We start from the raw sequence: 144,179 nt of genomic DNA, 5'->3' as shown, positions 1-144,179 counted from the left end.
TGTTTGAACTTACAGTAACTTCTTGCAGTGTGAAAAAAATATAATACAATCACATAATCTTTATATGCATATTGAACAACTTAGGATTTTTTTTTTAAACTCACAACATTATTGCACCTATTTTTTTATTTGACTTATTAACAGTAATAGATGTTTACACAATGTGCTGCCCTGACAAAGCATGGGGTGTTGCTCCAGAATTTTTTTTTTATTTTCTTCATCCTTTGTAGTTAAATGAAATACTTCAGTGGAGCTCAGTCTATAATCATAAGGTAAGTTTAACCTAAGGGTTACTCATACTTGAGGCTCAGCAAACTGAGAAATCACAGGATTACACACAGGGTATAGTGAAAACCAGTTCAGGTAAAGAAGACAAAAATGTTATCTTCATAAAACTATAACAAGGTTCTTTGAGTCTTTTTAGTCCCTAGGATTTAACAAGGTCCATGGACAGCTCAGTTGTTGAAGCCCTTGTTGGTGCACCCCACAACTGAACAGTCACCCTGAGAATATGTCTGTTTCTGCCACTTCATAAATGCAAATTTACTTTAGACAGGGCACAAATAACCCACTCATTCATCCTTGGCTGCAGTCAGAGGAAAATTGATGTGCTGAGCAACCAGCCATGCATTACCTTTTGTTACAGGTCTGCTCTACCTACAGCTATTTCTCTCCCTGTCCAGAAGAGGGACAAGACAAGATGATGAAATTGTTAATATAAAGCTCAGGATTACAGTCAGGAAACATATCTTTATTTTAAAATTGCTCTAGAAAACCCTGTGAACTGTTATCATGCCATGGTCTCTAAAACACATTATTATCCACTTCTCAAAACTGCCACCTGAAAATCTCGGTTACCTTGCAATTTCTGGCCGATCTCCTGCCTTTCTCAAACCAACAGAAGTAACTGAGTGTGTGACCTAGAACAGAAAGGAATTCTTGCATCTCCAGCCCCCAGGCTAGGAGAGATTATGCTTCTCTTAACATGAGCATTCACCTTTCTTGGAAAAGTTTCTGTAATTTGCTTATCTAGATAAAGCAGTAGCAAAATAATATGGACGGATAGTTCTACAATAAATATATAATAAAGTAATAAAAATAAGTAAGATGCTCTTTCACGTGCATCTAAAGACAAAGACAAAAATTTTGACTGTTCAAAACCAGCTTCAGGAAAGACAGATCAGCATTGGCTTATCCACATCAAAAAGGACAATGTCCTAGACCTAACAGCACCCTGTTTTTAGAATTCACACACTGTTTTCTATCTTCTTGTATCGTGCCTTAACTTTTATTGACAAAGTGTTCATCCCCTAGAATTATATAATCGTTTATTACCTAGCAATGATTTCTTTGAAAAACAACAAGTGATCCTGCCAGATGTAGAAGAAATCTATTCTGCCCCCTGAATAAAAAGCCCAGCATTATGTACAAGTTTGAGAAAGGAAAATATACAGGGTCCTTGAAAAAAAGAAAAAAAAGCAGAAAATTAGCTGCATTAATCAGCAATCTATACTGTATTTTGATAAATATGAGAAATGAACATTGCTGATTGGTCTCAAAAAATTATATGATTCCCAAATTATGTCTGTACAGGATGAAGCTCTCCTAAATGCATGCAAAACTTCTAATCTAATGAGCAAAAAGTTTTAAATAATAAAATCAATAAGACATCTTATGTCTTCTCTTGAATGAATTTTATTCATTAAAAAGAAAACCTCATGAATATCATCACTCTAAAATCCTCCTTTGTACTTGTTATAATCTTAGAAAATAAGAGGTTTTTCTCTGGGAAATCAGAGTCTTTCTGCATGGCCTGTTTGTGTTTCAATACCTCTTACCACCACTGTGTAACTGGCACCTTTAATCTCCTGTAGAAGCAACCTTATCATCCCACTGGCATTCCTAGCAATAAAAGGAACATCACAGTATGAGTTTGTTAATCACTTTCAAGGCAAACAAAAGCCCATTTTGCTGTCTTTGTATTCTGTTGAAGTTTGTCAATGTCAAGTCAAGCCTCTAAGGCAACACATCTTCAATTAGAGATGTAAAATCCAGTTTTGAATGCAATTTAAATCCTGCAAACTGGCAATCCTCTCACGGAAATCACAATTATTTCTATTCTTATGCATCAGTATTTCTGATCTACCATAATTTTTCTCTTACATGAAGTGATACTTAATTTCCAAGACTGAGCATTTTTGACAGGGGTTTCTGATTTGCCATTTAGTTACCACATTACAGTCAGGCTTACACTGATAGATCTTTAAGCTAGAGAAACAAATTATGTTCTTCTCTGCCACACTCTTTACATACCTCAGAGATTCCCACTCCACCCTCACCAAGAAAAGTTAGCCTTTTCCCATCCTCTCCACTAAAATAATATAGAACAGGTTTATGACCAATTTAAGTTTGAATAATTTCTTATGCTGAACACCAAGACAAATGTGTGGCCATGTAACCATGGCCAGAGACATATCTCTAAAACCATCAGAATTCCACAAGAGAAACTGAATTTTGATTTAAATGGGTATGGTTTTGTGCATGTGAGGCCAGATCTTCGGTTGGTTAAATCAATATATTCCCTTTGCTTTCTGGGAAATTGTGATTTAGATCCCAAACCACCACAGCACTGCAATGCCACTGAAGTCAGTGGGTCTGTAAGTGAAGTTCAACAGCATCATTATATCGCTAATATAGTGCTAATAACAATGGATTCCTAAATCACACATTTGCTGTGATCTAGAATATTAAATTTTTCTTTCAGTTTTCTGAAACAGAGCTCAGACACACACCCAGCTTTAAATGAATGAGGAAATGGCACAATTCAGAAAAACCTGACACCTGTTCATTTTCTTTAAATCAGAAATGTTCTGTTCACAGAAATGCTAGAATTCTCTTGTGTTCTGATGAGTACCCATTCAAAATTAAAGTTCTCTTGGCTTCATTAAAGCTTCTCTTGGCTTTTTCCCCCCTTTTTTGGTGGCAGAAAATCAGGACTTCTTTTCCATTTTGAAAAATATATCCAAAATAGTCCAAAAAGGTAGAATTTTGAAATTTAGTGTATCTTTGTTTTGAATTATTAGAATGTTTAATTTCCCTTTCTCACTGTTTACCCTATTGAATTTATTTGAATTTGATTTATTTTATTCACCCACTTTTTAAAGGCCTCTTTTTATTAAAAATCCTTTTCACTTCTCTCTCTTCTTTTCCTGCAGAATTCTGTCATTCTAGAGTCTCCAGAAGATGTAGAAGAGTGTCAAATTTGCTAGAAGACATTGAGGGTGCTCTGTGATTTACTTCAGAAAAAGCAGACCACTTCTTGGGAGATAATTCTGAAAGGAAAATTTTCAGAACCTGATTTATCTCCTTGTGCAGGGGGTACAAAAATAAAGAAGCAAAGATGAGCTTGGGAGATATGGTAGGACAGGTATTTTAGTAATATTTGTCCTTTTTTTCTAATGACTATATAAATTGGCAATAAAATAGAAATTTTAGTAATGCATCTGTTAAGGCCTCTTCTCCTTGCAATACTAACTTCTAAGTGGTCTCTCTGTCTTCAGCTTGGCCCATCAGCTTTTCCATCCTATTTTTTTTTTTCTTCCTGCCCTGCTGAGGAAGTGAAGTGAGAGAGAGGCTGGGTGGGTGTTTGCCCTTCACCAAGGTAACCTCACCCCACTGCATTGCACTAGGTCACACTTAAAGGATGAGCAACTCACAAGTGCATTGAAAATTTTCAAAAATCCTGACAAATGGCTCTGAGTCTGCAGTTCTTTGTGTCCAGGAAAAGACATGGGGCTGTGCCCCACTGATTTCAATGTACCTGCCTGCAAGGAGGGATATTTGAATGAAAAAGTACACGCTGCTATACACAAAAAGCCTAGCTGGAGCCAGGAGACTCCACCTGCCTCAAAACTCCTGGGATCAGGGATGAAAAAACAATGGGATCAGGACCATAGAATCTGCAAAATAACTTGAAGCAAAGAGATCTGTCAAAGGCATAGGAACCAAAACAAAATTTAAAAAACCCTCTTCACAATTAGCCCAGAACCACTTAGCTCTGTGGTCATCAAAACACTTGAGAGGAAACTTGTTGCCAATATAGTCAAGGGCTCTCTTAATTTCATGCACTGTGACTTCAACAATTTATTCATGTCTCATTTTATTTCTCTAAAATAGGCCTCATTTAAAAGAAGGGAAACCACATTTCATGCTCTTCAGTTTCATTAAAGAGATACAAATCCCTTACCAAAAGAAGACTCCTCTAAATTAAACCATTGTAGCAGAAGAAAATATTGAAATTTTGAATCTGAAAGGACTCTGACGCAATCTATAATCTCTTGCATATCATTCTTTATGGCATTTTTAAAAAGGAAGAAAAAAGATCCTCCCTTTAAAAAATTGTTTTCAAACGTGTGATGGACAATGTAACATTCAACTGAGAGTAACAAAAATTAACTATCTCACAGATTTTCTAAAGTTTGTCAGGAAAGAAGGCCACTGATCTCTTCCTCAACAGTGTGGGAATACAATATTTCACCCTCTGAAACTAACTTGTATTTGCTTGACAAGGAAGGTATGGTTAACTCCCTTGCTTGATACTCATTGCATAAGAAATATGATATAAACCCTATTTCATAAGATAAATCCAGCATCATTCAATATCTGGCTCAAAGTGAACTCAATTTTATGAGTAATTAATGAACTGCTCCAAATTCCAGTAGTATTTTATGTTCTCTTGGCTACAGGACACATAGATACATCAAGTGGTTTTCCACCTGGGTTAAAAACCATTTATTGGGCTTAACTTGAATGAAAGATGAAGCTCATTGTTTTATTCAAATCTTACTTCCTAGCAGATAAGGGTCTTCAGTTCCCCTTTACATTCACCTTCATTACAGAAAAGAACAGTCTGCTGGTGATTGCATCATGTGAGAATGGCAAAATACTTCCATGAAATTCCCCAGTGAAATTTCTTCCCTTCTCTTTTTCAAGTTTGTCTGCAAAACAACAACAACAACGGGGGTGGGGGGGGGGAAAGAAATTTCTCATTTCTGTCTTTTAGATGTGTCCAAGGAAAAGAAGCTTTTCCAAACTTACCAAAAGCCTTTTCCATAAACACGCTTTCCATAAACACCTTCAGTCCTTGATGTTCTCCACCTTCATCCTCAAAGAAGACTGCTTCAGTCTCCTGTAGGTACAGCTTCCTGAAGAACCACCCTTCAGGGTCCTTCTACATGGCAAAAAAAAAAAAAAAAGCATGTAAGTTCTGTGTGCTTTCTTGATACCCATTGACCTTACCACAGTAGCCCAATATCCACCAAAACACACAGACAATAATTTCCAATAAACCATTGGTATCCTTTTTGAATAATCCTGTTTATAAAAGGCAAGACACACCAGGGAGCATATTTCAAGGAGCAAAAATGTTGTTTCTTTCATGGCCTGAATAAAAATGGAAGAAATATTTTCCAACTGGAAGAGCAAATTAATTAGTGAGCCTTGTCAAGCTCAAAAAATCCCCTCTATCAAATTAAGGGAAATAAAATATTAATTTTGTTATTTTAAACTCATTTTCCTTACAGTCCACTGTAAATACTGAAATATAAGAAATATCCCATGAACACACATTCATAGCTCAGGTCTATTTCCCTGTTTCCAGGGTTCAAGGAGACAAGGAGTGCAAATCCATTACTTACTGACTTTTTGCAGACTTCTTTTTATTTTTAAATCATAAATCACTTTTCTACATCTACATGACTGTTTGGATTCCAGAATAAAATGCACATTTTCAGAAAGATTCTGATCTGAGTGGGTCACTGTGAAGAGTTGTAAATGACCATGGCCATAAACCATCCTGGGTTTTATGCATCTGTTAAAGTAGATTGCCTGAAGTCAATCATGCATCATCTCATAAGGAAAGATTTCATGTTTTAATCCTTGCTATACATCAATACCAATAATTTAAAAGCTTGTAGTTTATCTATTTCTCTATGTAAAACAGCGGATTTCCCACTCTATATGCTGGGTGGGAGAGTGAGTTCCCTAAACCATTACACTCTGGGAAACTAACATACCTTGCCAATTTTGCCTGAAGCTGTTTCTGTCAACAATAGAGAAAAGGAGCTATCATTTATTTCAATGGATGCTGGCTCAGATGGAAAGACATTATACACAAAGCTTTAGGGTCTGGCTTTGATCACCCAGGGTTTGGGGCTTTTTTGTTTTTATTGTTGCTCATTTCTGCATTTCCTGATTTTGCTGAAGTAAAGAGCAGCTGTTCTCACAAGCTTACCAATTCAAAGCTGCAAATACAAAAGTTGCATCCAAATTGCCTTTTCTTTAAGAGTGCTGGATAGATGCTGTCTCGTTCAATGGAGAACAGAACAAAGTTCATAAAAGGAAGGGGAGGAAGGGGGGACAGTCTTACAATTCTACTAAATGTGGGAAAGAGTGTCTCCCTGAATTCTCTGGAATTTCTTGCTCCCCAGTAGAACAGATATTGCAGTAACATGGTTCACACATGGAAGGCTGCTCCCCAAAATTGCTCTAGGATCATGACAATGACAACCCTGAGGCCACCTCAGCAAAGCTGGTGTTTTTCCAGGACAATAAGACAAATGTGATTTCTTCACAATGTGTGTCCCTTGCACTGTGTTCTGTTGCATTTGCAGATCAGTTGTAGACGCAGTACAACTGACCTGAATCTGCTCAGTGAACCTGCCCTGGTTTCCTGGGTGCTCAGCTATCCAAAAATACCATGTTGTCTGCCCCAAATAAACCTTTTGCAAGATAAGTAGATATGACAAGAGAAACATGAAATCAGAGAAAGAGGTACCACAGAAGCATTTAGATTACATGTACTGTGAAACTTGCCCAGAAATTTGGTCACATGTTTACCATGTGCAGACACATTGCCAAAATAGCCCTGCAGTTCCACAGATGCAGCTCCTACCTGCCAACTTTCCAACAGCAGCTCTGTCCAGGGAAAACACTGCACCCAGGCAGCAGGATGCATGTTTGCCAGGAAACTGTCTCTCTTTGAACAGGACTGTGCAAGGCAAACCAACGTGCACAACTCTGTGCTCTCTAGCTAGCTCAGGCATCAACAAAGCAGCAGCCACTGCCATGACAAAGCTTTCCACGTGTCCTTCAAGTGGGATAGAGTTTGTAGCTGTAGGAAGAAGAGAGATCTCCATTTGATCCTCCCTTGGTAAACTCAAGGAAGCGAATTTGGCACTGTGCCTGTGGCTGGAGAGCAACAAAAGGATCCAGCTTGGTGGCTGCAGGTGGGGAGGGCAGGCAGTGCACTACACACAACTCTCACTGCTGGGGAGAGCTTCGCCTCTCTGACACTCCAGAAAACAAGGGAGCAGTGACTTCTAGGTGCAGCACTTTTTATTACTTCTCCTGCTGTCTCAGACACTGAAATGAGGACTGCTGACAGCTGGCAGGTAAGTCACTACCTGCATGCAAGTCAAGTGTAACACACAGTGTATTTTCCCACACAAGTTAAAGGGCCATTCAGAATCCCAAATAATAATTTACCTCAAAAGAATCTGCTCATTATGTGCTTTGCCTGGCCCTCATGGCCTTGCAAAGCCCTCTGAATAGTCAGGCCTGAAATAATCTCCTGCTGCCTGTAACACTGGCCTTTCTTTCTTTTCATGTAACTGCAAACAGAAACTCCTTATTCACAAAGGAAGAGGTTATTAAACTCAGCAGAGTTATTCTAAAAAAGATAGAAATGAACTTTGACTGCAATCTTAAGTGTGAGTCTTGCCTGGAAAGCTGTTTGACACACAAAAGGCAAGCAGGGAGCACAGATTCAAGGCTGACCATTGTCATGGGTAGTCACCATTAAGCTGACAAGAGAGTAATCTGCTACCTCACTTTGTTATGAACGGTCCTTTAAATTTGTTACTTTTATGGAGGGATCCTTTAAACTGCATGTTCTCTTGACACGAACCTCTCTGTTTTAAAACAAGGCATACCTCTCAAAATGATTTAGATGTTTGTGGTTGACACTACTCAGTTGCATCACTTATGCCAGAGTGACTCGGATGAGCAACATGAAGAGAGATAAATCTAAGCAGCTGGAGTCCTGTCTGATTAAATCTTTAAATCCATAGCGGTTCACCTGTAAAACAGCATCACAATCATGACATGAAAACTAAGCTGGTGGTTAGCCAATGAAAGTGCACCACAGACCTCCAAAGGCCAAGTTTTAACTCACCTGCTTGTTTTAAACAGGATGATGAATGACAGTGAAAAAGGCACTCAGTCTCCCTTCCTTTAATGCCCTTCTTTGTTTAATAGCTGGACTGCCCAGCTATAATATTTCTTTTACACACAAAGCTTACTAACTCCACTCCAAACCCGAAGTATTAAAGCTCTCTGCTAACCTTTGCCTGGTGCACAAATTGCCACAACAACCTCGCAGCTACTGTGATGGAGGTACGATGCCTTGGAAAAAACACGGTCTGGAGCTGGTCAGAATGATTGTTAGCACCAGCCACACTTGATAATAATAAAAGAGATAATCTGTATTTAACTATCTTGTTGGTAACCATCAAGAAATCAAATGAGCTAATTACTATTTCCTTTCTTTCCCCACTGATCTGCAATCCCTGGATGAATGCTGTATAAACCAGAAAAATTTTTGTGACCATCCTTTAGTAATTGACCTTTAGCTCTCCCCATTTCATTTGCCCTAAGTGTTAATTGACTTTGAAAAAGCAGTATATTATCCTTTTAGAAAAGAAAGTCTGATTTGTGCCCGCCAACATCTCACAGCATCAAAGCCCTGTTAAATCATAGAGCAATACAGCTGAAAATGAGTCTCCAGAAGAAATGGAAAGAGGGTGGGGGAAGGAAGGAGAATGGTTATTGACAGAGCTCCACTGCCATCTAGAGAGAATCTGCACCAGCCAATTTTCTGAAAGAGAGGCTGTTAGTCAAAATAATTCCATTCTGATGTTGGGGGAGGTAGGAACTCCACTCAGGTTCACTTCTATTAATTTTTTAACCAATTTTTAGTAATCTGCACAAAAAGCATATCATATCCTGGAGTATAACCTACCATGAATTGTGTAGAAATCATGGGAGCAAGCTTTAAAGGCTCACTTATAAGCTCCCCTGAAATGATGTATGGTATCTGCACAGTTTTGTTTCAAAGAAGCTTCTTTGAAGAGGTAAGTGTCTTTGTAGAAAGGTGCTTCATTCCTAAACAATCTACATTTTAAAGGACATGTTATGTCCTTGGCAGCTGCCTTTATGATATTGCCTGTCAGTAAGAGAGAAAAAAAGATTGTGCTATGCAGGGTAAGATTTTTTTTACTCCTTCAAGTATATAAAATTTTATTTTCTTCACGTTTTATATGAGATCAGGAGGCACCCACGGAGCACGTTACTAGTAAGAGTCTACTTTAATCTGACTGATTTAATTTACTGTGTCTCTGACCAAAAAGCCACAGAACTCCATTCAGTGTATGAGAAAGGTCAGCTGCTATAAAAGCTGGAGAAGTGTCCCTCACTGGGAGCAGCTAAGCTAATTACAGCCTCAAAGCAGCTGACACAACCTGGCTAAGTGCATCTGGAACAAAAGGAATTATTTTAAGGTACAGCCAGCAACTAATTCAACTGTGTCATTAATGAACCTCAAAATGGAGGGTTCATTGCTGCTGTGTCACAAAAACACTCACACAAGTGACTTGTGGTGCTCTTGGTCTCCATCGCTTATGGATTTACCTTCTGATTAAAGAGCAGTGTGGGGCTTTTAACTGCCATCATCTGTCGACTGACTCTGAAAATTTCAAAATCAAGACCTATTTGAAGACTGCTACTCTGCCACTGTTAAAAAGGCAGCCAGGATATATCTCATAGTACAGAGTGGTTTGTGTTTGCTTCCTTTGTGAAATTATATTGGACTGAAATATCTTAAGATAAAAAAGTAGTAAATTAGTTTGTGGTTACTTCCTTTAGCTAGCTAGTTAGGTGACCTGTGGTTGCCTACTTTGGCAGCAGTAGTGACTTAATAATGCACATAAAATTATAATGGTAGCTAAACTTTGGTTAAATATATGTTAAACCTGATACATTATGCAATTATGAGAGTATCTGAATTATTTTTCATCTTATTTCTTGACTAAATACAGCACCTCAAAACAGGTTTATCAGGGAAATTATATTCCTTTTCACTGAAACACACTGAGTACAGTTAGGTTTGCTAAGCCAAGAAGTGCTTTCAGTGAGGTGACTGTCAGTCTTCTTGCTCCTATCAATGCTGACACTGATGATTCCTGGATGGAAGAACACAGTAGTTGTGAATGATGGGTTTATGAAGAGTGGGAATCCAACATTTCAATCAAATATTGGGAAACAGAGCACAGAATACTGAATCAGATGTCTGAGTGGATGGATCTCCCAGTCCAAATGTGATGCAAAATGCAGGAGGCATTTCTGCCAGTGAGCACAGCCAAGAGGCTTGTCCTGAGGAAAAACCCAAATGCACCTTTAAAAAACAATTTTTCTTTTTTACTGACAAATACAATTAAGCTGTGCAGTTCAGGGGGAGAAAGATAGCTGTAAGAAGAGTAACTGTGAAAGTTACATACTTACAACAAGGCTAGACTGGGCTTTTTGCTGTTACTCTGTTTCTTATCTTGTCCAGAGACCTTGAAGACAGTCCTGAAATAATGACAAAGAATAACAGCTCACCCTATAGTAATAGTGCATTAAAACTGAACCAGATAAATGTCAAAAACAAGAGCATTTTAGACAGAGAACTGCTTCTGGTGAAGCACAAGTACAGGGTTTCTTTGCTTTCTTCTTTTATTAGAGGCAAATCAATTCAGCCCATAATGCTTGCAACATGAAAACCAGCACCTCATCTGGTATATTTTACACTAGAAGTTCTTTTTGGTATTATTTCCAGTAGACAGTCTTGTTGCTATCAGACAAAAAGTACATCAGCTTGTTATAGATGGAAGAGAACATCCATATTGTGAAAATTAAAAGATAGCATCTCTTCTGTGTCTAGAATTTATTGTGGAGTTCAAAGGGCATTGTTGAAATTCTGTTTGATTTGTACTTGCAACTGGATATAATAGGATAGGCTTCATGAAGATATGCATCTCTCAGCCTTTTCTGAAGGCTGTCTTAAAATATTATATTTCAAGGGACATAAATAAAACTCCTTTACCGTGTGACTGTAATCAGCTTATGTCACATCTTGATGCTGCCTTCCCCTGGCTTCCAGACTTTCTCTTCTTTTTTGCTGAAACTCTTTATTTCTAAGGGTAGACTCTGTCCCTTTTTTTTTTTTTTTTTTTTTTTTGCAAAATGACTGGTACAATAAGACCAAGCACTCTTCTTAAAGGTAACTGTCATGTCAGCATCCAGTCCTTTCTCAAAATGAAATTCCTAGAACATCATCATTCATGCTAGGTATTTTCATTCATTTTAGCAAAAAGGAAGGCATACATAAATCTTTCTCCTTCTTTCACAACCTCTTTTCTCATAGATTCATTGGCTGAGAATTCTTATTTGAGCTGGAGCCTGAATTAAGTAGGCTTCATATTAAATGCCAGGTAAAACATGGTTACATTGCTGCAACGTAAAATTTTATGATTTGTAAGACATTTATTTTTATACTGATTTTAAATATTTTGAAGAATAGGCTGTGTCTGCTCTGTAGAAAGCAAAAGCAGAAGTTTGATGTTCTTTGCCTGGCTTTTTCAGTGATCAATGCAAGGACTAACCACAAGTCTATCAGTTACTTGAAGTTACAAGTTGCCATTCTCACTCAAATGTCAGGAACCTGCCTTGTTGGTATAGAGTATCTTGAGCTGGATCTTGACAGAATATCATCATGGAGGCATGTAACCATGACAATTGATATGAAAATCAAACCATCTTTCTCAGGAATAGCCAATATCATTATGCCCTATCACATATATATATATATATATATATATATATATATATACACACACGCACGCACATATATGTAGTATACAGAAGAGCCTTGTAATAAGGAGACAGGAATAAATAAACAGGGAGTAGGTATGCTCTTCCGTTCTTCACAAGTAAACTCTAGGGAAAACCCCTCTAAATTTCTCTGCTTTTTAAAGGGCTGCCACAACCTTTTGTTCAGCCTTTTGGAGACCTGACTCTAAGCAGCATCCAGCTTCTCATGATTGCTGCAAATTATTGCCTGTATTCACTTTAATATGTGAGACATAAGAGGTGAGGTGCTTGGGAGCATAAAAACCAGCAAGCACACAAGAGCCAGAATGTACTTATTGACTAGAGGCAGACCCAAGTGGAAGAAGCTGACTTGTGGAGTACTTCAATATTAGTATTGATTTTGTTTACTTTATCAACATGAGAAGGGGGAAAATGCAGCAAAGCAATGAAATGTGCCGATGGTACGGAACGGATGAGTCAACAAATGCACAATAGGGAAGCAATCAAATTCTCATGGATTTGGCTAAGCTAAAATCACGGGCAGATAAGTGGCTTACAAAATTCAATTTGAAAAAAAGGTGAGATACTGAATCTGTGGATAAAATAACAGGAAAAGGGAACTCTGTTTTCAATGGACAGGGAAGTGACTGCTGAAAAGCTGTGCATTTTAGCATTTCAATTGAGAGACCTGCGTGCAGTAAACTCAGGTTTCTCTAAAAAAAGCTGCCTTCCTGCCAGCACTTCTTTTTCAGCAGTTGCTGCTGTGTGGTAAAACAGTAGCCAGAAGAGAGAAATAAAATCTTCAACTTTTGTCCAACTGGGTCTTTTTCATATTAAAAAAGAGGGAAGAAAAAAATATTTAAGAACACAAAAATTAAAGGAGATTATGCTAATACCACATTAGATTAGGTACTATAAAAGTGGCATTCATAGTACATGCATCACTGTGATTACAAAAATGAAAGTTGGGAAAGTAGGATGCAAAGAAGACAACAAGGAGATGTATATTGGTTAATACTAAATACTTACTTAGGCAGTCTGTGGAACATTTGGAACACAGTGAAGAAGATTAACCACATCACTCTTACTGGCTTTACAAGAAGAACAAATCCCGAGATATTGTTGTGAATCCTGAAAACATACTGTTAAGAGGGAAAGGGAAAAATAAAATCCAAACCCTGACATCTGAGACAGGATTTACTAAGGAATGCAAAATCCCAGAGCTGTCAGGATTATATCAGCAACTTTTGCACTACTGAGAGCTTCCAAGCACTGGTAACAGCACTTTGACCCCAAATTTTCTGTGCCATGCCAGTAATAGTGAGAATCTGTTATTTCTGAATATTTTCCTCATCAGTAGTACAGTTAGAACTGTCACGAGATTGATTTCTGATTAACTTTCCATTGTAGCCTGTCTGTCTCCCCAGTTTTCCACTCCTTCATCTAATTCAGAGAGGTTAAAAAGGAAAAATACCTTCCAGAATTCACTAAGAAAAAGAGAACTAACATTTCCCTGGCTGTCAAACATAGCAGCAGTCAGAGTACCCACAGAACACATCACACAGACAAGATCACATCCTGGAATCTCAACAGTTCAACTAAACTGACTTATAACAGAAATCAAAAAAATTATTAACAAATAAAAGACCCCAGTAAAGTACCAAACATGGAAATATTTGGGGAAGAAAGAGCTAATGAAGGCTTTGCTCTGCCCTTCAATTATTTTGAGGAAAAGCAGAGCATGTTTTTCTCCAAAGATTTCTAGGTCACATGCACACACTTTTCATGCAAAGGCAGGTTCTGTTTTTATTTCAAACAGTGTAAAGCTTGTTTGGACCAAAAATACTCTGTGAGAACTTTCCATTTAATGGCTAAATATTACTAGTAATGGTTTGTTATGGTTTTTCGTTTGTTTTTTGTTGTTTTTTGTTGTTTTTTTTTCACAAGCCATTACAGTCAAACTGATCCCAAAGTCTACAATGCCTTTGTAATGTCTTCAGCACCACCTGACAGAAAGAGCCAGTGAAACTTGGCCAAAAAGGCTGCTCATTTCTTTCACACAGCCAGAAGATCCTGGCAGTACACAGACATGGAGTAGTGAAAATTTCTTTAAAATTTTGTGGATAATAAGACTACTGCTAGAGGCTGAATACTAATTGCCTGAAATCAAAGTAAAATAAAAGGTAACACTTGCTGCTGTTGATTTGACAGCTGGTCATTTCCTCAAACCTGAGAGAGAATCCTTGGGCTGAGACAGCTTTTAGAAACACAAAAATGCACATTCCTGTAGGAGGCAACACAGAAGCAGGGCCTTGAGGATGGAACCTGGTCTTTATTTAATAGACTGGCAGCTTTAGGAAAGAAATCCAGCCCATGTGCAAATGTGCCTGCAGCTAATGAGTGCATGTGCAGCTCAGAAGGATTACAGACCTCCACAGAAAACTCTAAAGATGGAAGTTTTTGATTAGATTTAGAATCTAATGGGGGGAACAAGTAATAATTTGTAAATAATTCATAAGAACCTTATGTGAATTTCTTATGTGAATACATATATTTCTTTAGTGTGGCAAGAGCCCATTAGCATTATGGGTGGTCACCTGGTTTTTAATCACAAAAATGGTGATTATAGTCGTGCATGATATCAGCTGCCCAGGTCTGACATGCTACAACAATCCAGTGACTGATTCTGCAACAGCACTTGCAGCCAAACAAATAGTACAAATATTTCCTCCAGTTGCACCAGTAAAGGCATCTTACCTTACCCAGTGAGGATATGTTGCACAATACCTGAATTCTGAGATTAAATGTGCCCATATTTTTTGCAATCTGAAGACCATTTGGTTTCCAAACCACTTTTCACAGGGTAAGATATGATATAATTATATATATCATATAATATGATATAATATGATATAATTCAGTTGATCTTACTGCTTTTTCAGATTAAGATGCTTTTACAGCAACAGTGAAGGAATGGTATGGCAGAGTACATCTATGCATGTTCTCATCTACCCCAACATTAAATAGAGAATTTACTGGTGTTATGAAGCCTACTCTCTAAGCACCATTCTGTGGGTATACTGTAACCTATCAGTGTCTGGTTTAAGCCCATATTTAACTTTTTATTAACCTTTCAGAAAACACAGAAGTGGTAGTTTAATGCTAACTGAAGTGACAATGTTAAAGCAGCTTGGGGAGAGGTAAAGACAAAAAAGCAGGCAAACCTGGACCTTGATTGGGTGAGTTTATTCATTGCTCTCTGGTCTTGACCCTCTGGTTTCAGAAGCAGCACTACTGTGTAAATAAAATTTCACTCAGAGTGTATAATACACATCACCATCTTTGCCTCCATTCTAAAGTCACATCTAGACAGAATGGGAAGAGGCATTAGAAAAATATTTCAGATATCAATATATTCTTGTCCCAAATGCAGTCATTTGTGTTAATACAGTTAATACTGTGTATCCACAGTGACTGAAGTATGCCGAAGGGTGTGGCATTCACATTCTCTGAAAAAATCCCTTCCCTCAGGGTTTTCTCCTGGGAAGCTGAAAGGCAGGGAGAGAGGCCTCAGAGAAAAGGAAAACAATCCTTATTTCATTTGCTTCTCCTGTGTTTTGCTGCTTTGGAATGTGTTTGGGGATTGTTTACCCACAGGTGATTGTTTCATTGGACTCTGGTGTGAGTTGTTTTGACTCATTGGCCAATTGGGGCCAAGCTGTGTCGGGACTCTGGAAAGTTTTCATTATTATCTTTTTAGCATTCAGTAAGTATCTTTTCTGTATTCTTTAGTATAGTTTTGTATAATATTCTTTAATATAATATAGTATAATAAAGTAATAAATTAGCCTTCTGATAAGATGGAGTCAGATGCATCATTCCTGCCTTCATCAGGGCACCTTGTTTACAATAGAAGAGTCCTACAGACCAATTTACAAACAATGCCCCAACCCTGCTCAAAGACCCTGCAAATCTACAGAAAACTAAATCCATGAGCATCTCCAACTCACTTGCCTGAAGTTGTGTGTGTGCCTAACAGCTTGTAAGAGCTGGGCCTGAACAACAAATTACATTCCTTATGCTTCTGTGGTTGACCATGGAACTGTTTCATCCCCAGCCATCAACACAACACAGCCACTCAGGCGGGAGAGTGCCTGACCTCGTGGTGCTGCAGGGAGAATTGCAGGTAGGGTGATTAAAATTACTCAGATGGAATGAGTTTTAAAACATGAAGCATATAAATTATCTAGTCTTGCCAGTGCCATGGGGACAAGCTACACAGCAACTTTCATACACCTGCTCTCAGTTCCACACAGGTGTGGCTGGAAGGCGAAAGTTGGAATCTTGGCATCAGGGAGAGCAGAAAGCAGAGAGGTGGACTTCCTGCCAGCACCTTGATAATGAGGGCACAGAAGGAAGCAAAACCATGGGAATTATCAAGCTAAAAAGCATTTCTTTTAGCTACAGTATTCATTGCACCCAAATGAAAAGGATCATTTCATCAGCTGACTGCTGGTAGAAGCAAAGTGCCGGACTGCCATCTACTGGCACCAGCCGTATCTCAGCGGTGAGGAAACAAATTAAATAAATGGATTTTTGGTGGTTCCTGCAGAACTTGGCTCTTGGTGGTACCATGCCAAAAAGCCACACTGGGCTGCACCACCAAGTTTTGCCTACAGCAACGATATTAAAATACATCCAGAAGTACAAACACTCTGATCCTTCCTGACATGCGCTGCAAACATAGCAGGGACAAGCTTAAGTTCTGACAGAAAAAAAACAAAAGCAGCAGAAAACTGCAGACCAAATGTCTGCAAAACTTGAGGCAGGTTCTACCCAGCTAGCACACAAATCCAGCAGAACAAAAATGTATTAATCAGCCTGAAGAGTATTTTTCTCTCAGGAAAACCAGCCCCTTTTAATATACACTCATGCTGTGCATTCTTATGACATGCATCTCCACATAAGCTGGTGAAGCCTTCAATTCACTGTTTTCTTCTGAAATTATGAATAAATTCTAAGGCATGTTAGCTTAATAAATACTATAAATTAACTGGCTATTTAGGCCCAAAAAAATGCATGCCAAGAAAATCAAGTGCATACATTTTCTTCTGTTATTATTCTTCTGGTATTCCATAGATCTTCCTTAACTATAAAATCATTTATGTTTAAAATTGGGCTGTCCAACTGTTCTATTAATTCCTCACCCTCATTGCATACTAAAACATCCATTCAGCATTTTTTTCCTCTACTAATGTAACAAAGCCATCCGCTCAATGAAATTTACTGCTTGCCTTTTTTTTTTCCCCGTGTATACAAGAAATTGTTGTGCATTTTGTATTAGGTCTTTATTATCTAGTAATGATGGCTTGCTAATTAAATTGGGGTTTAATAGCATAGTTAAATTCTAATTTATGTTTTTGGAGCTTTGTTTAATTCCTTTAGTTAAAATGTAATCACTTTCTCACTATTATCTGATATTACATAGGAATAAAAAAAGAATATCAACTCCTCATATTCAGCTGATTTTCTTCTATTAAATCTTATTACTTTTTTAACTGAGAAACTTTTTTAACCACTCTAAACTGATTTGAGGGCAGGAGGCAGCTGTGTAATTTCTGTGGATTCAGCTCCTTGCAGGAAAAAACTCTCTGCAGCTCCCTGGGATCCCACTACACACATTGCTTGTACACACAGCATCCTTGGGGGTGAATCACAGCTGACTGACAGATTTGAGTTGTTTTTTTTTTTGGTTTTTTTTTTTTTGCAACAGTTATGCATGAAAACAGACAAGTAAAGAAAACAGAACAGCTCTTTACCCTTCCCTTCTCAGGCAGTGAAAAACTGCCCCTAAGCAAATCTGTTTCTAGCAACTTTCCTAGGAGCCACTTTGGGGACTGAAATGAGACTTTAGGAGTGATTGCAGCCCCAGCTGTGCCTCAGAGTGATGCTCCTCCCTGTACTCTCACCAGAGCACGTTCTGCTCTTAAATCATTGCTTTTGAGAACAGCTTTTTTACAGCCAGTCCAGCAGGAGGTGAAAAGGAAAGTATTTATTCCATGCATTGCGTAAGACAGAGTTCAACTATAAGGAGAGAACTGAGTTCTACAGAAGATTTCATCCAGTAATTCATACAGCATATCTTGACAAAAACAATTAATTCCGTTAGTAAGAACAACACTGGGGCAAAAAAAAAAAAAAAAAAAAAAACAAAAAAACCAAAAAAAAAAAAACACCCTTTTGAAAGCTAGACATGAAATATCTGGCCAAAAAGTAGATGCTACATTTCCGATATTTGAATTTTGAGTCAGTAAGGTTGTCTGTAGCCTGGTCACACCAACTTTTACTTTTCAGTCTATTCAGACAGATGGCTCATTTTTTTGCAAACCAATCATTAAATACATGTAAGGTAAACAAAAAGGCATAGCTATTTAAACTACCACTACCACAAAATGAGAACTATTGCATATAAATAATCCTGCTCCACTACAAAAAGAGTCAAAACTTTTTTGATTTACAAATTTTGACATTGTTTCATTTCAGCTTCAATATCTTCATTTTTAGAAGCAGCCCTGGAGAGTCCCTTAAACTGGATTAACCCTTTGCAATTTGCTGTTCCTCAGAAGTCAATAAAAGCTCTTTCTTATATGTGATATAAGAAAAGGCCCTGAAATTAATTACAGGCCTATATCCAGTCTGAGGACAGCTGCAACATGTGCACTGTTTTCTGATGTTACAAGGACAGCTTCTGTGGTTTTGGACTCATAAGTGTAAATTTAGTTTTGTACGACAAAAAAAAAAAAAAAGCCAAATTATAATTTTGTTACAGACATGCAGTACAGAAGACTGAAGGCTTTTATCCTACTCTTATTATTAAAGCTGTTAACATGGGAAGAAATTGCAATTTTAGAACTGCATGTCATTCATCTCTAAAATTATCCAAATCCCTATCTCAGTGACTGCCTTTAACAATACTATCAGTAGATGAAAGTTTATCAATGATCCTTTGGTAGCATTATTTTAAAAGTTAATATTCTCCCAGAAGCAAGAAAACAGGATGTAATTCCATTAATATATTTTCAATATAAGAGTAAAATGACTTTTCCTGATATATTTTTATATATTTTTTAATTTTAAGACTAATTCAATTATACGTTTTTAGTTTTATATGTTTAATATATAGCAAATCCACTTTTAAAATGTAAGAGAAAACATTAATTTGTTTAGTTTTGACATTTTTAACTTACCTTTAATAAGCACTGTCATTTTCCAGTTGCACACTATGCAGAGAACATGCTACAATACAAACTCTTCATTTACCTTTGCAACAAATGCCAAAATGACTTAGGATTAAATAACCCCAAATTTCTTCTAGTGCATGGAGGAAAGCTAAGTCCAGAACCACAACTGAAGTCCATAAATGAACGTTTTAGAGAAGAAAAGGGTAAAATACTTTCAGTATTTTAAACACATGGATTTATCTTAGATTTTCTAACAAAAATTTCTTCCCACCAAAATTCTCATGGTCCAGTTATGTTACTGGAAGCAGCACAGTGTTAAGGTCTTGTGCTGCTCCATCCAAACAGAAATGCTATTATTTTAATCTTAGTCACATCTACTCTGCAGCTGAAGTGGTCTTCATATTCTGCACTTTAACCTATACCTTTTAAATATTAATAGTTTGCTCAAAAAAATCTAAAAATGTGGATTTTCTAAATAATACCTCCCAGACTACTGCAGTGATGTAGGCTGAAATTATCATACCATCAATATGTGAATACCTTAATTTTCTCAGCTCTTCTTGTAAATCATTTCTTTTGAGAGAAGAGATTTATTGTCATGTAATAAATGTGCACTACACACAATAAAAGTGCACTACACACAATAAATGTGCACTACTTTTGCACTACAAAGACTGGATTTATGGAGAAAGCTTTATAAAAAGGAACAGATAACTTTTGTAAACTTCAGAAAAGCATGTCTTAATGTCAGATATTATGGCTGGTATCCTGGATTCTATACTTTTGTACTTCAGAACTGAAGTTTACAGGGAGATTTCTCCATTGAGCACTGTAGAAACTCAGCCATTACACATTCCCTAACCTAATGTAGGTATTCAGTGACTGCAGCACAGACTCCTCCAGCCATGGACTATGTCTGGCAAAATAAGAAGCTCTCTGTCAGGGCTGAAGTGGAGCTCCACATGGAGAAAACGAGGACCATAAAAGAGAGTTTCTTTTGAGCTCTTTTTTTTTTTTTTTTTTTAATGGCAGTTATTCACAATACTTCATGAAACTGAAAAGCCACTGTAAATGCTGGAGAGAGAGATATAAAAGGCAAGTGAAGCAGTCAGGGGCACAAGATAAAGATTCCAAATCCATTTCAGCTCCACATGCATGGAATGGAAACAGATATAGGCTTACATGGCATCTATGTTTACACGACAGCACTGAAAATGTAGGGGTTTGTAAACTACCTGTGACTTGAAACCAGAAGAATCAGACACACCAACACAATAAAATCCATTCAGCTGAACCCAAATAAGCACATAAAAATGCTTAAAATATAATAAAAGTAGTAAGACCAGGTAAAGAAGAATTAAACAGAAAAGTAACCCTTAAATGTAATTCAGAGCTGTTACAAGTTTGTTTCTACAGTCACCTGTTCTTTCGAGGGAAAGCAAAATGCTGCATTTTCCAAATGTCTAATTACAACTGTTCACAAAGGTGATTACAAATTAATAGCAGAAGCTCCAGTTTCCTGAAAAATAGAAAATTCATGGACAAGAATGTGGCATTCACATTTTCTGAAAAATCCCTTTGCCCAGGATTTCTCTCCTGGGAAGCTGAGAAGCCTCAAAGAAAAAGGAAAACAATATTATCTCTTTTGCTTCTCCTGTGTTTTGCTGCTTTGGAATGTGGTTGGAGATTGTTTCATTGATTTCATGTGAATTGTTTTGACTCATTGGCAATCAGGGTCAAGCTGTGTCAGGGCTCTGGAGAGAGTCACGAGTTTTCATTATTAGCTTTTTAGCCTTCTGTAAGTATCCTTTCTGTATTGTTTAGTATAGTATAGTTTAGTATTCTTTAATATAATACAGTATCATAAAATAATAAATTAGCCTTCTGAGAACATGGAATCAGATGCATCATTCCTTCCTTTGTTGGGGCACCCCACAAATACAGTACAAGAATGTGATTATTACAACATACAGTGCTCATGTGTTATTGGCTGCACTACCAACATATCACATCTTGCAGAAATCCTACAGAAAATCAAACCTAGAACCAAGCACCTATAGGAAGGGACATCATTTCCACTACAAGCTGAGCCTACAAGGGACAAAAAAATACATGCTAGAAGAAACACAGTATGTGAACATACAATCAGAAGCAGTAAAAGTAATAATTTATACTGAAATCAGTCCCAGGCTCTACTCGCAATTTTTTTTTCAACTAAACAAGGGCACATACCTTGGCTTCTGTCAATGAGTTGTAAATAGCATGTGGGTTATCTCCAGCAAAAAATCACACAAACATGCCAACAGCAAATGGCACCTTAAAATTCAATGCAAAGTTGGTCACCTCATCATTTTCAGGTTGGCCTAGAGGAGAATCAGAATTGTAAGACCCAAATCTTACTGAAGTCTCTCTTTCTCCATTTTTGTCTGCCAACAAAACCCAGAGGAAATCTGCTCCTGTACTAAGTTCTTTGATAGCATCAAACATTACAATGACACTATTATAAAGTTTTAAAAAAATGTTGAGGATAGTTTCTAAGCCTCTGCAAATAATATAATATAATATAATATAATATAATATAATATAATATAATATAATATAATATAATATAATATAGTCACTGCCTTTTTTATTCATTCCATGCTCTGCTGTAGAAACTAAAACTTTTTCCACATGCAAAAGGAGCTCAAAACATATGCAATCAGGCACTCAATGATTTTTTTCAAAAACTGAATTACCATAGTAAAAAATAAAAAAAATAAGGAATTATTTTGAAAATGGATGGTACTACTCTTCTAAATCACATTAACAACTAATAAGTGTCAAAAGGCCTGCTATAACTTGGTACCAAAAGAGCGTTAGATACAATTTCCTTGCATTAATGGATATTTTATGCTAAAGTATAACTTCTAATTCTGCTGCAAGAAGCACATACTTGCCATTCACTGCAGACATTAGGAGTGTTGGTTAAGATGTATGAATGGAAACCATCCAGGGGAAAAAAGTAATATAAACTTAAGTGAATCCACACTGGACATTGGAAGTAAAACTGTGAAGTTTCAGGAATAACCAGTGGAACTCAGAGCTAAAGGAAAATAAATTTTGAGTATGACCAGCTTTTTTTGTGTCTCAGTTAGAGACAGTATTTATAGGGATGTGTCAATTCAATCTATCACTACGTAAAACAAATCCTAGGAGGGAGTCAGGAAGAATTTTCTCAAAATAGCATCCTAGTTTGTTAAACACAGTATGGCATGACCCGATTCTCATGTAGCCCAGTAAAAAACAGATTCTAGTAGCAGTGGGAGGTATATGGAGTATGAGATTTCCATTTTTTCTGTGAGACTCAATATAAAAAAATGGCATTGGATACACTTTGAAAGTGCAAAGCCCATCTTCTTTATTTCCATGCTTCCCTAGCCTCTTCAGTTTTTCAAGTCTTACAAGCAACATCTAAAAAGACAGTGAAATTTCCCTTGTGAAATATGAAAAACACAGAAGCTTTTTATTCACCCCAAGCATGGTCAATGTGATTCAACAGGACAAGTCCTGAAAACATGGCTTTGAATAAAACATCACAAGTAAATAAGGGTGCAGTCAGAGGCTGTGTCTATTAAAAGTATATACTTAATCTCCACCCCAGGATAAAACATTTCTCTGCACCATCCCTTTTGCATTCCCTATTCCTTACATTTCCATTCCCTATTCCTCCTTAGGAATTCCCTGCCTTGTTGTTTGGAATTTAAACATTATTTCTTAGCATGCCTGCTGTTACCTGCTGCTGGTTGTGGCACTGTCTTTGCAGGGCTCCAATTTCTGCAGAAGGGAATATTGAGGAATTGAGGACTGTGCCATGGAAAGGAGGCAGCAGGAAGCCCTGCACAGTGGCAAGAGGCAGATGTGGTCAGGGTCAGGGAGCTGGGGCAAGTGTGGGTTACTCTTCCTGAGAATAGAAGTGCCAGGAGCTCTGAAAAAGGAGCACAGATTTTACTAAAAAAAAAAAAAATACACAAGGCTTTCAAAATGGCAGAAGGCTACCCCTGTATTAGGATGGACATACACAGGGTGGGCTGGCAAATCCTTTCCCATTCTTAGCTCTGCCCTCAGCCCCATGGTCAGGCCAAAAAAAGCAAGAAATCTCTGGATGACTCTGATTCCAGTCATCCCTCTGAGCCCTTAGGGAAAACATCTTTCTTTCCATCTCTTCATCCCAGGCTGCCCACTGGCCTCTGCTCATAAATCCTCAACGTTTTAGCCTCCTTCAGTAACTTGTATTCTGCTTCATATTTATCAATAATCAAACCCTCAAGGAAAGAATATTACCATTTTTCCTCCTTTGTCGATAAGGGACAATACAATTCCTGCTGTTACAAAAACAACAGTAATGTCCTGACTGCATTATTTTGTCACTATTTGCCTAGAATAGAATCAGCCCCTTGAAAAAATGTTATCTTTTGAGGATGGAAGGAACAGAGTGAGTTTTAAGCATATTTGATATTGGCCTGCATTGCACATAATATCATTTCAGAAAGCTCTGGATTCAATCAGGGCTAAGGCAATGCTCCCACAGTTGAAGTTTCTCTTGCATAATTCAGAATTTCCTGGGTATAAGATTTAAAGATAAATAGTTTCTTCCCTGCATAAATACTACAGCAATCACTGCTCCCTCAACATCTATTTTTCCAATTTGCTTTTTTTCCCCTCACTCAGGCCATATCTTGCCTGGATAGGTGAAAGAAAGAGAGATTATTGTCATCCCTATCAAAGATGCAATAACATGCTACAGAGCTAAAATACCTCACCTCTCCTGTCTGCTGAGTTTCCCATTTGCTAATGACTGATACAGAAGCAGGTGCTGTTCCAAAGCCACAGGAAAGCACTGAGTGTGCCATATGACAGTAATGCAAAGGCCATAATGCAAAGCTGTTCATAAGAGGGGAAGATGGGAAATTAAACACCTGTAATTAATTTCCTTCACAGAACATCCTCTGGCGACACCTGCACAAACCTCCCTGAGTCAGAAACCCATTTGTGATGTTTTGCAATTGGTTCAAAAGCCAGTTTTGCTCTGCAGAATGACACTGGCAACAGCAATTAAATGAAGATGGAATGCAAGGTCTTGCTGAGCATCCTCTGCTGGGGGGCAGCCCAGCCAGTGTATTTGGGAACTTCATGGAGCTTTTGTATTGTTTTTTTTTTTCTTGTTTTCCTTGCCAATTTGTAAATCGTTCTGTTTGACTTGCTTCCCCTTTCTTTAGGACTGACACTATCAGCATCAAAATAATGATAATACTATATTCATTTATTCATTTCTGAATGCTTCTAGAGCCATATCCCAGAATTTCAAATAATGTTGTAATAGAGACAAGGACAAAACAGAGGTGCTTGACATCTAATATAGTAAGAGCTACCAGCCTGAAAGAAGTGAAGAAATGTACCATGCATGTATTTTTCAAATATCTAATGTAACTGCATAAGAGAGAATTAGAATTAGGTGTTTTTCTGTGTCTCTTATCTACTACACATTTATAGAGGAGGAATGCAGTTTGGAACATTTATCTCCTCTGCAGCTATTATCCTGCAGAGATTTTCCAGAAGGGAAACTAAACACAAGTGACCAGGTAGGACAAATTAATCAGACCCATTCATGATAAAACACTGAAATTACACTTTCAGGGTACACCTAATTTGGCATCCAGATTAAAATGCAGAATAATTTAATAATGAAAAATAAAAATCAACAACATCATTGAAATCCTTATTCATACAGCTATGGGTGGAAAAAAGCAACAAGCCTAAGGTACTTTCCTGCAGCACAAATCACTGGAAGCACAAATCCCCAGCTTGGATGAGAAAACAAATTAAACTGACAGACTAACCAAAGGAGATTTCAACAACCTGCTCGGCCACTTCTTGAATATATTTCACTGTCACAAGGAAGTTTTATTATAAAAGTGTGCAGCAAGATTGGTAGCTTATATTAAGAGGTCACAGCAACCTTCCTTGATCTTCTGCCTTCTCATTTTTCTAATACAACCTAATATACAATTTGCCTGTTTTAGTGAAGCTGAGTTCAATAAGATCATGTTTTCAACTTTTTTTTCCAGAATAATCCCTAAGCCTTTTTCTTGATCAGTGTACTGGATGATTGTTTCACTTAGCAGGTATTCCCCAGATTATTTAGTTTCTTCTCCTTTTAATAAGCTTACATTTCTGTGCATTGAACCCTATCTGTCTGCTGTTGGTCTAGTCTCAAGAGAAACAGTTCTTTCTAATATTGATTGCACTATGCATTATTTGTTTTGCCTTTAATCCTGGCACATGGAATCCTGGAGGTTTTGTTTTCGGTATTCTATTTCAAGTCAACTTGAGTGATGTCAAGAGAACTGGCTCATCCAGTTCAGAAAAGAAATAAATGCTTTTGGAAAAAAAATCCTTTGCTTCTATATGAATTTAAGTGTTCCTCAGTAACTAAAAAAAAATAAATTCACATTTCATATAACATAAGAACTATAATTTACATATTGCTATAAATAATCTGCATAATTATAACATCAACAGACAGAAAAACATTACCTTGAATCCAGCTCTCACTTAGGAAGGGAGGAACATGCTTGAGACAGATCTGCTTTGAGGTCCTTTCCAATCCCTTCTGAGGTGCTAAAGCCTTGGAAACATATGCACTTACACTATGCCAGTAGCCCTCCTAAAGAAAAATGCAAAAAAATCCTGGAGGTGACTGCCACATGAGATATTTTTATGCCTGAAATCTAAAAGATTTATTTTCCATTAACATAATTTCACAAACACACTTAAAGCACTTTAAAACACTATGCATTCCAAAGCTTTGTAAGACATATCTATTTTTAAATATATTGTTTTATATATGTCTATTATTGTGGTGGTGCATCCCAGGTACCTTGCAGTGACTCTTTGTGTGCACACACGTGTGCATTTGCTGTGGCAAACAAGGGAGAAATGCTGCTCCCTCAAATGTTTAAGTTTAATTTAAGTCATAAACTGAGTTAAGTGCTGTTAAGTGTTGTTCCTTTATTAAATTGTTAAGTTACAACTGAAGATCTGTTGAGTGCTGTTAAGCCTGCTGTCAGGCCATATTCCTTTTTATCCTTGCCTTTCTCTCCCTTTGTCACATGCACCTAAACACACACACACAGGTAGTGTTCTGTTTGTTCTGCTTGGATTGACTGACTGGACTTTATTTCTTGCTTTTTCCCCTCTGTGTGCCTTAACCCTCTAGTAAGTAGCAGAGAGAACATTTCCAACGAGCCTTTTTGTGCTGTCGCTTAATATTAAATCCCTTCTTTTGCTGAGACCCTTGCCAGTCATTCTTTAAGCAATCTCAAGCACTCCTTGTCAACAATTATATTTAAGGAAAGATTGTTAATTTAAACAGAGCAGGCTTGCTTTCAAAATCAAGGTTTTTAACACAGTCACAATTGTGAGTGACACAGCTAAATTCGGATGGTTCAGTTTCAAATGCATCTACAAACGTGGCCTAATAGAACATTCTCTTTCAAATCACAGCCTCCTTTGCCACTCATATTTCAGCCATATTTCCTGATATGATGAAGCAGTTGCTTATCTAATTTCTAAAGGGCTTTGTTTAGCTCAGTGACAGCACTGATTATGTACAAAATTATCAGTTATCTGGTATTATTATCAGGCGGCACCATCTTCATACATATTTACAGAAAACTCTCACTCCCTGGCTGTTCTCCTTGTTTCCAGGGAATGAGTATGTTTACTTGAACACTGCCTTTTGAAAAACATCAGAGAAATCAGTTCTATGCAAAATCACTGTGACTAGGCTCTGTGAAAGCTACAGAGGGGTTTATGCTCCAGCAGCCACCTTAGCAGGGCTTGAATTATGAACAGCAACTCTGCCCTAGTGGCACAAAGGAGTTGGCACAGAAGCATATCACTCTCCCACTGCTCTCCCTCACCCCTCAGCCCCTACTGGCATGGTTTTCCAGGAAAGGAGGGCAAGTGAGGGCAGTCAGTGTTCTTCCAAAAGCAGCTTTAGTTCTCCATTAGCTTCCTGCCAAGAAATCTGCAGGGTCAACAGGGAATGTTGTTAGGAAGGCACAAGGCTTGGTGCTTGGTGTTTAAGCTTTATTGCAGTGTGAACTTTGTTAAACATTTAGAATACCTTAAGAAATACCCTGTAAGCACAGAAAAGGGATATCTGCACTGAATATTCCTCTCACTCCTTTAATAATGGACCAAATCTGTGTCTGTGTAACTTGACTTTCCTCGTTGAGAAATTCCCTATCTTTCTATTTCCACATTATCATCTGCTTCAATTGTGAAATTTGATTTCTTCATTGCTCTCATTCTGGTACCAGGTCTCCACAAGCTGAGTCCTGCTAGAGAAATTAGAGATTCTTTCCTTTTCAATGACCTGTACAGCAGTTTACATTCATAAATGTCTAAATAAAAGAAGCAATGCCTCTATTACATTCTGACTGAAGGAAGAAGCCAATTCCTTCAACAGCATCTTCAAGGAATGTAACTGTCTCAACTGCAAGATCCATAATGGCTTCCTGGAAATGCTTCAGGGTACAGAGTCTTTACTAGATTAACTGCAAAATTAAGTCTCAAATTTAAGCTACCTTGCAAATTCTGCTAGCATCTTCATCAAGCTCTGGGAAATACTATGCATTTCCAGGGATTCTCATGTTACATTTAGGGAGAAGACTATCATTCTGTGCAAATCCTACAATGTTGAGGTTGAGATTGATCACACTCAACCAAGGTAGCAAAGGCAGTTGTGCAGTAACCATAAGCTCCCTCCCTAATCCTTAGAGATCACTGCCAGAAGGCAATTCAGGCTTTCAAAGGAAGGAATTAATTTGGACTGTGCTCACCTCCTATGAGTGACTACAGAGAGATGCTGACAAAACAACCTTCTCCTGTTGGGCATATCAGCATAGCGCTGAAACTTCAGTAGCAGGAAGGTCCAAGCTCTTCCTAACTACCAAATACTGCTCCACTAGATAAAAACAACATTCCTCTCTCAGCATCAAACATATCAGGGGATCAAATATAAGAACCTTACCCAGCTAATTGACACCATTTGCATGTAAAAGAGCTATGACCTGTACAACAGCCAACAACTGTTTATCCTAACCTCATTTTGAGCTCCCATTCCCTTTGCACACCTGATCATAACAGTTATAAAATTGTTATATTATGCAATTGTTCCTAACTTCATTTAAATACCTGCATCTGGATATAAAGGCCCAGCAGTTAAAAGGCCCTCTAGGTTTCCCTTAAAACCTTTGCCCATGGCACTTGCATGTAAAAGGAGGAATGACTTTGCCCAGGTGTTTATTCATGAACATGCTGAAAAAGATGAAATGCAGTTAATTGTAATTAAACCATTACAATCATTAATGCCACTTGATGTTCATAGTGAAGTGGACTCATCAAGAAGAAAAAGTAGTGGTGTGTCCACACCCTTGTAAGGAAACAGAGTGATTATTGTAAATCCATCTAGCTTCGTTAGCAAAACAGCAGCATTAGTGGCTCAGAGCAGCACACTAGCTTATTTGATCCTGTTTTAAATTCCCTTTCTTTAAAACTTCAACTACTATTTCCAACTATTTAAACTGCTTACTGTAACACAAAATCACCTTCCTCAATGTATAATTGAAGCATTCAATAAATGAGGCACATAATGGAAAACCGGGCACTATATACAACAGTAAATATTTGACTGGTTCTTCAAAAGCAAATTGCAGCATTTCAATATTTACTTGCACTCAGAACTGCTGATGGTTTCCCTGCTGTGCAGTAAAAGAGAAAAATTATAAGTGCATTCATAATCACTTGACCTTCCTTCTAAAACATTATATTTGCCAAAATATTCTCTGTATTCCAATTGTTTGGGAAATAGAAAATGTAAATTGCAAACACATTTGGAAGAGCTACTGGTTTGAAACAGCGTCTCAAACTTTGATTTTCCTATCTGCCTTCTGCCCTAGAGCCAACAGCAATTTCTCACTGTGACAAGACAGATCTGGAGTACTCAAACTGTAGCAGCATGAACTATCATCAGCACTTGCTGAGCATCCATCTCATGTTAGACACAGTTCCTAGCACGTTTATGCTGCAGTGGAATCGTAAGAGTAACAGGGGCTGCCTGCAGATGGCTCTTGGATTTGTAACAAAAATGAGTCCTCTTGTTTCTTACTTTTACTGGGGTAAAATCCATGGAAGACAGATAATAGGTATCTTACCTCTTTTACTATGTGGTCTCTTTGGTGCCTTGTGAAGGCTGACCTAGAACAGAGACTAGACAGAGTTAAAGAATAAAGTATTTATTAGAAATAAAGAATAAAGTAGGTATTTATTAGAAGGCCTCAATGGATCCACCTTGGGCAGCACAAGAGCCCAGCCAGGGCCACACCCAAGATGAACCAAAATGAACACAAAATGGACAAGTGGTCACGGGATCTCACACTTTTATAAGTTCTGGTCCATTTGCATATTGGACCAGAATGAATTGTCCAATTGCAGCTTTAGTCCATGAAGTCCCATCCTTCTTGTTTTCTCTCGAGTCCATGTTGTTTATGCTCTTGGGCCTGAGATTTGGATCAGTTGTCCTTGGTCCCCAGCTAGAGAAGGAATTGTTTTGTCTCCCTACTCTGTGAAGAGAGCTCACTATCCGTTCATATGAAGCTCAGAGCTACACACTAAAGCAGCACAGAATCTGAAAAATATAAAAGCTAAAACCTGAGGCATCATCTTGATAGCAACCCATCACCATACACAGTGATAACGATACTGTAAAATATCACTCCATTTTTATAATTCAAAATATTTGGAAGACATCTCATCTAAAATAGTAATGATAGCCTGCCTGCACAAACCTTTCTTCAGAATTAAATATCTATTTAGTTCAACCAGGTGACACAAAAATTCACCTCATTTCCTGCCCCCCACCTGTCAGGCATGCAACTGGGACCAAATCATGAATCTCATCTTCATCTCAACCAGGAAAATAACTTAACTAGGCAATACACATTGGTAGTATGTTACAGTTCATTTTCTTGTAAAGGTTCAATCTGACTCTTATTTTGAAATACTTACTCTATAAACGAGGGGACAAATCCTTGGTATTGCCTGAAAGGATCTCCTCTGCATTATCTGCATTTTCCCAGATCAAACCTTGAGTTTTTCATGGTGAAAAGTGAGGGCTGATTTTTTTCTCACTTTGAGCGCCAGAAGTCAGACCAAGTGGCTAAACAAGACTTCTAGGCTGTCCTTGGAGCCAGTACTGAGAAAAACATCCATCTCCAGAGAGCACTCTGTCCCACAACAAATGTCATGATACAGAATTGCAGTCACCTGTCGGCGCACCACTGAATAAATGAAACAGATGCTTTTTGTTAGGTAACTAAAGATGAGGAAATCATCTCAGAGAGTGCCTCTGACCAAAGCAAACCATGCAATACATCAATAAAAGCAAACCTCAACCTGCATTTGTGGAATCGTGGCTACAGCAAAACAGTAATTCCAGGCCTAATTGTATATCAACAGTTAGAGTGCTTTAGAGAAAAATAAAGAATATATTATGATTAAGCATAAGTATGCTAGAGATATTTACCTCCTGCTAAAGATAAAATCCTATACAAATGTAACAGTATTTTTTTCTCTATGATCAGAATACTCTTTCAAAAGCTTTATGAAGTAAAATGTGTTCTTTTTCAAAAGCTTGGCTGAAACCCTTGGCTGAAAAGCATTAGCCCATCATTTACCTGAGAGACTGGGTTTTATGGATGACTATAAAGGAAAAAAATTTTGTCAAGATTAATTTTATATTTTCTACCTTTGTCAGCTTGTGTGAGTAACTTCCATCCCCTTTTGCACAGCTTTCAATATATTAAAAATAATGAATAAAGGAGGCTCTAATGGGAGAAGTCAAATATGACAAAATAACTAAATTACTAAACATCCAGAAATCTCTTGCTTTCCAGATCTATGAGTTAAATATATGGCAATTCCATTTCCTTAAACACTTGACAGGACCTATTTTGTAAGAGATTTATTTGCTAACAGGCTTTCAGTCACATTAAGTGCTCACCAAGTGCACAGAAGCTGTATTTTACTGCACAGCCCTAATTGAGCTGTCTGGGCTAAAGTAGCTGAATGTTACAGAAATGTTTATTATACAAATCCATTTACTCTCAAACTAGAAAAGGACATTCCTGTATATTTGAGTGCAATTTATCCTAGTAAAAAGAAAGCAGAAGATCTTTTATCACTCTCTCAGATCAGTGAATTATGCTTATGGACTTCTTTTACAACTCAAAACCTGATTTCACTTCAAACTGCAAAAGAGCAAAGTCTCAAATGCCTCTCAGTTATTTTTCAATTATATTTAATATCTCTTTCTCAACAAGAAGTATAACTTAGTGAATTGCAGCAGTCCACAGCTACCTCAGCAGCACTCCCTGAATGGGGAAATAATATATTTTTGCTTGTTGTCCATTTTTGCTGCTTTCCTATAATTTCATTTAGTATTTGTTTTTCCAAATCAGTTGAGCATCTAAGCATCCCATTTAAGTTAAATGTTTAGACACCCAAAAGTTACACAGAAAACAAAAATCCTAAAAAATCCTGCATGTGAAACACAACTGTGGCTGAAATGCCACACATCCCCAGAATCCATATCTATGTATTCCCATAGGTTTTCCTCAAGGCAGCAAAGGAGGTAGATGATGGAAATCAACTTCTCTCAAGCAGGAGATTAAAATCCAACTCTGTTACAGAGTAGGGATGTCTTGCAGGACCCAATTGAAGGGGTAAAAGCTGTAGCAAAGGTATTTTTAGATGTAAGAAACTTAAATAAAAACTCGACCTGTTGACCTCATTTCCAAATACTTCTGTAATTTTTTATTAAATAAATAAAGGGGCTGAAAAAGAAAAGCAACACAAAGCAAAACAAAACTGCAACACAAAAAAATATATATTTCGGTTGAAACCCAGCTTTTGCCTCAATGTGGTCCTACTTAGGCAACCCAAGGTACTTCAACCTGAAAAGACAAGAGGGCAAAGAACACCAATGAAAAGCAGAGTCTGAGAACTGTGTTCATTTGTAACCATAAGGATCCCAAAAAAAGTAACCTAAAATACTTTTTTTTAGTAGGCCTCCTTCCTGACACACCAACACTGTAATTACAGGCATGGATATTAGACCAGAAGGTGGAAAGGAGCTTGCTTGCACACAGGACCATAAAGTAGTCTCTGCTCTCCTCTCAAATCCTCTTTCCCACCTCTGCTTTTCTAACTAAATGATTTTATTTTATTTCACTTACTTTTCTCAAATGTCCTTTGATTACAGTTCAGTGTCTACACCAGAACTAGACTGATTTTTCCCCCTCTGTCCACACTTAGTAAGCACTTAACAGTAATTAAAAATTCCTCTATTCAGATATTCCTCTAAACAGATAATCAAGAGGCAATGACTTTGATTGATAGTCACTGTCATGGAAACTGGAGGATGAAATTTTCTGAGTTTCCTTGAAGGAAAGCTGGGTAGATAATATGTTCCAAACTATCACTGAGACATATCTTTGCCACATGCCACGTTGCTTAGAAAGATGGTACAAACACCAGTGATTGGCACAATGAAAGATGTTTGCTGCAGCCATCTGAATTCCTTATGCATCTCATTTACTCTGGAACATATAATCGCCTCAATATACCTTGACCCTCGTTGGTGGCATGACATATCAACAGAATGAGCAATAAAACTACAGTGAAGCAACTTGCATTGCTGAGAAATTAAGAGAGGAACTGAATCTGATGGAATTCAAGATAATGATGAAATGTGTCTGCAAGGAACAGTGTCACAGGATCTTCACAGGATGCAGATGTATGTAAAACAGAAAAAAATCATGGACTGCTTCTCAAATCCCAGCATGGAAATTGTTAAGATAATTCTGACACAACTGATGCCAGCAAAAGTTTCAAAAGGGAGAAAACATGAAAGCTGTCTTCCTCAAATATTAAGAGGTGGGAGTTAACTCAGTGGATTTGAAAGCATTTGAAGTTTAAATCTACCGTTGAGTCCACCTTTTTCAACAAATGGGAAAAAAAAAAAAAAAACTGAATACAAGATTAGTCTCTAGTAAAAAGGAGAAGTCCTGCACAAAAAATGTCTGCTTTGTTGAACACATTTCTCAGATCTGCTTATTAATAATGTTAAACAGCATGACTTTCCATCTGAGAAAAATTTGGTAATTTTGTCCTTCCCTCTTTTCAAGGCTGGACAGGAAATACCTCTTCATCTTCAGTAAAATATTGCTTGGCATTAATTTAAATCTTACTTCCAAGTGGGTTTAGCAAAAGCGATGTGAACCACTTAATATAAAAGCTCTAGGTGACCTTAAACATCACATAAGCTAAACTAAATGGTAATTATAAATAACATTTTTAAGGACTTCAGGACAGATCTCCCTGAGATCAACAATTTAGTTGAAGTCCGTATTTCAGGGAAAACTGTAGTGTTGGTTTGGTTTTTTTAAACACAGATTAACAGTTTATTATGAAGAAAATAGCATAATCAAGATGTATTCCATGAAAGAGAGTGTGGTGAGATACATCAAAACCTCTACTCAGTGTTTCTTTTGCTAACTTTAATATATCCTTGCTTTAAGGTTATTGCTTTAATAAAGTGCCCTCTGCCATTTTATGTTATAGTGGCTTTAGCTTTTATGCTGTGCAGTAAGTCTGATTAAGATCTTCTGTCTGCTCACTTATCATGAGGAGTAATTCATCTTTTATAAATACATCTGACTTGCCACCACTAAAACTTGAGGGATAAAGCTGAAAACTTAAACCTTAGGCAACCTTAAACCCCTTAAGCAAGGGGGACTTCTCAGCACCTCATGACTCAGCAGCAGGAAGGCTTCTTTAATAAATCTTGTCTGAACCTACCACTCCACCCATGGCATCACCTAAACAATAAAAATTAAAATCTTCAAAGGAGTTTAGAATACTTTTCTAATGGCTTTCCTTTGTTATTTTAAAATGCAGGGATTTCTTTCTGCTCATGCACACTAGCTACAATGTTTTTACATGTTACATTATGGTAGTTATTCTATTATTATTATTATTATTATTCCATTCTATGTAAAAACAGTATTAATAACGTTTGTGATTCCTCTATTTCACAAAAAGCCTTTTTTTACATGAAACAGTGGGTGGATAAAATAGGAAATAGTGCAAGAAGCTGTTTATGGGGAAAGAGTAGCAGAGAGATGCCACTCCAGTCACACCTGCCACAAAAGGGACAGTTTAGAATCCCACTGTCACTGCAGCTGCCACACACGCTGGGCAAGAAGACAGAGTAGAGATAAAATTCAACTGTGCTGCACTTTCTTTGACTCAGCAGGAAAGAAACACTGCCTGGCAAAAACCTCCAGAACTGCTCAGCTTTTCCATTACACATTCCTACTAACAAAAAAAAAAAAAAAAAAAAAAAAAAAAAAAAAAAAAAAAAAAAAAAAAAAAGCTGCCAGGCTTCCTGCTTCCTTACTCTTCAAACAAGTGTCAGGAATACCTTTGAATACCCAGGAATATCTAAAGGTATTCCTTTAGGACATTTTCCAATGTCTTAAAATGGAGATTGGGAAAGGCCACCGAACCCCTACATTGCAGGGAATAGACTCTGCTTACTGATTTTCATGGAAGCTCCAGCACAGAGGTGACAGTAGGGCACACTCCCTTTCCATGCCACACACACCTGTGCTGGCTCTGCTCCCGTGAAGCTGTTATTCCAGCATTCCCATCACTGAAATGAAAGGAGGGAAGCAAGACCTCAAAGCCTTTTTTTTTTCTTGTTAGGCAGATCCCTCTTTCCCTCTCCCAGTAAGCACTTAATATGAAATTTTAGTGTGCTTACTGTTTCACAGAGATGAAACATCAAATTTCTCCTGAACGTGAAAACATGACATCTTCTGATTCCGTGAAGCCTTTCACACAAGCTGGAATTTAGACACACAGGCCAAGTGGGAACTGAGATATTGCTCCACCTCTGCCTATATTGTGTCTATGAATAAAATTAATAAATGGCTCCATACTGCCAGACCTTTTCTTAAACGCCCCCCCCCCCAAAAAAAAAAAAAAAAAAATAGCCAGCTGTGCATTTGCAAAAAGTTACACTATTTTCTTTCATTAAAAAAACCCTAAACATTTAGACAGATCTAAAATGAACTTTCCTGCTTTGGGCTGCTACCCTGTAGAACATTCTGTCCACGGCTTTTATCAATTCTACAAACCAGTATTTTGATAAACAAGCTGGACATTGAAACCAACAGCTGCAATTTTGCAGCCACGGGTTTTCTGCCTTTCATTTTAATAATGTTTCTGCCCAGCACTCCCAGCTCTTGTTATTCCAGCTGCAGCAGCCATAACTCATGTCTCTGGGGCGTTTTTGTGTGTATGCTTCGGAGTAAAGAGGCCTCTCAGGACGTCTAATATGATGTCCTTTGCAATCCATTATTAGAGTATGAATCACCTTGCCAGTTAATCACACCTTTATGAATGCTGAAGGCATAAAAAAAACAAGAGGGATTGAAACACCTATATTTCCAGATTAAGGAAAGCTCTTTAAAAAAATATGCAGGCAGACTAGTGAATATAGGTTTTTGAACGGTGCCAGATTGGCACACAAAAGTGAAAAATTTTAATCAAAAGGGCTTTTTGTCTTAGTCGCTTGAAATTATACTGGAAAAGAAAGGGGGAAAATATGCAAACTTCCATCTTCTGCTAAAAATGGATGTGCTGAAGTGGGAATTCAGTGCACTTGGAGTAAACCCAAGATAATTTCAGACAATAATAGATAAATACATCAACCCCCTATTTACCTGCACTGTCATTGGAGCTAGCAGAGGCTGCTGCAGTTAGTCAAAGGCATCAGCAGCACTGCAGAGCAGCATTAATCTCGCACTTGTTTCTGCATTAGTGGCCTCCTTCCTTCCCTTGCGTGTACTTTGCTGCCACCTCCAGGATACACCGGATTTTAGCCTCGAAGTTTAAAAAACCTTCTCACCAACCAAAAGTTATTTTGCTCTGAGGTGCAGTATTTCAAATTGTAAGCATGGTTTTGGTTTCATTTAAAATGGAAACCCCCAAAACTCTGTTTGCAGACACCATTCACAAGCACGGGTGTTCAGGAGAGCTTACAGATGCTTCTTCCTTAGAAAATTAAGATGGGGCTTTAAAATAATAGCCTGTTGAGCATCATGCTAAATTACAGAGCAAACCCTATAAGAAAGAAATTTATGGCATACACTCATTGCAGAGTCTTTTGTCATTATTATTGCCCCCAATTCCAGGAGAAGAAAAAGTAAACAGACAGTTCTTAGCTGGAAGTATTTTATAAAGTTAGGATTTTTTTTTCTTTTTTGAAGCTGTGTTAGTTCATTCAAGACACATTCCTACACCCTCAGAAGTAGGCAATAATTGCAATTTTTAAAAGTTCCAAATTCTCTGCAATGAGAATGAAGTAGCTATATCTTTCTCCTCCTTTATTAATGAGAGGATCAGGTTCAAGTGGGTGGAGTATCAGGCATCATTATGAAATTCATTCTTCCAAAAGCCATAATGAAGTGTCACAGAGCAGGGCTGTACAATATGGACTATGGAAAATATTCGTCCTAAAATTAAGACTAATGTTAGACTAGAGGAAATCCTTGTAAGATGCTATACAATTAGAAATATCTGCTTAATATAAACAATAAAAAAGTATTCAGAAGTTGCTAAGGCCAATGGTATGGACTGGTTCCAGAAATAGTATCTTTATTATTTTATCACTTTATCTTTTGGTCTCTTCAAAAACATAATATTTTGAAGTAATCATTTACAATCCTGAAGAAAAGCTCACCAAAGTGATTAATTAATTTCTATATAAAAATAAGATTCAGTGAAAGCTAGGTCATACCCTACTAGGGCTTTCATTATTATTAAGACCTTTTCTATCTCAAAACTACAGGATGAATTCCACTGTCTAACACTTACATTCCAGGTTTTTTGTGCCTGATTAAAGATACAAGGGGGAAATGAACATATCACACACCTTGGCAGAAAAGAGCTGTGCCACTCACTGGATTCTTTCTCTGCAGAGATCAGCACAGGTACTGCACATCATAGAAGTTATTAAACAAATTTAGTGACATTTAAGCAGGGTCTGTAATTCATTAGACTTCTGCAGAATTTTCCTTTCCAGCACAAACCACGTTTTGCCTGGCTTTTGCCAAAACCTGTGGAGATGGAAGCTGCAAAACAAACACAAACATCTTTCCATGGGGTAGCTCTAGCACTTCGCCAAGCATCATTAAAAATTATGTATTTAGGGTAAGCTGTCTCCATTTTTACTTTATTCTTACACTTATTAAATAAAGATTTCTGTTGCTTAAAATGAGGGAGTGTGTTCACTGGGTTCTTCTAAAATTGCATTGCAATAATCCTACCAGAAAAAAAGTATTTAATATGATTTCCATCGATTTCCTGTACCAATCATTACAAATTTATCAGAGCCATAAAAATGCATAGAATAGGCTCTCACTGACTTTACAGCAATGCTGAACTACACTTACCTTTTGGAAATCAAAAGGCTCAATTACTTTTCCTCTATTTTAGATAGAATTCACTTGCTTTCCAATGTGACCAGAATTTGAAGTAGCTATTAATTTGTACACAGTAAATGTAATATTCCTTTATAGCTGAGGAGAGCAGCATGAGAGGAAAAAAAAAGATAAAAAATTCAGTGGAATATATGTATATAACCTGATGAAATTTGACCTCCAATCCAGAAAACTGTCCATTATATGTCAGTATTTCAGAATATTTCAGAACTACTACAGAAATTATAACAAAATAAAAGAACTGCACTCAGAATAAGGACTGCAAAATCAATCCATATGGAAATACTGCTCTGGGAGCTTGGACTAACATGACCATTTCCTGAAAATCCCTTTAAAAATACTTAACACTTTGAAGACACTAAAATTTATTTATTTTACTCAAAAGAAAAACCTGTGCTAATTCACAGCATATCAGCACCTCATCAACATGGCACATTGGGAAAAGGGTGTGTCTGTTAAAAGAAATTCAAACCATGAAGTAACAAGGATTTTTGGGATCATTTTCCTTTTGGTTGGCTTTTTTTTTTTTTTTTGTTTGCCCTTTACATGCTCTGTAAATATTAGAATTTACTCCCCAAAAAACCCTGTAAATCGAGAAAAGGTAGCAATTAAAATGAAAATAGTAAATAAACTGAGACTTCCCAAGAAAGGACAATTTTTTGTTATTGACATCAGCTTCTTTTTCCTGTATAGAACAGACAAGAATATCAAGATGTTTTTGCCAACCTGATTAAAGGCTAAAGGCTTTCTGGAACACATAGCCCTAACAGAATTTATACACTCCATTACCACGTAGTATCATCAATTTAATCTTTTTCAGGTAAGCTTTGTCTCATTTGTCAAAATACAAAAATTTTGTTGTTTTTTTTTTATTTTATGGTTTACACTGCTGTTGTGACAGGACTGCTAATTACACTGCTAATGTAGATAAGAGTTCCAGTCTCCTGTGTGGAGAAATAATCCCAGTTTCTGACACATTTAAACTTTGTCCTCATCACATGAAGTTGAGTGGAAGCAGTATTGCTTGGTGCTAAAAGGAGAAGTTAATCCTTCCTTTGCTTTGCTTTATAAATAATATTCATAAGAGTACAGCAACTCCAAAAAACCCAAGGAGGTAGAATTTATAATTTCACACCACTGCAGCAAATGGTGGTCAGAGTCTCTAAATTCTCTGAACACAGGCATAAAATTCATGATGTCAAAGAACATGGGAAAAAAATCCTCATCAAGATAAGCCACAAAGGAAAAAATTAAATTAGTGACCACTGTGGGCATAGTGCAACTCCTATTTCAGGCTAAATCTCATTGAGATGAGAGTCCCAAGACAGTCCTATTTAAACTAATTTAGCATAAAACACCACTCAATACAATGGTGGCAATGTCTAGTCTCAACTGTCTCCTGCAATTTACTTTTAATCTGTAATGTTCCCCACCTTCTGTGCAATTTCATGGCACAAAAAATAATAGTTATAAAGGCTACTTTAAAATAGCATTTCCAGTTACAGACAATTAGTTGTGAAGACATTGAGGTACCCTAGTGCTTCTATTGAAATGTAAATATTTGTGAATTTAACAGCTTACTATTCAAAGCAAGACAAGCTACTCATTTACCACACTTCCTTTATTCAGAACACTTTGAATAATATTTGCAGTAGAACTCTTCGAATAATATTTACAGTCAACATTTTATTTTTTTCAAGGAAAGTAATTTTTTTCCCATTAGTTCCAAATTCATTGTCTTTCAAATGTTCTTATCATTATTGCTACTAAATACTATGGCATCTTTTTCAGAAATTATAACAACTGCAGGAAAAGGGAAAATATTTCAACCTCAAAAGCACATTGCAAACAACAAATTGTCCAATTTGGAGCTGCTGTGCCTGAAACAACTGGAAGAATTTCCTTGCTATATTTTTGCCTCAAGACCTTTATCAGTGACATGTTCTTCCTATTTGCCACCCCTTACTGATGCCCACCCTACCAAGTATGAGTTAGAAAGGCCAGTACAACAAAAGATAAATTTTAAGTGTTATTTCCGATTTCTCCCAACTCACCTCACCCAGCAAAAGCAACAGACACAAGAGACAGTAGGAACAGGCGGCTGAAGAAAAAGAATCACACAGGAGAATGCCCTGAAGATCCCTTACTCCCTGGAATTCTGGCCCTCAGCACCCATGGAAGTTAATGCTGACTATTCCAAGAAGATCACGCTGTTTGAGAAAGCAGTTTTTGTGGAACCTGTGCTACAGCTGAGAGAAAATGATGCAGTATTCTGTTATTTACAATGGCAAATGATTTACTGGCATGCTTTTTATTCCCCAGAACTTGTTTGGGTGTTACACTTCTCCACAACTGTACTGAGTTTCTAATTCTGTGCAATTCTATGTTTGAACAGTAGTGCTAGATATCCTTTTTTGTTAGTGTTATATTAGAACAGTTCATTTCCTCCCCAATATGTGCTTCCTTAGGGATATTTTTTACAGCTGCTCTCCAAGTCTTGAATTTCATTTTTCATAGCGGATGTTCTACTTGTGTCTTGTTCCCCCTTCAAGATGACACACAATCAAATGAGACTGGAATACTTCTCTATCAATATTTTGCAGATTAGCATATAAAACAGGCCAAACCATTTGAGATGGCCTCTAGGACACTATCTAGCTGAATATAAGTAAACAAGTTTAGAGATTTAAGATTACTCCAACATATTTCCCAGTCATTTTTGAAGCTATCAACATTTTTTTCAAAACTTCTTAGCAATTATCATCCCATGGTAGTCCAGAAATTCTTATGATTTGCACAGAAATAATTGATAATGTGGCAAATGTTTTACATCCAAATATTGTTAATGCACTAGGCAAGTTGCACTGACTGGAATAGCTCTGTTCTCACAGATACTGGAAAGGCATTTTTACTGCCTTAACCACAATTAAATAATAATCTGATGTGTAATTAAAAAAAAAAAAAACCTCTAAATTAATTACAAAACAGAATGCAAGAACTGAACTGCTTTAATGGGAAGGGAGAGGAAGGAAAAGTAAAAATGTTCCCCAAAAGTCCCAGGTTGCATAGTTGCTCCTTATGTCTCTGTCTTCCAATTCTTTTCTGCTCTTTTCCTTCCAACTTCAGGGGAAAACGACAGACTTTGGACAGCCCCTTTTCCAGTCCAGCCTGCTATGTACCAGCCATTCAAGCCAAGTTGCTCCCAGAAATGGGAATGAACAATAAACCAGTATTCTGGTTTCAAGCTTGTTGATTATTATTTAAAAATAAGAAGATGCAAGGTAACACCAAAAAGTTAAATAACCATCAAGCACAATTCTCTTTTTACTGGGGAAAAAAAAAAAAAAAACCAACCCAAAAAAACAGGTAATCTCTCGAAAGCTTCTAAATGCAAGTTTTGATATTTCAAAGTATTTCAGCTCTTAAGGGATGTTATTAAAGGAAACTGCTAAATCTGTCCTCCTGCTGGGTGTGGAAATATGTACACTCAAAAAAATATAACCTAGTCAGAGAGAGTAAATACCTCAGAAAAGTTCTGTTTTCATTTTCTAATGTGCTCTGCCTTTTAAATCGAAAGGGATATTCATGGAATGAAAAATTTTCAAAAAAGCAGCAAGACCAAAATTTGTTAATGGTATGATCATAGTTAAATACGAACCAGTTTTCAGGCCAGAAATCAGTCATGGGTGCATTTATACTTTAAAACAATGAGTTTTGGGTAATCATTCTCACAAGCTTCACAAAACCACATTGTTTCAAACTCAGTGGGAAGGTAATAAGATCTCCCTTCTGTTCTAATTTAACAGAAGGGAAAGAGATGAAATTAAGAGATGCATGATGATACCCAAAGTCTCCCTAAGGAAAAGCAAGTTATTTTGTTGCTGGGGCCAGAGCAGCATGCCAAACAGCATTTGTGAACTTGGATACCCTTCTTAGAATAGCAGCAGTGCACTTAATGAGCCATACTTCAGAGGTGCATAAAATTAGGACTGAGGTAGACTGCAGACCTAATAAATCTTTCATTAGAACTTGTTCAGGTATCACTTTCCCCAATGTCATAATGAAACTACGACTGTGGGAAGGCCATTGATTCCAAGGAAGAATCCCACTCCATTCCACAGTGACCCTACTGCTTGAGAGATGCTACCAAAGGCTTAGTTAAAGCTCTGCTTTTGACAACATACAGGCTGAACCTGATACACAATCATTGGTTCACCCTCCCAGCCAGGGATACAGAATGCTCCTCAGAAACCCACAGAAATTAGCAATAAACATGCTTGGCAGGTATTTCCAAGGATATTATGTTAGCATTTTTTACAAGCACTCAATGCCCTGAAATGGAAAAGAATTGGCAATTATGAAATTAGTACTGTTGATAGTATCTGGGAGTCTTGCCTTCAAGACCCTCTCTAAGCAGCAACAAAGGGTTTATCTGGAATCTAGCTTAGTGTGAGCTTGCAATCAAAATAAATTCATTCATAATAGAATAAGCCCCAAGAGCACTCAAGACTCCTTCCACCTGCTGTCCTGTTGACCTTCTTCACCAGTATAGGAACAATTGGTAGATGGCAGAAACCTGCCAAGGAACTATGGAGCTGGTCTAGGAGTTTAAGACATAGCACCATATCTTATTTTCTCTCTTGAGAATGACCAGCCATGAATCAAAGCTCGATAATTTTGAGTCATTAGAAAGACATTGCATTCCATCATTATTTACTGTGACTTGACAAATATGGTGAACTGCTAAGAATAATGGCATATATTTTCTTCTAATTTTTCTGGGAAAGAAGGAAGAAATGTACATCCCTACTAAAGGGCATGTATCATATCAAGGTATATGCTACACATGAAAACTCAGAAGAAGACAAATAATTTCAAAGTGAGAGTTTTGGAAGACTTTAAAGGTGTTATTGTAGTGTCTTCTATGCCACTCAGGTTGAAGTAATTTAATAAATTCTCCAGCTTAAAGCTTAAACGATTGAAGTAAGGACACGTAGTAGGAAAAGACACATTAAAAGTAAAAGCCATATTCAGATGTAGCCATGTTAAAAAATAGAGAAATTGCAATGAGCCCTATGCTTAGGAGAGAGTATTGTGCAGTTAATGTAAGTAATGAACCTTTCATGTGAAATGATGTAGTGTCACAACTCATTTGCATCCCACTTAAAGTGTAATTAAGTTTCCCTGACAGCATGGCTTATGGCTGAAAGAACAGACCTGGCTGCTAAATTAATCCAGAATCCCTCTAGTTAAATAACACTCTGCAAAGAAAACTTAACACACTTTCATTTAAAGTTCCTAAACTTACATTTAAAGTGGCACTACACAGAATTTCAGAGAATGTTTTCAAAGACTTCAAGATGCCCTCAGTCATACAACTGACTTGAAAAAACGTGTGCTGAGCCCACACCAAGGTTTGGCCCAAACCACAGTGCACAAGACAATGCAGGAACATTTAGATAAATGTTACCATTTTGGGGTTTTCTTGGAAGTGACCTACAACATTGCCGGAACTCCATTACCAGGACAGGGTTTTCAAAGGCAGAGAAAGATCAAAAACACAGTGAAAACTAAACTACAGCGAAAGAGATGACCATCAGTTGGGTCATTATCTGTAATGATACCAATGTCTGATTTTTTGATAGAGTAACATCCAGCAATAATAAGTCCAATATTATACAGGTTTTTTGGTTCTAATTGCAAGAAGCCTGACTATTAACCACTCTTTTCAGCCACCTACAAAAATCATTCCCTAAAACCAAGTTACTAAAAACATGATAGGAGTGAGGAGTGAGTGGCTTGTGGTCTGGAGAGTCTCAGAGGGAGCATTAAATTGTGGACTAGTATTCCTAAACCACAACAAGGAGTAGCATCTTATGGTTTATGACTTGGTTTATTCTTTAATGATTTTCATCCTAAAGTTTCTATTTCGAGCAAAGAAAGTTGAAACACTCCAGAATATATAATCCTGTAAAGTCCATATGGATCTAAGAAAAGTTAACTTATTGCCATGAACCATAACTATGGACTGTCCAGAATAAATTATATTCCTACCTGCATGTTACAAACAGTGCAATCTCTCCATGGTTCTGAAAATCATATCAGAGGGAATTCCATTTTGGCCACTGGAAATAATCCAATTTTAGCATCATCACAAGATCACTCCCAAGAGCCACCCTGAAACACACTGCATGAAAATCTGCAAAGTCAAAATCTGTATCAAACAGGAACAGGTACATCGTGGCTATAATTAAACTGTAGCTCTTACAAAGCTCTGAGTCCTTTCCTACAAGGGGAGAAGTTGGAGAAGCTTTTTTGACTAGTGAAAAACAAAAACCGTGTTTGGCAAAATTATCTGATGTTCTGGAAAATTATTTTACTCCATAAAATTATTTTACTCCAGTTAAAGAAAGAGTAAGCTGGTAGCAGTTATTTTATACATAAAGAAATGTTCAAAATAGACACAAATCATGGTTTTAGAAATGGTAGTAACAGAACATGAACAACCACGTCTCTGAATTTGAGAGATTAAGCTACAGCTTTTTAACAGAAATACCATCGCTACTTAGAAGATTGAGAAAAATAATTTCAAGTACTTTCCATTAAGGGATTGTTTCAGGAAAGTTTCTTGTGCCCAAGAAGAGAAGTTTAAAGCCCTGCTTATCCCTCCACAGCCAGAATTTATAACAATCAACACAAAACACCAGAAGCATTCAAGTGTAGCCTCTTAGAACGTGAACATTTGCCCGACTGTGATTTTCAGCACGAGACAACACAGTTTAACAAGCTGGATCAGATGTTTATTTTCATGTAGTTTCAGTCATTACTTGACAGTAGGAAATGATTTATCTGCATCCACAACAGTAAGGCAGTTGGGTCCCAGATCTCTCCCAGATTCCATTTTTGACTTAACATTTTCAAATACACCAAATGGCAACTAGTGGTGAAAACAAGGAACAGGAAAACACTCTGCAAGTAAATGCTATGAGTTCCACTAACAATTTCCACTTAAAAATTAAATTCTCTTAGGTGTGATGAAACCAGAATTTAGTCTCTGGCTTTCATATGAAGCCACTTGGAAGTCTACCACAGTACTCCAGGCCTTATACACATCTTGCCAAATACTGCTGTGTATTGGACACACATTTCAGGGCAGCAAAATTCAATTTTGCTTCAAATGCAATGAGGTTTTAAGTTAATGTAGCAAGTAATCATAAGGAGTTAATTGGCATTAACCAAACCAGAGTTGTAGAATAACAATTGTATAGTAATATAGTGTAACATTACAAATGTAAATGCTATTACATTCCCACCAATTGAGTAGCTACACATCAAAATACTATTTTTTTTTTTAGCAGCACAAATATGGGTTTTTGACTGGGACTGAGCAGCAAATGGTGTTCTAATATAGTTAACTAGAGGCCACCTGGGTTTCTTCCAGGAGCCAGAAAATTCTGAGGTTCTATGGAACCACCAAGCCTAAAATGAAGGAAAAGCTCCCACAGCAGATTTGTATCCAACAGCATTCTGCTCAAGTTCTGAAATCAGGGCCACTGCACACTATAAATCAGCCCTGGACCTTTAAAGTCAGTGAGTTACCCCATGTAAGGAATACAGCTAAATATGATCTCTGCCAGTTGTTTGTATATACCCTCTGTATTTTGTCTAAAACAATCATTCATTGTAGCTGTATGCAAATAAACAACTTACAAAGGATGCTGTATATTCTCATTAGATGAAAGGTCCTATTGCAGATGACATTCCATTCTGAATTTAACCCAAAACACATTCAAGTCAAAAGGAAAAAAAAAAACCTTTACATTTGCCTTAAAGCCCAATCTTGCTTTTTTTGACAAAAAGCAACTGTTCCTACTCAAAAATCAGTTTCATCTCTTCTTTAGGTATTGGATGAAATGATTATATATTCTTCCACTCACATTAAATTGTGTAGAATTCATTCTTCTTAGAATGAATTGGCAAAAGCTTGCAATGAATAAATGAAAAGAGAATCACAGAATAATTTGGGTTGTGAGGGATCTCAAAGACCATCTCTTTCCAACATCTCTGGCACAGACAGGTTGCTCAAAGCCCAATCCCACATGGCCTTGAACACTTCTAGGGCTGGGGCACCCAGAACTTTTCTGGGCAACCTATTCCAGTGCCTCACCACTTCTCAGTGAAGAATTTCTTCCTTTCATTTAATCCAAATTTGCCCTGTCTGTACATAAACTGAGAAGTGCAAGCCTTCTGTCAAAGCACTAAGTGGTACCATCAGTTTTTCCATTTTAAATTTCCATTTGAACTTTTCAAAGTGAAAACCACTGATTTTTCAATCAAACACTGATGCAAGGGTACAAATTAGTTCCTATGTTTTAAACTTACAAAATTGTGTGTGTGCGGACATTTTGGGTCAAGACAGCCATGTCTAAACCACTATCACCCTGAAAGATAACTGCTTTTAAATGTTTAATTTACTCTTACTGTGGACAGTGCTCATAAATGCAATACCTTTTTTCTTCTCCAGCTCTCTCAAAGTCTCATTAAAAACAAAGAACAATCATGAAGTCCAACCGTGTTCTCTAACCACAGACAAATATAAAACATTAAGATAAATAATGAAAATTACTCTCTTCTTTAGCCTTGGTTACTTCACGGTTAGGTGTTACTATACCTGCAACAATCTAAGTGCTACCCATTAGGACAGAAAGTGGTAGATGACAAAGAATATTTATGTGCTTAGAAGAGCAGTGGGCTTCACTTTTACTCACTTCATGTGCTTGCACAGACATAAAATGCTGCAGACATGCATAAACGTACCTCCACATAAATCAAGGGTTAAAGGATATTAAAAAAAAAAAAAAAAAAAAAAACCAAAAAAAAAAAAAAAAAAAAAAAAAAAAAAAAAAAAAAACTTTAGATGAGATCAAATATTTTGTTGGAAAAGACATCCTATTACTCTAAAAACATTAACCTAATGTGCAGTTAAGTGAAAGTCTGAGCTACTGAAAAAAACCATGTTTGCATTCTGCACTGTGTGCCACAGTGGGGTTGCACTTTCTGACAATTAATAAGGGAAAATCAGCTCTGTATTTCATGGAGCTTAAGTGTAAACTTGAATATAAAGAGTACTCACAGAACAGTTTTCTGGTTTACTGGATAACCTGAGCCAATTTACAAGGGCTACAGATGTATCCTGTTATTACTCAAACGGCATCATTTCAGTGCTTAATTTTAGCACAGTAGAACAAATTAAATGAAATTGACAGGTTTTAGAAACCAGAAGGAAATAAAGATCACAGAGGAGAAGATGGTGAAAAGAACAACAACGGTCAATTGGAAAATCTCTCTGTACATGAAAAACTAGAAAAAACATTAAAAGGAGAGGTACTAGAGAAATTAATTTTACCACCTATTTTCTCACCTATTTTTACATAATTTAAAAATCCACAATTATTAGAATACTAGATTGCACTCTTACTGATCACAAAATGATCCAGATGGTGCCCAGCAAACTCAGAATTTGGCCCAAACTTGATTCAGTCTAAATGTTTGTAGATTTAAATCCAACCAATATGCAAATCATTATAGCAAGGTAATTCTAACAGAGTTTTCTGGGAACAACAGAGCTGATTTAACAAAGCCAGAGTGGACATTTGAAATTACAATCTACCACAGATTCCCTCCCCTGCCCCTTGCGGAATTTGGTGTGACTTTTCTGATTCCAGTTTTCAAATTCAAACTTGATTCCAAAGGGCCCTGCTGTACAGGGGGGCTCCTTGCAACTTAGGGCCTGACATAGCCAATCACAAGTAGCAGCATTCCAGACTGGGTAACAGGTGGCATCATTTGTTTCCTCAAAATCAGAACTCTTCCAGTGTGCAATGGCTTTTAACACCCAGCCTTTCAGATCCACACATCACTTGAGACTCTGCCAAACTATCACCAGGAGATATGGAAACAGCCTTCAATACCAGTGCTAATGGAGCTTAAGCAAATGTGAAAAGCTCCTGACTGCTTCAGAAAACCTGCTAAGATATCAAATGCAAGCACGTAGAGCATACTAAAAAGTGACAATAGGCACACAAGCAAAGTTATCCTTATAAAAAAAAATCTCAGTGTACTCCTATTGTCTCCATTTGTGTGAAGCTGGTGATGGACACTCAACAAAATCGGAGTCTGACAGCAATTACAAACTCTTTTAACAAGACTTGAGATTCTTAGGTAATTTCTAATGCAGTAGAAGGGCTCAGGGAACATGGAACACAAATCCAATGGAAAGCAGGCTTCACAAAACAGCTTTTAATTAGGATGTTCTAATTAGATGCTGAAGAGACACACAATCACCCACAATTAATTCTACTCTTGATATGGCTTAGGGAACATCACAGCTAAGTCAGAAAAGACACAGGCAGTTTAACACTTTAACTTTCAAATCCGAATCTTTCAAGAGGCAATGGGAAAACATTCCTTACTTTTTACTTGTTCTCTAAACTGTCTCCCACTGTGTGGCCTACTGAAAACCAAAAAACTCATTTTGCATAATACCTGCAATTTATCTTTAAACAATCCAGTCCTTATGACCATAATTAGATTCTTTCCATCTGCTGAAAAACTAGGCAATTAGTAGTTCTAATAAACTAGCCATTAACTTGTACTGAGAAATGACTGATTTTAATAGCAGTATATTTAACAGTTTAAAGGAATCATCACATTTGTCAATTAGCACCATCAATTTTTAATTAAATGATCTTTCCACAAGTGGAGGGAAAAAAAAAAAAAACCAACCCAGATGTTTCATTAAGTTTATATGGAGTAGAGAATTCTTCTGACTAAAATTCAATTTTTAAGGGCTGTATTGGCTAAACCAACATTTTGAGGTGTAAATGTTGATACACAAGCTAAAGAGAGAAAGGAGAGAAGTTGCACGGATCTTCAGACAGAGGTCTTCTCTAAGGAGTTTTTTGTGCTCTTGCTAATCAGGAAAAAATAGATTTCATTAGAAAAAAAAAAGTCCTAGACATTGTTGAAAACTACCGAGGACTTTCAGAATACATCTATGAATCATAGAGGGAGAAGGTGTTAATAACCAAAGAGGTTATTTACTCAGCATATCCCATTACAGTGAGCACAAAGCAGTCAGTCAGTGCAGGTGATACAGAATCTGTGCAATAGCCCTCTTTTTAACAGATAAATTGCACATCTTATAAGCAAGGCTATCAGGATTTGAAGCACTTCAGGCATTGTAGACTCAAGAGGATGAAAGCAAAGACTTGGCACTCTGAAGCTAACACATGCAGAATGTGATTAGTCTTTCCTGTATCATTTACTAAACCTGCTAATTAATCTGGAGGGCCTCACACAAGCATCAAATACACAGAGTAACTGATATGGAAAGCAGTCCATTTACTTCTCTATTATACCTAAACAGGTGCAAAAATAAAAAGAAAAAAAAAATTCACTTCTCATTAGTTCAGACATTCTTTTCCAATCCTAAATGTTAAATCTCAATAAGTCTTGACACTTCAAAGGTGCAGCATGTGAAAATGGACTCAAGAAGGATATTCCAGTATATAAAAAAAATTCCTCTTGCCTGTAACGACTCACTTTGTGACTTGAAAAATTCTGCTGTGAGCACAAAAGGACATGTCAAGCCAAAGGCACTGGCAAGATAAAGACGTCTCCTTTTAGGCAGCAGTCTGCACTTAAAATCCAAAACCATTTTTCATGCCAAAGACTTCTCTAATGACCTTCTCATCAATAATATCCGAACAGATAAAATATAGACCCCACTTCCTACTCAAAGAACAATATTAACAATAATCTGACAGAGCTTGATGTATGAGATCCCTCCAAGGAAAACTTGACTGTTGGTTTGTACTCAGATTTTATCAGCAATTTAAAAATACAAATAAGATAGTCAGACCTGTTTAAGAATGTAAGGAAATACGATTGATGTTAGTTTGAAGAGTGATTTGTGATATACAGCCTCGTAGCACTTAACCTATTGTCTTCAGCACAAAAGAGGTGATTGAAGGGATCCATCCAAGAATATAAAGGAGCACAGAAAAGCATGGTTGCATCAACTACAAGAATTCAGAGGTGATCAAGTGCTCTGCAGCCTTATACATCTTATATTTAATTTCTAGCCTATGACTGTATGATCCTACACTCCACTGAACAACACTTATCATGTGAACTTCACGGAAAGGGTGATCAGACAGGAACCAGAACTGTCTGCCCAGTTCAAGAAACTGGAACAGGCTGTCCAGGAAAGTGGTGAAACCACCACAGTCCCTGGAACTGTTCAAAAAATGTGTGATTGTGGCACCTGAGGACATGGGACAGTGGTGAACACGGCAGTGTTAGATTAACAGCTGGACTCAATCTCAGAGGTCTTTTCCAACCTTAACAATTTTGATTTATGCTGTACTCTCATTTCACTCTATAGAGAGCATGAAGAGAATGAAACTGTTACCAGCAAGACACAGAGATTTCCCATTCCCTCTCCATGTATGGTTTGCACTTAGCCCAACAGCAAAGTCTGAGTTTCCCAATTCCCTGAATTCTGGCAGCTTTCTTCTTCCACTTCTCACTACCTTTGCTCAGCAAGAGAGTTTTGAGAACATCAGCAAGGAGCTCTGCTTTGCCCCCAGCTATTAGCACACAGTTCTAGTATAGCTTGTAAGTAATGAGAAAACACTGCAGGGAATCACAAAACAATTCCTTCAGTTGGGTTTCCAGCTACAAGAATAGCTGCAGTCTTTCCAGCCAACAATCCATCCAGCACAGTGACCTTTCTACATAGGTAGATGCCTAAAAAAAAGTAAGAAAGAGAGCACATGCTTATCCTATCACACTCCCAAACTCAAATTATTTTATGCTGAGAGGATTTCTTTAATCTGATTTTATATACTTTAAACCCATCACTTCATCTTTCTGCCATGTACCTTTTCCAGTCAGCCTCCCACTGAGTCCAGAGAACCTTCTCAAGCACACAGTGGCAGCAGAGTGTAAAGGGAAATATCACCTTCCTCTGCTCCCAGCATGGCTGAAGACAGCCCCAGCCTGAACAGCAGGTGCCCACAATCAAAGGCATTCCCCATCACATAACCTGCCCTGCTAGGCAGAAAGAACACTTCCCACTGACAAAGTCAAACCCTGGCAATTCTACATGCCAGGGGTGGATTCCTGCTCCCGGCAGATTCTGCAGAGAATTCACTCTCAAGCTGCACTCTTCTGAAGCTTCTATAAAGCTGTTTCATAGAAATTACAAAAAGACTCCTGACAATATGGACTTCTCACCAAGTCTCAACATTTCATTCTAGAAGTCACAAGAATTTAAGGAGGTACAAGACCACAGTTCTGTCTTCTGACATCATGAACTACCCTTCCTCTGAAACCACTAAATATTTTGCTGAAATTAAAAAGGTTTAAAGCAGATACTTGGCATAAGAGGTTACATATAGCCCACCCTGTTAACATTTAGGAAACTAATATGCAATTTTAAAACAAGAACCAGTTCTTTAAAGTGCCAGACATGATTAAATATAAATGCCAGGCTTGTATAAGGTATAAAGCACTGAGAAAGTACCAGTTTCCAAACAGTTTCATTTGCTGAAGGAAGCAAACTCAGCAGTAAGAAGGGAACCAATTACATTGCCTAGAATTAGAGATGAATAATTTTATGACAGCTACTAGTGGCACCAAGATATAAATTTCATTGCCTGCAGAGACCGAGTTCAAGAGAAATAACTCATGAAATGAAAGGCAAGATTAAATTGGCAACAAATGTGCTCTACAGAGGGAATTTCTGTATTATAAAAAGGTAACATCTGAAAACTTTTTTTTTCCCCCTCAAGAATCTGTTCCATAGACCAAGAAAGCTACTGGACTAGTCTGGGCTGGTTTTAAAACAACAGTGAAGACATAGTAATTTAATTTTACTTCAGTAATGTTTACTTCAGCTATTTTAACACTATTTAGTCAGTTCTGGTCTACCGCATTTAAAAATACATTTGTATTTGCAAATACACTACATAACTGGCAGGCAGTATTTACACACATACTTCATGAGAGTCTACAGAATAATTTCTGAAAATGAAACAGGAAAATATTTTGGTATGTTCATAGCCAGTGCAGATACAAACAGTGCCTCCTGATCCATCATTGGAAAGCCTCCCACAGACCCCCTGCAGCCAAGGCTTTTACCTGTTTAGAAACAGAATAATGAAAACAAGCTTGGACAGAACGGAATTCTCCTGACAATACTAATTGCAGCAGACAGACAAGGAGATGGAAAAAGGCCTAACTGCAATACAGTTTATGATAAGTGTTGTATTGATCTCACTGAAGCTGTTTATATGTTCATACACAGCTGTTTATACAACCTGTGCAAATAAATCAGGCTTAACACACTTCCCTGTACTTTTGCTGAAGCACTGCTCAGAGACACTGCAGCAAACTAAAGCACTCAACAAAAGAAAAAAGAAGGGAATTACCAACTAAATAAATGCAGGTTAACTATCAAATTTCAGCACCATTATTCTAAATGTACCATAATTAAATGCAATGAATTCCACTTTAGAGATTGCCCTGGTACCAGGGAAGAATACTTTTAAATTTTACATGCAGCAAATTATGCACTGTGCCATTCACATTTCGAAAGGATTTTTACATGGTCAGAATTTAAAACACAACAAAACATTTTGTGCTGTGCCTTTCAGAGGCACAAAACAGCCTTGAAAAAGGAACTGCAAGCAGCAGTACTTAACATCACATTCAGCAGTAACTTACCATCAATGGTGCTGGGCAGTACAAATATTAACTCGCTCATGTATCTAATAACTAGAACAGATAAGGCAGTAGCTGTATCAGCCATAGCAGTCAAAATGTATATAGTCCTGAATTAAATTTGAGCTTCCTAGCTCTAATATCTGACCTGGCATACTAGGAAAAAAATATTTAAAAGCATACAAAGACATGAGCAAAATTTTACTCCTGTTAAGAGCTTTTGCATCCAAAAAAAGCCCCAATGTGCAGGATCACTACAAGAAATATTTCTATGTTACCTGAAAGCCTAAGTTGCTACAGCTTTGTATTTAAGGTACAAATCACTTCTACCAGTAGCACACGTTACCATCCAAGTTTTCTTTACATATTTTTTTTCATTTTTGCATTGAAGACAAAGAATTTTCTGTCCCTCTTAAGCCACAGTTTTCATGTTGTTTCACTGCAGGTTGTTCGAACCACCTCTCACAAATCAGCCTGTATTAAAAGAAATAAATTCCTTCAGAATTCAAAACAGTCTTTTTGGAAAGTCTGCCAGAGACTACCCAAGACATTTGCAAAAAATTTAATCCAGAATAACACTTAAGTAATTTGAACACCACAAAACTACTTTTACACTACAGATTGAGTGACACCTCATGGAATTTGTCTTCTGTTGGTTTTATTTCAAAAATTATTTTTGAAAATAGCCTCGCAGGAAAGCAAACATTAGAACTGTAACTGCACAGCATGACAGCTGTTTTTTACGACAAAGATGTCTCAAATAAACCAAAATAAGCCACCATCAGCTTGACTGAAATATCCTTTTTCTAAAATCAAGGATACAGCAAGAAGGAATGGATCTGGTTAAGGATAACAGGCTGGCAGCACCAAGGCACAGTTTAGACAACCTTCTTCTCCCACCTAGTGGCAAGAAGCAAAAAGAACAAGGTCTCTGAGAGTGCAAAAATAATTTCAATTTCCTGGAGCACCTAGACAAAGGTTTTACTTTAAATTACTTATTTGGGAAAAATAACCTATTTCCCTCTAAGTTCATCATTTACATCCAAAGTCAAATCCAAATCAGTCAGTTTGAAGTAGGAATAAACAAGAGATAAATAAAAAATTTTATTTACTGTCTTTACATACAATGTATCATTCCTCAGATGAAAACAACCTTTGTGAGAAAAGCAGTACACCCATTTTGAATCTTTGCACACAGTTTTTTGACAAACTTTTAAAAATAAAGTCTAAAAGTTTTGCACAATGGCCTTTTGGTTTTGACTAAAATTTTTAAAGCAGCTTTGAGATGTCACTATCTAGATGATACTTTAATCAACATTTATTGAATTATTCAATATTTCAGACTGATGTCATTCTTTAGAAAACTGTACATGGATAGAAGGTAGAAAAGAAGCCAAACAACTGGAGGTACAACACTTACAATTTTCAACAGGTGGCACTTTGCAGCAAGGAGCCTATATTGTCTAATTGCAAAAGCAATTGGATGGCTGAGTGCACTGACATGCCAAAATCTGCCAGAGGAAAAAAAAAAATAGTATCTTCAAAATTGAAAGCACAGTTCTATAAAACTGGAAGTACAAAGAGGGAATCTAAACTAAACAAAAACTGTGAACTAACATGCTATCTCAGATATTAACCAGACTGAGATGCTCTTCACAAAGGAATATTCCCACCCTCTTTGCTTCCCAGGCAGAACTTACAGCTAGAGTGAAGCTGGAAGACAGCAACAAAAATAGGACCATCAGAATGTGTTTATTACTGCATACTGGCAAGGATCTAGTTAGTGAGCAAGCTTCACATTTTTTAAGATAATTTATATAAGATTAAATCAGCAGCCACTATCAAGCAGCAACTGCTATGCTAGACAAAAAAAAAGGAACATATGATTTGTACGTCTTATGAGGGTTTACAGATTAGATGTTGCCACCTTAGAATATTCACTATTGTTAAAATGACTCATGCCCATACACAGAAAATATACACCTGGAGTATCTCCAGCCCCCAGTGGCATGCAAAAAAAAAAAAAAAAAAATCCTCAGACATCTGAGATGCATCTAATTCTTAAATGTCACTTGATGTGACAAGTCTTAGGAAAAAAACCCACTTTTGCACACACAACTATACCAAAAGATTTTACTAAGCATGATTTGTCCCAGAAACTTCACCTGAAATACAGAAAACCTTTTGTAAATCTATCCTCTGCACCTAAACACCATTAGGAACTCCACAGAGAGGTCTGTGAGACAGAATAAGTTCCCCCTTTGGCATTAAGCAAGGGAAAACTTCAGGCACAGGAACATACAGGAAAGGACAGCGTTATGCTTCTTGCAGGGCAAGTACTGAGCCTCCAAAATCCATGATAGCTACATTCTTCCTCCCGATTGTAAGCAAAAAATCTAGGCACAAAAGGATCTCCTTCAGCAGTCAACAAACAAATGAGCAGTAGTGAAAATACAGCAGAAATGCAGCAACTATAGGAAAACAAAAGATTCAATCCAGGTATTGGCCTTGTCACACTTCAGAGCTCTCACAAAAGCACAGCTGCAATTTCAGCACATTCTTCCTTCACTGGTAGCAGAAGATTAATCTCTTGCACAGATGAAAAACTCCAAGCCATTCATACATTTAGAATCAACAGATCCACATGCTTTGCAGTTGATTTTCAGACTGATCCATGATTTTGGTGCCAAGGAAAGCCTTGCTAATCTGGTATCTACAACCTCTGCTCAGAATGAGGAAGTTGTTTCCACACAGCTCCAGCCAACTTCAACATTATAAAAATTTATGCCTCAATCCATTCACTTGGTGAGAGATTTCCATAGATCTGATTCAGGCTGCTTCCAGTCTTCTCCTGTTAGTTCTTTCAGGTTCAAGTCTTTGAAAAATTCCAAACGATGACTGCAAACAAAAGAGAAATAAACTAAGTCCTAACTTTTGCAGTAATGTGTAAGAGCAAAGACAAACAGAGAAATGAAATCAGCAAGGAACAGTCTCTTCACATAATTTCATCTGCTACCAACATCTGAACAAGACAAGGGATTTTTTTTGGAAGGTGTACTAGAGAAAAAATTCTAAACACCTTCTTGAAAGGTATTACAGCCATTCTCCAGTGCAATACAACAAATAAAAATAAAATAAAAATTTCCATTTGTCACAGAATACTGATGTGTTTTATTAGCAATAGCTCTGATTTTTTTTTTTAATATACAGTTGCAAAAGCTAAATTTTTCTTAAATAAAGGGTAATTTACCTAAAATTTACCCTACCTCACCATCACTGTATGTTGTGTGACAAGTGTTTTAAAAGCTATAGTATGGCTTCTAGAGCTGGGTCATTTATAGAAAATGCCCAAGAGTAACAGGTTTTACCAGATCATCTCAGCCTCACAGGCAAAGAAAATAAATGGGCCCAAAGCACAGTTTAAAAATCCAAATTTGCTGGTTTTAGTATTGATATGGGGTATCCTTTAATTTTTTTAATTTAGTCTGCCTTTCAATTTTTTCCATAGCATGGAACCATCTCTAGAGGTGAAAGCTTTTAGAACAGTATGGGAGGAGCAGAAGAGATTTACTGGAAATATACCTGGTGAAATTATCACTAAAATGGCACTTCAGGAGGAGCTGAAGTCAAGAAGGAAAAGGAGAACAACCTACCCATGATTTAGATGAGGAAGGTGATAAAAGCAGATACCAATGGTACTGAATGTGTAATTTTCTATGTACCTAGCATGCAAACCAAGCACTAATTACAGTGCCACAGTGCTTCACACAAGTACAGCACCAGTGGACCCAGAGCTAAGTCCTATAACAAAAATACTAGGGGCACTCAATCCAAAAACCAGATCAGCTTTTTAAAGTATTCCAACAACAGAGCAACCGTTTTATAGAAGAGCTCATTTTATGCTTACAAATCTGGTTCCTGCCCTTCCTGCAGCTGGTGTGGAGGCACAGGATAAAGTGCTTCATAATTTCTCTCTTCTCCTGAGCCATGAATTGCAAAGCCATTGAACTTGTCAGTGCATGGTGGAAAATAGCTCCAAGGAAGAAGAGCTTTACCCTCCCATTTGGTTTTCATTCTGGTCACCTCAAACTCCAAAGGAAGCTCTTCCTGTTAAAGGAGGGGAAAAAAGATTTAAATAAGAGGTACTGGCCATCTTTTGATCAGAAAGTAGGTACATAAAAATCATTATGAATGTACTTGAGCACTTACTTTCCATGCTTTTCTTCTGCCAGAAAGCAGCAGCAGTAAGTACTGCCCATGGCTGTCAAAGAATCAGAGCACAGTTTTCCTAAAATTATGTCAAGTTATTAGTGCATTATACCACCACAAATATGTACATTCCCCATACTGACCCAGTTTCTGTGTCTAGTCCCCCTCATACATGTGTCTCACATGCAGCATTGCAACTGCAAGAGGAAATTAACTTCTGGGTCTTTTTCAGTGCTGTACTTACGGACAAAGCTCAACTTCCAAATACTGCTCAGTTCTGCCACTCAGAAAGAATGCTTCTACAACTGAAAAAAACCCAAACCAAACAAAAAAAAAATTAAAAGAAAAAAAACAAGCTGTCAGTATTTTATATTAACTATTCTGTAATACCCTGAGATCTTTATATCCCATTAATACAACTCAATTTTCATGTGTTTTGACCTGTGTCATGCCAGAGCCTGACTTGCTACTGACACGTACACAGTAACTACAACCCAAATATTTAAAATGCTGTGCCACAATTCCAACTTTAGGAGCTCTTATTTTAATTGCTGTGATCACAAAAAGCTTTATAAAGTACTGACTTTATTACCTTTACAATTTCAGTTTTGAAAACACTCACCCTGATGCAGCAGGAAAATAAGGGAAAGAGGATCACACATTCAAAGCAGGGCACACACCCTGTAACTAAAACTGTTAAATCTCAGAAATCATAAGAAAGCATTTAATTCTTAAATGATTTTTCCCTGCAGAGGGATATTTTGGATGGGGATTACTGTTCCAGGTGTACTTGAAAGCTGCATGTGACATTTGAATCACATTTCAGGAACAGAAAGTAGAACTACAATGGTGTTTCTCATGTAAAATTACAACAGTGCTTCTCACAGCAATGACATTATTAGAAAACTTCAGTTAGAATTAAGATGTGACTGATACCTTTAGTTATTTCTACTTAAACATATTCATTATAATAACACCAAAGAGGTGCTAATACAATTTTAGTAGAACTTGAATCACAATAGCTCAATAATCAGGAAGTAAGGAACTGCTAGAAACATTCAATTCTTGTATTACTCAAAGCAATGGGTAAACGTGACAGTATGCACAGGAAAGGAGAAAATATCCAGCACTACTACGAGAGTTTTCCCCACTTCATGTGGCCACAGTTTTGAATTGCACTTCATGAGTGTAATTTCTGTGTTTCACACCTTCCTATTCCTCAAAGGAACTTTGGAAAAATGACTCAAACACACAATTTCTTAAAGCAAAAGTGGAATTGGTCTTTAGGATTTCACTTCTCCTTCCACAAGGGCATTTAAATATATATGAGCCACAAAATTATTTTGATACTCAAATATGTCAAGCTTCTGATAGTTCACAAGTTGCACCAGTAACCCAAAACCTAAGTTTGAATGCCTAGGATCAGGAAGTCAACTTCAAAATTACTGAAATCAACCCAGATCACTGAACTTCAGGTTTGGGATTCTTTTGAAAAAAAAAACAACTATCACAGATTTAAAGTTTCTTAAAAAAAAAAAAAAGACCAGGCATATCAAACACAGAGGAACATCAGTGTCTACAGAAATCAGATATATTTGCAGAAGAGTTACACTTACCCTCATAGTCCCACAGCCCACCAAAAGGTTTCCCTGGCTCTCCAGGAGGTGCTGGAGGGTCATTAAAGAAAGGAGCTCGAACTTCCATCAGCAGTCCTGCATTATCCGGCCTCAGCCCAATTGTAACCGGCTCGTGGCTCACGGGCAAACCATCCCAGGTGTGTTTAATTCGAAATTCCATCTTCAGTACTACACAACTGAAAAAGGAAAGTTCTGTCAAAGAAGATCTCAGATTCCAGCTCCTCGTGAATTGCCGTTTGGTTGCGCAGGGGAAGAAAAATAAACATACACTTTGGTACAAAGTCAATTACCAAATCATGTTTCTAGGCATCAGAACTAAAACAAACTAGCTTTGTAACAAAAACCTAACTAAACAGTTACATAAATGCTGTTTCTCATAGCTTTTATACCCGCAGGGTTACGAATGTCTCTGAAGTCTGAATTAGCTTAAGGCTTTTCACACGTACATCTAAAAAAAAACCTTCCAAAACCACCAGAAACATTTATCAAGAGGACAGATGAACAAAACAGTCTCCACTACATAAATTTAGAGGATTTGGTAACATCAGAAAAACAGACTGAGGAGAAACCTTTTAAAGTTTGAAACACAAGAAAATGAAGCAACTAGCTAGTGCTTCATTTGCAGTCACTGCAAATCAGCCTTTCCTTAAACACCTCCAGGGACGGTGGGCAGCTCGTTCCAAAGTCGAATCACCCTTTTTATAAAGAAATTACTCCTAAAGTCCAACCTGTCCCTCCCCAGATGCAGTTCCGGGCTGTGTCCTCTTCTGCCGTCGCCTCCTCGCTCCGCTGCTCCGGCCACAACCCGATTGTTTTCCCGAGGGGAAGTTTAAGCGCCTATCCCTAACCCACAACCCCCCAGCAAAGTTTAACAAGGCATTTCCCCCACCGCCGCCTCAGCGCCGCACCATGGCCGCTCCCCACGTGACGGGGGCGGCGCTGGCGGCCGGGCCGGGCCCGGCGCTGCGGGCGGGCCGGAGGGAGCGGCGGGGCCCGTCCCGGCCCTCGGCGGTTGTGCGGCTCCTCCGCGGGGCCCTGGAGCGGCCGTGGCTCCGCTGGCACCGGGGCTGCCTCCTTGCCTAAGCGGCGGGGCTGGCAGCGGGCTCTGGGGAGGAGCGGAGGGACGGCTCTCCCCGCTGCCCCCGCCCCGGGGCACCGGCGGGTGAGGGGAACGCGTCCCGCCCCACGGGCTCCTGCCGCCTTCCCTGCTCCGGTAGAGCCCTGGCTGTCCTCTTCTCTCCTCCCCTCCGGCCGGACAAGCGGCTTTTTCCCCCGGGGCTTCGTGGAGTTTGCGTGGGGAAGGCTGGGAACGAGGCACGGCCAGGTGAGTGTTGGCGGTGAGGGTGTAAATTCGATAGCGGTGAAGGTTTGTGTTCCCTGGGTTTCCCGGTGAGGAGCAGCGTGGGTAGTGCTTTTAGTTAGCTAAACACCAGGAATTAAAAGCTGCTAATGAGGGTGATGGCCAAAAACACATGCGTTTTTGTATGAACTGCTTTTTAGTTATGAAACCACGGCGTTTCCTACGCTTTAGAAAGCTTTCTCCAGTTATTCGTGAAATTTGCTTTATGGACCAAAATCGGTGTTTTTACTTATGTGTCACTTAATGGATTTAATATAGCTTAACATTACTTAATCAGAGTGCATCTGAGCTGCTCACCAACAAAATAACTGGCCAAACAAATTTGCTTCTGCTGAGTTTATATTCCTGGGAGTTGGAGATGGGGCAGGCGCTTTGTCTAGGGAATGTCTCTGTTCCCAATTAGCGCTGCAGGAAAACTTGGCAGCAGGAGCAGGTCACGGTGCATGCAGCATTTGCAGCTCCATCGCTCAGGCCTCGGAATTTCACTGGGTACCAAGTTCCGTGTGGTGGCAAAAATGAAAAAAAAAAAACAACTTTTGATTCCAAGGATTTCAGTAGCAGAAAAGCTTCTGTCTGAGATAATACAGTCATCCTGGTTCAAAAATCTGTATCTTTCTTGCACTTTGCAAGAGTATTTATTATTCTGTGACTTGAAATTACTATGTTTTTTCAAATATTGGAATGTTGCCTTTTCATATGTATTTATTTTAGCTGTAGTTTATTTTGTAAGTCTTTAGAATCTAAGTATAACTCAGACTAAATTCACTGTGAAATGGTGATTTCCCTTTCCTATCAAAGAGTTTAATCCTTTTTTTAAAAAAATATTTATACATTTTCACAGGACAAGGTTTGAAATTGACTTCTATGCTAGCTGAGCCCTAAGTTGTTTTAGGCCTACTCTGGGCCCGATACATGAATTAATGTTTCTCTTCCTTCATTAATGTGAAATCAAAGTTCTAAAACAATGAAGTGTGTGTAATACATCTGACAAGAGATTCTCTAAGCAGTATTATATTTAATGTTGTAAAGTATTTGTCATGTTAAATATATAACTGTAAAGAAGGTTGAGTTTTACCTGAATTCTTTTTGAAATATTACTACCCAGACCTACAAAAAATAATCCTCCATTCCATACTTTTGTGGTACATGCTGAACTTTTTTCAGATCATATTTAATGCTTTCCTGTTGACAGGGAGCTTCTATAAGTGATGTTTAAAATCTGTCCCTTTTTGCGCCTGTGGCATCTCATGTTTACATCCTGTGGCTTGTAAGGGCAGCAACTTTCCCATTCCTGTTTCCTGACATTCCTTTGCTGTTACCTCTTTTCTTTCCCCACTGTCTTTTTCCTATATTCTCCTTTAGAAGTTTAGAACTAGTAAAAGCACCATGGGATGTGTATCAGGAAAAATAGGCAAGAAGTTGTTTAAATCAAAATACAGACATTGCATCCCAACTTCTTTTTTCTTCTTTGTTACCCATTCCAGTTACAAAAGTGTTACTCAGAGTCTTACAAAACAGAGCAAAAATAATTCTTAAAGAAAAGAGAATGTGACAGGAATGGAATTCTTTATTATTATTACAGTTCCTGTAGGTTTTTTCAAGTCCTGGGGTTTTTTTTAAACAGTTTTGCTAAATAGAAGAATTTTAGAAGCCTTTTTTTTTTTTTTTGCCCTTGAAGCATTATATTGTTAAACATATTTCTGACTGCCAGTCCCATTTATGTAGATAGCGGCCTGTGTTATAGCCATGATTCTCAAACGTGTTTTTTTTTCAGATCAGAGGCTAAAAATGGCACTTGGACATTCTGAAACCAGGGAGGTTCTGAGAATTACTGCTGAGCAGGTATGTGAACTCAGGCATGGGAGTAGTAAATTTTTTTTTAATTATGTTTTGTGATAAATAAGTTTCCAAATATGGAGCACAGCTCACTTCAGTGTTGTCTGGCCCTGTTTTGAGTCCATCATACAATGCAGCAACAGCAGAAAAAAACTGGCCTAACACTGAATTATGGTATTTTTAGTGAATTTCTGAAAGTTTTATCCCTGAAAGAGCACTTGATTTGTAATTCAGTACACTTTTTCACTTTTCTAAGGGATTGGTCTCATGTTGAGGTAGCTTTTTGTACTGGGTGCCATAAGCCTGTCTGAGAGCTTGTGCAGAAGCTAGGGCTCAGATGCTGAGATGCATGGAAATGAACCAAGCACTTACACAAACCTGTGATTATTCTTTTAAGATTGAATTGATTTTCCCTCAGATGTATTTATGCTTTAGATCAGAGCATGTCCAGGAAAAAAAAATCATTATTTTTTTCATATTGGGCCAGCACTCAAGGGTTTTAGAACATAAATCTGAAAGTGATTCTGTGACATGTTGTGTACAGATTACAGTACAGACGGTTTTGGGTCTCATGTAAAAGTTTAAAACTACATACATTTATGTGCAATTACGATGATTAAATTATTATTCCATTACAGGAATATGCCCTTGGTGGTGATGGCACATCAGGATCCAGGATGATGGACCAAAGGTAACTGATTCCAAGTGATAAGTGTGAATACTGCATTGTATTTGAAGGAAATTGTCATGTGCTCACAGGAATGTAAATATCCAGGTGAACTGGGTCTTGTATATGCGTGTCTGTGTAGGTGTTACTGTAAAAGTTGGTGATAGGTGGTACTGTGTTCATTCAGTAAATTAAATTACTGACTTTGCTGCCACAAGCTGTAAAATAAAGGATGAGAGATGAATGAAGGAATTGTCTAGTGTAAGTTCTGAGAGAATAAACAAAAGTTCTGGTAAGATTGCACTGATCTAGGTAACACTGGTAACTGCTGTCTGTTGAGATTGGGGGATGTTTTTAAAAATGTTTTTTGACACTCTTCAGCTAACAGTTGTCTATCAGTAAATGGTTTCATGATCATTGTAATTTCCTCTTACAAAAATAACCTAGCTTTTCTTGTTAGCTTTTAATATAGAATTTTCAGGGAATTGCTAGCAGTTGTGAAAGTATTAGGAGGAAGAATGCATAGAAGTAGAACTACAGTGTTCTGCATTGTCTTTTAGACCACTTTACTATTGTATGTGAAAGCAGCAGTGAAGTATAGTCTTTTAATATTTGGGATTCTGTGTGAATCAATGAAATATTAATATTGTATTTACGGTCATTTATTATTTCCCATTATATGTTCTATTTCTGTTATGTAGCACCCTTGCTGTTAATGATCGTTATTTAAAAGTAGTGATTAAATTTGTTCATTTGATTCTGGGGAATGTTGAGCTTGGAACTCAAGAAAAGTGTCTGCTCTGTTCTGGCCTCTAGATTAAGAATTCTTTAAAACTACTTAATTATCAGAGCATTTCAGCATTTATGAAACTCATTCTTAGAGTGTTTTTCATCTTCTTAGCTTGTCAGCTCTAATCACAGAGTATGGAAAACAGGTGGAGGAAATGAGAGAACAGCTGCAGCTTTATCAGGTATGGGCATTCCCTACATTTCAGACTGGATTTTCTTTTAGGGGTGTGAATATGTAGGGCACTAGTTTTTGTCATGCTTCACAAAGCTGCTGGACTTCAGGCTGCCTCAAGGGGATGAATGGAGAGCTTCTGTGAAAAGGTTGGGAGATTGTCCAAATTGCAGCAGTGTAATCCTGGGGGTTGAGGTGGAAGGGTTCCACTTCCTTTCACATGACTGGAAACATAAATGATGTTAAAACTTGTGGAATACAGAAAGCAATTTTTGCTTGTGATCTTCATGCAGAAGTTATACAGTGCTTTTGGTTTAATGCACTTAAATTGGTTTGATCTGTCCATCATAAAGATTTTGCAAATAGTCTTGCAGCTTGATCAATTTCAAGAGGCAACAGAAGCACTATGGCTTCCTTGCACTAGTAAACAAAACAGCCAGTTTGGTTCATATAACTGGGGTTTCTCCTCAGTTAATTGCTAAACTTTCATCAAATACTTGCAGCATAAAAGATGAGTTATCCACTCTATCCCTAAAAATGTGAGTTAATTAAAAATCAATCTGTAAGAGCCATAGGAATTTCAAAAGGTTAAGTTTAATGTCCGTAATAACTTCCAAATGCTGAGGTGTAACAGGACTTGGCAGCCATTAAATTCAAGTGGCATCCTGTGACTTGCCTTAAAAAAAGCAATTGACTTTCATTTACTGTATTATGCTGGATTCAATTGTCCTTCTTTTACAGTGTCAGTCAGAAATACAGGATTGACAGTGTTACCAGAGTTTATGGAACTTAAATGAGTGCTAACTCCTGCATGTCTTTCTGTCAGGCACAAATGGGTGAGATGAAGCTAAAATTGGAAGAAGTCACCAAGGAAAATGAAAGGTACATAACTGCACTGCCATGTTGCTACTACTGCTTCTCATGATTTCTTAAACATTAAAAAGCTTTTTTTTCCTAGGACCTTGAAATCTTCTACTAAGTAAACTCAGGATCCTAATGTTAGAGTCTTGAAGTGCTTAATACAGATTACAGCACCAGGTAGAGGAGATTTTACCATGTCACTAAAGAACTGGATGTGACACTATCTCAAACTGTCAATTTTGTTTATGGAACATAACTGAATAGATTAAAATTTGACTTGGAAGGAAGTAGTATGTACAGGTGAAAGGCACAGTATATTTCAGTTGTTTAAAAAATGCCTTTTAAAGAAATACTTTGCTGAACTTAGTTCTTTGAATTTCAGGCTGCATGCAGAGTTGAAAGAGCCTCTTGAGAAGCAACTGGAGGCTCTTCCTTTTGTGCATCCTGAAACTGATATTCCTGCAGATGAAGGCACAGTGAGAGCCCTTCAAGAGGAACTACGGCTGGCAAAGCAAGTGTGTGAGATGAAACATTTATGTTGTTTTATTTCTCTTGTTTGCCTTGGCAGATTGGGGGAGGCTGTTTTATTTCTTGATTCAGAAATTATTTGGTCAGAATTCCTTGAGGCTGTTTTGAGCCCCTCTTGAACTCAAAGATTGAAGAAACTTCTTTCCTAGATTCATAAAATAATTTTTTAATAATAATTTGTGCCAGTAATTATACTTAGTTGACTTGATCTGTATGTCGAATTCATGATCAGTAACTCCATGAAATATTTTGTTCAATTTGAGCTTTTTGCAGTAACTTGTCATTTTAATTAAAACTATTGTAATGTGAAATGATGAGGGAGGTGTGGGATATAGAAAGTAGTATCTAAATCTGAAAATACAAGTGAATTTTGTTCAGTTTCTAACAATATATCAACTGAATTTTGGTATTTGAATGGTATCTATACTGTAGGCCTACCTTAAAGACCTGTGAAAGTGTGAGCTCTTCAAATAAAAAAAAAGGCAAAAAACTGGAAGTGGAATTTGAACTTCCAAGCATCTGTTTTTCTGCACTTGAATTAAAAATTTTAAAAAATATGTGCAGAGAAAAGTATAGCTAATGATATTTCTTCAGAAAAGATGTTAAGACCTGTCTTTTTAGACAGTGATAGATGAAGACAAATGTGCTGTAATAGAACATTGTTCTGTAAATTAGGAGAAAGACCAAGCAGTTGAGCGCTGGCAGACGTTGTCGCAGGAGCATGACCGACTTCAGCAGCAGTACCAGGAGCGCCTGACTAGAACACACGTTCTCATAGCTGAAAGGAAAAAGCAGAATGTAATTTTCATTTATTTGTGTTCTTCTTTGTTTTCATATAGATATATATATATATACACATAGACACACACACAAAATATGCACGTATGTATATATATATATATAATCCTGTGTTTGAATTGCATGGTTGGAAATCTTCAGGACAGTAAAACATCTGGAATAGTCGCTTAAGATTTCTGAGGTGAAAGTCTTTCTTTATCTAATCTCCTGTGTTTGAATAGCTGGAAAAGTACTCACCATTTCTTGCTGTTATTCAGTAAAGAAGTAAACAGGTGAAAAATCAAGTTCACTAGTCTTTGTCTAATGCTAGCTTGTGTTTAGCAGCCTGTTTCTCTTCTGCTGAGTCTGGGGAAGGCCTTTCAGGAAATTCTTAGAAGAGCTGTTCTGCTCTGATGAGCTACGTAAAGATGCTCAGTGTATAATAGAAACTTCTATGGACTTTGCTACATGTATTTCTAGGAAACAACCTACAAATTGTTTTAATATTTCCTCTCTATTTTCAGACACACTTGACTTGTGGGCGCAGCTACAGCTCACCTCAGAAATATTTTTTTACTGTGTTTTAGGGTTTTGTAGTATTAAGTTCACCTTGGCAATGTGATCTTTTCTGAGAAACAGGATAAGTGTCTGTGCAGCTGTTGTACTGTCAAGTTTCATAATTATTTCAAGGAATAGTTAAGAGGACTCTTAACTTTGTGTAGATCCAACTTTCTGCTCCTGTTTCTTCTATTAGATTATTTCTTGTGTTGTATTGTCAGTTACTAATAACATACACAGTAGAGCATAGAGAGTCATTGGTAGCTGTTGTAGGGCTTCTAGATTCCATTTCTTATTAGTAACTCAATTTTTGGTGCATTTTAATGCCACTGTGACAAGAACAAGGCTAAACAACCTTTTATTCTTAAATGCTACTTGTCTCCCATAGAAAACAGCTCTGCAGTTAAATAAAATTTTATTTCAGGTTTAGCTTTCAATGAAGGAGCAGCAAACAGCTGTCAGAGGTAAATAGAAATAGGTCAGATCAAGTAGAATTAGAATTGACAGAAGGCAAGGAGGAGAGGGGACATCATAAGGACTGGATTTATAAGGTAAGGGAGTGGCAGGAGCTGGTTCCTAGCATATCCATGGCCTTGAGACTGTTAGATAACACAATTAGAAGACACTTCAGCCCAGGGACTTCAGTCCTCTCTCTGCTCTGAAGGCACCTGGCATGCTGCACATGGTTTTTCTGAGTTATGCTAGTTCTCCTAGAATGATGGAGTTCACATTCAGAGACTCAAGAACTTAACTGAGTTGGATTTTTTTGGGAACACAAGACATCCTGTATGGCCAAGAGCAAACTAAAATGTACATAAGAGGCATTTTTAAATTAATGGGTGCATGTCTGTTACTTTGCTTAGCAAAAATGCTTGTAGTAGCACCACAGTCTGTGTGACTCTTTAAAAGCACTGTTCATGTGTCTTTTCATGTTTTCATAGTAAGTGCATGTGAGTTTTGGAAGGAGGCAGTTTGTGACCCAGGAAAAATGAGATAAATTGTTCAGTAATAAATCTAATCTTATGGGCTATGAGGTCAACAGCTAAAAACAATCTAGCTGAAATCTATGAAGACACACTGAATTTTCTGCTACATGTATAGTTGGTTTTTTAAAATGTTTTCAGTTGACTGTGAAGATTTCTAATTATTCACTCTTTCTGACTGTAATGATTATAAGAAACTCTGAATTCTCTTTTTAGGATCAACTGAGTAGCATTCAGCAGCTGACTCGCCAACTGCACATGGTGAGTAAAACTGAACAGTGACTTAGTAATTACTTTATTTTCCTACTAGACCCTCAAAGTTCAAAACCAAAGCAAAAAGGCCTTCACACATACCTGGTGCCACTCAAATTTTAAAACTTCTCCAGCAATCAGGAAGCAGTGATGGCTTTATTCCTGAACTCCAAACACTAGGTCAAGGTGGTTGAGAGGTCAGCTTTTAATTTTATGTGAGCTCTTTCTTTTACACTTCAGGGGTAAGCTTACACTCAGAATTACAGTAGTAATCCTGTACAGTAGCTAGTGTACTTCACACATGTCTTCACAAAGGAAACATTTCTTTAAATTATGCCCTCTTTCATATGCTAGCTCTGGCACACTTTTATCCATTCCTGTTTTGGTACTGCTGTCTTCAGTGTCTTTGTCACCTTTATGCACATTTTGCAGAGCTCTGATAACCTTCCAGTGCTTTATCCACATCCTTAGACTGTGAGACTTCTTAGTTAATAAGCTTTAGCCTAGGCCTTCCAAAATTGACAAGCAGTTTTAATAGAATCTCTCAAGTTTTTTGTTGAAAAATTGAGGTGAAAGAGGGGGTGAGGTTTTTGGCTGAGCAGCTTGGTTTTGATTTCTGTATGAATTTTTTGAGTGTTTATTTTGAATACTGGCAGTGCAAAAAGACAACCTACTCTAACAGTCTACAATTGTTTTTATCACTTAAATCTTTTTTCCTCACATCAGAGAAAAGAATTAAGACAATATTTAAGATAAAGATAATCCATTTGTTTGCATTATCCATAAAACATTTGGTACCATCTGTTACCAAAGGCATAAAGATGTCATGGGATAAAGCATGAAGCCCTTTTTTTGAACTAACAAACTGAAAAGTAGGAAGTGAGGAGACATGTTAATTAGTCATATTTTTTATTGTGGTAAAACAGCTGTGCTTCCTAGATGTGCTCAGGTTGGAATTGTTCAGCATATTTATGCATGCTCTGGAAATGAGATTCAGTGTTGAGGCAAGAGTGTTCACTGCTAATGTTAAAATACTTACAGTAGTAAAAACTGAAGTAAACTGCAGAAATTTGCAGAAGGATCTCATTGATTATCTGAGTTCATTTAATCAGATATTTTGTTGTTATTAATGAGACCAAAATAATAGATCTGGGCAAGATGGGGTTTTTACTTTGGGCACTCTGTGGTGGTCTTGAAATGAACTGTTAGCACTCAGAATAGATATTTTAGAAGTAGGAAGTGCCTGAAAACAATTCTTAGCAACAGTCCAAAAAGCGAGAAGAGCATTAGCAATTAATAGGAGAGAGGGGAGAAAAGGAGAATATTGTGCATTTTGAGTGCTGCCTGCCATTGTGGTCATCTTTACTATTTCAGTGTAAGGCTTGTGTAACATTTTCAATACTATAATGAACATGGTACAAAATATCTCTTTATTTTGCAGACCAATCAGCAGTTTCTGAAAACTGTGACAGAACAAGATGTGGAACTAGAGCAGCTACGAAAACAACTGAGGTATATACCAGGCAGATTTAGAAAATAATTAACATATTTTCTATAGCTTTTCCTAACCTGCTGCTGTGTCATGGCCCTTGTTTGTACTGCAAGCTAATTTCATCCTCAGAGTTAAAATGGTTTCAATAACTGTCTCTGAAGTTTGTTAGACATCTTTAGTGTTATGGTAACATATTTCTAGTCAGTGTTGTTTGGTTGAGCTTTTCCCTGAAATAGTGAACATTTGATCTTTCATGTAAAAGGAAAAAAATTATCAGTAACACATCACAAGTGATGCTGCAGATAGTCTTTCATTAGAATACAGTTTGCTCAAAAGCCAGCTGCATGGTTACTCATTACAGTTCTGAAATGTGAATGTTCAAACAAGCTTCCAAGTTCTAATTTTTTAATAAAATTTGCTTTCACCCTTTATCAATAAAGAGCTCTAAACCGTAGGTTCTGTGGAAGTTAAAGGTTAAAGAAGTGTTAATTACATTCTTGAAGTATATCAAGGGAAAGGAGAAATAGTATCTCTGGCAAAATTTCATGATTATTTGTGTTTATAGCTCAAGTCTATTCAATGCCAGTTTATTCTGTCTGTTCTCTCTTTTAACTAGTGATGGTCGATGTCAAATTAAAATTTTATTTCATTCAACAGTGGCTTTATGAACTGAGAGTAAAATAAGAAATTCAGTCATTATCCATCTCTAGTTACAGGCACTGATCATGCTCACCTTCCTCTCAGATCAGCCTAAAGTCCTTGCACCCCTAAAAACAGTGTTTTACTCCCAAAGTTAATGGCAGCAGCTCTGTCTGGCCCTAAAAGGTGCTGCAGTGTTTCTCCAAGAAGTCTGGACTATTTTCACCAGTTGCTTCTATAACATGAAGATGTAGTCTGCATGGATTATATAGCATATGGTGCAGACAATTCGAATCCTTTGGGATGTTTTCCATAGTTTTACATGCTTTATGGTAATAGAGTACTAAGTCAGGAATGCAGAAGTAGATTTGAAAAAAAAAACAACTTGATGTTTAAATTAGGTTTGTATGGCCTGGATAAAACACAAATTAAGAAACTTGGCATACCTAGGGCGTGGATCTGCATTTCAGAATCTTAAAGCTCTTACACAGAGATAAAATTGCCAAGATTAGGTTAAAGATATGTTGTACAGTAAAGAATAAAAGCTGTATCTTTAGAATCAGTTTGTTGCCTGTAAAATGCAGACCTCTGAATTTGATCTGAATCTGAACCTGTTTGTTAAAATTCGTTGTTAATAATTACAGTGTTCTGATTTTTATGACCATTTTTCTTTTTCCCTTTTTTATGCTGCCTTTTGAGATTATATTTTGTTTTACAGCACTTAATATTTTGCAGGAGGCAATTTAATGTCCTCCTGAATTTACAGTACTTCTTGTAGGAGAAACATGCAATGTTTCAGATGGACTAAGGTCAAAGTTTTGGGCCCACACTAAAGACTATGTATTTAGTAGTAATGTTTTTGTTGTAGTTTTTGCATTTTAAAGAAATTGTAACCAAATTAACTTTTCCAATTAATTCGGCTAAAATGAAGTATTTGCTGTAAAATTCCTTGGATTATGTATATTTTGCTTAAGATTTTCATGTGGATACAGCATGCTTGACTTTTATGCCCTTAATTCAAAATCAGTATTTCTAGAAGAAATATTTGCTTAAAGTTGACTGTTAGAAGTATGAAATATTTTATAGCTTCTTTCATGACTATTGGTGCTGCAGTTTGCATGAGCTAATCTATTACATGTTTGCTCTCTTTTACCTCTTTATGATAGAGTCAGTCATTGGTTTTTGAATTTAGCCTAATATGCAGCCTGAATAAGTGGGTTACACCCCAGGTGAAGGCTCTCTGTGTCTTTCTGTTCCCAAGTCAGAGGAGTGGGAGGGTTGCTTTTTTCAACAGATTTTTCTACTGAGGCTGAAGAGCCACTAGTCATTAACATGATCCACTAACTATTCCTTTTTTTTTCCCTCTTCTCCTTCAGCCCACAAAAACTATACAGATTACAAAGCACATCAGCTGAATTCTTTAAAAGTGTATAACGATTGTTTTAATTCGTAGTCCTGTTGCTTTAAAATGTGAAATGTAATTCTGCAATAGACTTCTCTATTACATATCTGTGACTAATTATACCTAAGTTACTGAATCACTTGAAGTTTTTTTTATTTCCTAGTCCTTCTTTAATCAGTGCATACACCTTCCTTATAATCTCTGAAGTAATTTCCACAGGACTTTTGGAATTTGGTATTCCTCTCTCTCTGTGCCACATAGGGAGAAGGGAGAAACCTCTTCTGCCCTGTGAGAACAGTATTGTGGAATTTTTCTGCGCTTCTCAGGTATTGTGAGAGTTTTAATTGAGCCATTTTTTCCCCCTCTATAATTTTTTTTTTTTTAAATATACAGGCAAGCCAAAATAGATGGGCAGGCAGCAAATGTTAAGCTTGAAGAAATGATGGCATTGAAAGAGAAGCTTCAGAGCCAATTGGAGAGAAAGGTATTTTAGAGAAAGGAATAATTTCTGTTGCAGCTGAGTGGGCAGTCATTTTCTGAATGCTGGCATTAAATGAACTGCAAGTTGTTGTCTATCTTGTTTTATGTGACTATATCTTTATTTTGCTCAGCTCAGATCAGGTCTGGATAATACTTTCATTCTTTCCAGGAAGAAGACAGGATGTCTGCCCAGGAGAGAGAAACAGCATCTGACAAACGCTTGCAGCAAATGCAGTCTAACATAAAAGAGTTAGAAATAAGGTAAAGAGAGCTCCCTGTGTGTTACTAACAGGATACATGCAAAAATTTATACCCTGGCTCTACAAAAATAGAGGGGTTGTCTGTCCTTGCATGTTTCATGGTAAGGAAGTAACAAAGAGATGTTTTTTGATGATCCTTCTGAGGCTCTCTTGTCATTTCTCATGCCTGCCAATACTGACAATCGTAATTAAACAACAAGAATTCCTGAGCTGTTGTGAAATTACCAGTGGTTTTCTTTCTTGAAAACTATAGCTGCAACTTCATTGCCCACATCCAATTATTCAGTTTCCTCCACAGAGGAGAACTTTATTTCTTCTGGGGCTGTTCTATTCTGGTTTAATATAGAACATTTTCAGTGATGTACCCCAGGATATCACTGGGATTCTTCTAAGGATCTTCTGAGATTAGATATCTGAGTTAACACCTATAATTCTGTTTCTTTCTAGGACTTGACTGATCGTCAAACTCAAAACACTCTGTCCAAAAACAAGCAGAAAACAATGCAATTTGGGCAGTTTATGAATAGTACTTACTAATATCTCAGTTTGAATGGATCAGTGTCCTAATTGACCATCACATTGTCAAATTTCTACTGCCTTGTAGATTGTGTGTGACTGTTCAAGATGCTGAACGGCTGAGAACAGAAAAAGTAGCCCTGGAGGAGCAGATCAGAGAGCTTCAGGTTAAGTCTGCCAATCTAGAAAGTGAGACATATGATGCTGTTGCAAAAGTCCAAGATTGCATACAGCTCTTGGAAGAAGCTAACCTGCAAAAAAGTCAGGTAAGTCATTGGATGAAGGTATTTCCTAGAAATTAGGATATTTAGGATACACAAGCTAGCTTCTTTTTTGTCTGTTGTGCTAAAATTAGTCATGCACAGAGAGCAAACTGGGATGTGACCAGTCATCCCTCAGATTTGTCATACAGTATAAACTTCAAAGCACATGTTGAGTGCCTGGATCAAGGTCATCTAAGTGATAACACTGTACCTAAGCACAAATCTTCCAAAGTTTTAGACAGGAGTTCAGAGTTTCTTACCAAATATTGGTGTCAGGGATAAAAAGGTTCTGTTATTAATATATAAATACATAGGAAACAAGCAAGGTGCAGAGTCATCAACAAAGGAACATGTGGAGTTAATTTCTTAAAAGAAATTTTTATATACAGTGTGTGATTAAACTGTCATAGAATAACATTTATGCCAAAAATATTGATATGAAAACATGGCTCACGGAGCCAAAACAAAGCAGACAATTCTTAATTTACTGCTCTGGCTTAAACATTCTGAATTTTTCAAACTGGGAAGAAAATTCAATGAACATAAGGAAAAAAAAAAAGTTTAATTAATAGAATAAAAAATACGCACATTAACGTATATATTTGTTAACTTTATGTTTTTAAATTGTTTTCTCCCTGCTCTGCAGAAGATTGAGGTGGAAATTTTTCTCTGGGTTCCTGTCCTTTCTTCTTTATAATTCCATGCTCAGCCAAAATCTCCAAGTCCCAGTAGAAAAAGGCATCTACTGACACTAATGCTTTGTGTGGTTGTAATTTACAAGAATGTGCATTAAGTGCCACATGTTTTCAGTGTCAGCTACTCCAAAGTAAAAGGGAAAAGAAGGTGTCTTTTGAGCAGTGTGGGTTTTTCTCATGGTGCTCTTAGTATCACACTGAAATATCAGTCATATTTAGTTTTGTTATTTTTCTTCTAGGCACTCTTTGGGGAGAAACAAAAAGAAGAAGAGATCAAAAAACTGCAGGATGAAATGTCTCAACTTGCAGAAAATACTGCTGCAAGAATTAGAAAGGAAGTAAGTTATGATGTTCAGAAAGAATGGGAAGGTTTTTTGGTTTTCCTCAGAGTGAAAAGCTACTGCCGGTGCATGGTCATCACGAGCAGTTTTCTCACAAGAGTTTGGACAAGTGGCAAGGCAGCATGCTGATAGCACCATCCTCTTCAGCATTTATTGTCTAGACATGTGTTCTAAACAAGAAGCAAAACTGTTGGTGTCTCTGCAGACGCTGGCATGGAGAAGACTGCTCTGTGAAGATGTGAATGGCACTTGTCTTGTCTTCATTTGTGCTTTTTTTCTCCTAAACACCCTCAGTTAATGTAGTATGGATTGGTAATAATCATTCTTGTAACATTTATGTCATAAGAGCTGTCAGTTATTGCAGTCCCAGCTATTTTCCTGCTTTATATACAGGCACCACCTACATACTACATTTCTATGTCAAAAAGCAAGATGGAAAAGTAGTTTGTGGGACTAATTCTGTAGTTTTGTTGTGGTCACAGGTAGACACTGCAAAGAAGCAATGTAACATGCAGCTTTCTCGGCTGACAGAAGAAGTTTCCGCTCTTCAGATGGTATGGAGTTGATTGATAAAAATATTTTCAGTAGCAAAACATTCAAGACTTCTAAGACTTTAACTAAGACTTTTGCTGATCAAATACTTTGACTAGAAGTTTAGGTCAATCAATGTGTGATTAATGAGTACAAGTAGGACAGTCCTCTATTGCTGTGTAGCACATCCTGCATGTCTCCAGAGATGAATTCACAGGCATTTTGACAGTGAGATCTGTGCTCTAGAAAGTATTTCCCATGTGATGACACTTAAGTATCCCTGTTTCTTTCAGAGATACACTAAACTCAGCCTACCATGCTTATCTGTAGCTGTGTGTGTAGAAAGGAAAGCTGATATGAAAGCTGAGAAAGTATCCTAAGAGAAAGTCTTTGAATCACAGACATCCTATTTCTGAATGAACCAGGAACTTGTAACAAATTATGCAGATGATCATAAGAATTCAATGTTTATGCATCTATTTATGCATTAAATTTATTTTTAAAATATTTCGTTTGATGTGTCTTGGTCTGTATATTGAATGATCCTATAGAGGAAATAATGAGCAGGTAAACAAAATCAAATGCATTCATGGCAGCAGCAAGAGCTGCATTTACACTGGGTGAGGTTTGGCTTTAGCACTTCCTGAATTTTTATTTTCATTTATTAAATCTTATTTAAAAACTACTTTTATGAAAAGGAATGTGGAGAGAAACAAAGCCAAATTGAACGAGCCATTAGAGAGAAGAGAGCAGTGGAAGAAGAACTTGAAAAGGTAAGGCAATTGTATGTATTTTACGTCACATTTAAGATCTTTTTACAGAAGGAAAAATACATAGATTGTTTTCCATTTTTCATGTATTTCTCCCTTAATTTCTTATTTTTGAGTAGATTTTCTTAATTGTAAATTTTCATATATTTATTTTAAGGTTGTTTGCATTCTTTTTTTTTTTTTAAATCCAGAAGGTTTTTAAAGCTGTAACACCAAACTGAAAATGAAAGTTCTTTGAAAAGTGAAAAAAGTAAAAAAGAGATGTTTAACATAACCAAAAGAATGCTGGTACATATTCCAGTTAAGATCAATAGACAGAAAACAAAGTAAATATCTGATCAGATCATTGGAAACGTTTCTCTATTTCAAATGGCAGCAACAATTTACAAAACAAAACAAAATACAGTTTTATTTTAAATCATGGAAAAATAGGATGCAATGAGGAGTAAACTGGCATCTAAATTTACTCTTCAGATCTACAGGGAGCACAGAGAGCATGAATCTGACAGTAGGAAGCTCGAGCAGCTGCATCAGAAGTATTTACTTGCAGAAGCTGCCAAGGATGACCTGCAGAGGAGTCTACAGACGACACAAAATAAACTGAAACAACTGGAAATGAAGTAAGTGATGTTACAGATGTTTACAGAAGTAAGAAGAGAAAGCAATGGAAATTACTTGGGCTATTTAAACTTTTCAATGTGTGTTGTTAGGGCTTTGTCAAATCTTTTTATTCAGTAGCAGATGTAGTATCAAGATACCATAATTGTGAGACGAAGATTGATGTTATCATTGTGATAAAGTTCTTTGCTGATTTGTGTATAGCTCCCAGTTTATTTCTTTCATTCTCTGGTTCAGGAGTTGTTCATTGCAGCCAGGCTTTCCTTCTCTTTTAGCTCTGAGGAAGAGAAGTCTCGTTGCCAGGAAGTTATCTGTAAATTGCAAAGCACTCTGGATTCAGAAAGAGAAAAGAGTGCCTTTATCAGTGAACAAAGACTGAAACTTCAGCAGGAGAATGAACAATTGCAAAATGAAATGGAGGGTTTGAGAAAACTGGCAGTAAAGGCCCAACAAAAAGCTAAAATAAAGGTGTGTTTTATTTATTATATTTTTTTGTAATGTAAGACTAATATTTGCTTAGTAAGGCAGCAGCTTTAAGAAAAAAAGCATAAAATGTTTAAACTAAGATTGAGAGTTTCAGTGATGCTTCCTGGTTGCTGCTTAAAACTAGTTTTATTGTTGCATTGTGTGCCCTCAGAATCCATGGGGGAACTCAATCTCTGCTAATTAAATTGTATTTTAATGTGTATTAAATTCTCCTTGATCAGAAGACTCCAAATGTTCTTTGCTTTAAACAGGATGAATAGATTAAATAATGCAATTCCCGATCTTTGTTTATTTATTGTCTCTAATGTGTCAGAAATCTTTGTCTGTCTGACTTTCTGCCCAGAGTGTTCCTCTACTTGTGTGTCCACCATGTTGTCAGGGCAGTGTGTAAATAAATACATTTAATAATATTAATAAATAAATAATAAATAGTTAAATAGTGTGGCTGTCAGGAATTGGCTCTTATTCTCTGGACAGAGGAAATTGTTCTCTATGCTTGGCTGCAAATAGGATTATTAGCTGTAAGCTGGTTTGTTCTTTTTGAACATGTTCCATTAAATGCCCCTGAGCAGGCTGCAGGTGGAATAAGAAATCAGAAGTAACGTCAACAGATTCAGGGTACCTGTGGCTTCTGGAGGGAGGAACAGCTTTCATCCTTGATGTGCTTTCTGAGCATGCAAAGGTGATCCTTTCGCCTCTGCAGTGTAAAGATACCAAAGAAAGGGATCTGAGGATGTGGAGCAATGAAGACAACCTCAGTAAGCAGTTTTACAAGGTGTGAGTGGGGACCAGCTCAAGTCTGGCTTCCACTTTGCACTACAAGATAAAGAAAGCTGTGAAATTGAACAGGGACTCTTGTACAAGTCCAGAACCATTTGCTTAAACAAAGGATGAGAATCTTGTAACAGAGGTGGTGGATATGAAGCACAGAAAGCATATACTAAATCTTTGTGTGTCTCATTTTTAATCAGGCAGGCTTCCATTAGAGTCACAGATAAGATTCACTGCTTGATTTCATTTCCCTCTGATGTACAAAGGACTGCAGATGCAGTTATGAAACTCCTAACAGATTTAGCTAGATGAAAAAGAACCAACTTGTTTCTGTGGTGGAAACACAAGGGAGAAGAATAAAGATTACTTACAAAAATAAGCATACACAGCTCATTATCCTTTATTGTCAGTTGTCCTATTTGCTTAAATTGGCTTTGGGAGCACATATCTCTGAGCATATAATTAGAAGTTTAATTATTGTATGTTACACACTTTCAACAAATGTTTATAAATTTAACTCAGGCGTTGTAAAACAAATGAAAAAAAAAGGTAAAGAGTGACAGATTTGATTGCACTGGATTTGTGGGGTTTTTTAGATAAGCACAATGGAGCATGAGCATGCAGCGAAAGAACATGGGTATGAAGCTCGACTCAGGGAGATGGAGGACACCAGTCACAAGTCCACTACTGAGCTCAGACGTCTCTTAGTCGCTCAGCAAAAAGCAACAAACAGGTGGAAAGAAGAAACAAAAAACCTCACTGAAACTGCAGAAGCCAGGATCAGTAAGCTGAAGTAAGTGCAGTTTTGTTCTCCTTCTGTAAAGTGTGGTTCAGATACTTTTTGGGGTATGGCAATAGGCCTGTAGTGAAAAAACATGAAAAGCAAACCATCCAGACTCAAAGATGTGCTTGCAGCAAAACAAAGAGTGATCTAAACAGAACCTGTAATGCTCTCTGTGAAGTTAGCACTGAAGGAAAACTTTCACTGTTTCGTTATCTTGTTGATAACGTGTGAGGTTTTGTAATGACAAAAAGCAAATGGAATATATTACTTTTGGTTTTTCTCTTTCAAGATACACTCAATTTAGACAATTTTTATTTTGGATTGTGAGAACTTCTGTACCTCTTCAGAAAAGCCATAACATCAGTTGTGGAGTGAATCTCCAGACTTCTAAAATAAACTGGACAAAAGCTTCTTGGACTGTACATCTAATGTCCTGTTCTGAGCAGTTGCTGTTATAAATGAAGATAAAAATGTGTTGTGTGATTCTCCTAAGGAAAAAATACGGTATAGACTTTACTTTCCTTTTAATTCATCCACATTTCTAAGCTGATGTTTATATTTTGCAGTGTAGAATACAAGAATATTTTCAGTTTTGCAAGTTCCCCTATGCTTCATTTCATTTCTAGGCTCAGGAAACGCTGTCAGTTAGCTCAAGTATGCTATTAATTTGAGATTAGCCTGGTATTTTTATAGAACTGTAGAGAAGTTTATGTCCTCAAGATCTCCTCTTCTTCAAAACTGGTTAAAAATTGGTGGAGGTTGACACACTGGTCCACAATAAATGCTAAAATAGACTTATGAAATAAGGCTTCCTAATTTCTTTATAATTAAACTAGTTAGAAAGGAATATAACATTGCATTACTTTTCAGTGGTTTTGAGAACAAAAATTCAGGTTGTGCAGCTTGGTTAACTTGATAAATTTGAAGCAGCCCTTTAGTCATTTAAAATGATGCACTCATGTGGTTCTGTGTTCAGAGTGATTTTAGAAATTGCTTTACTATCACATTAACATGGAAGCAAAGCTTTTCCCTATTAAAATTGGGAGCCTGTGAATTCTACCTTTCCTTTCCTTTGGGGTAGTCTTGGGGTTTTTTCATGTTTTATTATTAATGTAATGCTTTACATATTCTCAGCTTCACTCATATTTCCACTATCCCATGCAGTTTCTGTAGTTACAGTTTCTGAAGCATAGCATGGCATTTCTTGGCTGTCAAAATTCCAGTGGTGTGAGTGGAATTAGAACCCAGCTCTCTAAACACAAGCCAGGAAAATCTACCAGGTTACTGTTAACCTGGAAATACGTCTTTGCAGTGAAGTGTGCGCTCATCTTTACCTTCCCTAAGCAAACAGTTACAGGGGGCTTTTTACCTTATCTGTTCAAATACAGGCTGGCTTTATTTTCCTTTAAAACATCCTGCATTTTGCAAAGGTTATTATTAAACAGCTCTTTAGGAAAGGAAAAAGTCTCTTTCAGAAGACAACAGCATTGAGCCTGTTTGTGAGACACTGGGAGCTGTGCTGATTCACTGACAGTTTAAGTGGTGTAGCTTCACTGTATGTAATTAGCTGGCTCTTACTTTTTTAGCATCTTTTGTAAATGCAGTAACTGGAGAAGAAAATTATTTTGCAATCTTTCATGCTAAGGTAAATTTTAGGTCTTAAACTTGTAGCTTATTTTCTGTAAATCAAAATACAAAACTTCACAGCTGAGCATCTATGTTCATCACTAGATCCTGGATGTGGTTCAGCGAGTTCCAGTTAAAAGAGGAAAATTGCAGACTTCCAAAATAATTAAAGTTACCTGTGACATAGCTGTTTTCCCTCTAAAACCTTTACTGTTATGTGCTAAAATGTTGTTACAGCAGACCAAAAGATTTAGACCTTATTTATCTGCAGCAAAATGCTGACATAGAAAATACAAGGAAGTCTGCTTTGTGAACCTGGATGAAAAGTGGGTAATAAATCTTGAAAATATTCCTATTTATGTGACTTCAGTAGATATTTTGGTGCAAGTCTAAAAGCTAATCAGTTACTCTATGATATGGTTTTGTGTGTTATGCCTTTTCAAACTGTATAAGCTAGAAATAGAAGTCTTTATCAGGCATTTGCTCTACCTGGCAAGGAAGCTGGCAATAGAAACAGGAAGGTTGTCATTTAGACTGGCATCAGGAATCCGGTGTTAAATCTGTGCAGTGATGCTCTGATGTCATGGTTACAAGTAGTCTAACTGAACCTTATCAGTATTATCTGGAAATTTTAAAGCCAGTTTAGTTTTCACCTTGTATGCATTGCCAGACACTCAGCAATGTAGTGCAGAATGCAGTTGGTATGAAAATCAGCTCCAGAATTTACATTGTAGTAGTTATTCAGCACAAAAGTCCTTGCTTATACTATAAATGTATAATTATCATATTTCTTTTCATCTATCACAATAATATTTTGAGTGCTAGTATAGAGCAGCAAATAGCTTCTTACTGTGTTGGGAACTAAAGTCGAGTTGCTGATTATTTAAAAAACAGAATAATTTTGCAGCAAATGCATTTATCAGGGAAATTTCATTAAGAACACAAAATACGACTGATACTGGTAATGGATTAATTAATCTATTGTTAATTAAATGCTGTGCTTGAAAGGTCTCTTGAGGGTAATGCAGGAAATGTTCTCACCAAGCCTTTTGGTGGGGTCTAAGGGAACAGAGGATCCATGTAAATACCTGAGTAAATGCAGAGGATGTGTTGGTGACGTGTAGCAGAATTAATTTTTTTAACAAAAATACAGTTTTTTAACAAGAATCATTACTCTTGCAGCATGCTAATGTGTTTTATAGCTGAGTGGTTTTTTAGGAAGTTAGAAACTTCCTAACTAAGTCCTATCCATGTGTGTGGGGGAAGCATTTTAGATTGCATTCCACCAGGAGGCTGCTGTTAGTGCAGCTCCCATAAACACTGACTCAGTGTCCCATTTGTTAGTGTAGGTGTTTCCCTTTCCTTTGCCTGAAAGTCATGGTGGTTTTCCAGTTCTGTCCTCATTGCTTTCATTTTCCATGTGAAGGTGTCTGAAGCATTTTGGCTTCTTTATTAAACTTACCAGCAGCAGCTGCTAACTTTTCCATGTTCTGTGCTGCTCATTTGTCATGTTCTGAGTCTGCAGGGTTTTGTTGGTGAAGGAAGCATTAAATAATTCTAAGGAATGAAGCAGCAGTGAATGTTAGGGGGTTTTTGATCTGAAAAAAATTGAAGAAGTAAAAGTAAATTTTGCAAACAGTAATGGTAGAGCATGTAATGTAAAAAACCATAAGATCTAGTAGATCAATGAAAAAACTGTAGATAGAAGTGTTGATAAGAAAACTGATACTTCCAGGCTTCACTGAAAATTATTCTGTGCTTTTCTGGACCTTGAGATCTCATTCAAGTTAAACATGTAACTGTTGCTGATAAAACTGAACTTGGAATTCAGAACCAGTGCTGAAGCAGGAGGCAGTGCACTGAATACTTGTAGACTAAATTACATTTACATTTTCTTCATACAAATGTTTTAGTCTTCATTTATGAGAAAAGTTTTCTTCCCTCTGAGCCTCTTAAGATGCTACATGTATCTTAAGGAGAATTTATTGGTAACAGACCTCATCCTCACCTTGCAGAAGGGCAAGGAGCCAGTTTTGCTTCACTCCTTGTGCCAGTCAACCCTGAAGGTAACTAGGGAGGTCACTGCGCCTGGTGACACAGGTCATCATTCCAAATACAAACTTTGCTCTTGGCAGCATGGCCAACTACTCACTGCCAAGTTTATTCCCTTTATTCCCACAGTGTCTGCTACACAGAGTCAGAAACCAAACTGCTCTGACCCCTGATTGCATCCATGTTAAATGTACTTTGAGTTCTCATGATATGTACTGAAGTCAACTTAGACAGCAAATGTTTACAATTATAACATAGTAGTAAAATAGTATAAAGTGAGTGATCACTGTAAAAAGTTGTAAAAAAAGTCATCTTTCATATTCTTTATAGGGGTTTAATTGGAAAACAAGTATAGAAATGTTATAAAACTGTCAAACTTCTTTCATAACATGAAAAGAGCTTCTAAGTCTTGGTGAATAATTGACATATTTTATGTTCATTAGTTTAACTGATTCTTGAGTTAATAATTTATTCTTTCCTTCTTCTCCGTATATGTGGAATGTTGTCCAAGTAATCTAAATAATCTAAATAACCAAATCAGACTTAATGTTGAAAAGCTTTTTTGATCTCCAGTGTCTCTTCTCCACAAAGGGGTGTTGAATTGATAAGAACTAGAAGCAATCCATGTGGCTGTTGTTGCTGATTTACAGGGTGTAGATCTTCCAATTGTAAAGCTTTAGGCTCTCAGTTTGAATGTCCCAAAAATTTAAGGTGATCTGCCATGGTTAAAAAAAAATCAGTTAAGTGATTTTTACTTTTCTTGTCTTCATTTGAAAGAATTTACTTTTGAAAGAAGTGAGGAAATCATACACAAGTTTTTAAAGGCTCTTGCTTTGACTGAAGCACTATAGTCCAGAAGAGTGGTTTCTCTGGCCACATTTGGGGGAAGAGACTGGCTGAGACTGCTCTTGTTACCTTACAGCATCACTGTACAGCTCTGTAGCTCTTCAGACTTCAGCTGAGGAGAGTAAATGACAGCACATGGGAAGTGGAATCAGCAATACCAAAGGGATGTTTAGGAAATTTGTAAATTGGAAGGAAATAAACTTCAGTAAAAACAGAACAGAGGGTAGAGTGGGAAGGGTTGAAAGAGACAGTTCTGACAGCAGAATTCAGGCAAAACCAGGGTAATTCAGTCTGCCAGCATCTGCTCAAATAAAATGAAGTGACAGACTGTATGCAAGTTTTAAAAATAAAGGGCAGATGATTGATTTGTTCTGTAAAACCCACCTTTACAGGTCTGTAGATAAATGCACAAATACAAAAGATGGTTAATCATATATGCCATCTCATTGGCATGTATTTTTTGTAGTATCAGTATTTTTTGTAACTTTTTATGTCCTCACCCTGAGAATGAAAAGTTGGGGTAAATAGAGAGAATTTTGCAGGTAAGCAGATAAACCATTGCCAGACTCTTCACCAGTGGCCAACACAGAGAGCTTATTTTTGTTGAACATGATTCTGGTTGGAGCAATTCTAAGATTCACATGGATAAACAAAGTTTTATATTGAATCAAATGACTGAATCATCCAGAATGCCCTTCAGTGGACTAGATCTGGACAGCTGCAGACAGGGAAAAAGGTCAATCCTCCGACTTGAAAACCTGACAGGAAATTGACAGTTCTCTTGACTTTGCCATGGATATTGCTTTAGCCTGTCAGACACATGGATGATTGCTCAGTTTAGGTAGAGTTTAGCTTGAATAGGGATAGAAATAGGTGTACACAGGTCTGTTCTTCTACAAAACAGTGCATGAAACAATTTATAAACATTGGCTTAAACAATAAAGGGGGGGTATGTTTGCTTCTATGAAACATTGCATTTGAGGAGCTTTAAAGTCTGAACTCTTTAATTACAGAAGTAATAAAATGCAGTAACAATACACAGTGTGAACAAACTAAGTTAATAATCCTATTCATCTGCCATTATGGTCTAGTAGCAAGATATAACCTTTTGTGGGGAAAAAAATAAAAGACACTTATAGCATAAACCCATTTATTTGATTAACTATGCAGAATGGCTTCATTTCCTTAATAGTCACTTGCATTATAATTGTCAGTACTTAACAAAAGGGAATCCTTGCTATATTGTTTTTATATTTAAAGACTTTGCTTAGCTTAAGCCATCTGACTGCAGCTATTTTGGGTGTCTTTGTTCCAGTTTTTGCCTCTGACACATTTCTTTGTCATAGTTAGAGTCCCTGACTCATTAGTAGGCATGTGTGGGGTTTGGAGTTCTCTGTTTTTATCTTTCCTGTGGTTGAAAAGAGTCTGCCTCTGAGGAATGACCTTTTTTGGTGGCAATATATGAAGTGTTGGCCGTGAATGCTTTTCTCTGCATCCTGTAGAGTACATGGAGTGAATTGCATGGCATCTTGAGATGAAGAAGTTGCCTCTTTTTCTGAAACATTATTCTTGGCTGCACTTGTGCAATGTTTGGCAGCCATAGCTGCTTATTTTAAGATGTTCATTAAAGAAAAAAAAATTACCAGGATGAGAGACAGCTGCAGGTACTGGCAGTATACAAAATTCATAATTACTAAGAGTAACTGAAGCATATTATAGTATAATTCAACCAAAAAAAACAGCTGGCACATGCTATATTTGTCATGAGAGCTTTGCAGAAAGTACTTGCTGCAGCTGGTGGATTTATCACCCGTCTGCTGAAATGCTGGAAGCTCACCTTTTGTTTCCTACTCACTTAGCAAAGACAATGTGCAGTGGGGGCTGGTGTAATTATCCAGCAGTTGGGGTTATTGCTCAGTTCTAATACTGACATCTCATAAGTTGTGTTTGGGGGAGGGTTAACACTCAGAATGAATCAACTGTCTAGCTCAATAGCCATCACATTTCCTGATGCTTACAAGGTTAAACTGTTTCTTTCTAAATATATGTGCGGTGTGATCTCATTATAAAAATAATTTCTTGATCACAGCTGTGTATGAGCCTGTAAACTCTGTTTATGGTCTGTGCTGCTAAGCATGCTAATTCCACACCTCAGCACAAGCACAGGAGACAGGCTCCTTTCAGTAACTCAGAATTTTTAGGGCACCTAAAAATTGGTCTCCTATATTGAAAATGCTTCATTTGATGCTTAGTACTAATTACAGAGGACAAATTACAAAAATAGTATTACATACTAACATACTGTCTTGATCCTGCAATCTTAATTCTTACTTTATATAGAATTCATGTGTGATAACAAGTATAACCTAAATGTGATTTTAACTGTTTAACAACATTGAAATATCTGCCCATGTACTTTAATTTCTATGAAAGTTTAAAGCTGTTGAAGTTTTTGTGATATCTACTGGGACTGGTGAAAGAGGTTGAGAAGGGGGGTTGAGAACAGGTGAGTGGAAACTCCTCACCAGATGTAGTGGCGGCCTGATGTTACACGTGCATTGCAACCTTGTATTTCAAGTGCCATTTATCAGTTCTCAGACTTTTACCAAGTACTAAGTTTAAAAGTTTACAAAAGCAGATCATTGTTGAGAACTAAGTGTCGTCATTAAAATAGGTGAAAATCTGAGGTTAAAGTATCTGCTACCTTACCTCCATTCCCTCAAAAAGAATAAAGGCCTTAGCTTTCCATGCAGTTTCAGCAACAGGTAGAGCATTTAAGGTGAGGTGGTAGAAACTGGTCAGAGGTTAGAGCAGCTCACTAAGGTTTGCATCTTTCCCTGGCCAAAATTACTGGAGTTGTGTCTTTAGTCATCCCTCTTCTTGTGCTGACAGAAGGCAAGAACTGTTTCCTTTAGGCTCTAGCTCAGAAATTGTCTGTCATAATCCAGATGTTTTCTGTCTTCAATACTGTGTAAATTGAGGATCAGTAAAACTCATTCAGTATAAAAGTAAAAAGACTGCTTTGAAGTAGGTGGTGTTTTCCTATTCCTCACAAAGTGTCACATTGTTGTCTGTCTCACAAGTATAGAATGATTTATTTTTAGGTACTTCAAAGCACCTTTAAAAATGCCTACATTGAGGTCTGGTTATGGAACACTAATTAGAATGTTAATCTCAATATTGAATTTACTGTGCAAAATGCAGCTTGTATTTATTGCATACTAGATAGCATGCCTCCAAAATAAGATTCAATAAACAGGGGAAAAAACCTGTAAAACATCAAGTGCTCTTGACAAAGTCTTGCTGATTCCAACAAATACATCTTGTTCCTCTGCCATTACAGTTTTGAATGCACAGCATGAAGAAGTGCTGTGTGGTGCTTTTGAAATGGGTGTTTTAAGAGTAACCCTGTAATTAAAACCCACCATAAGCCTCCACAATTCAGGGAACTATCTATGAAATTACATTCCAATAACTGAAGTACTACTGCTGTTTGCCAATCGGCATCTTTTCTTCTGATTCCCAGAAGTGAGCTGCGTCAACAAAAACTCCGTGGCCAGGAGCTCATTTCCCAGCTGGAAATAGCAAATGAGAAGGTAACTGAGGTAAGATAATGACTGATGTGACAGCTACTTTCAGTTACAACCTGATGTGCATACACTTAAGATCTTAGCAGAAACCTATTTAGGTGAGTTATGTTGCTGGCTTAGAGAAAATTAAGGATTTTTTGACAGGGATAGTCAGTAACTGTTGGGAAGCCTCACTGTTTCTTGCTGACTGACGTGTTCCAATGGCAGGAAGACAAATGAACTTTACTCTCAAATTACAAAAGTGAAAGGGGAAATCATCTTTCTGTCTTTCTAAGTGACTAATCTAGCAATTCTGGACAAGTTTCAGGAATTGTTTCTGAACTTACTTCTGCCTGTGAAACCCTGCAAGCCCCTAAGCAGGAGCAGGCACACTGGGATTATGCATAACGTGGCACATACAGACACCAAGTTCTCCGTGTGCTGTGTGTATGCAGAATTTACATTCTGTGTCCATATATGAGTATAGCTAAAAGCATTATCCATTAAATATGAAGGGCAGGGTTGTTTTGGAATGTGCATTGTTCAATAATTAATGGCCACTTTAGGAAAGGGCTTTCCTGTCAGCCTTATAAATCTGGAATAACATCCAGTTCTATCCAGGATAAGTCCTTCTGTCTTGTTTTTTTTGTAGTGCTGTGTTATTTAGAGGACAAAAATTATATGAGAAGTGAGTAAAGGCTGTTTAAGAAAGGCTTTTTACAGACCCTTTGAAGGGAACAGAGGAGATCTGTAGCAGATTTATATTTTTATAGATTCCCATTTGTATTACCTACTGTATTCCTCTTTCTTCTGAGCTAAATAGCTAAACCATTTGCGTTGTAAGGTTGCATGGGTTAAATAACCTGAATTAAAATGTTAGCCTTAATCCATCTTGCTTCAAGGTGGTGAAATGAGTAAAACTTCCCCTGCAGATTGATTGATTGGAAAAGTCAGATCATGTCACATTTGAGCTGGAAATTCTCTATGATGTGTCAGCAGTTTGTCCTCAGGCTTTTATTGTAAGGGGAAAGCAGTTCCACTTCTGACATTCCTCTTGTGCTAAGCTTTTTTTTTGCTACTTTATCCACTGAGTGAGTGGGTTCAGTGAAAAAGAACTTGGCATTGTGATGAGAGATTCTGTTTCCACAGGATGAGACGTTGATGATGGAATATCAGGAATACATCGACAGGCTTCAGAAGAGGCTGAGCCAGGCAGAACAGAGAGCAGCCACAGCATCCCAACAGGTACCCAGCTCACAAAAAGTGTTATCCAAGCACATGGAATATGCAAAAGTGCTCACTTTACATCATTCCTGAGGCAGAGATGATCATTGGTGAGCATTATTACCAACACGATTTTAACAAGCTTGGATTTTGGACATGTCACCTTCTGACAGGATGTTTATTTGACAGCTTAGGTTTGTTTGTGGAAACAGTTTCATATGAATGAAACCTGCACAGTTCAAAATGTGTGAATGAAGGCGTACAGGCCTTTCCAGCTTCAGAAAAGGCAAATTAGCAAAGACAAAAAACCCTTAAATAATTGTAGCTCCTGTTTGCTGGTCTGCTGGAGTGCACCCACTGCAGTTACCACTGGCTCTGTGTAACAGCTGCAGCAGCTCCTGCAGTGGTAAAAATTGTGAAGAGTAGGAAATGCTTGTTTCTTTCCAGGCCATTGGAGAGGTAAAGGAGAGAGAGTGTGTATCCCTCCTGGTATTCAGTTTTTCCATAGTGTTTCAGATGTACAACTTGAAGCAAATCCTGTGGGGGTTTATACTCTGAGTTCATTTTTTTGCCAAGGAACTTCATTACTCAAGTTGGCCTCCTATTAAGTAAAGATGGTCTTTCTGTTTTTTCTCTTGTTTTTTTTTTTTTTTTTTTTGCTTTTTTTTTTTTTTTTCAGTGATTTAGGAAAACCATTTGCAAATTACAGCTTGTTAATGTGGGTGACCCCATGTGAGCTGCAGAGAGGAGAGATGTTTGGCTGACCTAAATTGCTCAGTTAGGACAAATGGCAATTTTTTTCCCAACAGCAGTGAATAAATGGGCATAGCGGCCAAGCTGTCATAACAAAAGCTGTGGTTCCTGGCTCTAAATGCTCTGTCATGACAAGGTCTATTCAGCTGCTGAAGATTTGCTCTGAAAGAGGAATTTTTATTTTTTTTTAACCTCATGTTTGTTATGTGGATCTGTTTAGCTCTAATGCTTCTAAGATGCTGTCTTCCCATAAAAACCCAAACATCCTTATGTCACATTTCAAGGAAATAAACTCATGGCCTTGGTGCCCATAGAGGAAGAGGTCTTGCTGTTCCTGAAAACATTGGTAATTAGCTGTTCCTCACCAGGCTTTCTCCAAAAGATAACAAAGAGATTTGATGTTATGCAGCCCAAATGCTGTTACCAGACTTCAGAACTGCCTTGCCCTCATGGCAGAGGTTACTGCAGAGGCCTGGGTGCTCTGTAGTGATTTCAGAACTGCTGTGCCAAGCCCCCCTTCCTTATTCTCTCCACCCCAAAAAAATACATACTGGCACTATCCCTGCTGAAAGTCTCCAGTACTGCTGCAAGAATGTCCCCTCTTCTGAATCTGGGTATTTATTCTCTCCTAGGCCCCAGAAGGCTGAATGTTCACATGTGAATTCCATCATATTCAGAGTGCTGATTTTCTCTATTCCTAACCTGTAGGCTGAGGGCTGCTTTCTAACTTGTGTGTTCTCACTACTTTATCCACCTTCACTGTAAAATTGTATCAAATATAGACTAGAGCTGGACTAGTAGGGAGCCTAGAAATTACACTTCTATTGTGGTCAGTTCAATGACTGTAAATCTTAGCTTATTCTGAAAAAATAATGATTCAGTAAGAAACATAAAAAATACAAGATAATGTTTGCACAAATTTGAAACATCTATCCTGTAGATGTTTTTTAAAGTGTATTCCTCCTACCTATCATCTTGTATTCTCTGGGATCTGAATTAAGACAAAAGCAGTAGTCAGCTACAAAGTATATTGTAAATTCTGCTGTTCACGCTGCCTGTGCTTGTTCCCCCTCCTTCATGACACACTCAGTGTGGAAGTTCTACTGGTACTGTTACTTTGATCCTACAGCAATTATTAAGAAGCTATCATCTGCTTGTGTTTCATTACAGCTCAGCCTGATAACTACACAGAATAAAAAAGCTGCTTCCCTGAAGGATCTGGAAAATATTTAAGCACATGTTTTTATCATTCACTGTGTTGGGAGTTAGGAGGGCTGCTGGAGAACCTTCATATTGGAGCACTACAGCCAAAAGCACAGCAAGGCTTGTAAGACAGATTCTGGTAAGAAAGGGAGTGGATGAAGATCCTGTCTCTGTATGCACAATAAAGATTGGAGGAAGACTGCAAAATGTTGTCATTCAAGTCCTTTAATGTAGCAAATGAAAAAATCTGACAGTGCTGTGGCACATTCAGGGGTTTTTGGTCTAAAATCCACTAGCTTCAGCTGTGATGAGATTGTGTACAGGCAGTAGATAACACTTCTTTTGAAATTCATCTTGGCTTTGCTCATGTGCAGTCAGTATCTTTAATTTTTCCTTATAGTGCAGGTAACTTGGGAACAATTTGAAGATCCTTTGTGAATTATAATTAGACTTATTACAGCATGAGTGCCAAAGACTTGCTCTTTTGATGGTCAGTGTTTGAGCTGCATGATGCCTCCATTGCCTTCCAGTGTGAAGAATTCAGTTTGGTTTGGTTTGATGGCCATAAAGTGCAGGTAATAATGAAAAAGCTGCTATGACTACTCAGCTCATTTCTAAGCTCTCTAATCTTCCTGCAGTTGTGCTTTTTCTTCTTAATATACTATCAATTTCATAATTATTTTGCAATTATTTTGCAATTTCCTCTTGGTCTGCTGCCTTGGTTTGGACGTATCTGGGAGCTTCCATTCTCTTACTTCAGTTTGCACATAGGTGAAGTCATCCAGGCTTTATGCCTTCTGAAATAGTGTGTTTCAGCTGTACAGATGCCAAGATGTGGGAATCCTCATGTACATGGAGTTTTTTGATAGTTGAGACAGGTCATAGCTATCATTGTACAATTACAGCCAAACTCCATTTTCTCTTTCAGCATATATTACAAGAATTTGATAGGTGTTTGAGTGATTTTGAAGTGCTCACATCTTGGCCTTAGCTGACATAATTGCTTGTCCTTCCACTTAAATGTGAAGAGTGCAGTTCTGGTTTCTAACCTCTCATGCAGCTGCTGGGTAGTGTTGCCCAGTGCTTGATGGAAATGTCTCATTTGGATTAATAAACCTGTGTGTCCATGGCAGTGGATCTTCACCATATTTGCATTTTAGAGGACAGAGCTGGGCTGATCTCCCTGTGGAAACAAGACTTTGTGCTGCCTCCTGAAATCTTGGCTGTTCAGGTAGAGCCTGCAAGATGGATACACCCTCAGAAACAATTCCTACTTGCTGCAGGGAAAGCCACTAGTTCCTACAGTGGATGCTTTTTCTTCTTGATAGATGCCTGTATCCACTGCAATCTCTAAATCTCAATTTTAGTTAAAAGATGTCAAAGGTTCTCCAAAACAACATGGATACATTTTTCAGGAGCTCCAAGTGTCTGTTTGGGTGAGATTTTCATCAATCAGCAGAGTGATACAGAGGCAGGCAAGTACCAGGCACCTTGTTTCCATTTGCATAATGCACAGCTGAGATGATGACAGGCCACCTGGAAGATTTTGTGTGAGCCATTAATCCTCTTCACTCCTCAAAGGCAGGCTCTGGCTGTGAAGTGAAACCTGGCTGGAAGGGGCAGGCACTTCTCAGGATTTGGATATTTGTTCCTGGAGGCAAAGAAGGGCACCTGCATGCTTCCCTGTTAATTATGGGTATATTCATTTCACCTTGAGGTGCAGCTCCTACCTGGTGGCTGTTTGCCAGAACAGGAACTGCAGGGATGACACAAAGGAAGGGGCAGGAGAGCAATTCCAGCAGCTGACACAGAAAAGGAAAAGGTTTCTGTCCTCATCACAAGGAGGAATGTGGTGACATGGAGCTCATCATACACCCACCACCTCCTTTCATTTCCCTGAGGTGGCTAGAGGAGGCTGCTCCCATGTTGCTACCACACTGGGAGATGTGGTTTTTTCAAGATGGATTGCTCAGTGTGTCCTTTCACAGCCTTGCCTTGCCTTTTCTTGCTCAGCACCATGTCCATTCCATATTTCTGCATCTGGAGTTTAGAGGAATCCTCATCTCCTGGAAATCCTGCTATACAGGAAAATGTTCCCTCAGTAATGCATGACCCCAGCCAGTTCAGTGTGTCAATGAACTTTCAGCCTGATTATCCCAAAGATCCATGGGTTCAAACCTCAGGTTCCTTTTCCAGTGGAACATGTACCAAGATCATGGACTTAACAAGGACATCCTCTGTCTACAAATGTAAATGTTTTGAGGTAAGCAACATCTCTGTGAGGATGCCAAGGGGAAAACCACACAGTGTGCTGTTGCTGGGATGGGCACAGCTGTCAGTAACAAGCAGTCCTAAAAAAAAAAAACCCTTAAAAATTTACAAAATCTTGCAGCTGCAGTGTGCGTGGTGATACCTGCACTAATCCATGAAAGCTGTCCAGATCATTGCAGTGAAGTGTATTTGTAAGAACCCAAATACAAATAGGGGGAGGTCTAAACCACTGCTGGCAAGGATACTGCAAAAATGTACAGCATTTATTCACATACAGACAAAAGGCACAATTCTACGGAATATTTTAACAAAAAATACAGCTGTTTCAACTAGGTCTTTAGAAATACTTCAAAAAAGGGAGAAAATAAATACAGGATTGGGCCATGTAATATAAAATAGTCATCTCTACATATACTTTTTTATTTCTGTTTCTCTTCATGCACCTTTTTTTAATTAATTTCAGCTGAATGGACACCAAAGCTAGGCACATAGTGAAAAATCTGTACAAGTTTTACAAATGTCATCACAATTGTCTCAAACTTCTGAAATCAAGATTTTTACACAACATGAACCCTTCATTTAGATCTGTGTGAGTTTATAACCTAACAAATGACATTCCAGGCAACTCTACAGACGTTCAACTAGCCTACAGTTGGACAGAACACACGGATCATATCAAAGATCTCTTGGTCAGTCAGCAAAAGGAAAGGTCACGCTTGGAAACAGAACTCCAGCAAATCCCAGTGAAACACAGGGGTGGGTTTGTCACTGCAGTACCTGCAGCACCTCCTGCTGAGGGCTAAGCACAGGGACAAAACTAACCTACAGAGCTGGTCGTACCACAGCCTTTTTGGTTTGGGGTCAGCTCCACTGGAAACCTCACAAAGCTTTCTGCCCTCAGTGCCAGGGGACAGAGCAGCTAAGGCATTCACTCTGCACAACATAAGTCTTCATAATATAGTGCAAATTAACAAGGTACCTCTGTCCAAGGGGTGTGAGGTTAAAGGTTTACTCAGAATCCAAATTTAGGGTATTCCATCTATGGCTTGACAATTCCTGTGTGGTCATGAGCTTCTTTCTTACACAAAATACCAGTGCCTGTCTGGAGAATGTTGCTGGATTTTGAGTAGAACTTACTGGCTTTTACCTTTTCTCTGTTTGCTGTTTATACTTTGAAGACATCCCAAGAGTGGCTGTGTAACCTCAGTCACCAGTGCCCTGCTTTACTTTCACCTCTGTAAATCATTTATTCTTGGGACCAGCAACAGAATTGTGAAAGTATATTATCTTACACAAAATTCCCCTTCCTCAAAAGATTAAGACTTCCAAGTTTTAAAACAGGGATGCATTCTGGTAAAATATTTAATTGATAATGTTAACTTGCATAGCAAGATAGGGTGTTAAGTCTGTTTTATTCTTCTGATTGAATCCTCAGTCCTATGGCAGAGGAATTCTGTGTTGTCAGTGTTCCCTCCTCCGGAGGCAAGGATCAGGCATTCCAAGGTGAGTGGATGCCATAACAGCAGGCTGGGAGTGGGAAAGCAGAGGAGAAGAAGATTCTTCATGCCCGTCTCTCTGTTAACACATTGCTGCTGCTGCTTTTCACCAGTACATACCTCTCCTACATCTATGAAAAATTCCAAAATGGACAGGCTCCTAATGCTCCACTGCAGTGTGTGCACTCAGTACAAAACAGTATCCTCACAACCTGTTCATATTATTGCTCACAGCTTACTCATTATTGCCACTTGCAATTATTAAAAAAGTACACAGTCAGAATACAAGTTCCCTTTTCCATCAAATCTAATCCATAATAGAACCAAATAGTTTTTTCTTTGCTCGACTGTAAAGAGCTAATCACAATGTATTGCCTTTGTGTTTTATCCTATTTAAAAATATATATTTGTGTCCATTTAAAGCAACCTTTTAGTGTCATAAGCCTGACTCTCCCAGTACATATCATTAGTGCATCTGTGGTGGCCTTTGGGAAATCCTCCTGCCTAGTGCCATAGAAAACTTCTGTCTGGAATTGTCATCACACTCCTGAAGGCAGGCGCCTGACCATGGGTGACAGGTTATTCCTGGAGTGCTGGAACCTCCAAACCTGCCCCTTGCTCAGAATTGAGCCATTTGGGAACATCCTTTATGTCAGTCCCTATCTTTCAAGCCCTGCCCTGTCCCTTCCTCCTCCTCCAGTGCAACGTCGTGGCTGTGCCTGGTCATCATTTACATGTAAACTCTGGAGCACAGGGAGGGGTTTGAGCTGCCACCTGTGCTCAAACTGAACACAACAGAACACATTCTGCAAAGAGAGGAGAAAGAGCAGCCCCTGCCCAGGGACAGGGAGCATTTGTAATGGGACTTGACTTACCAGTGCAGTGCAGTATGGTCTAACAACCATCTTCCATTCAATACACACGAGTTAAATTAAGAGCTTGTGCTTTTCCAGAAGTCAGGGGAAGGGAGTAAAATTTTCAGTGCCTTTTAGCTAGAAGGGATGAACGCAGCCTGATTCCTCCTACCCTCCCAGCCCCTTTTAAACAATTTTTGCGAGTTGTGTGCATCCCAACTCCTGTTTCAGTAGCGATGCCACTTTTCTGCTTACTCACGAAAGTTGCAAATAAGGGAGATTCAAACTTCTCACAGAAATGGGGAGGGTAAGAGGGTGTGGATGAGCTGAGGAAAAGAAAAAGAAAAAAAAAAAAACCAAAACCAAAGAGCTTAAAACAGCTTTAAGTGCATGTAAACATACTTATACAACTCAGAAAAAATGGGCTTTCATTTTGTCAGTCTGTAGCTCTAAGAATGCTCCTCTCCCACACCGATGGGTAAGGTGGAGTTGGCTTGTAGGCAGTGTGACTCTAGTGACCCCGTCCCTGTGTCCAGTCAGGTGGCCAGGATGCTCCTGCGAATAATGTCCGTCCTCCTGCCGATGCTGCTGCTGGGGCTGAGCCTCTGCTGCCTGCACTTCTTCTCAGCCACTTCAGGCTCCGAGTCGCTCATTTCGGCGTCGGGGACGTAGCCATCGTTCTCACTGTCAGGCTTTAACTTGCTTTTTGTCCTCTCCTTCGCTGTAACTCTGCCCACGCCCAGGTAGGGGTAGCTGGAATTCTGGCGGCAGGCCTCCTCCAGGCTCTCCCCCTGCTGCTGCCTCTCCCCCTTCTTTGGAATTCGGAATCCGCCCCAGTTTTTCCCCGGGCTCGTGGGCGTGGTAGGCACTTTAACTACTGTCTGATTAGTGTTTACTTTGACCAGACCCCCGTTACATTTAGGCACTATATCCCTCCGAGTGCCAGGTGCTGCTGACCTCCCACCGGAGTGGTTCACAGCCCTTTTGTTTTCCAGTTGCCTCTGAGAGAGTTCTGTGGGTCTCAACGGTTTGTGGTTGTGTTTGGAAGTCTTTTCCTTCAGCTCTGCCTTCGTCACCTCGCACTGAGGGCGACTGTCCCTTCTCTTCCTGTGCTCTGGTAGAACGACGCTGTTCTTCTGCTGTGCCGCCACAATCTGTGTCTCGGCAAAGGGCTTGTCCAAATTTAAAAAGCTGCCTGGAGCTGCACCTCCTTCCCTCAGGCTGGGCTGCCTCAGCAGGGATTTGCTGTCATTCCCAGACCTGTCTCTTACCCTGTCTCTCTTGTGGGGTTTCTTCAAGGAGTGGGCCAGAGATGTGCCCATCTGCTTCCTGAAGAACGCAGAATGCCACTTCAGGTCCTCGATCTTGGGGGCGTTGGGGCCCAGCGACGGGCTGTTGAACAGCACCGTGCTTTCCACGGAGAATGAGGAAGGCACACCTGCATGGAAACAAGAGTTCAAGTCAAGCAATCCCATAGCTCTGTAGATAAATACCAGTTTGCAATGTACCTGTTTTAACTCTGCTCCTCATGCCTGACGTGTTCACATAACAAATGGCTGTCTGGCTGCCTATCCTGCACTTTTAGGTCACAGCTCTGTGGCTGTGTCAGGATTTCACAGCATCCTGCTGGTGTGGTTTGATATTCCTGTACCTGCACTTAATTACACTTGAAGCAAACACAAGTCCTAACACTCCACGAAGACAAAGACACTCCTCAGAGACAGAGGCAAAAAGCAACAGCAAGTGGATCTCCCTGATGCCATCTAAAATATGGTTTATTAGTTACTCAATAGTTCAAGGATAATCTGGCCACTGCAGTAATTTTGAAGGTGTTCATCTTTCTGAGGAATGAAATGAGAACAAATGAGGCCCTGTTTGTCCTTCACAGCCTGTAAGCAATCCTTGTCCCTGTGCTCTAACATGAGCAAGGGAACACTGAGGCATACCTGAAACTCTTTCTTGTTCCAACTGCTTTGTGTAGCTGTTGAATATCTGTTCCTGAACTTTGCAAACAGATCTCTTGATTTTTTCTCTCCGTGTCACCATGTAAGTGAGGTTACGCACCTGGAAGACAGCAAGGGCGTGGGTTTTACAGGAATTGTATTCCCAGGATATTGCTCTACCTGTGCTTTGAACTCATTCAACTGGAGTACTACCCACCTTTTAAACAAATGGTGTACAATTAAAATTTAAAGCATTTAAATTTGAACAATTTAAATTTAACCACCTTCAACACAATTCTTAGAGAACAGTCTGTTTAACTGACAAATTATCTGTTGAATTGACAGGCAATTCAATTGACAGATTATTCCATCAGATTTGGAGAAGCACAGCACAGAAGTAACTTCTACAAACACCTGAGTCACAGACACACGACATCTAGGGAACTGTTGGAAATCTTGAATGTACTCAGTATTTAATACTTCCCAGATGAGGGAATGACTGAAGAGTACAGGTGGATGATTCTAAGGCTCCTCTCTCAGGGGTGCAAGGTGGTGCCCTGTGAATTAGAACCTTCTGGCCTGATCTGGAGAAATGTAACAAGTGTGTTTGTTTTTGCAAAGGTCCCTTTTTTAAAATCCAAATTATCTTGAATGTACAATCAGTGGGAACAGAGTAGTAAAACATTAAAATATTACTAAAATCACATATCCTGTTTTGACACTTAGAAGGGGAAAGGATACACACAGCATAATTTAAGATCCAAGGAACATAGTTACAAACTCTAATTATTTAGCTGATCAAAGAGAAGATGACAAGAAAGCTTGAGCACATGGAGCAGGAACAAAAGATCCCAGGTAACAGCTAGGATCTGGGCCATCTGAACAGCTACAGAAGGGCCATGGGCTGGAGGTGAAACTACGAGAAAATTCAAAAGAAAAACTACAGAAATTCATTGTAAGAGTAATTAGGCATCAGGATCCTTTACAAAGGATGCAGTACATCCATGAGCACCTGCTGTCCTGATTTAAGGATTAGACAGTATTATGAAAGAGAGGCTCTGGTTCACCTACAGGTTACAGAGGTAGGACCTCCTGAGCCGGCTTTCATCCATGGCCTACATGAGCCACGTGCTGTAGGGACGTGAAAAACTAATTTCAGTGTTCTTTTGGGTTCTAAGAGCTCTTAAATTAACCCAAAAAGAAAGGAATTCAGGATCAGATGTACTTATTGAAACACCAAACTGATCTTATTGAACTGTTCTTCAAACGTTCAAAACCTAAATAAATCAAACATCATTTACCTCCCAAACCTACACTGATCATCCTACTCTGGTATGCCAATGAAAAACAGATCTGCTGCAAATCAAGGTAAGTTTCATCATCCTTTTCACTGGGTGAAAGCATGGAAAGCCCTTAAAAGCTGAAAAGGCTTCAGCTGGGGGCTGCAGTACAGTCCACAGCCATCAGAGTTAATCAGTAAAAAGGCACGAGCAAAAACATGACAGTCCAGTTGCAGGTGATTGAATGCTACACGCCAAGACCTGCTGGCCCCGTGACTGACCTCTGTGTGCAAAGGGCAATTGCTGTGCTCTGGAGAAATTTAGTTAATGGCCTTGCCTGACAGCACAGCTGTGAGCTGAGCTGCAGCTCGGGGTGAGCACACTTTGGGAACTCAGCTAACTGTGGCCAGCACAGGCAGTGCCGGGGCTTACCCGCTCCAGGTCCTGCCGGAGGTGCGTGAAGAGCTGCAGCCTCCTGAACAGAACATCCTGCTCCCGTTTAGCCAGATTGTCCTCCTCATCCTTCTTTGGGGTAATCAAAGGCTTATTGAAATTGGATTTCCTCTTCAGTTTCCAGTACTGGTAAAGGAATTCCACTGGCTCCTCAGGCAGCCGCAGCACTTTGGCCACTTCCAAAGACTCAACAAAGGTGTAGAACTCGTCCTCCAGCTGCTGGAGCTTCTGCTTGCGGAGGCTGACCCTGTGGGCCTCCTCCTGGTTTTGATCCATGCTGTGGAAAGGGTCCATGTGGGCAGGAAGGGAGGTGTCCTGAATCCCATTCCTGTTCTCCTGAGCTGGGCTTTCACTCAAAGTCTCAGCATCCGCTTTCTTGGTGGAGCTGTGCTTGGGACAGTAGGACTTGAACTTCACCTCGTCGTTCTCGGCCAAGATGGTCTTCATCTCCAAGCCGCGGTCAAATGCACAGGTAACGTGAAAGGCTGTTCTGCAGTTCTTCACTGAACACTAGAGAAAATAAATCACAATTAACCAAATAAATATAAAAGTTAAGAATCCACACTGCCTAAAACTGTTGGAGAAGTCGGGGCTGCTTTGGAAGAAGAACTCTGTCACCACACTCTGCTTCCAAGCTGCGTGCACTTCCTTGCTCCCTTTAATTAGGGTTGTGACTTAGTGCTTTCAGGCCAGGCAAGGATCAAGTGGCCCAGAGGGACAGGAGTGTTTAACCCCCCTCCAGCCCCACCATGCCATTCCATGAAGAAAAAGCCACAAGAGGAACACTCCCACTGACACCAGGGCCACTTGTGTACAGCACCATTACCGAAGTGAAGTGTTCCCCTTTGGAATGTGCCAGCACCAGGGGGAAGGAAAAACATTGTTGTGGCTCCAGGCCAGTCTGAGACTTTTAATTAAAAGTCTTTCCCAGCACCTGGACCCATGCTATCCAAAAGGCCTCAACCAAAGGGAATTTTTTTCCCTGTTATCCCAATTTTATTATGTCAAATATTAAATCACTGTCAACCATTACTTCATTTCACAGCCTTCACTTCACCTTGGAGAGGAGGAGAACAGGAAATTCAAATGTTGTCATTCTTCTTTCTACTCAGTGAACTCAGCCATCACAGAGTGATGGGCACTAGTTCAGCTGATTTAGCACTTCATTTCCATTACATCTAATTTCCTTTTGCAAAATGCTATCATACATACCACCAGCCACCAGCTGAAAGGTTTAAATACATATAAATATGTATAGATACACAAACACACATACATATGTGTCTGAACCCACTCACACCTCTGGTGAACAGGATTTAAAGTGGAAATGAGCATTGGTGTTCCTAAGTAGTATGTTTAACCCAAGCCACTGACCCTGAAAGAGCAACAAAGTGCACTGGGATGTTTATACAGTGCTTTGTAAAGAAGCCAAATCTCTCTCTCCTCTGGGTTTTCCTGCTCAGGTTGACTCAGCAGCCAGATGGCTTATAAAGGTATGGCAGGGTTTAAACTGCACAGGTTTCAAATGAGCAGTACTTAATAAAAGCAACCTATAAAAGGAATTAAAATATACCAAAGCATATTTTGCCCTTTCCTCTCCTACTGACAAACAAGCCAGGAGCATCCTAACTGGAACACTGGGCAGTACAGAGAAGTGCTTTAGCCATAATTAGCTCTTACTGCAGCTCATGTTTTATTGGGAGAAGAGGGGAAAGCCTGTCTCGTCAGGAGGAAATCTGCTGAACCTGGGGGAATAAGCAATCTTGCTTCTCCCAGCTTATTGCAGCTGCTCCCTGACCAGCCTGGCACACACTTCCAGCTGCCACTTTTCCTAATTGTTGTGCACATAGCAGAAGGTAGCCTGGAGAACAGACGAAAACAGCTTCAGCTACGTAACAGCAGCCAAGAGGAAGGGGATGGCTCTGCAAGGAGGGATTTTGGTTGCAAATTTATATGCTGTGGACAGATTTATTTTCTCTAGTTAACACTTACTATTTCATACATTCCTCACATGGAAGTGGCCTGTGATAGGTTTCACTGGAACTACTCTGTGCTGCTGATTTACAACTCTTCCTGGCAGCCTCAATCAAACAATTAGGGGCGGAGGAGAAAAGGGAAATGGATATAAACTCATTTCAAAGCAATGTAGGACTTGAGCTATGTTTGTGTCCTAATACTGGCTTGACCACCGTGGATCCTGTAACGCCAGGCTAGCCCCAGAAGAAAGAGCTCTACCTCAGCCTCCTTATGAGACTGTAGTGTCATCCCTCTCTGTCTCAGGGAGCTGCCTGAGGATTGTTTTGCTGCTGGAAGTGCTCTGAGGATGAGGAGCATCACCACAACGCTAAGCTATGTCTTACTGTCTTTTTCTACATAAGCACAACACTGCCCCAAATGGGTCACCTGTCCTTACACTCCCTTGTGGCAGTCATATTTTCTGGAAAAATCCCTTTGCCCAGGATTTCTCTCCTGGGAAGCTGACAAGCCTCAGAGAAAAAGGAAAACAATATTATCTCATTTGCTTCTCCTGTGTTTTGCTGCTTTGGAATGTGGTTGGAGATTGTTTATCCAACAGGTGATTGTTTCATGTGAATTGTTTTGACTCAATGGCCAATCAGGGTCAAAATGTGTCGAGGCTCTGGCAAGAGTCATGAGTTTTCATTAGTATCTTTCCTGTCTGTATCCTTTCTGTATTCTTTAGTACAGTATAGTTTAGTATTCTTTAGTATAGTATTCTTTAACATAATAGTATTCTTTAATTTAGTATTCTTTTTTTAATTATTCACTTTAGTATTAATATAATATCATAAAATAATAAATTAGCCTTCTAAGAACATGGAGTCAGATTCATCATTCCTTTCTTCGTCTGGGAACCCTGTAAATACAATACTCCCTTATCATTTATTCTCAAGTAAAGGACATCAACATCTTGTGTGCTGTCCCACTGTCTCCTCTTTCAAAAATCTGAGGTTTGGTAATATGTTTTCTCAGTCTTTGTAGATTTTTAAATTTTTCTTAAGAGGATTATTTAACATTTCTGAGTGGTTTTCCACTGTAAGGGATCTACAGGTGCCTTACAGCTAACAACCCAAAATAAATATGCACATGAAACAACACTGCCCACTGTAAAATGCTCTGGTGAAGATCAGGTCAGTTAAATCCATAGTAACAACCAGCAACACATTTTCCTATCTACTAAAAAGTGACAAAAGAAAACACATGTAGACATTTGTGTGGTTAAATTACCTGTATAGAAGCTCCAACTTTCTCATTACAAAGGCTGCACACCAGTGCCCACCTACTGCTGGGAATGTGGGAAACTTTTGTGATGGGTTCCATTTTTTCAGGGCTGCCAATGCTCACCTAAGAGAAAAACGGTCAAAAAAATTGGAACGACTATGACACTGTTAACTGAAAAGAGAAACAATTTTATTACAGACGTCAAATTCCTTGTGTGTATACACAACTTAGTTTGTCCAAAATTCCTCAGTTTATCAGGATCTAAAATTCTTTTTTGAAAAAAAAATCAGTTTCTCACTTTGTGAACAAACCTACCAGTTTTAAGGTGAAGCTCACCAATTTAAGATTATCATACAGGATGAATACTTTGACTCTGAGCACCCACAGGAATTCTGTCAGATCCAAACTTTCCTGATTCACCTTTAATGTCCTGTTTACAAAGTGAAATGGTATCTGGTGTCCTTGTTAAATGAGTTTTGCCAGCAGCAAAGGCCTCATTTTCCAAGGCCTAATTCTGATTGGCAAAGGGGATTTAATTAGCTTCTTTACAGGTGAAGCATCATCCCCTGCCAGAGTTTTTACCTAACCAAGAAGCTTTTATACTTCATTTTGAAGTTGAACAATGCTTTAAGGAGGTTTTTTCTCTCCCAGAATCCCAGGACCAGCACCTGTGGAGTCTTTGCTTCTTTTTTTGCCAGGACCAGGATTAAATGTGCAAGAAGGTTTTTCTTGTTCAGACTCAGATTAGTTTTATCTGTATTATTTTATCTATATTTTATATAGATATATATATTTATCTATATAAAATATAGATATTTTACCTATATTTGTTTATTATTTTACCTATATTTATTAGTTTTTATCTATATTGCAGTCTCACAAACTGTAAGTCTTACAGCACTTCATTCTAACAAACTAAAAATTAAGCCCTCTCTCTCTACAAGGCCTTTAAGGATAAACTGTCCAATTAAGAAATGACACCTAAATTATTTTTAACCCAATAACTAATTACTTTTAACCCAATAACTAATCACTTGTGTCCTGCAATGCGGATTTTTCTATCCAATTACACAAAACCACCCAAACCCATGAAGAAGGTGAAGAAGGACCAGCCTCCACCCTGAGACTTCAATCTTGCTTTACATATATTACTATAATCTAAAACCTCAAACTCGAAGTTTTCCACCCTGTGATATTACACACTTCTAGTCAAACTACACCCCCATAATCCCAGTCCTACAATTTTCACAATTCAATTTTGCAAGCCTTCTCCACGGCCTCAGGTCAAACGCAGCGTTCTCCTGGGGGTCAGCGCCTGCCAGCACAGAAAGCCTACAATTCCCAGCAGCCAGGCTTCCAACAAGCAAAGCAGCACCCACCTCTGGAATCCAGAGAGCACAGCTGACGTGCACCCACTTGGTGCCGCTGCGGGTGGGCTTCATGGCGCCGCCCTTCTTGGGGCACAGCAGGCACTTGGGCCGGACGCCGAGCGCGCAGGTCCGGCACAGCCAGCTGCCCTCGGGCACCTTCAGGATCCCGTAGCACGCCTGTCCCCACAGGCAGCGGGGCAAAGAGAGCAGAGCAAACAGCACGGTGTTTCGTTGGTTACGCACGGCCTCACGCAAATCTCACGGTTATTTTTACTCAGAGGGAAAATTGGAGGATGGCAAATAATTAAGAGCGCGTTTTTCAGAAACTTGCATCCTTACGGAGCCCTCTGTCCCAATTACCATTGGCTTTAACGCATTTCAGTTGCAGGTTTGATGTGGTTAGAGAAACCCTACAGGTCTGAAAATACCAATTTGGAAATACCAATTTGCTCTGTGTGTCTTGTGGGGTAGTCACTTGTACTTAGAGCTGTCACAGGCCTAGTCCTTTATCATTAGTACAAAAGCAGGTAAGTAACATACGCCAGAAAATGTGTTTCCTGCTCACCAAACAAGTTTTTCCAAACAGTGAATGACAATAGAAACTTGTTAAAGCTGGGAAGGAAGGACAGGCTGATGGGAAGGTACCTGCCAGAGTAAGAAGCATCCATGGAAACAGATAGGCTAAAACTGTATCTCTTCTTTTACATTAAGAAAGCTTCTGAACTACCACAGAAAGGTGACACACAGCAGTGCTTCCTTAGCACAGCTCTCTGGAATAAACCCCACCTGTGTCCCTACTGATTGTCCTTTTAGAAAAGTTTGTTACCACCTGACACCATGCTACTGCCATACCTGGTGCACACAAATATTGCATTTGTCACAGAACACCATTTCATTGCCATCCTCCCCATCTGGAGACTGACAGACGTCACAGACGACATCCTCGTCGTATTCAATGCCCAGCCCCTCCTCCGTCTCGATGGCATGGTTCATGTTATCATAGCAGCGCTGCTCAAACTCCTCCATCACCCTTTCCATGGTGTACTCATCCAGCTCCAGCATCCCTGCAAAACAGCAGTTGTTCACATAGTTCAAGAAAAGAGTGAGAATCATCACCACAACCAGCTCCACCTTCTTTCTGAACAGCTGAGTAGACACAGCCAATCCCCATGTAGACACGTTTCATTCCTAGACAAACATGCCTGTTCCAGCATAAACCAGGGAAACTGTAAAAAAATGGCAAAGCTGTCTTATAACTGTATTAAACTAACCAAAGTGGAGTGTGCAAATCTTTCAAATTCTAAGCAAAACTTTCCAAGACTGAATCTGGCTTCCTGGTCTTGTTCTCATTTTTTCTTCTGGGACAGCACCATCTATGGCTTTTTCTCCAATTTTGCCATCCAGATGTTGACTCTTTGATGAAAGATTTGGAAGTATTTTGAACCAAAAGTGATGGAGCAAGGAGAGAAAAATCAATGACAAAATCTGCTATTGGAGGGAATCTGCAGTTTCTAACAACATTTGCTGGTTTATCACAAGTTCCAGCCCAACAGGATGCAATCCCATCTGAGGTCTTTATCAGACCCTACAACAATAAATTGTTTTAAAAAGTGAAAAACTGTAATAAACGCAACATCAAATCTGGGACAATAAATGCCATATCTAATCTGAAATTCGCTCTTTTCCAAGAGAATCCATCAGAACATTACTCATGACACAAAGCTACAGACCCATTATGTTGTGGTATTTTGTAATTAATATTTGTTTAGAAATTTAAAGGCCTCCCTTTACAGGTAACTCTCGCAGTTTATATCGTGGGCATGACCTTCTGTCATGTAGAATATCCCTTTGGTCAGTCTGAGTAACCTGTCCTGGCTATGCTGCCTCCCAATTTCTTTTGCTCACCTCCTCTCTGACAGAGCATGAAAGAAAAAAGGAAAGAATAAGGAAAAAAAAAGCCCCTGACTTAGGATAACAACAGACCCCAAGATATCAGCGTGTTATCGACACCATTCTCATTAAAAATCCAAACCACAGCACTTGTAACTGCTACTAAGAAGAAATTACTCTCTCCTAGCTGAAACCAGGACAGGCAGAGAGGATATGGCAACCTCAGGATGGGTGTTTTAACAAGAAAACTCTGAGCTCTCCCTGTGAACAACTGAGCCAAAAATTACACAAAACAAAGAGTAAAAAAACTTCTCTACCTCCTCCAGATCAGAAGACAAACACTCCACAAAAGTACTTCCAGCTTCCCTTGCTGACAGGTAAATCCTTGCAGCAGGGATCAATGCATCTCATGCTACCCAAACTGAGCAGCTGAAAAGTAGCAAGAGGGAGCATCCAAAATCCTACTGATGAAAGGATTTTGCCCTGCAACCCCGAACTGCTGCACCAGCAAAGCAGATGATGGCAGGTTTTACACCAGCCTGCAACTGAATTCTGTCTGCTCTCACTTGGCAAGTGACCCTTGGAGATGTGACTGACTGCCTGTGCATTTGCAAGGGTCACAGAAAAGGCAGCAGGGGCTGCAGCTCCTGTTGAGGTGTTCACAGTCATTCTTTTCCAGAACCACTGCATGTTCTTAGTACCTGAAGCACTCCTACAGGGATCAAAGAAAACACAGGGAATCCATGGCCCCAGGGACACTATAAGGAAGTGCTCCAGGTGCAGATCAGGAAGTAGCTCACTTCTCAAATGCCCATTTGTAGTACCTGCAGTGTGCAGTGTCTGACCAAGCACAAGCATGTACATGTTTCAAGACCCCCAACGCTGCCTGGAACTGACAGGAGCATTTCCTTCCCTCTGCATACAGCAAAACTGAGTGGATAACGATTTAGAGCAAACAAACTCCAAGAAACTACACCAAAACATAGGATCCAACAAATTCCAGCTGTTCACTGTGCTACGTGCAGCATGTACTTTTAGAGGTTATGCTGGTGTAGCAGAATGGGGCTCCCTGCAGAGGTACAAATCTGCCCCTCTTGTGCTGCTCACACCCCACTATAGGAGCCCTTGTCTGGTTTTGGCAAAAAACAGATAGACTGGATAGAAGGATACCAAACAAACAATAAAAAGTACATTTTTCCCCGGAGGAAAGCCAAGGGAACTTGCTGCTGCCGTTCTCCTGAAGGTAACTGGAAAGGTAACCTAAACTCTGGAACCGTAAACTGAAATCCTCTAAGCCCAACACGAAACCTGAGCAGGGCTGATGTGAGATCTGGAAAAAAGGCCTGGATAAGAGACCAGGCCAAGACATCATCTGTTTCTTTCAGGTATTGGTTTAAAAAGGAGAAACAGTTATAAATGGTAATTTTGTGGTTTACCAGTTCTTCAGCCATGCCACCTATGGGCTACAGCCAGGTAAAACATGTTTGACTAAACTGCAGCCCAAAGCAGGGAACTGCCACAGTGCCAAAACAAAACCAAAGGTGTTCACCAACATGTCCAAACCTCTTCCATCTGGCACAGCATTTTCCCTTGGCCAAACAATGTGGCAGAAGTTCTGTGCTGACTTACATCCTATTTAGTTCCACTGAAACGCTCTCCTGAAGCACTCACCTTACCAAGGTAACATTCCAGTTTGCCCCTCTCCCCTATCCTTTCCCTCACACAACTCATTCTGCAGAAAAGCTCCCCTTGTGACAGATCTTCCTCCTGCTTTGGAGCTACAGCACACAGTCACAGTGAGGCTTGGGAGCTCCCTCCAATAAATCAGTGCAGGAATTCCTTCCTGTCCCATTCCTGTCCCACTCAGCTGGCACAGATTATCTAAACCTGCCAAACAACTTGTCCTACCTTCTCTGCACTGAACACCACCAGCTAAAATGATGAAATAGGACTACCTGGAAAAACTACCAGAGTGGTCTCTCTGACATTCCCTTTGACATCCAAGATGGCAAACTAGGAACTTTGTGAGATGGAAAGCAGCAGAGAAAAAAACAAAACATGTGGCCAGATTCTGACCAGGTCTAAGCAGATACAACACAGGAGTTATGAAGGCATCTATCTCAGGGCTTAATCACATCAGCTCTGCTCACATGATTACTATCTCCTCATACTCTACTGTTTCTTCCCACTGCTGCCCTACCTGAAATTATTCTTAAGACTGCCAGCTTTAAAAAGAAACAAAAAGGCACCAAATCTCTCACTGCTCACCCATTTCTTTGAATTCTTCATTGGCCAGTTGCAGCCATGCCACATCCACGTCGTTGAGGTCGTAGCGGCACACGCTGTCTGCCAGGGTTCGGATGTCCACGTAGCCCAGCTCCGGCGGCTCCGCGCCCGACGACACGATGAATTTCCTGGGCCGCGTGAAGGTGATGGCTTTCGTCTCAGACACCACTCTGAAACAGACAACGCAGGCAGGCATGAGGAGTGCTGAGAGGCTCAGCTCTGGAGAATTCAAAACGCTTTGCTCTAAGTGACTAACAAGCAGCAGCAGCAGCCACCTAACCGTCCCAGCAATCACCTGGCACCGCTGAGGTGGGAAAACAGTTCCATGCACTTCCAGAACTGATTGGGGGTATTGTAAGAACTTACCTGGAGTTAAGAATTTAACTGGAGTTGTCTAGAAATCCAATTCATTGCCAGAATTCTAAATAAAATTAAATATTACAGGACAGAGCTTTGCTTTCTCTTACCTGAAATTCACACTTGTTTAAAGCCAAAGCAGGGATGCTGTATTTTTACACAGTGGCTGCCATATACACACACGTTAAACTCTGGTTTAAGACTTTTTTTTAAATCAATCTGTTTAACTAAAATACTGACCACAAGAACATTCATGGAAAAAAGAAGCATTCCTGGCTATCTCAGTAGAGGACATTGCCCTTTCTCTTAGTCAACAGCACACACTGAAATTGAGCTTGAATGAAACCTGCTTCACAACACAGCCCCGGTCCCCCCAGGAGCAACAGGCCACACTGCCAAATGCCTGCCTCCTGCACTACCACTGGAGATGATTTTTTGGGGTGCTGGTGCCACCAGGGAGACTGCACCACCCTGTGTTGCCACAGCTCTCTGCTGGGAACAGCCTAAGCCCCACAAGGAGCAGGACAGCCTCCACACCCCACTCTATTCTGCCCTCACCTGAGGTCCAACATGTTAACTCCTAGCAGAAACCCTGTGTCTGCTGCTGCTGTATTTTCACAAACAGATCTCTGTAAATCCTCTACCTCTTTCAGTCTTGCACATCCCTCAAGCTTCCCCTCCATCTAGCTTATTTCAGACAACGAGAAATGGTGAGCAAGAGCCAAATGCTGAATTTGGAGCTTCTGAGGTGCTGTGAAAAATACAAATGTGAATGACCTTGCCAGCCTAGCTGCACTGCCCTAACTGTTTCTGGTCATATTGCACAGTGTTCAAATGTTACAGACTACTATGTCTTCACAGAGAATGTAATTTAAACTGGGCACTTCTCTCCAAATCGTCTTTATCATAAATTCCTTCCAGAGTACCTCTCTGTGGAAACCATAACCTCTGGGCAGCACCCTGCCACAGTAGTGGCACAGAAGAAACAAGCACAGTGACTCTGACCTCAAAACCACTCCCTTTCCTGGCTTTATTTCTAGGCTAGGAAGAAGTAAAAAAAAAAAAAAAAAAAAAAAAGCAACCCTTACTACACACTGAAAGCTACTGAGCTGAATTGTCATTCTGAGCACACCTTTACAGTGAATCTCCACACAGCCTGGCTCCTGTCTCCTGCTCCTCTGCCCTCACCAGTCACTACCTTTTATTCACTGCTATGTTCCTTACCAGCACCAGCTCCCTGTACAGCCTTGGCTCCCATCCTACACCAGCTAGGATCTGTCTATTGCTTAGTCCATGTACAGAACCACCCCCTCCCTCCCAAAGTCAGGCTCAGAGCAGTTCCTGCACTCCAGCAGCACCAGGGTAGGGCTCTCTGAGTGTTTTGTGAGGGAGCAAAGAGGACAATTAGCAGGCACCAGTGGGCCCCTCTGACCAGCAGGTTCTCAGCACTAGGACTACACAAGATAGCTCAGCAGAAAAGGAGTGGTGCCTGCTGTGCCAATACCTACAACTGTGATGCCTTCTTTCCCCGTCTCTTACCATCTTAAATTTGGAGCAACATCTCTATTGGCCTTTGGCAAAGAACAGCTCTCTCCTAAGTCAGTACCTGGACCTGCTGTAGCCATCAAAGCCCCTCCCTGACAGACACAGGGCAGTGATCCACTGGGAGGTTTTTCTTCTGCCCAAGTCCCCAGGTGTGTGGCCCCCCCACAGCCTTGGGAGATGCTGAACAGAGGAATCAGAGAGGAGCAGGCAGTGTGAGTGCACAGGTACTCTGTGTGTGTGTGTGTGCCTCTGCAGGGACTGGGAGAGGTCAGTGTGGAACAGGGAAAGGGGGTGTTCCCATCTCCAACACTGCAGAGCAGAGGGCAAAATGCCAGCTTGTCCTTGGAGCTCCAGGTCCAATCCTTTAGAAGAAGGATGGACAGGGTTTCCCTGATGTGCAGGTTAGCCCCTCCTAGTGGGGCACTCTGCAGGTGACTGCACAGAACAAAAACAACACTAACAAACTTTCCTGAGGCCCCCTTAATCCAAGGCTAAAGCTGCAGATACAGACCTTATAAGAATCAGTCAGTGTTCCATCATCACAAATTTTTGGCTGTGTATCATGGATTGAGCTGCTGTGGTCCCACCAGCACTGGTGGGTCATTTGGTAATGCCATATGGGCCAGCCTGGACTGACTCAAAGAGATCCAGAATGATTAAATGGCAAAAATCCTTGCTCTTATTTTCTCCAACCCCTACTAAGCATAAAATGGGCTGCAGCACACTCCTGCCCTTAGAATTGCGGTGTTTAATTTGAAACAGGAAATAGTATCTATGTGTAACAAACATGGCAAGGAAAATAAGGGGCTTTTGGATAAGAGCTAGAAAATCTCACATTATTTAGTTACATGAACATCTGGAGGGTTCTTAAAACAGTTGAAATGTTGTACAATCAATTTCTTAGGTTAATAAAAGAAATCACAAAAAAAAACCCTATGAAAACAAAATAAATGCTGTGTTTTCTCTAGCCCTTAAGCCTGGTTTGTCCAACTGTTCCTTGAAAACAACCTATGGCTTGGAAATAAGCAGAGGGAGCACCACACAAGGGCTCTTCCAGCAATGATAAGTGAGCTCAAGTCTGGCTTAAAAATAGAAGCTATTTTTAAGGTTCTGTCATCACAGCCCATTGCCAAAAACAGTTCTCTGGCATTTGTGTTCCACATGGGCAGAACAGGCCTAACTCTTGACCTCTCTGACCATTCCAAAAGGTGATTCCAGGCTGCTCTTCATCCTGAGAACAGCACACCTTCCCAGCTGGGTGTTGTGCAACAAAGCTCAGGAAGCCAAGGCAATGTAGACATAAGCTGCCAGCACAAACGTGTGTATTTGTTCCCACTCCTCCAAATGATACCTGGCTACTGGTTCTGGGATGGTCCCTGGGCTAACTGGCACCTGAACTCCCTTTTCCCACTCCTGCCTCCAGGGATCTGCCAGCACATAGTATTCCTCAGGGTTCAGCTGGAAGGAGTCATGTAACTTCATGGCAGTGATCAGGTCCGTTCTGAACACCTGCAAAGAGAGTGACCAAGAGAGAAAAACAGAGACACTGACATTTGATATCCACACTCCACCATTCACAGCTTCAGGGTAAGCACGGAGCACGCTGGGGAACAAGGTCACTGTACCACCAGTGCACCAGCCCAGCCCACTGCAGAACAGGGATTGGCTCCATGGCAGGGAAAGGGGTGGCTGAAGGCACAAATACTGACAGGATGACTTCCACCTAACTGCACTACAGCTCCTGGAGCTCCTCCTGCACTGGAAACTTGCTCTAGAAGATGTTACCCATTTTCACCTCCATACTGGCTGCAATAAAAGCTGCAGGAACTCCGAGTTGTAAAACAGCAGCACAAGGAAGATTCATTTTTGCTCACAGACTTTTTGGAATTTTTTTTTTTAAATTATTGGAGTTCTGACTCATACCAAGACATTCTAGAAATTCCCTGTGGTAGAAATCAAGGCGTGACTCCACCATGACCAGCCACAAGAGGAAATTCTAAGAAGATGACTCTTTGTGCAAGTACTTATAAAAATAACCCGAAAAAGAAAAAATAAGGCCCAAATTGGAATTCTGGTGGCAGCTCCCCATTCAGCACAGGTATTTATTCAATCAGCTACAGACACCTCTGTGTCACAGTTGTAATCTTCCTTTGCCTTTGCAAAGGCATCCATCTCTAAAGCCAGCAGGATGTTTGGCAACCTGTGGGCTAGCAGCCACGAACAAGCAGCCATGCTGTCTTCAACAAGCCACAGAATGAAATAAAAAAGGGATTCACTACTGTGGCAGGCCTGCTGCGGCAGCTTCAGCCTGTTGGCATTGCAGAAAGACAAGTGCTGCTATCACAGGCATCCCAACTACAAGGCTGCACTTGCTGGCAGAGTTCCAGCCCTTCCCACCCCCCTGCTCCCTGCAAAAGGCAAGGCCCCCCTCACCTCCACAACACTAACTACTCCACACCTCATTCAAAGGAAAGGGTTAAAAAGCAACCAGGTGACAGAAGATTAGCACCATCAGGACAAGAAGATGACAGGTAGAGCTCTCTGCAGACTTCTCAGTCAGTGATAGTCAGAACCAACATCCACAGAGCCCCACACTGCAGCTGCAGCAGAAAAATCTCTGGATTTTCAGGGCAGTTCTCCTAGACTCCCTTATGAGGCTGCTAAGGGGGCAAAGTGACCCATCCTCCCAGTCCCAAAGCAATGGCCATGCTGTCACCTCAGCCCCAGCCCGCTGCTGAGTGTAGCTGAGGCAGAACCAGATGTGCACAGAAGCTCCCCAGGCAGCCACTTCCATCATCCACTATACACACACCTGAAAACCCCAGGATTTTTGGGAAGTATTTTAGTGTATCTGATGGCTAATTACACTTCTGAGAATATTTTCAAGTGTGATTTCCCTTGCCACACTGTGCATCTTGAAACCTCTCCTCCCTCCCAACACACACATACTGTCCTGCTTCTGTCTACGTATGTTTCTGTTTCTACTCTGGTTTTGTCATTAAAATAGCATAAAATCATGACAGTTTTCTTAACACTTGTCTTGACATGTTCAAAAAAAACTGCCAATATTGAAAAGTAAAGAAAAAGATTGCCATATGAAGAACAGGGTGAATGCTGGTAATGAAATATAATGAAATGTTTAAAACAATTAAATTACAAGTCCTGTGAGGCTTCAATCAAGAAATGAAAAGTAAGCCACAAAGTAAATGGGCTCACAAAACAAACAAGCACAGCTGGCCAGGGGATTCTACACTTTTAAGTGATTTGTCCTAGAGCAATCAAAAGTCAAATTAAAAGAAGACTAAAAATATAAAATGGGACGCAAACCTTGCTCAATCTCAGAGCCAAAATAACTCAGGCTCTTGGATAAATTTGTCACAAAACTCCCTCAGAAGCAAAGCTAATGCAGCACCTGACAGCCAGAAAACTCCTTCCCAGGCCAGTGGCCCCATGACACCATTCTTTCTGCTCTAGCTGCTGATGCAATCAGAGTGCCTGGAGGAAAGCAGAGCTTACAGAAGTGCTGGCTCTCAGAACCACTGAACAATTCAAAGCTAAAGGGTGAAACCCTGGCCACGCTGAAGTCAGTGGGAATTTTGCCACCAAGCTCAATGAGCCCAGGATTTCACCCAGGGGAGTTCCTGAGTGTCACTCTCCTGCCAGCAGCAAGCAGGGACAGCACAGCGGGGAAAGGCTGGGGAGCAGAGCTAAAGGGAAGCACAAGAGAAGCTCATCCAGACTGAGAAAACAGGAGAGAACAGCACAAAACTGCAAAGATTCTGACAGCAAAATCAAGGTAAGGGAGAGAAGAAAACAGAAGCACACGAGAAACCAACAGCAAGACTCCTAATTATCTCAGATGATTTCTTGATAGCCTTTCACGAGGTGGTTCTCAAAAGCAGGTTTAGGGGCTACTTCTAAGGGATGCACAAAAGCCTATTGCTAACAAGAATAAATTCACCAGGGATCTCCACACTGGCCAAAAAAAAAAAAAAAGGTCTTTAACAGCCAACAATCAAAGGAGGTTGGAAACCACCAGTGCTAGACATAGTTCACACTGAACAACAAATGGGATTCTCCTTGTGAAAACTCTTCTCCGAGACTTAGGTACACTGTCATTAGGGAGATTAATACAGCAGTTTTTCCTCCACAGCACTCACTAATGTGTAAGGAATACATGTCCTGGGCAAGTACAATAAATGAGAAATTCCATCTCCCAGAGCTAATCCTTTCTTTGCAGCTTCTACAAAGTCTGCGGTATAGTATTTTGCCTGAAGACAGGAAGATTCAGCAAGAACATTTCCAAAGAAATGGATCACATTTTGTGTGTTACTAACAGCTGATCCAACCTAGAAAGTTCAAAGATTTTTATCTCCCCTGATAGCATTTCTTCAAAGCACTAGACAAGACAGAACTGTCAGGAAGCAGATTTCTAGTTTGACAAGCACTTTAGCGAAGATCACGCACACCGAGCCCCAATACAAACTATGAAATAAATGCACCTAATGTAAATTTCCACTGTTCACAAATCAAGCTGCAAATAAACCCCTAAAATAGCACAAGAAAGACTCTGAAGCTATGCTGAATGGGTGTCAGACTACAACAAAATTCACAGATAGAAACTGGTGCTGGCAGTAGCTGTGCCAACAGCTGAACTCTCTAATCTTCAGGGGAGGGGGGAGAGGGGAAGAAGGGGTGAGGGAGGGGAGGTATGTGCCAGCCAAAATGTAGGAGAAATAAAAAAAAATTTTAAAAAAAAAAAAAAAAGTAAATCAGAAAAAATGGATCCATTAGCAGAAAACACGCATGGATATTTTGTGTGTGCAGGTACTTTGAGAGATGTAACAAAATGCAAGTCAAATTCCAGAAATACCTCGGAAGGCTTCCGGTCTTCATCTCTGGAACACGAAGTCCTGCGACGTTGAGATCTGGAATGCTGGGACCAGGTAGACAGACCTAGGATACAGAAATGACAGTTTGCAGGCTTCTGTGACAAACCCCCAGGAAACTCTTTCAAAATGAACCAGAAAACAAAAGCCACTCAATCCTAAATTTCTCTCTCCTGGCTGTGTTTTGTTTCTCATTTCCCAGCTGAGGTGTGCCTGTACTGGCTGCACTGCACTTACCTGCCTTCTACCCAGCATTCCAAAAAAACCACTTCATACCATCCTTCCCCTGAGCATCAATAAATGACTTCCTGCAGATTAATAACTGACCAGGAGCTCTGCCAGCAGCCTGGGATGTACTCTTTGAAGCTAATGTCCTAGATACCTACACTGGTTACCTGATTTCTGCTGGCACAAGCCTCTGCAAAAAGAAGCACACTGCCACACACACACAGCAGAGCCCACAGAACAAGCTGTTGTTTCTTCTCCCAAGCAAATCTCCCAGTGTGGCTGAATGATTTTTGCCTGCATAATTATTCACTACATTCCAAACAAATTATACCTTTTTGCCTTGAAACTGTTTGACAGAGTCTCTGTCAGCTTTCAGAAATATTGTAACAGGAGGAAAGGAAAAAGAGAAAGAATCTGCACTCCTTTGACAAGATAGTGCTTTGACACCAGAATGTATTATTCTGTGCAAATCAACTAATTTCAACACAGTGAGATTTACAGGTACAGCAGGTATTTTCCACTGCCAACTACACAGCACCAATGGAAAAAAAAAAAGCCAATAAATCTTTCTGGGTTGCAGAGATGAAGGACTTGTACTGGGTCTACCTGACAGGGAAGCTAAGACCTATGTCACTAAGTCAGAATTTGCAAATCTGGACGTTACTTGTAGACAAATTGAAGCAAACTGATGCAAAAGCCTTCCCACACTGCTCATTCCTTCACTGTCTGTGCACAAACATGGTAGGAGTAAAAAGGGTAAAGCTACAGTCTGTAAGAGCAGCACCACCTCACACCAGCCCACAGACACCTCTCGAGGATCAGAAAGCCCTGTCCAAAAGCACAGGATGGTTTAAGTTCTCTATTAAAAATATTAAAAAATCATTTTAGAAGTGAAGTAGCTGTTCAACATTTTCATTGGAAAGATATGACTGAATACATTATGTTTTAGTTATCTGTCTTCTCTTTTCAGTTAGTGATACATTAAGAAATCTGCCCCAATAAAACCTCTCTGGAACACAGCAATGAATAACAGACATTACACAGAAGATGCATAATGGTCAAAATTGAAGCAATGTTCCCAGGAAATAGCTAAAAATGTTATCTCCTGAGGTAAGAATACAGAGAGGGTCCTTTTAAGCAAATATCAGTGTTTTAATATAAGAGATGGTGAAGTTATTGGCACTCTTCCTTCTTTTGATGAAGGGAAATAAAAGAAGAAAAGAGAGAAAAATAGTAACTGACTGTCATTTATTAATCTGTAAGAAAAGCCACACTTCCAAGATCATTTAACTACCATTCCATTTAATTGTTTTCTTGAAAACTGAAGAAGAAACACAAGCAGGAGTACAAACTTCTTGTGAGGATCCTACCAGACCATCCTCAAGCCTTATTTAAGGTCAGAAGGGAATAAGTAAAATCCCTCACAAAAACTGTGAGATGTACAGCTGAAACGCATGACAAAAATCCAGTTTTATTTCCTGTAATACAGCAATGCAAATATTAACATTTTAACACTCAGACAGATGTGATTTCTTTAATCAACAGCCTCCCTAGAAGACACAGACCACATACACACCCACACAGATTGCTATTCAGTTCTCATGGGTTCTGATATTTTCCATTGGCAAGACATTAATATCTGACCAACTAGCTGCCACTGAGGTGTTCAGTGAGTTAAAACACTGCACCAAGTCAGCAAGTCAGCACCTGGAAATTTCCAATTCTTTTGTAGATCTGAGTGGTTTTGTACACTGTTGGACCTGGGAAAGAGAGCCTGCTCACAAGAGAAAGAATTAGGAACAACAAGCTGTATCGGCGAGGTGTGTGTGATTCAAGTTTCTGTGAGAGATGAGCTCGTGAGTCTGGAGGCTTTAACACAGCTGTTCCCACGCAAGGAAAGCATCTGGCAAAGTTAGTGTAGTGGCACTGTGATGTACTTCTGGGTCTTTACCAGTGTCCTTCAACTCAGCTCTGATGACAACTTATCATGAATTGAATTTAAAAAAAAGTATGGGCAGTTTTTTCCAGGTGCCTCTCATGCCACAAGGAAGCTACAAAGGTGAGGAGTAAGACAATCCCTGCCATATCACCCATCTCCATTTCCTCACTGTGTCATCTTACACATTAGAACAAGTGTCTTAAACGCACACTTCTATGTCCATGTACACAAGGGTTTGGTCACTGGATTAATCAACTGTTCCGCGTTTCACAAAAGGGCAATTAACTCTTATCATCAAAACCACAGGAGCTTCACTTTAAATGATTTTTAAGTGCTGTATGAAAGCACACTACGTAAAAATTCCATGCATAAGAGACAAGTCAAACACAGCCAGCCTACCTCGGGATCTATTACAATGAGTTACAATGAGGTTTGGGGGTTTTTTTTCCACTGAATAAGGAAAGAAAGTTTCTCAGGTAGTTTTGTAACAGCCTCTTCCTTGCACACAACACTGGTGAACTCACAGTGGAAACACTGTTAATGAAGGGGCTGCTGGATTTTTCTGAGCAGCGTAAACTACATAATACTAGGAGAAAACAGTGGAAGAATTCCTCATGGGACTGAGGTTTTACTACACACTGCAGCTAGCAGATGACCTTTGGCAAGGGCTTCACGTCAACAGGGAAAACATTTACTCACTGAATAAACAAAGCCAGACTCTAAGCCTTGAATTCAGATTCAAACCAGCACCACTGCTTAGGCAAGAAAGGAAGAAATTGAAAGAGCCAGCCAAATGACAGCAAAATATCCAGCCCGTAACAGTATTGAATCTACTTACTTTTGAAATTCCAGAGTTTTCATTCTGCTTCCATAAAAGCTAACGGGAAAATGTCACTGTCTTCACCAGTGCCAAGTCCAAGTCAGTGAATTTCCCAAAGCCCTCATTAATAAGCCATCCGCCCATTCTGCCTGCACCAAGAGAAGTGCAGGAGGAAAATTAAGGATGTTATTTGTCTATTAAGCATCCTTTCCATATTTTCACGCTTAATCCAGAAAAGGGACCTCAATGAAAGCAGAAATTCACAGCCCATTACACCTACTTCAGTGGTTAATGATCTGATTTGTACATCTGAGCGTGTGAAGAACCATCCCAGGATTACATAGAAGGCAGAATCTACTCTGGTCAAAACAAAACACAGGATCCAAAGCAGCTCTCCTGTACTATAATAAGCACATTAACCTAGTTCAGTTATTTCAGAATGATTTTGGTGAAGTGTCTGGAACCTTTCTCTTTCATTAAGTATCCAAAATCACTGTGTTCATCAAGTTTTATGAGTACTAGCCCTAGTCCCAAACTGGATTAGGATCACCAAGACTAGAAAAACAACTAAAGATCAATACAAGAGTTAAACTCTTATTACGGTAAAATAATTTTTTTTTCCTCAAAAATCATAAGTCAAGTCTGAATCACTGGGATTTGGAAGATATAAAAGTTCTGTAAGATACCATTATATACCTCATGGGAAGAATGAGTTTCACAGCAGATGGAAAAACAGTGAGATGTTAAGAGAGCCCATACTACCACAAGCCATATGAGAAACAGTAAATAAGAAAAAACACAACTCCAAGGCATGAAGCCAAATACAGACATCCAAAACATGCATTTCCATCATTGTTAAGACATCAGAGATAAAGGTATTTTATTCAGAGTTACATGATCACAGCAAGTCTAGGATGAACACAGTAGCCCACCAAGCATCATCACTCTGGAAGAGAGACCAAGATCACTTGGATTCTTTTACAGTTCAGATCTTTCAGATGACCAACGTGTTTGTGTGTTTTAAAAGGATTTCATCACTGAGAACAACAAGAGAGGGATCCTACTCCTATTACCTGCTCTTAGTCTTCCTTTTGCATTTATCTACTTAAAGACAAAAAGCAAAAAGTAATCCCAAACCATGAAAAAGGTGTAATCCTCAGCAAGGGAGGCAGAGCTCTAATGCACCACTGGTGTTGCAAAGGACTTCTCAGACTCAAATAGGATTTTTTTTCTGTTCCCCAAGGCTGCTATGAACACTTCACACTGTAAATACAGTGTTCTTATAATACTGCCACAGGGTGTATGTAACACACACGCCTCCTGATAATAAAAGAAAGCAATCAAGGAGTGTGCATTCTTTTTCCCCACTTGTGAAGAACACAGGCTTCCCAAAAGGAAAAACTTAATCAATTTTAACTGCATCATTTTATTAAATGATCTGTCAAGAATATGTTTTCATCCCAAGAAAAAAAAATCCAATCAAAACAGAAAATTGCTTGGAACCAATAAAACAATTCAAACCCTCAGGGAATTCTACCCCACAACTAATACACTGCTCAGCATGAGCAGAGAAGTCTCAGCTATTAGGTATCATGCACAAGGCTGTTGTAAAGCCACCTGTAAGGCACCCAGCTGTGTCCCTGGAGAACTACCTGCTGCTCCAGCCTCTGAACACTTCAAAGCCTCAGATCACTGCGAGCACTTCTCCCACAGTAAATACACTGCTGCTACCCTGCTACAGCAGGCAGCACAACACAGCAAAGCAGCCCTGACACAGATCCATGTCTGCCTGTCACTTCTGCTTAGCACCAGCTTTTCCAGATGCCTGTGCTGCTCCACAGCTCACTCTGAGACCAACGAGGTGCCGCTGCCAACGCTGTCACAAAGATCTACAGCCCGAGGAGAAAACAGAGGTGCTCAATCTCTCCATTTAGTGCCTGGCTCACAACTCCTTACAGCAGGATCTCCGTGCCACTTAGAAATATCTCCATGCTTGGACCAAATTCCAGCACAAGACAAACAGAAGCTAACTATTCTGTGGCCAGTTTCCACTACGTCAGGTACAGAAAGAGCTGGCTGGGCAGAAGTCTTCAGGCCTTTTCACAGAGAAAGCAGCATGCAAGCAAACACCACCTAAGACACTATTTCACAAAGCCAAATTTCCTTTCTCACTTTCCTGTTGCTGGAGGGTTTGCCCATCTATCTTCCTTATCTTTACAGCATATTATAATACAATAATCTCATCCAAGATCAAAACACAAGAAGCAATAGCCTTTTATCTCTTGTCAACAGCAATGCTCCTTGAAATTTACTATCAGTTGACAACTCCCCAGTTGCAGCTGCTGAACAATGCGTGGATCCATATGATCTCTGCAGTGCTTTACAACACGACAGCACAAGTGCTCAGTCTCTGACACACATAATGAACCATCCCTGCAGCTCCCTGCCACAGCACTTTAACACAAGTTGCCACCTGTCATCCCTTTCCTCAGTAGTATTTGAGTTTTATCATCTCACAGAACACACACACATAACCACGCACAGGCACATGTCATTCTCATAACAGTCAGGAATTCCTAGACATCATCTTGTTTTTCAGCACAAGACCCAAGTGCCACTCGAGCTCCAGACCAATTCCTATGGTAGCCATGTTTTACCACAACACTTTTAACTCAAGTTTATTACCAGTTATCAAAGTCAATTTGAGCACCACCCATTCATAGGCTGATAACATGATGTTTGTCAAGGCCTTTAAAGTCCAGTGTACTTAGGTGTACTCAATCTAGCAGTCTTGTAGAGAAAAATTAATGTGCCTCTCCAAAAATGAATCATGGTATCACAGAATGTGCTGAGCTGGAAGGGACCCATCCAGGATCATGGAGTCCAACTCCTGGCGCTGCACAGGACCAGTCCCAGGAGTCACACCATGAGCCTGAGAGCATTGTTCAAATGCTTCGTGAACTCTGTCAGCTTGGTGCTGTGACCACTTCCCGGGGGAGCCTGTTCCAGTGCTCAGCCACCCTCTGGGTGAAGAGCCTTTTCCTGATGTACAACCTAACCCTCCCTGGTTCACTTCATGCCATTTCCTTGAGTCCTGTCCCTGGTCATGAGAGGGAAGAGATCTGTACCTGGCCCTCTGCTTCTCCTCACAAGAATGTTGAAGACCACAATGTCTCTCCTCACTCTCCTCTTCTCCAGGCTGAACAGACCAAGTGCCCTCAGCCACTCCTCAGATGGCTTCCCCTCCAGACCCTTCAACATCCTTGTGGCCCTTCTCTGGATTGCTTCTAATGGCTTCATGCCTTTTATATATTGTGGCACCCCAAACTGCCCCCAGCACTCGAGGTGAGGCCGCCCCAGTGCAGAACAGAGCAGGACAATCCCCTCCCTTGCCCAGCTGGCAATGCTGTGCCTGATGTCCCTCAGGACACAGTTGCCCTCCTGGCTGCCAGGGCACTGCTGACTCACATTCAACTTTCCATCGGCCAGGACCCCCAGGTCCCTTTTTATGGCACTGCTTTCCAGCCTCTTATTTCCCAGTCTGTCTGTACATCCAGGGTTGCCCCACCTGAGGTGCAGAATCCTACACTTGTCCTTATTGTCCTTCATATGGTTGGGGATTGCTCATCTCTCTTATTTGCTGAGGTCTTTCAGTGCCTCTTTGTCCTCAAGGGAATTGACAGCACCTCCCAGTGAAGTGTCCTGAGCACGTTTACTTAGCATTCCTTCCAGTTCCATGTCCAGGTCATTTAGGAAGACATTGAAGGGCACAGAGCGAGGATGGAGCCCTGCAGAGCCTAGACACCAGCTGATGTCACCCCATTCCCTATAAAGCTTCGTGCCCAACCCATGAGCCAGTGGCTCACCCATCATGTAACAAAGTTGTTCAGCTGTGTGTTGGACATCTTGTCCAGAAGGATCTTATGAGAGACAGTATCCAAAGTATTGCTCAGGTCCAAAAAGATTGCATTTACTGGCTTTCCTAGATCAACCAAGTAGGTCACCCTGTTGCAGAAGGATTCAGCAAGCAGGACTTTCCCCTCACAAAGCTGTGCTGGCTGTGACCAATGCTGGTTGTGTTATCCTACAGCTGTTTTTCAATACCTCCCCAAATAATCTTTTCCATTATTTTACCATGATTAAATTAATCTTTTCCATGATTAGGCACTGAAGTGACACTGACAGAACTGTAGTTTCTGGGATCTTCCTTCTCGCACTTCTTGAAAGTTGTGACGACATTTACCAGCTTCCAGTCAGCTGGGATGTGTCAGGATTCCTGAAACCGTTCAAAAATCATCAATAAATGTTTTTCAGTGACATCAGCTAGCTCCTTGAGGATTCTGTGATGAATCCCATCAGGCCCTATGGATTTGTAGGGATCCAGCTGCAGCAACAGATCCTGCACAAGTTCCGGGTCGACTTCGAGTTGACGATTCTCACCGTCATGATCCTTCAGCTCAGGGCACTGAGAGCCCCTTGATCCATCATCAGCGTTGAAGACAGGGGCAAAGAACGCATTAAACACCTCTGCCTTGTCCACGTCCATTGTCCCTGTTTGTGAGGTGACCATCCTCATCCTGTAACAGGCTGATGCTATTTCAATAGTGCCTTTTGTCATTAATGTATTTAACAAAACTCCTTATTGTCTTCCCACATTTCTGGCCACCTTCAACTCCACGTGAGCTTTGGCCACATGAATTTCTCCCTATAGTGGCAAGCAGCACCTCTGTGTCCTTCCCATGTCACCTGACCTTGTTGTACTGGGAATGCACCTTCCTTTTTTGGCTTACATCCAAGAGGACATCCCTGTTCAGCCCAGCCAGCCTTCTGCCTTGCCTGCTTGACTGGCAACATTTCAGAATTGCCTGCTCCCATGCCCTTAGGAGGCAGTGTTTAAAAATCGACAAGCACTGATGGACCCCAGCACCTGCAAAAACATTTTCCCAGGGGACTTTATTTACTAATTCCTTGAGCAGCTTTGTGACCTGCTCTCCTCGTGTCCAGAGCTGTGGTTTTCCTGGTACTTTTCCTCCTGTCAATTCTTTTTTGCTGTCAAATGATGGTGATCATTACGGGAAGTCCCTTCCTCAGATGTGATACCCAATCAGGCAAGATAAGCCTTTCAAATCACTCTTCCAGACTGCTCCAGCAACTTCACCACAAGCCACTCTGCCCCACTCTCAGATTAACCTTCAGGTAAGATGCTTGTTCTTACTATCTGCCATCACTCACCAACCCTTTTTCAAAGGCACATAGTGACCACTACTCTTGCTGCTTTGCCCAAATTCTGAGCACTGTAACTACATTACATTCTGTTGTTCAGTCACCATCCTTTACCTCCTGGTAGGTTCAAACAAAAAACAAAAAAACCTTCCTCGCTTCCTTTTCAGAAAGCTCTGCACATGCAATCACCACATTTCAGGCCAGCAGCGGCTGCAATTCTACAGTAAATGACACACACCCCCAAGGTTATGTAGTCAGTAACCTTTGTGAAGGCACCCTGGGATCCATCTCAAACACTACAGGAATCCACTGGGATTCAAAGCCCTTTCTAAATCTAAGATCCTCGTCATTCAGTCAGTGCAATGGATATTGGCAAAATTCGTTTAACTTTAAAATAACATTTGTTTAGCAATGATAGAATAAGGGTCTGCCTAAATTACAGAACTCTATTCCATAATCCACAGGTATTAAATCTTTCATTTCTCAGAACTCACGTGAAACTCTGTAAATCTTGGAAGTATTTTTCATCTGCAAGTGTCTTCAGTTCTTCTCTCGGACACTCTGCATGTAGGAGTATGATAAATTGATAACCCTTCCAAGAATAAATGAAAAAACAAGCAAAGTCTGAATAAAATCATGCTTTGAATTCCTTGCTCATGGAAAACAGCACACAAACTCTCTTGGACACCAAGGAGTGCCTGGATTTCACACAATATCCCTTATACAAATGTCCATGAGTTTCAGACCTTTCTCAAGAACAAGCTGTCCACATGTCAAACCAATTTATGCAAAAAGGAATGCCTTGAAGCTATAAATGGGAACTCCTCCACTGCACAACCTGATCTCACCAGGAAACAGCATATGGAATATTCAGCACAAACCACCTTTGCAGATTTACAGACCAACAAGGCTAAAAAGCCAGGTGTCAAACACTGAGCAGAAAAGCTAAAACAGCTTCACTATCTTATATTTAATTAGAGTGAGACCCCAAACCATAAAGAGAAGGTTTAGCAACAGAGGAGCAAACTGAGATACAGTGTAACAAAATTTGCTTAAAAACTATCAAAGCCAGCCACGAGAAAACAGGAGCGTAATGGATTTGAGGTGAACATTACCAATTTCCTTTCTACACGCTTTGAAGAATGCAGCATGTACATCACAAGGCTTTTATGATGGGCCTGGCTAATATGACTGCCCATTATAGTTGCTCTGCTACACTATCTGGAAGGCCACAGAAACAAACAAGCTCTGCCAGGTGACCAAAGAAGAAAAGCTTTCAGGAGCAAAAACTCTAAGGCACTTCCCCAAGCCTCCTCTCTTACCACCATTGCTCTGTATTTAGACAAAAGTTCAAAATCCAGAGCAATGCCTGCAGTCATTTTTCATTCAATTATATTTCATGGGTAAGATGTTCAAAAGTGACCTCTAATTTCAGAAAATGAAATCCCTGAGAACACACTCAGATATCCAGGGACTCGCTTCAGAACTGCCAGGCAAAACTGGCACTGACACCTCCTGCCCAGTGCTTCAGATATGCTATTTTGGCTTTGTGTTGAAATGAGGATTTAGAATTTTGATTCTAAGGGGACACAGCTTAAAGTTCTAGTAGTTAGGTTGAAGTACATGAAATAAATACTTTTGGGAGCTCAGCTTTATGAAAAGAATAAAGTCTGAGGGCAAAGAGGAAGTGATGAGGAAAGCAAGGGTGCTGACTTTAAGCTGCAAGTCTTCAAAATTCTGCAAAAAACACATAAACACCCACACTAAAATATCTTACATGAATCAGTAAATACCTGGATATACTCCAGGACTGCAGCCATGTTGTTAAGCTTTCTTCTCTGCTGTATTTCACCCCTAAATGAAAGCCATTCTCCCTTCTTTCATCTCACAAAATGAGAGCACCGTTTTCCTCCCTCTGAAGAACTACTGTATCTCCAGAATAATATATTTTTAGCACTTGGGTATGAGCTTTGTTTCCTTGTGACTACCAAGGAAACTGATTCAGTTCAGTGATCCAATGAAAAACAGCTTTTTTTTTTTTTAATAAATTCCATTATTAGTGGCATCATTACTATTACATTCCAATAACGTAAAGGATTATTCAGGATCCTGACCTCAAGAGAATAAAATGTAAATTTTTTTCATGCCAAAATATTTTCCAGGTTGCACAAGCCTACATGCTGGAGCCTAGCCCAATAAACCACCATCATTCAGCTTAGCCCAAACACATTTCCTCAGTGACCCTCATGATGAACCTGAGATCACAGCCTAGTAAAGCATGGTATGCAAAATCAGCTGCAGAACTGCAGCAGCTGGAGGCACAATCCTCACTTAGGAACGAGGGAGAGCAAGGCTGAGCCCTAAGCTCAAAGACCACAGAGCTCATAACGAAGCAACAAGCCCACTGGAGGTTCAAGAGGCACCACTGAGTGAAAGGGAAGCAGGTGTTTGCCAATAGGATTCCAACCAGGAATTGATTAAAATTGCAGTTTTCCAGTTAGATGATGTCTGTTTGAAACACTCAGCATAGTCAAACGTAATTGTTGCCAGCCTCTGGAAACTGTGAGAAAGAAAAACAGCTAGTGAAAAGCTTGAAGCCTTCAATACAGACCACAAAATATCAACAAAAATTTTTATATTTTGTTGAGGGGGAAGCTTGCTTACCCTTCTAAGACTATTGTAAGTACAGTGGATCAGGGATACTACTGGCAAAGTAAGAATACAGAAACAAACATAGTGAAGAGTAATCAGTAATTCTACCGAAGGCAAGAGAGATCCTGTGAAGGTGAAACCTGTAAGGGGACACCCTTGACATTCAAACATAGTTGCAAGGAACCACTGGTATCTCCTGTAACAGGAAAAGAGGAAAGGACCTAAGCTAAGTCAGTCATTCTTTTCAGGGAAGTCTGAATGACAAAAAGCCTTGGAAGTGCTGACCCCACATTAAACATTATCTGGGCTTCTGATTAATAACCCTTGATCTTTCTGAACATGTATATAGTAACAGAATGAATATGCAGGAACCTATATCTGAATTCACCCAGTAACAAGAGGCAAAAAAAAAAAAAAAAAAGAACAAGTGTAATGCAAAGGAAACGGGACGTATTTCAAATAATACTTGAAAACACTTTTAAAATCTCACTACCTTTGCCATGCAATTTATTCAGCGAAGTTATTTGCAATAACCAGGCTTTAAAATAGACAGATCATAAAAGGGCAAGAGGTTTCCTTCTCTTTTCCAAACTCATTTTCTTATATCATGATCTATAGAACAGATACTGTGGAAAATATAATCCACTAAGTTGATAACTCTACTCCAAATAGCCATACATCAAATGGCATTACAAACAAGCACTGTAATCAGCAACAGGTCAGTCAATTGTATCTATTTCAGAACTTCAATTCCAAGATTAATTGCTTTATATTTTATTTGGTACAAGCTGTTACACAAGGCACATGAAGAGATCAAAGGCTTAAAAAAACAGCTAAGATAGTGAAAATAAAGATTAATAATACGAAACACTATTTTATGAAGTTGCTAGGGAATGAAAAAAGGCTAAAGCTAAATTCTAATGGAAGACATGTTTGCCTCTACTTGTTTATCTTACAAATAAAAACACAGCTTTGTTTCTGGGAAGTACACATCACCTTTAAGGAAGTACACAGACTTCAATTTTAATAATCCCAACTAAACTCCTAAGTAATAAAAACACGTCTGATTTGTTTGGGGTTTCTTCTTCCAAAATCCCCCAACTGCAGGTAGCTCTCCAAAACCAAGCCAAATTCCTCACCTCTAACAGATTTTGCACAATCCTTATTTGGATTAACTCCTAATCAGCCTGCTAGTTCTTACCATCTCTAATCCTTTCACCTTTACTACTTCATTTCAGCAACAGTTTGTCTAGGGTTGTTTAAAGAGGCAGCTTTGGCCATACCTGAGCAGGTCCCAGGCAGCACAGACACACCTAAGAAATGCATGCAGGTGAAGCAGCCACCTACGTGGGACCACAGCTTACCACAGGGTTAAGTTCTCAGAGCGAAGCTTTCAAAAGCACCTAGGAAACCACCCCAATCATTTTCAGACTGAAATTTTACAGAAAAACCCCAGGTTTGAAGATGTGCATCCAGATAGATCAAACCAAAACCACAAAAACCTCCCTGACAACTGGCTAAGCTGCAGTATTGTCAAGTGCAATCTACTTGCTCATTTGGGAAATGAGACACCTTGGCACATTCCCCAAACTGGTATTTTGTCTCTCCCCACCACCCCTTGTTTTTTCTCTTTAAATGAAAGATTATCAGTCACTGGAATCCAAACACAAGACAAAGAGAGATACCACAGTGTGTGCTAGTTACAGCAATACAGGGACTGTTAAAAACCACAAATAAGTTATGTATCCAAACTAGTGATTTGCTGAATTCAAATTCTTGTAAGCAATTCCTCAAAGAAAATCTTCAAATGCAGTGAGGAACAACTTTTATGCTCTGTTATTCTTTTCTGCTTAGGCACTATACTTGCCCACTGTGTAAGAGGGTGTGAGAAGACTGAAGCAAATTTAAAATCCTTATGCAAACTTCTGTGGGCAATATCAGCAGATGTCTCCATGCTCACTCTGTCTTTATAATGATTAAACTATGCTGCTTGCCAAGATTTCAAAGATGACCACTGACTTTTTGTGGGACATGAATTTGTAGAGAATTTTTAAAGTTTGATAGAAGGTTTATATAGTATGTATTTCTATAGCAAATGACATTACAAACAAGCGCTGTAATCGGCAACAGGTCAATCAATCAATTGTATCTATTTCAGAACTTCAATTCCAAGATTAACTGCTTCATATTTTAATTGGTAAAATTAAAATATCTTGTTTTATCTTATTCTCCAAAACTACATGTTTTAGTTTAGCTCTTGTTTTATCTCATTCTCTAAAACCACATGTCAGTTCCATGGGGGGATCCTGGACCTACCGTCCACCTGTGCTCAGAATGACTGAGCTCAAAACCAGATCCTCACAACACACATTGCTACCAGTTGAACCAACATGCAGAATGCCTCTGGCACGTGAAGCACTGCATTAGAACACGTTTTCCAACTCATAACCTCCTGCACTCTACACCAAAGGAGCACTTACTGCCATTGTCGTCAGAGTCCTCACTGCTGCTAGGAAGCCGATGTCGTTTCATGATCTCCCCGGGAAACAGCAGGCAGCCTGGGAAGCAATGAGACAGCACTTAACCCCAGGTAATGACACACACTCGGCAGCTTGTGCTTCTGATGGCATGCGAGCATTTACAGCACACAAAGGAAAACAAACAACTCCAACAGCAGCTGAAAGATGAACAGTGAACCTCTCAAGGGTGCTTAATTAGGCTGTTATCCTATGAGCAGGTGAACAGCACTGGAGAGTGGTGATGACAGTCCCACCAATGCTTTCCCCCCACCAAAAAGCCGTGTTTTGTCCTGAGAGGCGTTAAAATCACTAAACATCCGCAGCCAATGTGCTTAACTTCCCCTGCCTATTCTGCCACTAGATTCGCAATACAATAACGTTTTTACTGCTTGTGTAAATATTTACTTTGGCTAATATATTTTTGGAGCAATTTTGTTCCTGTTTAAAGCGCCAGATTTACGAAATCGCAGATTAAAGTCATCCACTTACACATAAAAAGCAAAACATCAGCAGTAGCAAGCCCAGTTTTCCCAGATTAACTAAACATGCATCATCTATGCCCTGGAAAGCACCACCCTCTAAGATGAGAGAGTTACTTCCTCCTGCAGGCACATTTCTAGAGCCATGCCTAACACTAACTGTTCTTTGGGAATAAGATTATTCAGATGATTATTCAGAGGCTCCTCCAAACTGACAGATTTCTACCAATACAAATTCATGGGCACGTGGGGCTGAGATAAAAAGGCCAAAAGTTCCAAATCTTTTAAAGTGCTGTCTCAGGGCACTGACATTTTCATGTGTATTCCCTGTGGAATGAAGCCAGATTCAGTAAAAACAAGGAAGCTGTAAATAGCTAGTCAGTATTTACATGTAAAAAGCTATTAAAAAGTGCAAGTTGAAGAACAGGCAAAAACATGACAAGGCAAGTCCAGAAAGGCATATCCATCATAAATTAAACTGACAAGGACTCTAGATGCACATCAAAACCCCTGAGTCTTTGCTTACCACATATCAATCGTGGTATCAACAAGGTCTGGGCACTCTGATGGCAGCAAATCCCTCATACCTACCTCTGCACCTCTGCTACCTCCTCTGATTTGGAGATCAGATGCCAAAATATTCCCTTGCTTCTAGCTAAGTGCAGAAAATCTAACCTTATTTCCATCTGAGTTCAGAGTTCCTCAAACCCTCTCAACAAAACTCTTTGCATTGGTCCTTCAGTGTAAGAATTAACTGCTTCAAACTTCGTTCACTGAAAACACAGCTCACTTTAAGAACTTCAATAATGCCTTCAACTTTTACAACCCTGATTCCCAAAATAAGAAAACCCAAAAAACCTAACAAAGCCTGACACTATTTACATTACAGCACAAAAATCTCTGCTTCCAGAGAACTTAATACATTTCTAAGAGCATGAGCATTGCAGGACTGTCTCCTTTTTCATATTACACCTGCAAACAGAGTTGGGGGGAAGCCTCCCTCCCACAGACTGACTTTTCAGAGTGGGATTTAATACACCTGTCATTGAAACATGTAATAGTTTTGAACTGCAAACTTTGCTCACTAAAGAGAAGCTGAATGGTTCACATCACCAAGACCTTCTGTCACCACTTCATAGAGTAAAAGTTCACATACAGCGTCTGATGCCAGAGAATAAAGAATCATCAATGGCAGCCTCTTACAGGGCTAGAAGAATTCTCTCCAAAAGTTGCTTTGAAGCAGGCCAGAACTTTGTGTCTATGAGAGATGGAAATGCTGCCAGTGGATAAATACCCAGACCAGGCAGGACCATCAAAACCCACTGAATACAGATTTGGTATAAATTTAAGAGTTCCAGAGCCAAGTTCCTATACAGTCACTTAGAAAGACAGAAAGCCAATATTCAGATCCAAAACAGGCTAAGACAGAACTGAAAAATCAATTAGTTCTTACAAGGCCAAAATTAGGGGGATGACTATCTATCTGTAAGGTACTTTTTCTATTAGATCACATATTCATAACAGCAATGTAAAGGAAGATATTCACTTAGCAAAAATCCCCCATAAACACAATAAAGAAAACTTGGAAGAAAATACAGGAAAATTGTCCTATCTCAGAAGTGTAATTTGTATATTTCTGGTTCACTTCTTGTTTTACTTCCCACACGGTCTGAAAACCATAATACACTGTTAAGCAAAACAACAGAATGTATGTACACTAAGACACACCTGTGAACTTGCAACAAACAAGAAAATTTGTAATTCTGCTCCTTCACATCTTTCTGGACATGTGCATTTTGAGTTGATCTTCTCCTAACACACTTTTACAAATTCAAAAAAAATAAGGAAAGAGATGGAACCTTCTTGCTCCTACCACGTGTCTTTAAAAAACAAACCCAACATCTCTTTTTGGTTGCTGTTTAAAGGAAAGAGTGGTAATCACACCTCCCAGTTTAAGCACTCTCCAGAGTTTTTCAGGAAATAAGCCACAGCAGAAGCCACTTTCCTGAGCACAGAGTATTAGATAAGGCAGCTAATTTCCTTGTCCTCTCTAGTCAGGCATCTGAAGCTGGCCACACTGAAAAGCCTGTGTTCTCAATTGTAACATTAAAAGAAATATCCCATTTGATGAAGCTCCTGGGAGATTGTTTTATAGGTCCATGTGGGGGAAAAAAAAAAAAAAAAAAAAAAAAAAAAAAAAAAAAGTTAAAACTTAGAGATCTCATTTGCCCATCTTCGAACCTAGCCTGAGTTTACAGGGAGCTAATTCACAGATGAAAAAAACAGCATTTGGATTCTTAGAGCAAGACCCAAACCTCGTAAGATTAACCCCCTGGAACCTTAGTCATTAGAAGAACAGCTTTTCTCAACCTCTAAAATAATTTTAAACTGCTGCCACCAGATGTTCATATTCATAGATCAGAACACACGTTCTAGAGATAACACTGGAACAGCAAGTGAGACTTACGACCATGCAGACTGAAATGCTACTGCTTTCTGTCAGGTGGTGGGTGACTCAAAGTCACACAAGAAACATGCTAAAAAGGGCACATTAAAAACAGGGTTAGGGATGGTGAGGGTTAGATGCAGACTGATACTGCAAGTTTTTGCCCTGTTCCAGCAGGCAGACACTACGATCACTATGCCTGTAAGCAAAGAGAATTCCCATGTAAGCACAAAACCAGCAAAATATTTGAGGCCAGCTTTAATACCAGGAGTAAAAGCTATGCACCCCAGCCTGCAACACTTGCAAGGCAGGAAGAGACACCCAGATGACTGAGCTCAGTTCCTAAGTGCCTGCAATCACATAATTGCTGTCCAGCCCTGAAGTACCCACAAAAATGCACTGCACCCATCCAGGCCACAGAATGAGCTCCCAAACCCCCTTGCACAACGAATGACGCTCTGAAGAGAGGACAGCCAAGCAGTGCTTGTGGGTGAACCCTGCATCTTCCATCAAACATTTCTACACCTGTTTTTCCCAAATTCTTGCACTACACCAAAAGGGCATTGTCCAACACACTGTTCACCTAAAGGGAAAGCCCAGCACTTCAAAAGCTGCTGCAGTCCAACAACCCTAAGCTAACAAAGGCTGCCTCACCAAGCCACACTCTGTCAGTTTCCAGCGACTCCTGGGAATTCTTAATAACTCAGCAACTTTTGTATGTAAACTTTCAGTTTCATTTCCTCGAAAGACAATTTGTTTCTTTTTGTTAAAACAATCCTTTCAGAAATCAGTTAGACCTACACACAGCATGCTGATCATGTTTTCTCCTGAGTGCTCCAGTACAACATTCACTAATTTATTGGGGAGGAACCAAACTGGGCTCAGGCTAATGCCAGCCTTCAGCCAAACAAAGCTTTTGGAAACAGCCACCATTCTGCTGGCAATGTTACTCCAATTCCATGGGCAGCAAAGCATCCAAGAGCACTCTGTGCAATCACACCACCATGATGAATGGCACCAAGGGGACACAGACCATGCCTTTTTAGTGCCCAGTCATCCTTACAGGAGCTGGCCACACCAGGGCAGCACAGGTGAGGCCAAGCCCAGCTTACAACACGCCCTATTGTGCTGCTCCAGAGGCTGAAGGTGCTGCTCTGTTTTACAGAAACACATCACTACGCGCTTTTCCAGCCTTTTTAATCGTGCTTGCTCTGGAAGTTAAGCTCTGGGTTTTGCTCAATGATTAGATACAAACTTTAAACATAAGAATGCAACTCTGGACTTCCATGGTGCCTTTGCTCAAATTGTTTTTGAAGGCAAAATTACACCACCTGAAACTGACTTCTGTACTTTGGAGAGCATGGGAAGCCTTTTTCAAAAAACTTGTAAATGCTGTGCAAATGAAATGACTACACAATAATCCAGTATAATCAATGTCAGGCCACACAATAGCATTTGAATTTACATATCCTTGTGGAGCTGAGCAACAAACATCTCAATCTATACAAATAACTAGATGCAAGTAGGCATACAGACATTGCTGTCCACTACCCAGTATTTAATGACAGATGCAGTGCAATGGGTTAGACTCAGCAACCTGACACAGCACAGCAAATTCACTATTTTTAGCAGTATTCGTTACTGTGCTACTCCATCCTTACCTCTCCAAGAGATAAATTACTTACAAAACCCAAAGACCCCACTGGACAGTGATGTCAAGACCTCTCCTTTTTTCTCCCCCACCAGAATCCCAGGAGTTGCACTGGTAAGAGTGTAAAAACTGCAAAGAGCAGAAATCCAGACACTACCGCAAGAACACATACACCCATGTGCCACATACCACGTGCACAGTTAAGAACCCCACATAGTTCTTCACTCAGTTTGACCTCAAGTAAAGAAGCAATCAAAGAGAAAGATGTAAAGTGTGCCAGTCCTTGTTATGCAAATAGCTAAACAGAACCAGATTGTGAAAAAAAATTATACATGGGAAAATCTACATCCTCAGGTCAAAGGTTTTCCACAGCACAATTCTTACTGAAGTATTTTCAAGGGCTGCATAAACCCCTGGGTAGAAGAGTGTATAATTCAAACTCTGACAGACAATTAACTGTAACCATGTTAACGGGTGTCACTGTAACAAACTGCACTGAACAGCTGCAGAGACAGAATGGGAAGAAAGCAGAGTTATGACAGATGTACACCCTGAAGACAAACTGAAAAACTGGCTTTTCCTGAAAGTAACCCACTAATGCAATGAAACTAAGACCTAATTATCTCTAGTACACAAGAAATTGCTTCAGAACACCTATTGTACAAATGGAAGTGAAATGTGACACAGCTTAATAAAATGGATAGAAAATGGAGACATTTGGCTTCTATTATTGGGCTCTTTTTAAATAGCTTATTTATAACATCACCCCTTCTTCACTGACACCTGACATCACAAGAAGCTTTCTTTTTCACTTCTACTCTAGACCTAAAACAAAATTAAAAAAAAAAAAAAAAAAAAAAAAAAAAAAAAAAAAAAGCGCATCAGAAATAAGGTGTATTATTAAAATCCAGCTAAAACTTTTAAATTCAATTATGGAGCACTGTCCACAGTGCAAAGAGTCACAGACCTTAAATCAGGAGGAAAAATATCCTCCAAGTCTCATGAAACAAAGAAATACTTGGCAAACAAGGCCAACAGTGTTCTCCACAGCGAATATTTCTACCAAATTCAGCACACCTATTCAAAATTTATCAATACATGAGAAAAGCACAATTTGGCCATATCAACCCAACACTTCTCATGAATTCACGTGTTCATTTATGCACCTGTGCAAGCCAGCTCATAATATTAACTTACTACCTGAGCAGTAGCAGCAAATTTTCCCAAACTGTGGGAGTGAGTGAAACTGACCATCCAAAATCTCAAGCAATGCATAAACTGGGTGCCAAGAATTAATGCAACCCAATCTGCACCCACTGCAGCTCATCTCTTCCACCTAGGAAATGGTATCAGCTTGGTCATCTCCAGATGAAAAAAGGAGCATGAAGCAGCAGAACTAAACACATGGATAAATCATTTGAGAAAACACAAGTTTGTTTTGGTTGTTTTTTTTTTTTTCCTAGGTTCTGTGAATTGGGAATGAAACCAGAGAAGCTGGAAGGGAAATCTGCAGCTGTGAGAGGAAAGGGGAGTTGATTATTATTATTTTATTTTAAACATATGTATTAAACACAGCTCAAAACCAGGGAGCAAGTGGTATCTGAAGCCAGAGGGAAAATCCTGCCACTAAAACATACAATCCTTGCTGTTTCAACAATATCCCACTGAGTGTGAGAAACCTTTAGAAATAGAATCATAACAAGCATATTTTGGCATAACTTTAATGAGGGTTTTAGGTTTGCAAGTGTGGGCAGCTTCTGACTTACTTAAAAGACAGCACCTGCTTAAAAAGGAAATTATTCCAAATAACAGCTAAATCTTTCTCTAAAAAATGGGGCTGGCATAAAAGCATCTTCAGCCTTTGACATTAAAACGTCAACTAAGATGTGTCACTAAATCCTGCTGGAATTTTTAATACTTCCACGGCCTGTTTCACTGGGAAGGGGTGGGGGCTGACAGATCTCAGGATGCCCCGGCTCTCACCTGCCGGTGACCCTAATAAACTTTCTCAGAATAAGGCGATCAGCTGAGCAGCCGGCAGGAGAAGTTGGCCGGCGGCAGGCGCTGCTCGCAGGTGCGCTGAGCCCCGGCCGCCGCGCCGCGCCCACGGCTGCGGGCTCGGAGCCGCCTCCCGCAGCCTGAGAGGAGCCGAGGCTTCGGGAGTCACTTCCAAAGCGGCACTCACGCCGACCGCCGGCTCCAGCCCGGCCGGGTGCCGCTCAGGGCGGCTCTCCTCGTCCTCATCCTCCTCCCGCAGCGATCCCATCTCGGCTCCGAGATGGAAGCTGGCGGCAGCGGCGCCGACCCCGGAGCCGCCGGGGCACGGCCGGCTGAGGTCACGGAGCAGCCTCCTGGCCGGGCGCCGCCGGGCTACACCTCCCCCGCGGGGGTGGCACCTTCCCGGCCAGCTGCACGGCTGCCGGCTTCCATGAGAAGCAGCCCGGCTCGCCCCCTCCTTCTCCTCCCTGCCGGCTCCCGCTCCTCCCCGCCGCCGGCCGCACCAATCCGCTCGGCCACGGCTGCAAATCAAACTTGGTGCCCCCGGCTCCGCCGCCTCTCGCTCAAAGCGCTGTCACTGCCGAAAACGGCCACGGCACCTTCCCCGCCCGCCCCCGTGGCCACGCTGCCACGGAGGGGGTGGACGGGACGGCGGATCGAGCGGCAGCTCGGAGACGAGCTCATTTTCTCTGTCCGTCTCTCCTCCCACTCCCAGACAGTTCTGGAAACTGTGTTATCACCTCTTGTCACAGGAAACCAACCAGCAGGCGGTGCAAACAAACAAACACCCTTTGCCTCCACCCTTCCCAAAATCATCCTATCGGGATCCAACGGGCGGGCGCGAACGGGAAGGGAAAAGCAAATAATAAAAAAAAAAAAAAAAAAAAAAAAAAACCCCGAACACCACCAAAATTCTCCTGGGAGCTGGCGACTACGCGAGCCCAGGGCCGGGCAGGGTGGCTTTGTCTAAGAGGAACAAGTGGAATGATGGCTGGAGCCGCACTCACCTCCCCAGGGAGAGCGGCCCGTTACACTGAAATGCCGCAGCCCCGCTCCGTCCCGCTCGCCAGGCACCGGGGCAAGAGCCAAACCGCGGTGCTGCCCTGACCGCCGCCCGAGCAAGTTGGGGCGTTCGCCGCCGCTCCCCGCGCTCCCCCCGTGATGTTGCGTTCGCGCCCCAACACCGCCGGCCGCCTTTCCGCTCCCTCGCCCACAAACTCCGGCCCGGCCACGCGGATTCGCCCCTCGGCCTGCGCCGGGAGCCAGCGGCGGGAGGGGGCCGCGTCCCCCCGCGTCCTGCCCAAGTTCTCTGCGCGCCCCCCGGGCCGCTCCCGCTCCACCTCCCGCAGCCGGGGCGGGGGCCGGGCGCGGCGGGGTCTCCGTGCACCTGCCGGCCGCTGCCCCGATGCCGCCCCGCGCTCCGCTGGGGCCGGCAGCGCCGCACGCATTTCCCCGCCTTTTCCCACTCTCGAACACGTGCACTTCGGGGCTGGGGCAAGTTCTCTCCAGCAGGAGACACCGCGCACCCGTCTGGGGGGACAGGGCCAGCTCTGACAGCCCGGCGCTCCGCGCCTCCAGCGGAGCGCCCACCGGCGCCCATCAAGCGGGAAGCAGACCGGCTACGGCTCTCCCGCTCCGAAAGGCAACTTCTGTTTAATTTCACTGATGAGCAGTTTTTATGCTTTCCAAGCATTCCCCCCCCCGCCCCCCCCCACAAGCCAAATCCAAGTGCGACTGGGGGGGCAAAGGGGGGAAACAAAGCTGCTCCCCCGCACCGAACACCTCCTCTCCCACGCACACCGCTCCCCGCCCGCGGCGAGAGGCGACGGGTCTCGTGGGCATCTGGGTAACACGGTGACACACAGTGGCCATGACTCTCCCCCACCCCCTTCCTACACATCAGTATCCGAGCAAGACTTGCGCTCTGCCATTGCCATCTGGCTACCAAGTTGCTCCAACGCTTCCTACTTTCCGCGGCGGGCGATACCCGGCGCTGCCCCCGCGGCGCAGCCTGCAGCGACGCCTGGGGCGCAGGGCCGGCGGCACGGCGAGGCAAAGCGCAGAACGGCACGGCACGGCACGGCACACCGGGGCTCACTTGGCCGCCGCACCTGGGCAGCTGCGCGGTGCCCGCTCACCCGCAGCGGAACAAAAAGGGAGCCGGCACCGGCCGGTCGCGCCGGGCGGCAGCGCTGCCTCCCCTCCCGCCTCCGCCCGCCACAGCCCCGCACAAGTTGCTTGTGGGATAGCGGAGCCGCAACTCGGCCGCCTCCCCTCGCCCCGTACCGAGCGGCGCGGCTCTTGGCGCCATGTTAATGACGTACTATCTTATTTCCACTAGGCAGCGACCTTCGGCACGAAACTGCTCTCCCGCCGCCTCCGGAGCGACAAAAAAACCCCATCAAATATGGCTGTGCTGGCGGCTCCGCGGCTGGCGCTGCGGCGGGCACGGTTACCTGCTGGCGGCGGCGCGGCGGCGGCGAGGGCGAGCGGCGCGGCCGGGCTCCCCCTGCGCGGAGGGCTCGGGGCCGCCGCATGAGTTCGGCGCGGCGCCGGGCAGCGGGCACGGAGAGCGGCTCGCTGCGCCACACACACACGCACACACACTCTCTCTCACACACAGATTCCCTCTGACTGACGTTTGTACTTGTTATGGAGGAAGGACTCCGTGAATCAAACTCGTTTCTGGGTCACTGCTGCCACAGGGGGGAGCTGCTTTAATCCCCTGCCAAAACTGGAAGGCGAGGGAAGGGGGGAGAAATAATAATAATAATGCAGCGCCGGGGTGGGGAGGCGGCGGCGCGGCCCCGGGGGAGCCGCCGTTAACTCTTGGCGGGCCCGGCCGCACCGCGCGGGGCTCCCGCCGCCCCTCGCCGCCGGAGCCCCGGGGGAGCGCGGCCGCCCGGCTCCCGCCGCCTCCCGCTCGTGTTCCAGCGGGCTGGAAAATGCAGATGGGAGGCAACGCCGTGCGGCCGGGCAGCTGGGTAATGATACGTGTCCGCACCCGCATCCCGCCCGCGGCACTGCTGGCCTTACCCTGCAACCATTAACGCTTCTCTCCAAAAGATTTAAGGCGATTTCGCAAGCAGGAATTCTAGCGCTGCACTGGCTCCCCGCGCAGAACGCGTGAGTCACTATTTGTCAAGCAGAGAAACTGAGGGTACCATGAGTTAAACGCTGTGGCCACATGCGTAGCGCATAATTGCCGGGGCAAGAATAAAACTGCACGCTCCCTATTCTCAGCTCCCAGCGTTATCCCTCCGGCTCGTTAACTTTGATACTTCTCAAAGACTAGAAAGAGCCAACACAATCTGCGGTTCAGTTCACATCTTTCTAGCAGGAGAGGAAATTATCTTAAATTGGCACTGAATGACATACTAAACTTCCCATTACCTACAAAGCGTGTTTGAATGCAGATTTCCTTATTTTTTCCACATAAATCGCTTTACCTCACGCCATACACCTGTGCTCCCTGAGTGAAAAACTCCTCCTTTTGAGCAGAATTCCTGAGCAGATACAGTCTGAGGTAATAAACACCACAGAGAAGATTCAGCATAAGCTCAGACACAGAATTAAGGCGATCTGTGTAAAGTAATCCCCATAGTATGCAAATACAAATTAATGCAGCCTCCACAGCAACATCAGTCTGCCAAGGAATCACACCTTAGTTCAGCAGAGGAATTGGGTCGTTACTCATCCATGAAAACCGAGTCATTTATTCTGCTGTGTCACCCACCCACCTACCCAATAATGGAACAGCACTTACATTGAATCTGCACATCCTGAAAAGTTGTACTTTACTACAAAAACATCCTACCCCCTGGAGATATTCTTTTGCTGTGAAAATCAGACAGTCGTGGTTTTATTCGCAGAACACCCTGAAGCACCTTCAGATTTTAGAGTCTACGACTTTGATTCCCTTGTTTTCTACTACATGAAAATACAAAAAGGCATGCATTCCATATTTTTTTCCTGCACTTGCCTTGGCATCCAGATCTGTAAACATACCTGTTGGCATAGCTTTCTGTACATCAGCAGCTTAATTAGGAACATCCATGATGATCCATGCAACGCACCCCATCATAGTACCTGATAATTATAATAAACTTACTGACACACCCCTGTCACCTTACCCCTGAACTTCCAGGGCTGTTAATTTTCGATACTGACTGGAAACTTAGTTGTTCTATATTCCCTAAACTTGTTGGTGTGCCATGGTATAAACCCCAGAACAGAATAGGTCAGAGTTTTTCCCTGAGAGATCTGCAGGCCCCTCAGGAGCTCAGGGACTACTTCTCTAAGTTCATAAAAAAGTAATCACAGTTAGCAAAGCTACTGTCAATTGGCATTTATTATACAAAGGCATGCACTTCCACTGGGCTAATATGATGATGTTTCTTCTAAATAATTTTAAATAATATTGTCCATTGTAAAAGACCGAAGAACCACAATAAATGCTATTTGTTCCACTTTCCTGAATTCTTTCCAAGAAGTTCAGAACAAGCTTCTGAGAAGAGCTTAAATGTGAATGGGCTCTAATTTCTCAAGAGGAATGACAGAAACTTTCCTGTCTCAAGCTCTTTGGATATGAAGCAGTATTTTTGTTTCCCTGTAATTAGTTTTCCTTTGCATATATAGCCAAGTTTATATTACACATTGTATTTTAGGAAACATTTCTCTTGTAAGCCACATGAGGCTACGTACATTTAAGATAACATGATTGTTTTCACATTTAAGATAACATGAATGTTTTCATGGTACCATGAATGACGGGCTGTGTTTTTAAAAAGTACCAACTATCTCCATTACTGTAGAAATCTCCCCAAATGTGAGTCCTCTATGCTCCACAAGCAGCTAGCCCAATCTTTACAAGAAGGTTACACAACTGGAACAAAGATGCTATTTTGTCTCTGAGTACAGTGAATCCACAGAAACTCCTCTGGAATAATACACTTCTGTGTTTTAAAAGGAAATACTAAAAAAAATCAAAGGGCTAGGAGCTGGAAGAATAATTTTGGAAGTGATTGGAAAACAAAAAGGAAAGGCTACTGCTTCAGCACTACAGGTATGGAGTTGTATACCAGTATAGCTATGGTCAAACAAGAGTCTTCTGCTACCTGCATTGACTGAACACCAAGGTGATGAGTAAAATTCTGCTGTAAGTAGAGTCAGTAGAAGTTCTGACATCAGCCTTTGTCTCTAATAGGTATTTACCCTCTCAGCAAGGCAGGCACTTTGTTATAATAAATAATGTCATAAGGCTCTGTGCCCCACTCACTTATCTATCAGTGCTATCATTTATTCCAGGAACACTCAGCGAATATGTATCCAGCTTAGAGTTAGGCTTTGTGCTAGCACACAGAACTTCTGGTTCCTTCTCCAAGTTGTTTCATCAGATACACTCACTTGTATACTAAACTTTATTTTAATTTTTTATTGTTTGATTCGTTTGTTAATGTTTCCCCTTTGGATTGGTAAGTTTTTAGCAGATGCACAAATCCAAGGAAAGACTATGTGGCTTTTCAGCACCCTTTTGTGGAAATCTGTTGCTGTAGCAGTGGCTAATAAAATTAATTTCCTTCTTTCCTTCCCTCCTCCCTCCCTTCCCTCTTTCTTCTTCCCTTTTTTATTTTCTATTTTGATTATACTCCTTTTACAATTGAAATATTTTCCACTAATTAATACAGTCCTCACACATGAAGGTGGAGCTAACACAGCTGAGTTTCTCCTCACTGTTAAATTTAGTCCAAGAGTATCACTTAAAATTCAAAACTGTTCTTTTGCTCTTTTGGCTCCAGCTTTCAGGAACTTCCATTTTCTCTTTTTTATTTTGAAGATTAGAAACTTGAGGAGAAGAACAGTACAGATCCAAATCAGCACTGTCAACATTAGATTGTACTTAAAGAGTGGGATTTTCCAGAGAGCTTTCATATCTCCTGTGAGAGGTATTTCATAGAGCAGAGCCATAAGACAAATGCACAGTTGAGCCAATTCCTTTCGAGGTCCATTTTGTCTCTAGCTGGTCTAATCACACAAGCAAGGGGGGAAAAAAAAGATTTTGACTCATGCATATGTAAATCTATACCACTTACAAGTTGCATAAGTGCAATATTTTTAACTCCTGCAGAAATAAAACTTGCTCAACACAGCTCCTGTATGGGCCATAGAGGAATGCAGTTGTCACAGTTTTGTCCAACCCAAATACATCATTTAAGGCAAGGTGGTGACTGCTTCACAAAATGATGTACAGAGCCCCCACTAATTGGTGCTCTGGTTTTTTCATCCTTCTCATTATCTACAACTACCAAAATTTTGTATGTCTGGATTAGGCAGTCAAAAAGGCTGAGCTCAGGTAGTAAATTATTGCCTTTGACTCTGAAGTTGAGGTTTACAGCTACCAGGATTGCTTGTGAGAGTGATTTGTTTATTCATAGGCCATAGACCAAAGATGTGATTTCTCCTGTGCTCACAACCCTCATTCTTCTGGTTTATAGCTCCTTTGGTTTAATGAGATGGAGTTATGAGATCTCTACCTGGGTGTATGGGACAGTATCCCAGGAAGGGGAAGCTGTGCCAGTGAAGGATGAGGATGGAAAGGGATGAAAATGAATCCTCAGAGCTGAACTTTTTATTTAGTGGGATTGCACAGAGAGACCTGTGTATTCTTTTTAATGACAAAACTTGAGAAGTAGCGATTATAACACTAATTTTACCTGTGGGTAGACAGGGACCTGCAAAGGTTATATCACTCACACAAGTCACATGCAAAGTCAGCATTTAAACCAAGAATAGAAACCTAAAGTAATGCCTCTCAGTCCAAGGTTTCTAATGATTAAACCATATCCTCCCCTTTGGCCTGGTCCAGCACAGAGCACAGTACAAAGTATACCTCCATGGCATTTTGCACATACATATCTCAAAATGTTTCTGCCAGACACAATCATTGCATGGATAGGCAACTGCTGACACTGTGCATTCATCTGAAAAGGAAGCAGGGACAAGTATGCCCAATAGGTAAAATTAACTACATTAAAAATCTAAAAGTATAGGTACTGAAATCACGTGTTTCCAAATTGTTGTAATTGAAAAGTGGAAGCTGACAGGAAACCAGTAGAACACGGAGTTCAGTGGAACACTGGAAACAGACTTGCAGGTCTGCAAGTTAAGCTGATGAAGATGATGCATCACCTTTAAGGGAAATAACACAATTTTGTACATGATGAGAGAAGTAATTAGCAGCCGAGGTAATGCCCTGAGGATTATGAAAACCTCAGGCAAGTCAGAATTTAGCAGCAACAGATCAAATCTCAGCTGAAGTACCTACACGTGCCTATCTGGCAGCTCATCAGGCAACATTACAACAGCTAATCTAAATGAACTTCAACATTAAATTGTGTTTGTGCAGGCAGAAATCACGTAGTGAAAGAAAGGTGCTGTGACAAGACTTGTGGAAGAGTTCAAAAGAATCTGATTACAGATTTTCTGATTGCAGAGTGCAACCTGATAACTGGTTGCTAGAAGTGGAGCAGTGGTACCAATTCATCATAGAAGTACAGAAAAAAATATTTTTTTTTTCAGTAACAACTTAGTGCCAAAAATGCTTTGAAAAAAAAAAAAAAAAAAGTGCAACTCTGGATCTTTAGGAATCAGAGAAATATTAACTCAAAAAAGAAAGATCAGGTGTTCCAATTGCTATGAGCAGTTTGTGATAACATGTCTACAAAGGACAGAAATCCTGGAAGTAACTTCCCTTTTGGGTTGCCTTGGGTACTTGATGGAATCACCACAGAGCAGCTTCTATTTGTGGTGTCTCCTGGGACAACTTCTTCCAAATACAATGACTCACAGTTCATTGAATTTAAAGCTGTTTGCAGGCCATGAAACTGAGGTCTGCCACAGGGGCCAAGAAATCCTACAAACTCCATGGCAAAAAGCAAACCTAGCACAATTAGCCATAACTTACAGCATAGGAAGTATTCTGTTTGTCCTCAATAGGTATAAATAAGCCCCTCTCCTCAGTTTCCATGCTTGAAATCCCTCTTTATGGGGTGTGGCAATCATGATTTCAACAAATGGCAAATTTTCTCCTTAAATAGTCAGAGGTTCACTTATTTCAGATGCAGGTGTGCTGAAACCTACTTCAACTGTTAGTAATTTAGCTCAGTAGTACACAAAGTAAAAGGGTGTAAAGGAGTGACCACTACTAGATAAAGGAAATCTAGTCAAATAGACAACTGTAGTTTATTTCAGCTATTTTACTTCACCAATTAGATGTTTTAGAGATTAATTTATTCAGTGTTTAACAAATAGGGAAAAAAAATTGAGAAAACCAAACCAAACATCTTTTTCTTGTGGTAATACTGATTGCTGAGTTTTTCTACTGTGTAAGTGATCACAAAAACCAGTTTGGGATATTTTAATCAACATCAATGTTATAAGAGCTACCTCATGGACTTAGATTTCACTACTGTTTATGCTCAGAGGTTCGACAGTATCCAACAAGACTCAGAACAAGAGGTTTGCAATATTCAGCACAAAAGAATGTTTACAGAATAGGGGAAAGCTGAGCCCTTATCTAACCCTCCTCCATCTCTCACACCCCCGCAAAGAGGTGAGGAGCTATTGGAAAAAGAGGGCAGTTTATGCCATATATCCATGGGCAGAAATAACCCTGCAGACCCCATAACTTTGCAGAAACTGGCCTGAGCTGACCATGTCATTAAGCACCCAGTTCTCACTGTTACACTTCCACTTTGCTATCAAGAGCTTATCAGAAATAACACACCCAATAAAAAATCCCCCAACATAAGAAAAGCCACAGTACCCTTATCAGGGAGAGAATGATTATCTCTTTTGCAAATAAGATACTGAGACATAATTGTAAAGAGAACCAAATAAAAACTGCCCCTGGCAAAGCAGAGACTCGAATTCATGATTCAGCCCTGACATGTTACAGCAGACTAATCCTTCAGTGCTGTTTGAAACACACACAGCACGAAGGGGAAGCTACCCTCAACACTGCATCTGCACACTGAGTGTGTCTAATCCCAAATTTCTGCTCCAGACTCCATGAGAGCAGTGAGGGTACAGGAGGTGGCACAGTTTTTGAGCATAAGGATGTCCAGAGGAAGAACCCCAAACAGTTGCACAGTAAATTTTCAGGGCTCAGTATGTAAACAGCCCTTGGGTCATTTTGTACCATTTGTACCAGTAATTCTGAGATTACTTTTTTTATTAATGGACAAAGGACTTTATTGCTTATTTAGAAGTTACAGCATCTTTGCTCAAAGGTGAGACTGCCACAGTTATTTTTAACTAAGTACACTGGGAAGAAAAATTGGAAATCAGATCATTACTCCGGTTTCTGTGAACTTTGCTTTACTAAGCAAAAAAAACAAAAAAGTCTGATCTGCTTATGTGGGCAGATTTTGGCACAGGGTAAACACCCGTGTTTGCTCCTCAAATTGCACAAGTCAGAAAAGATTCTCTCTCTGTCTCTCATCCAGGACACGCTTTTAAACCGTTGCACATTTGTGTCTCTCACAATCTGAGGCAAGTTACTTTCTTCACGTGGAAGAGTAAGAACTGGGACAATATAAATGTGCCAACTGCCTGTAATCTGGTGTCCCTAAAGGGACATCCTATAGTGGGCACACAAATCCTTATGTAGCGGCCAAAACCCCATTTCATCCTGCTCAGCTCCTCAAAGGCTCATCCACAGGAGCATCTCTGCTAAAGGTGAGCCCACAGTGCCTCAGATCTCTTCTGGGAAAGGGCTACTTAAGGTAGAGCCTCAGGCCACAGCACACAAGAGTTTACAGAAGATAAGTTCAGGAAAGCCTGAAAGAGTGCCAGCCCCAGTGCCACGGCAGAGTACAAAGTGTACTGGCACTCTGGTGTGGTGCTTTGGATCAATAACGTGTAACAAAGCACATGTTGACTGACAGGCTGGACAGGACAGAGACAGCAAAGGGATTTTTGCTCTCCCAGCATGTTGACAGTGGAGCCTAGAGCCTCAATTTGTCTTTACTTTTCTTTGCATGTTTATCTTCTGTGAGAGATGCTCCTCTGGGTTCTTTGGAGTCTCTCTATTTTAAAGAAATTAAGCATCCTTAACACCTTCCTTAATAAAATGTTGTGAGTATGGTGCACTCAGTAGCACCTGACACAAGGTTTAGAGATCCTAGATCACTTGTTGGCAGGAGTTTGACTTCAGTGAAGGAAATCAGGGATAGCAAAAAGGTCCCCCACCTTGGACAAAGTAAAGAGAACCCAATATCACTGATTGTGTGAGCCCTGGCAATTCAGGTGAAGCAAATGAATAAGTACTGAAAATACTGAAAATGAGGGAGCCTCATTGACCAACTAAGCTGCTTGTCCTTCAGAACATTTAACCATCAGCTGGTTAAATGTTTTAAACCCCCTTAAAATTGCCAAAGATCCTCTAATATCCTGAATTCTCTATTTTTTCCCATGAAAAAAAAAAAATCAGTCCAGAAAGTCAAGCTACAACATCCACACAAAATCCTTTGCTACTCCGTACACACATGCTTAGTTTTCACAAGTATCTCAAAGCCTGCAGGTCTCCAAGCCCAGCTAAGGAAAGAAGACACTGATACTTTTCTTACTTTAAAAATTATTTCAATGCACTTAGAGTTTGTAAGCAACCGTTGAAACCAAAAGCATGAGTTGAAAGTCTCTTTTCTTTGTGAATGGGTGTTTATGCCACTAACATTTGTGGAGTTAGGCTTTTCCCCAGGCCCATGTTTTATAATTACAGAGAATTCTATATAGCCATTGCCATTCAAACTGTATGATGCTTCTCAATAAACTGATGTATCACACAAAACACTTTGTGCCCTGATTGAAAACCACCATCTCAACCTCAAAATCCAGTGAGGAATTAGTTGACAAAGGGTTTAAAAGCTGCATCTCATTTCCAACACAAGCACCAAATGAAATCCTACCTAACAAGGTGTTTGCTGATCCTAGCCCTGTTCACACTCCACAGCAGAAAAATAGACACTTTCAACCCTGTGAAAAGTAACACTTTTGTTCACATACCACATACCTAGGACACCAGCTAAATATCTTAACTTTTTTTGTACTCTATTAATAATTCCACTACATTCATCTTACAGTTCCTATTGAGAAAGCATTTTGTTTCATATACAGGGAAATCTCCTGTATATTTAGGCCTCTACTCACAAAAATAAACAAATAATTCATTTTCTAATAGATTTGGCAGGTGGAGCAAGTTGAAACAAGGGACAGAGACACTCAAGTCTCTAAGCTCCAAAAGGCTCATCCCAGCAGAGCCCCATCTATTTGCCATCCTGACTGGACTCGATAATCTTAAAGGTCTTTTCCAACCCTTCTGATTCTATAGTTAAGTTTCTAAAGTTTCTTAAGCTGCTTGACAGTGCTAAAAAAACCACAAGAATTTCATCAAGGTAAAAAAAAAAACCACTTTTGCAAACAAGTGAAGTTGCATTTTTTGTTTTTCTTTGCACTAAGGTTACGTCACTTATCTCTTGGGTACAGATGACATTCATAACCATGTGCCTGGACCCCAGCTAAATTATCTCTTTCCCCTAAATAGTTTGAGGGAAGCAAAACAACAAGAGTTCTGTACAGAAAATTAGGAAGGCTTGGTTTTGAGCTTAATTTTGAAAATTCTTTCAGGTGAGCCTCCAAATTTTTTTTTCTATGGCTTTTCACGTAT

General features: G+C 39.9%; 3 protein-coding genes and 1 long non-coding RNA gene across 17 annotated transcripts; 1 reads left to right on the top strand and 3 right to left on the bottom strand.

The window, feature by feature from the left end:
* Positions 1-4,862: 4,862 nt before the first annotated feature.
* LOC121361543 lies at positions 4,863-8,131 on the bottom strand. The gene is made up of 4 exons (XR_005956351.1): positions 7,992-8,131; positions 6,953-7,171; positions 5,098-5,230; positions 4,863-4,997 (listed from the first exon to the last, which is right to left on the bottom strand). It is a non-coding gene; the product is annotated as an uncharacterized LOC121361543 (long non-coding RNA).
* Positions 8,132-51,570: 43,439 nt separating this feature from the next.
* On the bottom strand, positions 51,571-59,380 carry CUNH4orf33 (chromosome unknown C4orf33 homolog). Of its 5 annotated transcripts, XR_005956347.1 has the most exons (8): positions 59,250-59,380; positions 58,501-58,697; positions 57,129-57,189; positions 56,885-56,936; positions 56,583-56,782; positions 54,096-55,573; positions 52,954-53,149; positions 51,571-52,093 (listed from the first exon to the last, which is right to left on the bottom strand). XR_005956347.1 is itself a non-coding variant. In XM_041482319.1 (6 exons), exons 2-6 carry the CDS (start codon positions 58,679-58,681, stop codon positions 55,474-55,476), a joined length of 594 nt encoding a protein of 197 aa, XP_041338253.1. In that variant the 5' UTR covers positions 58,682-58,697; positions 59,250-59,380; the 3' UTR covers positions 53,623-55,473. The 5 variants fall into 5 exon arrangements, 1 of the variants encoding a protein (XP_041338253.1); XR_005956346.1 differs by having other exon boundaries at positions 51,571-53,149; XR_005956348.1 differs by lacking the exons at positions 51,571-52,093; positions 52,954-53,149 and adding an exon at positions 53,193-53,575.
* A 101-nt stretch (positions 59,381-59,481) lies between these two features.
* On the top strand, positions 59,482-88,832 carry SCLT1 (sodium channel and clathrin linker 1). Of its 2 annotated transcripts, none has more exons than XM_041482317.1 (21): positions 59,482-59,845; positions 61,656-61,723; positions 62,356-62,408; positions 63,286-63,355; positions 64,172-64,227; positions 64,589-64,721; positions 65,410-65,532; positions 67,269-67,313; positions 68,746-68,816; positions 71,231-71,321; positions 71,487-71,578; positions 72,182-72,359; positions 73,291-73,389; positions 73,875-73,946; positions 74,622-74,696; positions 75,168-75,313; positions 75,587-75,779; positions 77,165-77,361; positions 85,403-85,481; positions 86,595-86,779; positions 88,593-88,832. In XM_041482317.1, exons 2-20 carry the CDS (start codon positions 61,670-61,672, stop codon positions 86,760-86,762), a joined length of 1,995 nt encoding a protein of 664 aa, XP_041338251.1. In that variant the 5' UTR covers positions 59,482-59,845; positions 61,656-61,669; the 3' UTR covers positions 86,763-86,779; positions 88,593-88,832. The 2 variants fall into 2 exon arrangements, with proteins under 2 accessions (XP_041338251.1, XP_041338252.1); XM_041482318.1 differs by having other exon boundaries at positions 59,484-59,845; positions 86,595-86,690.
* A 2,306-nt stretch (positions 88,833-91,138) lies between these two features.
* Positions 91,139-135,451, bottom strand: JADE1 (jade family PHD finger 1). Of its 9 annotated transcripts, none has more exons than XM_041482311.1 (11): positions 135,094-135,451; positions 125,842-125,919; positions 112,484-112,566; positions 108,962-109,119; positions 105,691-105,878; positions 102,385-102,596; positions 101,542-101,709; positions 100,169-100,285; positions 96,902-97,432; positions 95,193-95,310; positions 91,139-94,684 (listed from the first exon to the last, which is right to left on the bottom strand). In XM_041482311.1, exons 2-11 carry the CDS (start codon positions 125,891-125,893, stop codon positions 93,783-93,785), a joined length of 2,529 nt encoding a protein of 842 aa, XP_041338245.1. In that variant the 5' UTR covers positions 125,894-125,919; positions 135,094-135,451; the 3' UTR covers positions 91,139-93,782. The 9 variants fall into 9 exon arrangements, with proteins under 9 accessions (XP_041338245.1, XP_041338243.1, XP_041338244.1 ...); XM_041482309.1 differs by lacking the exon at positions 135,094-135,451 and adding an exon at positions 134,911-135,087; XM_041482310.1 differs by lacking the exon at positions 135,094-135,451 and adding an exon at positions 134,779-134,896.
* Positions 135,452-144,179: the final 8,728 nt, after the last annotated feature.

This window comes from Pyrgilauda ruficollis, unplaced genomic scaffold (assembly GCF_017590135.1).
Source record: "Pyrgilauda ruficollis isolate IOZ18807 unplaced genomic scaffold, ASM1759013v1 scaffold58, whole genome shotgun sequence".
Taxonomy (NCBI): domain Eukaryota; kingdom Metazoa; phylum Chordata; class Aves; order Passeriformes; family Passeridae; genus Pyrgilauda; species Pyrgilauda ruficollis.
Note: the sequence above shows the minus strand (reverse complement) of the source record. Positions and strands in the feature narration are given on the sequence as shown.

Bases quoted from the DNA above. Each gene is read 5' to 3' on its own strand.
- CUNH4orf33 (XM_041482319.1), bottom strand. From the start codon at position 58,681: ATGGAATTTCGAATTAAACACACCTGGGATGGTTTGCCCGTGAGCCAC. The intron at 56,783-56,884 runs GTAAGTGCTCAA...CTCCTTTAACAG, and splicing joins GCAGAAGAAAAGCATGGAAA to GAAGAGCTTCCTTTGGAGTT. The intron at 55,574-56,582 runs GTAAGCATAAAA...TTTTGTTTGCAG, and splicing joins GAAGGGCAGGAACCAGATTT to TCATCGTTTGGAATTTTTCA.
- SCLT1 (XM_041482317.1), top strand. From the start codon at position 61,670: ATGGCACTTGGACATTCTGAAACCAGGGAGGTTCTGAGAATTACTGCT. The intron at 74,697-75,167 runs GTAAGGCAATTG...TTTACTCTTCAG, and splicing joins TGGAAGAAGAACTTGAAAAG to ATCTACAGGGAGCACAGAGA. The intron at 77,362-85,402 runs GTAAGTGCAGTT...TCTGATTCCCAG, and splicing joins GCCAGGATCAGTAAGCTGAA to AAGTGAGCTGCGTCAACAAA.
- JADE1 (XM_041482307.1), bottom strand. From the start codon at position 134,765: ATGGCGCCAAGAGCCGCGCCGCTCG. The intron at 109,120-112,483 runs GTATTTCTGGAA...CTCTCTTTGCAG, and splicing joins AAGACCGGAAGCCTTCCGAG to GTGTTCAGAACGGACCTGAT. The intron at 102,597-105,690 runs GTGAGCAGTGAG...GCTGTTTTGCAG, and splicing joins TGAAGAATTCAAAGAAATGG to GGATGCTGGAGCTGGATGAG.